The following is a 144,179-nucleotide window of genomic DNA, read 5'->3' as shown; positions in this document are numbered from 1 at the left end:
GGTATATCTGCATCTCCAGAGACACAGCTTGGCTGCAAAAAATCCTTCACAGACAAAGCTGGACAAAACAAAACATGAAAATTCACAGAACTATAAGGTCCACAGCAGGTGGACAGAAAAAACAAAGCCAGAACTTATCTTTGAAGAAATGAACAGCAGACCAGGAGAGACCAGGAATGGATGTGAATCCTCCAAAAACAATGGACAACGGGCACTGACTAAAGGATAAAGCAGGACTTAAATAGCCCAGCCCAAATTGCAGCACCCCCATAGGCAGACCCTGTAGTATAAGGCAGCACCCCCTTAGGCAGACCCTGTATTGTAAGGCAGCACCTCCTTAGGCAGACCCTGTATTATAAGACAGCACCTCCATAGGCAGACCATGTAGTATAAGGCAGCACCCCCTTAGGAAGACCCTGTATTATAAGGCAGCACCCCCATAGGCAGACCCTGTAGTATAAGGCAGCAACCCCATAGGCAGACCCTGTAGTATAAGGCAGCACCCCCCCATAGGCAGATCCGGTAGCATAAGACAGCACCACCATAGGCAGACCCTGTAGTTTAAGGCAGCACCCCCATAGGCAGACCCTGTAGTATAAGGCAGCACACCCCCCATAGGCAGACCCTGTAGTATAAGGGAGCACCCTCCCAAAGGCAGACCCTGTAGTATAAGGCAGCCCCCATAAAAAATAAATTCTCACCTCTCTTCTTCCTGGTCGCTCCGCAGCTCTGAGCGCCCGCTCATCTCCTGACAGCGGGTGCCTTTTAGTGATGTCATTGTGCCCGCTGTCAATGTCGACGTTGGTGACATCAGAAGCTGCCAAAAAGGAAACAGAGAAGCACATTGCTAAGGAGAGTAAAACTAATCCCAAACTGTTCTTCAACTATATCAATAGTAAAAGAATAAAAATGAAAATGTGGGCCCCTTAAAAAATAGTGAGGAAAGAATGGTTGTAGATGACGAGGAAAAAGCTAACATATTAAACACCTTCTTCTCCACGGTATTCAAGGTGGAAAATGAAATGCTAGGTGAAATCCCAAGAAACAATGAAAACCCTATATTAAGGGTCACCAATCTAACCCAAGAAGAGGTGTGAAACCGGCTAAATAAGATTAAAATAGATAAATTCTTGGAGTGGACTCTTTTTCTCTTTGTGCTGCTTGTGGTAGGCTTCTGATTTAAGCCCCACTTCTCTGACATCTAATATGTCACTGAGGTTTTTGTATTTTCCTGTAGTATAAGGCAGTAACCCCATAGGCAGACCCTGTAGTATAAGGCAGCACCCCCATAGGCAGACCCTGTAGTTTAAGGCAGCACCCCCATAGGCAGACCCTGTAGTAAAAGGCAGCACACACCCCATAGGCAGACCCTGTAGTATAAGGCAGCCCCCATAAAAAATAAATAAATACTCACCTCTCTTCTTCCTGGTCGCTCCGCAGCTCTGAGCGCCCGCTCATCTCCTGACAGCGGGTGCCTTTTAGTGATGTCATTGTGCCCGCTGTCAATGTCGACGTCGGTGACATCAGACGCTGAAAGAGGGATGATGGGAGAAGGAGCGTAAAGCTCCTTCTCCCATCAATGCGATCAGCTGTATCGGCTAAATGCTGGTTCAGCTGACCTTGCGATGACGAGCGGGGGCCACTGCTGGCACCGGGCCCCCCCACCTGCTCAGGGGCCCCATAGCGGCCGGGCGGCAGAGCAAGGAGATCGATTCTCCCTGCTCTGCCACACAATGTAACTGTATCGGTGCGGGGCCCTGGGCGACCGCCCCCTCTGACCCCGTGGTAGCTACGTTACTGGCTGTACTAGTTCAAAATGGTGCTTCTGCTCAATACTGAGTAAAGGGCCTGAATATTTATGACCATGTGATATTTCAGTTTTTTTTTTAATAAATTTGCAAAAATTACTACATTTCTGTTTTTTTTGGTCAAGATGGGGTTCAGAGTGTACATTAATGAGAAAAAATGCAATGAATCAAAGGGTGAAAAATTTAAAGGGGTCTGAATACTTTCCGTACCCACTGTATAATGAACCATAATTTCTTGAACTGACACGATGTTATACGTAGGAAAGTAATTGCTCCCATGACGTCTTTTCAGGAGTGTACTGCCCTCCAGCCTCCTGTATTCCTACTTTCCCATGAGGCGGTACTCTGCTAATTGACAGAGGCATCACTGCAACGCTGGCGCGAATTATGCGCTCTCTGATGCAGCTTTGCCTCTGCAGCACGATCCAGCAATCCCAGACAACTTCACTGCAGTACTTACAAGCTCAATAGAAGAAAGCTTGTAAGCACTGCACATGTCACAATGAGCTGTAATAAACAGTAAAACATATATTAGTCATTATAAGGGCAACACGGCTTCATTTTAATAAGTATATTGGGAAGTTGCTTGTTTTTCCAAGCACTGTCCAATTTTGCACATCTTTTAATTTGAGAATAACCCTTTAAAGCTTGTTTTCTGTAAACTTGATGAAAGGACCTGTATTTGTCAAATGCTCCTATTACAGAAGTTAGTCCACATTATGCATTGTTCATGCTACAATTCAGTCATTATGTTTCAGCTTATATGGTTTTATTAGTAGGTAAATGGCACAATAATAAATCTTTTATAATGATTGCAATGGACTGTTTTGTAAACATGGAAAAATTGGTTGCAAAATATATCACAAGTAGAGTTGCAAAACCTTCTCTGCTCCACATTGCCCTATTTAACCTATTTTAACCCCTTAGTGACAGAGCCAATTTGGTACTTAATGACCGAGCCAATTTTTGCAATTCTGACCACTGTCACTTTATAACTCTGGAACGCTTCAACGGATCCCGCTGATTCTGAGAATGTTTTTTCGTGACATATTGTGCTTCATGTTAGTGGTAACATTTCTTCGATATTACTTGCGATTATTTATGAAAAAAACGGAAATATGGCGAAAATTTTTAAAATTTTGCAATTTTCAAACTTTGTATTTTTATGCCCTTAAATCAGAGAGATATGTTATGAAAAAATAGTTAATAAATAACATTTCCCACATGTCTACTTTACATCAGCACAATTTTGGAAACAAAATTTTTTTTTGTTAGGGAGTTATAAGGGTTAAAAATTGATCAGCAATTGACCACATCACATTTGAAGTCATTTTGAGGGGTCTATATGATAGAAAATAACGAAGTGTGACACCATTCTAAAAACTACACCCCTCAAGGTTCTCAAAACCACATTCAAGAAGTTTATTAACCCTTTACGTGCTTCACAGGAACTGAAACAATGTGGAAGGAAAAAATGAACATTTAACTTTTTTTTGCAAACATTTTAATTCAGAATAATTTTTTTTTATTTTCACAAGTGTAAAAACAGAAATGTAACCATAAATTTTGTTATGCAATTTCTCCTGAATACACCAATACCCCATATGTGGGGGTAAACCACTGTTTGGGCGCACCGCAGAACTTGGAAGTGAAGGAGCGCCGTTTTACTTTTTCAATGTAGAATTGGCAGGAATTGAGATTAAACACCATCTCGCGTTTGGAGAGCCCCTGATGTGCCTAAACAGTGGAAACCCCCCACAAGTGACATCATTTTGGAAACTAGACCCCTTAAGGAACTTATCTAGATGTGTGGTGAGCACTTTGAACCCCCATGTGCTTCACAGAAGTTTATAACGTTGAGCCGTGAAAATAAAAAATCGCATTTTTTCTACAAAAATGATCTTTTTGCCCCCAAATTTTTATTTTCACAAGGGTAACAGGAGAAATTAGACCACAAAAGTTGTAGTGCAATTTCTCTTGAGTACGTCGATACCCAATATGTGGGGGTAAACCACTGTTTGGGCGCACCGCAGAGCTTGGAAGAGAAGGAGTGCCGTTTTACTTTTTCAATGTAGAATTGTCTGGAATTGAGATCGGATGCCATGTCGCGTGTGGAGAGCCCCTGATGTGCCTAAACAGTGGAAACCCCCCACAGTGACCCCATTTTGGAATCTAGACCCCCCATGGAACTTATCTAGATGTGTGGTGAGAACTTTGAATGCCCAAGTGCTTCACAGAAGTTTAGAATGCAGAGTCGTGAAAATAAAAAATATTTTTTTTTCCACAAAAAAGATTTTTTAGCCCCCAAGTTTTTATTTTAACAAGGGTAACAAGAGAAATCAGACCCCAAAAGTTGTTGTCCAATTTGTCCTGAGTATGCTGGTACCCCATATGTGGTGGTAAACCACTGTTTGGGTGCACGGCAGAGCTCGGAAGGAAGGAGTGCAGTTTTGGAGGGCAGATTTTGATAGAATGTTCTGCGGGCGTTATGTTGCGTTTGCAGAGCCCCTGATGTACCTAAACAGTAGAAACCCTCCACAAGTGACCCCATTTTGGAAACTAGACCCCCCAAGGAACTTATCTAGATGTGTGGTGAGAACTTTGAATCCCCAAGTGCTTCACAGAAGTTTAGAATGCAGAGTCGTGAAAATAAAAAATATTTTTTTTCCACAAAAAAGATATTGTAGCCCCCAAGTTTTTATTTTCACAAGGGTAACAGGAGAAATTGGACCGCAATATTTGTTGTCCAATTTATCCCGATTACACTGATGTGCCATATGTGGGGGTAAACCACTGTTTGAACGCACGGCAGAGCTCGGAAAATAAGGAACGCCATTTTGGAATGCAGACTTTGATAGAATGGTCTGTGGGCGTTATGTTGCGATTGCAGAGCCCCAGATGTACCTAAACAATAGTAACCGCCCACAAGTGACCCCATTTTGGAAACTAGACCCCCCAAGGAACTTATCTAGATGTGTGGTGAGAACTTTGAATGCCCAAGTGCTTTAGAGAAGTTTAGAATGTAGAGTCGTGAAAATAAAAAAATATTTTTTTTTCCTCAAAAAAGATTTTGTAGCCCCCAAGTTTTTATTTTCACAAGGGTAACAGGAGAAATTGGACCACTAAAGTTGTTGTCCAATTTATCCCGAGTACGCTAATGCCCCATATGTGGGGGTAAACCACTGTTTGGGCGCACGGCAGAGCTCGGAAGGGAAGGAGCGCCGTTTTGGAATACAGATTTAGATAGAATGGTCTGTGGGCTTTATGTTGCGTTTGCAGAGCCCCTGATGTACCTAAACAGTAGTAACCCCCCACAAGTGCCCCCATTTTGGAAACTAGACCCCCCAAGGAACTTATCTAGATGTGTGGTGAGAACTTTGAATGCCCAAGTGCTTCACAGAAGTTTAGAATGCAGAGTCGTGAAAATAAAAAAAAATTTTATTTCCACAAAAAAGATTTTGTAACCCCCAAGTTTTTATTTTCACAAGGGTAAAAGGAGAAATTGGACCCCAAAAGTTGTTGTCCAATTTATCCCGAGTACGCTGATGCCCCATATGTGGGGGTAACCCACTGTTTGGGCGCACGGCAGAGCTCAGAAGGGAGGGAGCACCATTTGACTTTTTGAGCGCAAAATTGGCTGTCGTGTTTGGAGACCCCCTGATGTACCTAAACAGTAGAAACCCCCCAATTCTAGCTCCAACCCTAACCCCAACACACCCCTAACCCTAATCCCAACCCGATCCATAATCCTAATCACTAACCCTAACGATAATCACAACCCTTACCCCAAAACAACCCTAATGTCAACCCTAACCATAACCCTAATCAAAACCCTAAATCCAACACACCCCTAATCCTAATCTCAACCCTAACCTCAAACCTAACCCTAATCCCAATACACCCCTAATCACAACCCTAACCTTAACCCTAATCCCAAACCTAACCCTAATCCCAAGCGTAACCCTAATGCCAACCCTAACCCTAATACCAACCCTAATCCAAACCCTAACCCTAATCCCAACTCTAACCCTAACTTTAGCCCCAACCCTAGCTCTAACTTTAGCCCCAACCCTAACCCTAGCCCTAAGGCTACTTTCACACTTGCGTCGTTTGGCATCCGTCGCAATCCGTCATTTTGGACAAAAAACGGATCATGCAAATGTGCCCGCAGGATGCGTTTTTTGCCCATAGACTTGTATTGCCGACAGATCGTGACGGATGGCCACACGTCGCGTCCGTCGTGCACTGGATCAGTTGTGTTTTGGCGGACAATCGGCACAAAAAACGTTCAATGTAACGTTTTTTTGTACGTCGCGTCCGCCATTTCTGACCGCGCATGCGTGGCCGTAACTCCGCCCCCTCCTCCCCAGGACATAGATTGGGCAGCGGATGCATTGAAAAACTACATCCGCTGCCCACGTTGTGCACAATTTTCACAACGTGCGTCGGTATGTCGGGCCGACACATTGCCCTAACCCTAGCCCTAACCCTAGCCCTAACCCTAGCCCTAACTCTAACCCTAGCCCTAACCCTAGCCCTAACCCTAACCCTAGCCCTAACCCTAGCCCTAGCCCTAACCCTAACCCTAACCCTAGCCCTAACCCTAACCCTAATTTTAGCCCCAACTGCTCTTCTGCCGGCCGGCAGATGGCGACAGATGGCGGGCGCACTGCGCATGCACCCGCCATTTTCTTTTGCCAAGAAGACGCCGGTGGGCAGGAGGAGCAGCAGGAGGACCCAGGGACACCGGTAAGTATAATATGGTCCCCGAATCCCCCTATTTCTCTGTCCTCTGATGTGCGATCACATCAGAGGACAGAGAATTACACTTTGCTCTTTTTTTTTTTTTTGCGGTCGCCGGTAAACAGTTAATTACCGGCGATCGCAAAACAGGGGTCGGTAAAACCGACCCCGATCATGTTCTTTGGGGTCTCGGCTACCCCCGGCAGCCGAGACCCCAAAGATTCTCCCGGGGCCGGCCGGCGGGCGCACTGCGCAAGCGCCTGCCATTTTGAAGAGGAGCACCGAGGGAGACAGGTAAGTATTGGGGGGCTACCTGGGACCCCATTTCTCTGTCCTCTGATGTGCGATCACATCGGAGGACAGAGAAGTTAAAAAGAAATCGTGTTTTGGTTTTTTTGAGATCGCAAACGGTTAATTACCGGCGATCGCAAATGCGGGGTCGGTAAAAAAAACCCCGAATCATGTTCTCTGGGGTCTTGGCTACCCCCGGCAGCCGAGACCACGGAGAAAATCCGACTCTGGGGGGCGCTATTTACTTTTTCCACAGCGCCGTTAATTAACGGCGCTGTGGTTTAAGTACCCTTAGCGGCCGCCGTTAAAAGGCGTATCGGCGGTCGTTAAGGGGTTAAGATGCTACGTTAAAAATCAAAGGGATTTTGCCATGTGAGACATTTCTAGGATATCAAGAGTATATGCGATATGACTCTGATAGTTTTACTTTCCACTTTCAGGACTCCCAACTTTTGGGAGAACGGAGATCATCTTCTCCCCCCATAGGAACTCCAGAGAAGTGTAGATTATGCATGCATGTGACTCTCTATTAAAGATTGTGGGTGCTGCCCCTAGTCTTACATTTCACAACTCCCATAAACTGCAATGTAGAGAGCTGCAAGAATAGACTGCCTCCTCTAACTCATGTACTCCTTTTCTGAATGGATTAGCAGTGGCCAAAGTACCCTATTTTCCTGATATATGATGGAACCAGAGAAGTGAGGCCGTACATGGCTGCAGGCTATAGAAGGGAGGACGACATGACAGGGTTGAGAGTGATTGAAGGAGCTGGGGTTGTGTCAGCAGGGAACACTGTAGGGGTTAAGTTACTGTAGTGAATGGCGCTGGGTTTGGATTGGTACGAAGGGGGGGCCAGAGGTGGGGTTATGGGCTAGTGGTATAAATAAGGGGAGCCATCTTAGTGGGGCAACCATTTTAGGTTCCCCTTCGCAACAGCAAGAATCTCCTTGGTCTGTGTAGGGTACTTGTTAGGATGGATGTCAAGACCATGCTGCAGTTGCTCAGGGATGCCGCGTGTTCATGGGGCACAGGATGGCTGCAAGCTTCGGTTCAGGGCTTGCTTCAAGGGGCGGTGGCAGGGCCCCCTCAGGCTCAGCAAGAAGGACGCCAGCCATGGAGAACCAGCCTCCGATGGGTCTCAGTCCAGAGGCCACACCCCGGGACCGGCGCCACATCAGGAGCCCTTCTAGGGACCCTCCGGCTCAAGGCACGAGCGGCAGGCCAGGAGCCCATAAGCCGAGAGCCGGGACGAATTCTGTCACATGGCGGGGCCTACAGCGGGGGGAGGAGTCAACCTTCTTCTCTACAACAGCGACGTCAGGGACACAGGATCCGGGCACAGTTATGGCGGTTGTCCATCCCAGAATGGGCCCCACTCGCCGTGGTCAGGGAGAAGCAGTGAGCCGACGGGGGCCTGCATAGCAGGTAGACCGGTACAAGGTAATCAGTTGTTTAAGGGGGGCACCGGGGGTTCAGGACAGTCAGGACACTTGGTGGCAATGCAAAAAGGGCTGTGTTTCTCATTCATTGAGGAATCCTGCAGATTTGGGGGAAAATGTAAATTCAAACATGAGTGTTCATCATGCGGAGGCAGTCATGGGGCTACAATATGCTTTAAGGGAAGAAAGCAAAAGGGGTCAGATGGTTAGGAAAAAAGGAGTGACACCAGTGCGGCTAACAGAGATGGATCGTTTTCTAAATAAGTACACCAAGCAACCTTGCTGAGGGAAGGTTTTAGGGATGGGTTTAAAATTCCTTTTGTAGACATTAAAGTGGGGTTATCAACTATGAATCTAAAATCAGCATTTCAGTTTCCAGAAGTGGTCACAGAAAAATTGAATAAAGAAGTTGGGTTGGGCAGGATGGCCGGGCCTTTTGATTCAGCTCCTATTGTTAATCTGAGGGTGTTACCACTGGGTGTAGTGCCAAAGAAGGAGCCTAACAAATTTAGGCTGATCCACCACCTTTCATTTCCAAAAAGTCTGTCGGTGAATGATGGGATTGACCTGCAAATTTGTTTTTGATGTACACTTCTTTTGATGCTGCCATGGATTGGGTATGCTTGTGTGGAAAAGGGGCTTGGTTGGCGAAAAAGGATATTGAGGTGGCATTTCATTTGTTACCGGTTCATCCAGTGAGCATGCATCTGTTGAGATGTTTTTGGGACGGGGGTTTTTATGTTGATCGTTGTTTATCCATCGGGTGTTCATTGTCATGTGCGTACTTTGAGACATTCAGTACGTTTTTGGAGTGGACATTTAAGGAGGTGTCCAGTTTGACTTTTTGTATTCACTATTTGGATGACTTCTTGTGCAGCGCCCCAGAGTCCTGGTTGCTGCAGTAATGTCGCTCTTCCACCGGGAGGAGTGATGTTACGTCTGATGGCACCGAAGGAGTCCACCCTGCCAGGTATCACAAGACCCACAGCACACTTCACACTCCAGGCCACCAGGGGGAGCTAAGGGTTCCATCTACTAGGCCACTCCTCACACATGGGTAAAACTGGTGGGTTGGTTAGAAAGTGAGAGAGAAACTGGGAGCAGGAGGACGAGGGAGAAGCTGAGAGAAGCTGGAAGGAGAAGGAGTGAGAGGGAAGGAGCTGCCTGGGCTCGGCCCAGGAGACACCTGTCAAGCAGACAGAGGAGAAGGAAAGGACATTGGAGGCTCAGCAAGATAGAAAGACACGGAGCTGCGCCTGCATTACATTGCGGCAATATCCCTAGAAAGGACACGAAGCGAAGTGTGTTCATAGGGAGTGAGAAACGAAATCAGGGCAAAGGAGTATAGAAAACCAGAAGGAGTTCTGTCCTGTGAGAGGCTGCCTCTTTCTGGAGCGCGGACCGGTAGCCGGAGCACCGAGGGAGTAATAGACTCTTTACTTCAGAGACTGGCAGGGCAGTCAATTCCAAGTTGGCTGTCCGACCTAAGAACCTAAGCAGGCAAGGTGGCAATGTGGAGGAGGGGCGACACTAGGGTCCCTATAAAATAGCCTCAGGCTACCACCATCATACGGGTTTGTCCTATCCATCTGGGGGACAGAGAGAAGAGAAACATCTACAAAAGTTGTGAGGACCTAACGGAGTTGCTCAGCAGGGGGGTAGTACAACGCCCGAGCGCTAGTAGGTAGGCTACTGACTTCCATCTGGACAGGGGGACTCTGGAAGTGTCATCGGACCGGCTGGATCCTGCCTACCCTGTAATCCTGTATTCTGGACTGCGGATGCAAAAGCCTTCAGTAAAGGTAAAGAGATTGCACCCTTTGTATCCTTGTTATTAACTGCGCCTCACATCATCACCATCTACACTACTGGGAAGCCCTGGGGAAACACTTCACCTGTGGGAAGGTATTTCATCTAGCTGCCATAACATCACCCCAGTGGACCCCTAAGCAGCGTCGGTCACCCTGACCGAATACCACAGGTCGCGTCACGAACACTTGACAAACTTACATCACCTTTAATTGGGCGCCCCTCATAGGGCCACGGTCCTGGTCGGGCCACCGTGACATCCTCGAGGAAGGAACTGAATGACCCGGTACCAAGTACCCCATTGCCCTTACGTTGGGGGCTGCCGCACTTGTTCATGGGTCCAGCTCAAAGTAGTGATTGCTCCTTGTTGTTGCGTACGATGGAAAGTGTTGCCATAAAATTCGGAGTCCCGCTAGCAGCTGAAAAGACTGTAGGCCCAGTCACCTCGCTGAGTTTTTTGGGCATTGAAATTGATTCAAATGCAATGGAATGCAGGTTACCCGAGGACAAACTGTAATAAAGGTACTGTCACACTAGACGATATCGCTAGCGATCCGTGACGTTGCAGCGTCCTCGCTAGCGATATCGTCCAGTGTGACAGGCAGCAGCGATCAGGCCCCTGCTGGGAGATCGCTGGTCGGGGAAGAAAGTCCAGAACTTTATTTCGTCACTGGACTCCCCGTAGACATCGCTGAATCGGCGTGTGTGACACCGATTCAGCGATGTCTTCACTGGTAACCAGGGTAAACATCGGGTAACTAAGCGCAGGGCCGCGCTTAGTAACCCGCTGTTTACCCTGGTTACCAGCGTAAAAAAACAAACAGTACATACTTACATTCAGCTGTCTGTCCCTTGCCGTCTGGTTCCTGCACTGACTGCTGGCCGTAAAGTGAAAGCAGAGCACAGCCACAGCGGTGAGTCACCGCTGTGTGACTCACCGCTGTGCTGTGCTTTCACTTTCACTTTACGGCCAGCAGTCAGTGCAGGAACCAGACGGCAAGGGACAGACAGCTGAATGTAAGTATGTACTGTTTGTTTTTTTACGCTGGTAACCAGGGTAAACAGCGGGTTACTAAGCGCGGCCCTGCGCTTAGTTACCCGATGTTTACCCTGGTTACCGGGGACCTCGGGATCGTTGGTCGCTGGAGAGCTGTCTGTGTGACAGCTCTCCAGCGACCAAACAGCGACGCTGCAGCGATCCGGATCGTTGTCGGTATCGCTGCAGCGTCGCTAAGTGTGACGGTACCTTTAGACATGAGGACAGAAGTTAATCGGGTTAGCGGATTAAAAAAGGTGAAGTTACGAGAGGTTCAGTCTTTGTTAGGCAAATTGAATTTTGCATGTTGTATTATGCCCATGGGCAGAGCATTTTGTCAGCAGTTGTCGTTGGCAACGGTAGGAATCAAATCTCTTGGGCATTTTATCAGGCTTAAGAAAGATTTGCGAGACGATTTGAAGGTATGGGCGCTTTTCTTGGATTCCTATAACGGCAGATTGATTTGGATTGCACCAGTGGTGTCGGCGGAGGATTTGGGTTTTTTACTGGGTTCTATTGGTTCACGCGGTTTCTGTCTATTTTTTGTCGGAGAGTGGCTAGTGGAATTGTGGCCTCAAATTTGGAAGGAAAGTGGCTTGGTAACTAATTGAGTTACATGGGAGTGTTTCCCATAATTGTGGCATTGTCTTTGTGGGGAGAAAAAGTGCAGAACAGGAAGATTCTTTTTTCATGTGAGTCAGTGATGGTGGTGAGGGCCATAAATTCGTTATCTTCACCTGATTATGCTGTGTTGAGAGTTTTGCAACAGTTAGTTCGGGTAGGTTTAAGTTACAACTTGTGGGTTAGGTTAGGTCTGACATGAATTACCCCATTCTCGAAGCTCTTTCTTGTTCACAGTGGGATCGCTTTCGGGATTTGGCGCCTCAAGCTGATTCAACAGGGCTGGCATGCCCAGTGGAGTTGTGGAACCTTCCTTTGGGGTGGTAAGGGAATTATTATCCAGGTTATTGTCATCGGAAACCTGGGCGCATTCCAGGAAAGCATGGAACGTTTGGGAGGAATGGAAAGCGGTGTTAGGTGAGGAGGTGGATGCTGAAAGTAAGTTGCTAATGTTGGTCGGCCATTATTGGGAATTGGGTTGGTCAGTTCCGAAATTAAATAATTTGATGGCAGGTTTAGTCTTCGGCTTCAGGTTCAGGGGATTAAGTGATTTAACGAAGTCCTTTTTGGTCCGGCAGGCTGCGAAGGGTTGGATAAAGGGTTGGAGGGTGTCGGATTGCAGGCGCCGGGTATCTTATGTGGTTTTATTGGTTTTGAATACTCAATTAAGTGATATTTGTTCTTCTCCTTGGGAATATGCTCTTTTTAAGTTAGCCTTTTCGTTGTCATTTTTGGGGGCTTTTTGCATGGGGGAATTAGTCAACTCATCCAAGTCCAAAAAAGGAGGGCTTATGAAGCAGGCCGTGAATTTCGGTGAGGACAGAGTGGTGATATTTATCAGTACTTCAAAAACGGATGTGTAGGGTAATGGTTGTAAAATACTACTATTTGAGGTGCAAGGTTCTACGATGTGTCCAGTGAAATGTATGAAGGAATTTTGGGGGGACAGTGGACTCCCCATTGCTTGTTCATGAAGATGGGTCATTTTTGTCCCATTTTCAGTTTGTGGCTGTATTTAAGAGGTGCCTAGAGAGAGAGGGCATCATAGCCGAAAAGTATACTGGCCATTCTTTTAGGATTGGGGCATCTACGGAAGCAGCGAGGAGAGGTTTAGGGTAGGATATCATAAGGAGGATTGGTCAGTGGGAGTTGGTAACGTTACGTTCATATGTTCGCCCGGTTTTAGTTTAAGTGGTTATTTAAACAATGCTTTAGAGGTTTTATTTGGTTGTTGTAATTTGTTTTTCGTTTCAGAGCGCAGATAACTGCTCGGTTGGATCATGGGACACTCCTTTGTTTTTTGGGCAGCATTGAGGGCAGCAGTTCGTCCGGACAGGGTGCAACTAGGTGTGCCATGGGGCATAGCAGTCTTGAGATGGATTGGAAAGCGAGGTATGGTATGGAAACAACTGCTTCCTGAGTTTCATAGGTTCACTAGACTGGATCAGGCTCCAGACGTGTTGGTGATTCATCTGGGAGGTAACGATTTGGGGAAACGTCCTTGCCGGGAACTGATTAATGATATAAAGTTTAACAATGTTACGGTTGTGGTCCATGTTCCCAAAGTTGATGGTGGACTGGTCTGACATTATTCCAAGAAAAGTTTTGTATGGGGCCAGATCAGTGCAAGGGGTGAACAGGGCTTGGATCAAGGTGAACATGGCAGTGTCTCGCTTTATGGCAAGGAACGGAGCGATTGTAGTACGCCACATGGACCTGGAATCATTGGAAGGGGTTTTTTGGAGGAAGGATGGAATTCATCTGAACGCGGTTGGGTTGGATATGTGGTGTTTGGCGGTGCAGGAGGGCGTTGAACAAGGTTTGAAGGAGTGGAGGGACATAAATGTCTGAGGGGGTCAGAACATTTATGGTGGTGGCATGGGGGGAGGTCCTCGAAGTTGGTGAGGCTGGCGGCTCTGAGGGTGGGATCGCAAGAGGTCCTGGACTCCCCCCGGGTGGATTCATGTGGACTGGTATTTAATTATTCCACGGAAGGGATTAAAGGGGACCCGGTTTCAATCGTAAGGGATGCTGGCCAGGCGGGTTGTTTTTGGTGTCTCCGAGCTGGTGCTTAGCGGCTGGAGGAAAGACTCGGCCCTGAGCCAAGCTGAGTTTTCTACTTATAATAATGGGTTCTGGTTTGGGGCTTCGAGGACCGCCTCTCCTGGGTTGTTATTAAATAAAATGTTTGTTATGTGTTAAATAAACGGCTGCTGTGGCCAATTTATCCAAGCATGTGTGATATGTCTTTATTTGGGTCACAGTATGGAACAAGGGTTGGGGGATCAAAAAAGAAGGGGTTATTGTTTAGATAGGGAGGAAAAGTAGAAGCTCTGAGGAATCTCGATTACCCCGTTGTCATATCTACGCAGTGCACTATTAGTACTTACCTATCCTGCTCTTCTATTCCTCTTATCTCTGATATGTGAGTAGCCACACACAGACATGTATTTCTATGTCCAAGTAGTTGGGGGTAAAAAAGCATGGCTTTAGGGGCTACAGGTAGCCCACAGGTTGTAATACCCTGATCTAGAGGAAGCATCTACATAGTATGTTATACTCAAAATCTATAGTGCAGGATTAATTTAGGCTTAGTTTCTAGTGGCATTGTCAATCTGTCTGAGCTTTAAAGGGAATCTGTCATCACTTTTGGTATTGTGAGGCAGTGAGGGGAATTATATGTGACGGACGGTATGTAACCCCCAGAATGCACATAGAAGTGTGGTTGCAGTGAAGGATAAAAGTAAGTTTGAACTTGGTCAAGCTATTTGGCCAAGGCAGATTTAATAAAACCTGGCATGGGCTTTTATTTTTGGACTGAACTACAGGGTGGCAGTGGGGCAGTTCACTCCCGCCAGCCGGGTCTTACAAGTGGCCCTTAGCCACAGATCTCATTTTAAAACCCTGCAGCAAAGGTTGCAAGTGGCTCTGCAACATGCGGCTTGTACGAAGTCAACACAGAGCCAAGGGAGCAAAACGCCTGGCACCCCGTTAGCGTGACATGACTGTGTAGTCACCCACGGTAGCCGGTCTCAGATACGGACTGTTTTGATGCCCCGACTGCGATCCGGAGGATACCATTTGCTTTTCAGTTGTGAGTTTTTGGACAATGAAAACATTTGCGTTGAACTTTACTGGGTCACTGCCTCATTACCGCATGGACCGCCCCACTACAGTATGTATTCTGAGAGCAGCATCATGTAATCACGGAGATCCTGATTCCAGTGATGAGTCACTTACTGGGCTTCTTGCTGTCGCTTTTTATAAAATCACAGTTTTATCAGTAGGAGATTCTCACTAGAGGACTAGTAAACCTGTTGCCAGTTAACCCAAACATGTCATGCTGCCATGTAGTGCCACCACTGATTGGCTGCTTTCTACCTAAGCACAGTGTGCATAGAAAGCTGCCAATCAGTGGTGTGGATGGGTCATACAGAGCTCAGCATTCAGAGAACTGGTAGATCTACAGCAGATAAAAGCGTTTTTAATCACAGCTACAGCAAGCAGACAAGTAAGTGACACATCTCTGGAATCAGATCATTTTCTCCTACATCAGGCTGCACTCAGATGGGGTAGCAAAAACCTATCTTAATATATACTTACCTTGTAATGTCTTCACATCCTGTTCTGTCCTGATGTGTCCGGATCCCAGAATTCCAAGTGGCGGAAGTTCACCAACCGCCATATTGGGTCACCCAAGTGATGGGTGTCTCATTTTGGAAACTGCTGGTGGTACCAGCCACTTGCACCGTACCACCAGTGGAACACCGTCATGAACACGCATACCCTGGGATCAGCCGAATGATTCACTGACCGCCACCATCTTTGTACAGGAGAAGTGCATGCACCGTTTTTAATGTTTTTAACCCCTTAGTGACAGAGCCAATTTGGTACTTAATGATCGGGCCAATTTTTACAATTCTGACCACTGTCACTTTATGAGGTTATAACTCTGGAACGCTTTAATGGATCCCGCTGATTCTGATCTTGTTTTTTCGTGACATATTGTACTTCATGATAGTGGTAAAATATCTTCGATATTACTTGTGATTATTTATGAAAAAAATGGAAATATGGCGGAAAATTTTTAAAATTTTGCAATTTTCAAACTTTGAGTTTTTATGCCCTTAAATCAGAGAGATATGTCACACAAAATAGTTAATAAATAACATTTTCCACATGTCTACCTTACATCAGCACAGTTTTGGAAACAATTTTTTTTTAAGGAAGTTATAAGGGTTAAAAATTGACCAGCGATTTCTGATTTTTACAACAAAATTTATAAATCCATTTTTTTAGGGACCATCTCACATTTAAAGTCCCTTTGAGGGGTGTACATGACAGAAAATACCCAAACTTGACACCATTCAAAAAACTACACCCCTCAAGGTGCTCAACACAACATTCAAGAAGTTTATTAACCCTTGACGTGCTTCACAGCAACTGAAACAATGTGGAAGGAAAAAGTGAACATTTAACTTTTTTTTGCAAACATTTTACTTTTAAGTGTAAAAAGAGAAAATGAACCACAAAATTTGTTGTGAAATTTCTCCTGAATACGCCGATACCCCATATGTGGGGGTAAACCACTGTTTGGGCGCACGGCAAGGCTTGGAAGAGAAGGAGCACCGTTAGACCTTTTCAATGCAGAATTGGCTGGAATCGAGATGGAACGCCATGTCGCGTTTGGAGACCCCTGATGTGCCTAAACAGTGGAAACCCCCCACAAGTGACACCATTTTGGAAACTAGACCCCCTGAAGAAACTTATCTAGATGAATGGTGAGCACTTTGAACCCCCAAGTGCTTCACAGAAGTTTATAACGTAAAGCCGTGAAAATAAAAAAAATCGCATTTTTTACCCAAAAATGATGTTTTCGCCAACAAATTCTTATTTTCTCAAGGGTAACAGGAGAAATTAGACCATGAAAGTTGTTTTGCAATTTCTCCTGAGTGGATTGATAACCCATATGTGAATGGGTTGATAACCCATATGTGGGGGTAAACCGCTGTTTGGGCGCATGGCAGAGCTTGGAAGAGAGGGAGCACTGTTTGACTTTTTCAATGCAGAATTGGGTGGAATTGAAATCAGACGCCATGTCGCCTTTGGAGAGCCCCTGATGTGCCTAAACAGTGGAAATCCCCCACAAGTGACCCAATTTGGGAAACTAGACCCTTTAAAGAACTTGTCTAGATGTGTGGTGAGCACTTTCAACCCCCAAGTGCTTCACAGAAATTCATAACGTAGAGCTGTGAAAATAAAAAATCCTTTTTTTTCCTCCAAAATGATTTTTTAGCTCACAATTTGTTATTTTCTCAAGGGTAACAGGAGAAATTGGACACCAAAATTTGTTGGAAGGGAAGTAGTGACGTTTTAAAATGCAGACTTTGATGGAATGGTCTGCGGGCGTCATGTTGCATTTGCAGAGCTCCTGATGTACCTAAACAGTAAAATCCCCCCACAAGTGACCCCATTTTGAAAACTAGACCCCCCAAGGAACTTATCTCGATGTGTGGTGGACACTTTGAACGCCCAAGTGCTTCACAGAACTTTATAATGCAGAGCCGTGAAAATAAAAAATCCTTTTTTTTTCCTCAAAAATGATTTTTTTAGCTCGCAATTTTTTATTTTCTCAAAGGTAACAGGAGAAATTGGACCCCAAAATTTGTTTTCCAGTTTGTCCTGAGTACATTGATACCCCACATGTGGGGGGGGGGGGGGACCACTGTTTGGGCACACATCGGGGCTCGGAAGGGAAGTAGTGACATTTTAAAAGGCAGACTTTGATGGAATGGTCTGCGGGCGTCATGTTGCATTTGCAGAGCTCCTGATGTACCTAAACAGTAGAAAGCCCCCACAAGTGACCCCATTTTGGAAACTAGACCCCCCAGAGAGCTTATCTAGATGTGTGGTGAGCACTATGAACCCCCAACTCCTTCACAGAAGTTTATAATGTAGAGCCATGAAAATAAAAAAAATCATATTTGTTCCACAAAAATGATCTTTTCACCCCCAGATTTTTACTTTCACAAGGGTAACAGGAGAAATTGGACCCCAAAATTTATTGTGCAATTTATGCTGAGTACACTGATACCCCATATGTGGGGGGGACCACTGTTTGGGCGCATGGTAGAGCTCGGAAGGGAAGGCGCGCCGTTTTGGAATGCAGACTTTGAGAGAATGGTCTGTGGGCATTAGGTTGCGTTTGCAGAGCCCCTGATGTACCTAAACAGTAAAAAAAAACACAAGTGACCCCATTTTGAAAACTAGACACCCCAAGGAACTTATCTAGATGTGTGGTGAGCACTTTGAATGCCCAAGTGCTTCACAGAAGTTTATAATGCAGAGTCGTGAAAATACATATTTTTTTCCACAAAAATTATTTTTTTAGCCCCCAATTTTTTATTTTCCCGAAAGTAACAGGAGAAATTGGACCCCAAAATTTGTTGTCCAATTTGTTCTGAGTATGCTGATACCCCATATGTGGGGGGGGGACCACTGTTTGGGCACACATCAGGGCTCTGCGGGTGTCATGTTGCATTTTCAGAGCCCCTGATGTACCTCAACAGAAGAAACCCCCCACAGATGACCCTATTTTGGAAACTAGACCCCCAAAGGAACTTATCTAGATATGTGATGAGCATTTGGAACGCCCAAGTGCTTCACAGGAGTTTGACGCAGAGCCATGAAAATAAAAAATCATTTTTTTTCCCACAAAATGATTTTTTAGCCCCCAATTTTTTTTTATTTTCGCAAGGGTAACAGGAGAAACTGGACCCCAAAAGTTGTTGTCCAATCCGTCCTGAGTATGCTGATACCCATATGTGGTGGTAAACCACTGTTTGGGTGCACGGTAGAGCTCAGAAGGGAGGGAGCACCATTTGACTTTTTGAATGCAAAATTGTCTGTCGCGTTTGGAGACCTCCTGATGTACCTAAACAGTGGAAACCCCCCAATTCTAACTCCAACCGTAACCCCAACACACCCCTAACGCTAATCCCAACCCAATCCATAACCCTAATTAAAACCCTATCCCCAAAACACCCCTAACCCTAATCCCAACCCTAACCATAACCCTAATCACAGCCCTAACGCCAAAACACCCCTAACCCTAATCCCAACCCTGACCCTAATCAAAACCCTAAGCCCAACACACCCCTAATCATAATCTCAACCCTAACCTCAAACCTAACCCCAACCCTAACCTTAACCCTAATCCCAAACTTAACCCTAATCCCAAACGTAACCCTAATGTCAACCCTAGCCCTAATACTAACCCTAACCCTAATCCAAACCCTAATCCCAACCCTAACCCTAATTTTAGACCCAACCCTAACCCTAACTTTAGCCCCAACCCTAACCCTAACTTTAGCCCCAACCCTAGGCCTAACCCTAACTTTAGCACCAACCCTAACCCTAACTTTAGCTCCAACCCTTACCCTAACTTTAGCACCAACCTTAACCCTAGCCCTAACTTTAGCCCCAACCCTAACCCTAACTTTAGCACCAACTCTAACCCTAGGCCTAACCCAAACTTTAGCCTCAACCCTAACTTTAGCCCCAACCCTATCCCTAACTTTAGCCCAACCCTAACCCTAATTTTAGCCCCAACCCTAACCCTAACTTTAGTCCCAACCCTAACCCTAACTTTAGCCCAACCCTAAACCTAGCCCTAACCCTAATCCTAACTTTAGCCCCAACCCTAACCCTAGCCCTAACCTGAACCCTAATTAGAAAATAGAAATACATACTTTTTTATTTTATCATTTTTTCCTAACTAAGGGGGTGATAAAGAGGGGGTTATTTACTATTTTTTTTATTTTGATCACTGTGATAGAATCTCACAGTGACCAAAATAAAACAAGAGGAAGAATCTTCCTCTGCCGGCCGGCACATCACGGCAGGCGCACTGCGCATGCGCCCGCCATTTTCTTCCCGGAGGAAGAAGCTGGCGGCCAGGAGGGGACGCAGGAGGTCCCAGGGACACCGGTACGTATTAAAGGGTCCCAAAATCCCCCTATTTCTCTGTCCTCTGATGTGCAATCACATCAGAGGACAGGAAATGACACGCTGCTTTATTTTTTTTTCTTTTTGCGGTCACCGGTAAATGGTTAATTACCGGCGATCACAAAACAGGGGTTGGTAAAAACCAACCCCCGATCATGTTCTTTGGGGTCTCGGCTACCCTAACCCTAACCCTAGCCCTAACCCTAGCCCTAACCCTAACCCTAATTGAAAAATAGAAATTCATAATTTTTTTTAATTTTATCATTATTTCCTAACTAAGGGGGTGATAAAGATGGGGGGGTTATTTACTATTTTTTTATATTGATCACTGTGATAGGATCTCACAGTGACCGTTCTGCGCATGCACACGCCATTTTCCTCCCGGAGGAAAAACAGGGGCTGGTAAAAACCGACCCCGATCATTTTCTCTGGGGTCTCGGCTACCCCCGGCAGCTGAGGCCACAAAGATCTGCTGGGTGCTGGCCGGCGGGCGCACTGCGCATGCGCCCGCCATTTTTTCCTGGAAAAAGATGGCGTCGCCCATCGGGAGCCATGAGAAGCATTGGGGAAGGTGGGTGAGTATCGGGGGGCTATCAGGGACCCCATTTCTCTGTCCTCTAATGTGCGATCACATCAGAGGACAGAAAAATTAAATGGGAAATCGCGTTTCTTTTTTTTTGCGGCCACCGGTAAACGGTTATTTACCGATGATCGCAACCCGAGGGTCGGTAAAAACCGACCCGAATCATGTTCTCTGGGATCTCGGCTACCCTCGGCAACCGAGACCCCAGAGAAAATATGACTCTGGGGGGTGATATACACTTTTTAATTAACAGCGCTGTGGTTAACTGACGCCGTTAAAAGGCGTATCGGCGGTCGTTAAGAGGTTAAACAACCGAACCTGATAGACTGTTGTATCAGTGAGGACAATATGCCATATTGGGCTTAATTATTTATTTTTAAAGCACTCCCAAACTTTCATTCAATACCTAGAAGTTTTATTCCCCGACATTGCTTAAACAGGGGCTCAGGGGGCTCACAGCTACGGAATTTAAGAGAAATAAGTGACCTGGTCTTTTCAGTCAGGATTACAATATTAAGATCAGAAACCAAGTTCATTCCTTCAGGAAATAATGCAAGGTGAAAAGAGTCCATGATATGAACCCAACAGAAGCAGGATAAGAAAATGACCAGTAACTGAAAGCTCTCTAATAACAGGGTAAAAAACACCGTATTTCTTGCCTTCCAAGATTCTCTGAGTGTCACATAGTAGAATATATTGGCAGCAGGGCCGGACTGGGACTAAAATTCAGCCCTGGCATTTGAAGTTACACAGGCCCACTTGTCACATGGTGACTGTATAATATCTTTGTACACTCGTAGGTTACAAGAAGTGAGGGGAGCTCTATTCCCAGGCGCCGAGTGCTAACTACAACTGTCATCATCCTTGCCTGGTCTCCCTGCAAAGCATTTCTGCTGTATTTACATGCACTGATCTCAGGCCACTAAACAAGTGTGATCGACAATATTGAAGTCGTTCGCTTGATTCCCGGCCTCTTTACACCGACTGAGAAAGAATGAAGGGAACAGAACAATCACAATTAGATCAATCTGTCCCCATACAGTATCATGTTATCAGCAGCACAACTACAGTTTACACCGGCGATGTGGTGCTGAGAACAATGATTTTTGTTCCAGCAAAAACAATCTGAATATGCAGCATTTTACTTATTTAGTAGAATTCACCCCATAGCCCTCCATATATTATAATGTGCACCACAGTCCTCCATATAGTATAATACACTCCCTATAGTCCTCCATATATTAAAATACACTGCTCAGTCCTCCATATAGCATAATACACTCCTCATAGTGCTCCATATAGTATAATGCAGTGCCATAGTCATCCATGTAGTACAATTCACTTCCTATAGTATAATGCGCCCCATAGTTCTTCATATAGTATAACGTATTCCCCATAGTCCTCAATACAGTATAATGCAGCCCACATATAGTATAATGCATCAACCACCCTACAGAATATAATGCAGCCACCCCAGAGTATAATGCAGCCAACCCAGAGTATAATGCAGCCACCCCATAGAATATAATGCAGCTCCCCTAATAGTTTAATGCAGCCCCCTCATAGAGTATGATGCTATCACCCCTCAAAGAATATTAATATAATACAGCCCCCCATAGAATATAATGTAGCCCCGAATAGAATATAATACAGCCCACCTCCCCACAGAATATAATGCAGCCCCATCAAAGAGTATGATGCAATCATCCCTCATAAAATCTAATACAGCCCCCCTTAGAATATAATACAGCCCACCTCCCCATAATATATAATGTAGCCCCCATAGAATATAATGCAGCCCCCCATAGTATATAACACAGCCTCCCCCATAGAATATACTATACCCCCACAATAGTATATAACACAGCCACATAGTATATAACACGGCCTCCCCCATAGAATATAATATACCCCCCATAGTATATAGCAAAGCCCGCATAGTATATAGCTCAACCTCACATGGCCATATTGACGGAAAAATAAAAAAGTTATGTCTCTGGGAAGGAGGAGAGCGAAAAACGAAAATGCAAAAACAAAAAAGGGCCGCGGCGTGAAGGGGTTAAAAGACTCAAGCTGAATGTTTTACAATGGCCTCACAGTACCCTGATCTGAATTTGTGGCTAGACCTCAAAATAGCAGTGCATGCAAGATGACCCGGGAATCTCACAGAACTGGAAACATTTTCAAAGGAATAATGGATGAAAATCCCTCAATCAAGAATTAAAAGACTCTTGGCTGGCTACAAAAAGTGCTTACAACCTGTGATACTTTCAAAAGGAGGTGCTACTAGGTACTAACCATGCAGAGTGACCAAACTTTTGCATAGGCCTATTTTCCTTTTTGCAATTTTTTATAATATAAAATATGAAAAAGAAAAAAAAAAAAAAAAAAAAAAATATATATATATATATATATATATTGCCTAAAATACAAAGGAAATGTGTCATCTTTAACTTTAGGCCTTTTATAGACCATTTTATGTTCAACTTGCATAACTGTTCACAATAACAGTAATTTTGTCCAGGGGTGCCCAAACTTTTTCATGTCAGTGTATAAGCAATTACCTAATCTCTGCGTTTTCTCTGGTAAAGGATGGTTGTGTGTAAAGTTCAGTGTGGTAAATGGTCAGCTTTTCATTGTACACTATGTCCCTGCACATAAGTCATGTACTCATACGTTCCCGCAGCTATAATTAGAATATAATTTGTTAAATATCAGGTGTCTATCCTGTTTCCTTTCTCTATTTTTAGTGCATGTAAAGAGACATGAAATTCAGTCCAAAATGAATGCACAACTTATTGTGCAGGGTATTAAGTGGTTTAAAGCAGATGTCATAATTATACCTGAACTTTTTCTGAAGGAGGCAAAAATGTGTGGTAGTTCCTGTTTGGTAAAACGTGGGAATATGCTGTAATTGCTGGTTATTCCACCTGTCATCTGGGCTTCATATTGATAAGTTGATATACACCTTGACCTGAAGGGACCACACAGGTTTAAGGGATCATGTTAAATAAACATCCGTATAGCGTAACAGCAATCCTGCAGTTGAGATATCATGCCAATACCAGTTTGAAGGGCTAAGGCTACTTTCACATTTACGTCTTTTGAAATCCGTTGCAATGCTTTGCCCGCAGGATGCGTTTTTTTCACATAGACTTGTATTACTGACGCATCGCACTGGATGCGTCGGTATTTGGCGGACCGTTGTATCGAAAAAACGTTCAAGGAAACGTTTTTTCGTACATCGTGTCCTGCATTTTAAACTGCGCATGCCTGGCCGTAACTCCACCCCCTCCTCCCTGAGGGTTTACTATGGACAGCGGACGCGTTGAAACTCTACATCCGCTGCCCACGTTGTGCTAAAAAACTCCAACGTCCATCAGTACGTCCCACCGACGCTTAGTGACGGCCGCATATCGACTGAAGTGTTAAAGTAGCCTTAAAGGGATAGTGAAAGCAGATACAAGTAAAGAGAGTTAAGACTGATGATGGCGATGAGTTTTAATTCCCAATACTGCACATATTTTGGGCCTTAAAAGGGTTGTTGAATTTATCTTTATTTTACCAAATGTATTGGGGGACTTGATTTGGTAGTGATAAATAAGTATTACTGGTTCTGCTCCTGCGTTTGTTACTTCAGCTTTCCTCTTAAGGTGACTTCACACATAACGATATCGTTAAGGATATCGTTGCAACGTCACGCTTTTTGTGACGTAGCAACGATCCCGCTAACGATATCTTTATGTGTGACAGCGACCAACGATCAGGCCCCTGCTGGGAGATCGTTGGTCGTGGGGAATGATTTTTGGTCGCTGATCACCCGCTGTCATTGCTAGATCGGCGTGTGTGACGCCGATCCAGCGATGTGTTCACCTGTAACCAGGGCAAACATCGGGTTACTAAGTGTAGGGCCGCGCTTAGTAACCCGATATTTACCCTGGTTACCATTGTAAAAGTAAAAAAAAAAAAAACTACATACTCACATTCCGATGTCTGTCATGTCCCCCGGCGTCAGCTTCCCTGCACTGTGTCAGCGCCGGCCGGCCGTAAAGCAGAGCACAGTGGTGACGTCACCGCTCTGCTTTACGGCCGGCGCTTACACAGTGCAGGGAAGCTGACGGCGGGGGACGTGACAGACATCCGAATGTGAGTATGTAGTGTTTTTTTTTTTTTTACTTTTACAATGGTAACCAGGGTAAATATCGGGTTACTAAGCGCGGCCCTGCACTTAGTAACCCGATGTTTACCCTGGTTTCCCGGGGACTTCGGCATCGTTGAAGACAGTTTCAACGATGCCGAAGTCGTTCCCCTGATCGTTGGTCGCTGGAGAGAGCTGTCTGTGTGACAGCTCCCCAGCGACCACACAACGACTTACCAACGATCACGGCCAGGTCGTATCGCTGGTCGTGATTATTGGTAAATCGTTTAGTGTAACGGTACCTTTAGACTGTACTACATTCCTGTTTTCAAAATGGCTGCAGATGGAGGAGCATGTGACCAGGCCTGTCCATGACCTCTTCCAAATGAAAAACACTTCACATGGGAAAATTGTTTCTCAATTAGAGGAGGCCATGGAAATGTCTCACGAGTCTGTCAGTCACCTCCAATTAAAAGTTAGATTTCCCATGAGAAATGTTTTCCATTTGAGGAGGCTGGTCAAGTGCTCCTCCATCATCAGCCATTTTGAGATCAGGAGAGCTGTGTAGTCTTTAGGAAGGCAGGAATAGAACCTACAATGTTTAGAACCTACAATGTTTATATATTAGTAAGTTCCACAAAATCATGTCCCCGACACATTCGTTAAACTAAAAAAATAGGGGACAACTCTTGAGCAATTTTCTCTTCTGGGCAAATAGGCATCACTTTTTTATTTTATTTGTGCTATATTCTTTACATTAAAGACAGCAAATACAGATCTTTTGAGCTGCTAAAAATTGGTACACAAAGACAAATGGAAATTAGAAAATGTCATAACTTTTTTTTACTTTTCTTAACCCAAAAATACTCTTTTAAGGCTTGTCATAGTCAAAATAATCTTTCTACACTCCCCCTTTTTTTTTTTACTTGCATGCATTTTTTAAATATATACATATATTTGTAGCTTTTTATCTACATTAAGTTTTATTTTAAGATAAATCGAATGCATGCCTCACAGTTTATATGCTAGAGTTATAGCAATGAAACGTACTTTCAATTTCATATCCATCTCTATTGTGGGACTAGATGAGCTCTGCAAATCACAAGCTTCCAGGAAATCAGTCCAATATTGATGAGTTTATCCTCTTGGGATTCACTAATTTTAACCTAAAGATTCAGTCCTTTCTTTTCCCCCTTTTCCTTTTTATCTACATATTCACAATTCTGGGTAACTTCACAATCATCACCGTGGCCACCCTGGATTCCCTTCTTCACACACCCATGTACTATTTTCTTCGGAACCTTTCATTTCTTGAAATGTGTTACATTACAGTGACCCTTCCCAAACTGCTCCACACCTTCGTGGCCAGGAGGAAGACAATCTCATTTTCTGCTTGCGGCACACAGATGTATTGCTTCTTCACCCTTGGGGTCACTGAGTGCTTTCTTTTAGCTGTGATGGCATATGACCGCTTTGTAGCCATCTGCAACCCCTTGAGATATTTTTCCGTAATGAGCAAATCTGCATGCTTAAAAATGGCTGCTGTGTCTTGGGTCTCTGGTAACCTGATCTCCCTTGGACAGACTGCCTCAATTTTTTCCCTTCCTTACTGTGGTCCTAATCTTATTAACCACTTCTTCTGTGACATCCCTCCAGTGCTGAAGTTGGCCTGCACTGATGTTTCTGGTAATGAGATTGCTGTTTCTGTCACTGGTTTTCTTGTCCTTCCATTACCTTTTGCTCTCGTACTTTACTCCTATGGACGCATCATTGCTGCAATTACGCGTATAAGCACCAGTAAAGGACGGAAGAAAGTCTTCTCTACTTGTGCCTCGCACTTCATCTCTGTCACTCTGTTCTTTGGAACTGGAGCTTTTACATATGTTCGGGTAAAGACTAGCAATACTCCAGATAATGACAAGCTACTGTCTCTTCTGTATAGTGTAGTAACTCCACTTCTCAATCCACTTATATACAGTTTACGGAATAAGGAAGTTAAAGGAGGACTCAAAAAACTTGTGCAGCAAAAAGTAGGAATGAAGGAAACCAGACAATCTATAAATGTAATATCTAAAAATAATGACAAATGACAATACTTCTTGCAAAATAATACCTTATTTTACATTTATTCCGACACTAAATTACCAAATAGTTTGTAAAAATTAGATACAAAATAAAGTGTGGTCCATAGACATATACAGTTGAAATCAGAAGTTTACATACACTTTATAAAAAGACACATATGCATGTTTTTCTCAATATCTGACATTAAATCAGAATAAACCTTTCCTGTTTTAGGTCAATTAGAATTACCATAATTATTAATATTTGCCAAATGCCAGAATAATGAGAGAGACAGAATGTTTTATGACATTTTGTTACTTACTGCAAAGTCAAAAGTTTACATACACTAAGATTACTATGCCTTTAAACAATTCAGGACTGCCCATATGATGATGTCATATGTTTGGAAGCTTCTGATTGATTTTGTGGCAGCATCTGAGTTAATTAGACACACCTGTGGATGTATTTTAATGCACACATGAAACACATTGCTTCTTTGTGTAGAATCATGGGAAAGTCTAAAGAAATCAGCCAAGATATCAGGAAGATAATTGTGGACTCGCACAAGTCTGGTTAATCCTTGGGTACAATTTCAAGATACCTGAAGGTGCCTAGTTCACCTGTAAAAACAATTATATGTAAGTACAAACAAGATGGGAATGTCCAGCCATAATACCGCTCAGGATGGAGACTGGTTCTGTGTCCTAGAAATTAACGTGATTTGATCTGACATGTGCATATCATCCCAAGTGTAAAAGCAAAATATCTTGTGAAAATGATGGAGGAAGCTGGTAAGATTGTGTCAATATCCACAGTGAAACAAGTACTATATCAAACAAGATAAGTAAAAATAGCGGCGCTAGTGCAGATGGAAGTGAGACGCAGCAGGTAATGTTCTGTACCACACACAGAAAAATGAATAAAATGTATAAAAAATGCGTAAAACCTGCGCTGTCTACTATATATACAAAAATCAAGCAATCACAGTGCGAAATTACCTGTCAGGTGAAGAACATTAATCGAATTGGAGTGTATGTATATACTCAAACAGGTGCAATAAGCAACTATAAAGAAAAAAAGGAAGAAGAAAAGGGAGATCAATATTAATAAATGATTCCTATTTAAAAAAGTAGTAAGGATACCACTATAATGTATGCTAATCTTATCGGAAGTTATAAAAAATATATTAAAATATATTATGATAAAATAATATGCTCCTGTGGTTTGAACGCTATTAGTGAAGCACCCATAGCTGCCTGAAGATAGAATCAGTATAGTAACAAACAGGTACTCGTATATAGACCAATACAAACGTAGCAGCTACACGTGTAGTCTCAGTACAGTACCTGTGATATAGATAGCTGCCTAAAGGACCTCCGTTATTGGTGCAGATGGATGCTGCTGAATGCTCAGCTTGTGGATCCGAGAGTGATAATCTTCCGAGCGGCTTATGCAGGTGCTGTCCCGGCCGGTGACAGACGCTTGCGCGGCCGCAGCTTGAAAGTCCTGGTATGATGCTTCGCAGGACCTGCAGTGACGTTCGGGTCACGTGTTCTTGAGTCACGTGGTGCCCCTGGAGACACTACGGATCGCAGTGGGAGCCAAAAACCAACGCGTTTCGGAATGACGCGGATTCCTTCATCAGGGTTGGCTCCCCCTGCGTTGGAATAGCTCTATATACCTGCGGTATGTCTCTCATAGGCTTAATTAAATGCAAATAGTTCCACCTCTATATCAACATAGGTTGAAAGGCCACTCTGCCAGGAAGCAGAGGAGGAAGGCAAAGCAGAGGCACTGTCAGGACAGCGTGGAGGCGGCACAGAGCGGGAGTCCCGACGGGGACCCCGCAAAGGTACAGGGACCAGGTGTAACAGATTTCATGTCATGTCATTGAGAAAAACATGCATATGTGTCTTTTTATATAGTGTATAATGAAAATGAAATGCTAGGTGAAATCCCAAGAAACAATGAAACAATGAAAACCCTATATTAAGGGTCACCAATCTAACCCAAGAAGAGGTGCGAAACCGGCTAAATAAGATTAAAATAGATAAATCTCCGGGTCCGGATGGCATACACCCACGAGTACTAAGAGAACTAAGTAATGTAATAGATAAACCATTATTTCTTATTTTTAGTGACTCTATAGCGACAGGGTCTGTTCCGCAGGACTGGCGCATAGCAAATGTGGTGCCAATATTCAAAAAGGGCTCTAAAAGTGAACCTGGAAATTATAGGCCAGTAAGTCTAACCTCTATTGTTGGTAAAATATTTGAAGGGTTTCTGAGGGATGTTATTCTGGATTATCTCAATGAGAATAACTGTTTAACTCCATATCAGCATGGGTTTATGAGAAATCGCTCCTGTCAAACCAATCTAATCAGTTTTTATGAAGAGGTAAGCTATAGACTGGACCACGGTGAGTCATTGGACGTGGTATATCTCGATTTTTCCAAAGCGTTTGATACCGTGCCGCACAAGAGGTTGGTACACAAAATGAGAATGCTTGGTCTGGGGGAAAATGTGTGTAAATGGGTTAGTAACTGGCTTAGTGATAGAAAGCAGAGGGTGGTTATAAATGGTATAGTCTCTAACTGGGTCGCTGTGACCAGTGGGGTACCGCAGGGGTCAGTATTGGGACCTGTTCTCTTCAACATATTCATTAATGATCTGGTAGAAGGTTTACACAGTAAAATATCGATATTTGCAGATGATACAAAACTATGTAAAGCAGTTAATACAAGAGAAGATAGTATTCTGCTACAGATGGATCTGGATAAGTTGGAAACTTGGGCTGAAAGGTGGCAGATGAGGTTTAACAATGATAAATGTAAGGTTATACACATGGGAAGAGGGAATCAATATCACCATTACACACTGAACGGGAAACCACTGGGTAAATCTGACAGGGAGAAGGACTTGGGGATCCTAGTTAATGATAAACTTACCTGGAGCAGCCAGTGCCAGGCAGCAGCTGCCACGGCAAACAGGATCATGGGGTGCATTAAAAGAGGTCTGGATACACATGATGAGAGCATTATACTGCCTCTGTACAAATCCCTAGTTAGACCGCACATGGAGTACTGTGTCCAGTTTTGGGCACCGGTGCTCAGGAAGGATATAATGGAACTAGAGAGAGTACAAAGGAGGGCAACAAAATTAATAAAGGGGATGGGAGAACTACAATACCCAGATAGATTAGCGAAATTAGGATTATTTAGTCTAGAAAAAAGACGACTGAGGGGCGATCTAATAACCATGTATAAGTATATAAGGGGACAATACAAATATCTCGCTGAGGATCTGTTTATACCAAGGAAGGTGACTGGCACAAGGGGGCATTCTTTGCGTCTGGAGGAGAGAAGGTTTTTCCACCAACATAGAAGAGGATTCTTTACTGTTAGGGCAGTGAGAATCTGGAATTGCTTGCCTGAGGAGGTGGTGATGGCGAACTCAGTCGAGGGGTTCAAGAGAGGCCTGGATGTCTTCCTGGAGCAGAACAATATTGTATCATACAATTATTAGGTTCTGTAGAAGGACGTAGATCTGGGTATTTATTATGATGGAATATAGGCTGAACTGGATGGACAAATGTCTTTTTTCGGCCTTACTAACTATGTTACTATGTTACTATGTAAACTTCTGGTTATCACATGAAATCTCAATGAAATAAATATAAGTCTATGGGCGTTAATTGTGGAAAAGTTCACAGGGTATGAATACTTTTTCAAGCCACTGTATATTGGCATATATGTTTCAAGATGTCTTTTCAGGTATCAAGCCTCAAACAACCTGCTAATCCATATGCTTATTTGATCTCCCCATGCCCCTATAGTTATACTATTTCATACGTGACAAGATCTTATCAGTAACATTTTATAACATAGGGTCAGAGAGGTGTTTGCCCCAGGCGTAAAATTCTGTAAATATGCAAAATCTCACCCCATCACATCCCACCTGGGCCATCTCAGAGTTGCTTATGGAGAGCAAGATGTGTTCGTCTTCAGCTACTGCTTTCTGTATAGGAAGTGATGAAAATGATAAAGCTCATCATATTGAAGAGAACTTTGTCATCTCAGTCATTTTCTTTGTAGATTGCAGCAGATGACAAACTCACCTTGCTCTGCTTAGCAGTAGCAACCAAGATGGCAGAAGATGAGCAGCTAAAGAATGAAGACAGTAATGATCAAGTGCAGGGCAAATGTTCCATACTGTCTTCATTCATTACTAAGAACTGTTTTTTTCCCCACTTTTTCTAACAGGGCTAAGGATCTGATTAGGATTTGCTGCTAGGTCTAAGGATAGGCTTAGAGTTAGACCTAGGGCTACGATGCTAGGTTAATAAAATTGTTTTATAAAAAAAATTATAGTAAAAACAAAAAGTAAAAAAATAGAGCAATGGACATTTTGATTTTTTTCGAAAAGCAGGAAAGAACTCGGAGGTAAAAGTACAAACTATTATTGCATTAGTATTTTTCTCAAATTACAATACATGTGCTTCCGGGATGAGGAATTTAATACTGGACTGGTGGTAGAGACTAAAAGAGTGCTGACAGTTCACGGGTTAGGGGGCACAAAATACTTGCCTTGCCCCGGCATCTGGCAAACAACGCTACACCAGTGTTTATGCATATTATATTTCAAGCAATCAGTGATTGGGAAATGTGTGAATCAACATATAATGTCTGTGAATGTTCTTGCTCTTTTGTGGGAATGGGGATTGTAAGCCACCAGGCACTGAAAACCTCACTTGCCCAATTCAGGAACACATCACTTTGTAAGCCTTACAGATCTGATACTGTCATGGTTTCTGATGTCTGGAAACCATGATGCACATGTAGAAGTAGCCTGGTGTCATTGAGTATCTCACAAAATGTTATTTTCAGATTATGAAAAAAAAATTGCACAATACAAGACATTTCATTATATTATTAATTTAACTTTATAGTGTGAGCACATATTTTGTGCTTTTTGCTAAATGACATTCAGATTTCGGACATTTGTAGCTCAGAATCTTACTACACACTGACAAGCTCACGCAATGTATTCTTGTGTTGTGAGTGGTGGGGTGTAGTTAGGATCTGAGATCCACCTGTGAGAAATCTAAATGTCATGTGAGCATTAATCCTCGCATGCAATATATTATTGAAAAGCTCAATTAAAGATGATTAGAATACCCAAGTCTTCTGATTAAAAATGTTGTATCACTGGCTTATAGCTTGTGTTACTGTACATCCATATTAACACATATTTAAGATTAATAATATAGACATAATACAGGCATTTTTAATACACACTGAGCAGATAATATTCTTGAAACCCTTTACCCTGGTACATCTACTTCTGTAAGAGTTGTTTTTGCTTTCTTTCTTCAGGAGTCCACTGCCCCTCAGCCTTCTGGTTTCCAAATTGCCAAGCAATGGTTCATTTCTGAAGAGTGACAGTTGACGCCATTGGCATTGATGTGCCGCTGGCCCAAACTGTGCCCTCTCCTAAGCTGCCGCAGCGACAGCTTTGTGTTTGCAGTATCGGTGAAGTTCAGGGGCACTTGATCTGTTTAGAGTCAGCAATCACGCCAGCTTCACAGAACAACTTGTACAAGGTGTAACTGGAGAAGGTGAGGCACATGCCCCGGGAGAAGATAGCAAGGGGCACCAATAGAACACTTCTGCCATTGGTGAGGTGAGGAGGCTGAGGTGTCTCCTAGGGATGGGATTCAGCAATTCATCTGTTAAACTGACAGCCGGCTCAGAGGACCAGTAGATGGCTGATCCCTCACCTACTGTATTCTCACCCATCCCTAGTAGATCGCGAGCCCTCGCGGGCAGGGTCCTCTCTCCTCCTGTACCAGTTGTGACTTGCATTGTGTAAGATTACTGTACTTGTTTTTTATTATGTATACCCCTCCTCACATGTAAAGCGCTATGGAATAAATGGTGCTATAATAATAATAAATAATAATCATAATAATTCCCTTCTTTATGCATTAATTGTGTTTGCGTCTTTCAGACGTGAATAAAATTGTAGCTTTGAGTGCAAGCAGCAATGGCAATGTGCAACAAAGTGATGATTGAAGGTAAGTGCTCTGTAGTGGAGCCGAAGATACTTGTGTGAGCAAACAGTATACACTATGTGCAGAATTATTAGGCAAGTTGTATTTTAGAGGATTATTTTTATTATTGATCAACAACTATGTTCCCAATCAACCCAAAAGACTCATAAATATCAAAGCTTAATATTTTTGGAAGTTGGAGTGTTTTTTTTTAAGATTTGGCTATCTTAGGAGGATATCTGTTTGTGCAGGTAACTATTACTATGCAGAATTATTAGGCAACTTAATAAAAAACAAATATATTCCCATATCACTTGTTTATTTTCACTAGGTAAACCAATATCACTGCAAAAAATTTAGAAATAAACATTTCTGACATGCAAAAATAAACCCCCACAAAAATAGTGACCAATATAGCCAACTTTCTTTATGATGACACTCAACAGCCTTCCATCCATAGATTATGTCAGTTGCTTGATCTGTTTATGATCAACATTGCCTGCAGCAGCCACCACAGCCTCCCAGACACTGTTCCGAGAGGTGGACTGTTTTCCCTTCCTGTAGATCTCACATTTTATGAGGGACCACAGGTTCTCTATGAGGTTCAGATCAGGTGAACATGGGGGCCATGTCATTATTTTTTCTTCGTTGAGACCTTTACTGGCCAGCCACGCTGTGGAGTAGTTGGAGGCATGTGATGGAGCATTGTCCTGCATGAAAATCATGTTTTTCTTGAACGATACCAACTTCTTCCTGTACCACTGCTTGAAGAAGTTGTCTTCCAGAAACTGGCAGTAGGTCTGGGAGTAGAGCTTCACTCCATCCTCAACCTGAAAAGGTCCCACAAGTTCATCTTTGATGATACCAGCCCATACAAGTACCCCACCTCCACCTTGCTGGCGTCTGAGTCGGAGTGGAGCCCTCTGCCCTTCACTGATTCAGCCTCTAGCCCATCAAGAGTCACTCTCATTTCATCAGTACATAAAACCTTTGAAAAGTCATTCTTAAGATATTTTTTGGCCCAGTCTTGACATTTTATCTTATGTTTCTTGTTCAAAGGTGGTCGATTTTTCAGCCTTCCTTACCTTGGCCATGTCCCTGAGTATCGCACACCTTGTGCTTTTTGTTACTCCAGTAACGTTGCAGCTCTGAAATATGGCAAAACTGGTGGCAAATGGCATCTTGGCAGCTTCACGCTCGATTTTCCTCAATTCCTGGGCAGTTGTTTGCGACTTTTTTGCCCAACACAGTTCTTGCGACCCTGTTGGCTATTTGCCATGAAACGCTTGATTGTTCGGTGATCACGCTTCTAAAGTTTGGCAATTTCAAGACTGCTGCATCCCTCTGCAAGACATCTCACAATTTTGGACTTTTCAGAGCCCGTCAAATCTCTCTTCTGACCCATTTTACCAAAGGAAAGGAAGTTGCCTAATAATTAAGCACACCGTAAATAGGGTTTTGATGTCATTAGACAACACCCCTCCTCATTACAGAGATGCACATCACCTGATTTATTTAATTGGTAGTTGGCTCTCAAGCCTGAACAGCTTGGAGTAGGACATGTGTAAAAAAGTATCATGTGATCAAAATACAACTTACCTAATAATTTTGCACACAGTGTACAGAGTGATGAGAAATTGTGATAAGAGGGTACAATATACAGACTGAGAAGTGTGGGAGGGACACAGTGTGAGGGGACAGTATGGGGGATGGTATTGAGACTGGGCAGTGTGGGGGGAAGGACAGTTTGAAAGCATAGTATATGGAAAAGTGTGGTGGGGCAATGTGAGAAAGAGGACAGTGAATAGGTGGGGACGGTATAGGGGGAATTGTGAGATCATAGTGGGAATTAGTACAACCTACAAAAGAACAGGAGTATGCCCTCATTCGATAGAAAAACATAATAATAGAGCCTAAGTCTAGAAGTGGTGATTTTCCAAAGTGGATATTTTATTAGACAATTAGCTCATAAATTAATACAAAAACGGCTAAAAAGCCCAGATGTGTAAATGCATGACAAAAAAGACAAGGGGGAAAAAACACATAAAAAACAAAATCAGTCTGCTGAGGGGTCCATCCCCATATGCGAATGCTCAGAGTGGATTATAATCAGACATCCCCCAGTCAAGAAGACAAAACGGTTACATAGGGAGCCCATATATATGTATACCCCAGCAGGTAACACTGGAGTTACTATACTCATCGAGCGTAACATGCACGGTGCTTACCCATGTGGGAGAAGAATATGGAGAGACCACGGCAGACTGAAAGGTAGGGCCCCAACGCGCGTTTCGCGAAGATGGCTTCCTCAGGGGACCATGATGTACCCACCACCCATGCCGAGTTTAAATAGCCGAACCAGACGCCGCCTCAATAATTCCGATGACGCCACGCCAGATGCGGCGCATGCGCAGTGTCGCCACCAGCGCCCGACGTCACATCCGGCCATCCGGGCCGCGGCGCGGGTCAAGGAAAAACATTTCCTGTGACGTCAAAGACCCGCGCCGGGTCCTGAGGATGCCTTCAGCGACGCGGACACTACCAGGGACCACACCGCGCAGGCGCACGGCGCGGCAGCCATGTTACTTACTGGATAAAGTGTGGGCAAGCGGTGAGTACAGGAAACTGCGGTAGTGTGACATAGAAGGACGTAAAACAATTACAAAATATTCAATGACACCAGGGAGACAAAGACCAGGAGGAGAAAAGGGGGAAACGGGAAAGGTTAAGAAAAAAAGAGAAAAAAAGAAAAGGAAGAAGGAAAATGGGAAGAGGGAACCGGAGCATATACGACTAGTGTCAGAACAACAGAAACGGAGCATATAAATCAATATAATACACATTAAGAAATAATCGTTGGTTTTGAATAGTCCATTATTGTTCTGATCCAGATTTCGTATGCTCCGTCGAATCCTCCAATAAAGGCCATATGCAGATGTATTTGCTTGTTGCGATAAAAAAATCAGGCCGCGTCCGTCCATAGTAATCAGGAAGGATTAGAACCAAAGGCACAAGATACCTAGACCCTCATGTCACTGAATAGAATAAAAACATAAAACAAAAAAAGTGATTAAAATGCAACAACCCAGCACGCAGGAGAATAATGGCGACGTTAAAAATCCCTAGACTGCCAGATGACAATTGACGCAACCAATATATATGTGTTATAAATGCCGACACTCAAAACAATTCCATAAGATTCAGGAGCCATGAAGGAGATGCAGCCAAAACTAGATAAAAAACGTACACACTTGTATCTCCAATTCCTGTTAGAGGAAGGGGGTAAAGGACAGCTGTTCATTGAGCCCGTGCGGAGACATCGTGCCCAGAGTAACGATCCATCGGCACTCCAACTGCGCCAGGATCCGTTTACGATCACCCCCTCTGATGCCACAATGCACCCGGTCTATGCCCCGCACCTTAAAGGAAGCAGGGTCACAGCCGTGGCGCAGCCTGAAGTGCCGAGGGATCGTTTTGAGTTCGGCTAGGTCTACCGCATTTTTAGCAGCAACGATGTCCCGCACGTGCTCTCTTGTCCTAACTCTAAGCTCACGAGACGTGAGTCCCACATAAATCAAATTACAGGCACAGACGGCGTAGTACACCACATGGGTGGTATTACATGTAATGTAATTGGTGATGCGATATTCTTTATCACCACTGGCCGATGTAAAGGACGTTGCTCTTATAAAATTACGGCAAGCCATGCATGAGCCACATGGGAAAAAACCCCATCTCTGTTTAGTTGGCCCAAAGGGAGTTGATGGTACCGCCACGTAATGACTTCTTGTCAAAATGTCTTTTAAGTTTCTACCCCTTCTCGCTGTTAGGAGAGGGTAGTCTGGAATTAATTTTTTTAGGGTTGGTTCTGTCTTAAGAATAGACCAATGCTTAGATAAGATGTTCCGAATGGACCCCCACTGGTCATTAAATGTTGTGATGAAACGTATGGGTTGTTCACCTTTTGACCTAGTTCTGGTGGTACAGAGAAGTTGTTCTCTGGGTACTCTCTTGGCCCGTAAATAACCCTGTTTGATATTCCTGTTGCTGTACCCCCTCTCCCGGAACCTGCTGGAGAGGTCACGAGCCTGGGCCTCAAACATTCGATCCAATGAGCAAATCCTCTTCATACGTAAAAATTGTCCTATTGGGACAGCCCGTATTGTCGAGGATATGTGTGCACTTGATGCATGTAATAACGCATTTACTGATGTTTCCTTGCGGAAAACATCAGTTTGTAGCATCCCTGAATCATCAATCAAGATCTTAACATCCAAAAAATCAATGACTTTGGAAGCAATCTTATATGTAAGTCTGATGTTATATTGATTTTGGTTGAGCTCATGGATGAAATGATGGAGCCCAGGCTCGTCACCCTGCGCCATCCCCGAAAACCTCCCTCTCCCAGAAACCGAGAAAGAGGTTTGCGTACGATGGCGCACACGCCGCGCCCATCGCAGTGCCGCGCTGTTGTAAAAAGTAACGATCCTTAAAAACAAAGAAATTATGTGTCAAAATAAACTCCAGCAGTTCCAGGACGAGGGAGCACAGCTCAGGCTTCAAATTGCTAGTTTCCAGATAAAATTTCGTGGCCCTAATACCATCTGTATGGCCAATGCTCGTGTACAGCGACTCCACATCGATTGTCGCAAGAAGCATATCTGGCTCCATCACTAAACCGTCTAATTTCCTCAGGACGTCAGTAGTGTCTCTGACATGGGAGGGCAGCGTCTCCACCAGCGGATGAAGATAGTATTCAATGAATTTACAAGCTGGGTCGCAGAGCCCTCCCATGCCAGAGACAATAAGACGCCCAGGAGGTGTGACGGGGTCCTTGTGGACTTTCGGCAATAGATATAGGGTCGGTATAACAGGAGCCTTGACACATAGCCCCTCAAATATTTTTTGGGGGATAATCCCTTGCTGGAATGCCCTATCCAAAATCTCATACAAGAGTTTGGAAAATGTCACCAATGGGTTCCTGGGTAGGGGTGTATATCCCTCCCTATCCCTCAATTGTCGGAAGGCTTCCCTTTCGTACATATCCGTCGGCCAGATCACCACGTTCCCCCCCTTATCTGCAGGCTTGATCACCACATCTTTGATGGATCTCAATTCTTTCAAAGCCTGACGTTGCGATCTACTCAAATTATCACGCCCCCTACATTGTGAGATGGCCTTAAAATCCTCCAGGACAAGTTTGTTAAAAATCTCAATCTGGGGACATAGAGAGAAGGGGGGGAACGTGGATGACCGCGGCACGACGGAAGTAGGGAAAGTACCTTGGACAGGGGTAGCACCCTCACTCTCGAGCTCTTCCAGAATGGCCAATGTTTCTCGGTCCATAGTGGTGTCTAGGCCGTCCGTGCCTGTTGGTCTCGCATGAAGCTTGCGAAGTACCACCTTCCGTAAAAAAAGCTGCAAATCCTTCATGGCTACAAAATAATCGAAACCGTTAGTAGGAACAAATGTTAAACCTAATTTCAAAACTTCCTCCTGAGATTTGGATAAAACATGCCCCGAGAGGTTAATTACCTCTAAATTGGTAGTTGTTTTAGACTTCTTTTCCAACGATTGTGGAGGAGTCAATTTCCTCTTGTTATAGGTTGAACCTTTTCTGTAGGCGTGTTTGCCCAAACCCAGGCGTGAATTCTGTTGCACAATGGAGTGGCTGCCAGTAGGCACTTCCTCATCCATTGATGAGACAGAGGAGAAGGAGTTACGATGGAATCTTGGTGTAGTGGAGGGTACAGCTTGCTTCTTCCTCCATCTATACACTCGACTGTTAGAAAAATCTAATGAATCCCGTTGGTATTTTTTACTCTTAGAGGCCACTATCTCCTTCTCCCATTTGGCAAAGTCACTTTCTAATTCTTTATTGAGCTTCATCATAGCCTCATTGCTCAGTTTGTTTGACAACTCTACCTGTATTGCGTTAATTTCTATTTCCAATTCGCTCAAAGAGACAGCATTGGATTTAATAAGTAAACCCATAAAGCCCCTTGAGCAAGCTGTAGCACAGTCCTCCCATTCCTTTTTAAAACTCTCATCATCAATAGAAAAGGACGGGAACACTTGAACTCTTAGGCCTCTTAGTATTAACCCTTTATCAATATAGCGTTCCAGGAAGGACTTGTTCCACCAGATGCGTGTCTTGCGATTATATAAATTTTTAAGTCTAGTAATCACGTCACCAGTCTCCCTTGTGCTGGGAACCGCAGGTGATTCTCCCCCAAACAATTCATCAAGCTTTGTTAACCATGCTTTCTCACGTGCTTTATGATCCATAGAGTCAGAAAGAGACGCTGTGAAAATACACAGAATAAATATGAGTTTAACAATGGCTGACATGCTGGATATACATAGAATATATATGGTCCCAAAATGCTAGACCATAAAATGAGAGCGCAGCTGCGACTCCACCAAATATATACAACCTACAAAAGAACAGGAGTATGCCCTCATTCAATAGAAAAACATAATAATAGAGCCTAAGTCTAGAAGTGGTGATTTTCCAAAGTGGATATTTTATTAGACAATTAGCTCATAAATTAATACAAAAACGGCTAAAAAGCCCAGATGTGTAAATGCATGACAAAAAAGACAAGGGGGAAAAAACACATAAAAAACAAAATCAGTCTGCCGAGGGGTCCATCCCCATATGCGAATGCTCAGAGTGGATTATAATCAGACATCCCCCAGTCAAGAAGACAAAACGGTTACATAGGGAGCCCATATATATGTATACCCCAGCAGGTAACACTGGAGCTACTATACTCATCGAGCGTAACATGCACGGTGCTTACCCATGTGGGAGAATATGGAGAGACCACGGCAGACTGAAAGGTAGGGCCCCAACACGCGTTTCGCGAAGATGGCTTCCTCAGGGGACCATGATGTACCCACCACCCATGCCCAGTTTAAATAGCCGAACCAGACGCCGCCTCAATAATTCCGATGATGCCGCGCCAGATGCGGCGCATGCGCAGTGTCGCCACCAGCGCCCGACGTCACATCCGGCCATCCGGGCCGGGTCCTGAGGATGCCTTCAGCGATGCGGACACTAGACGCGGGAATTAGGGCCTAGTATTGAAAGGAGGCAATATGGAGGGGACACTGAATATAGGAAAATGTAAAGGAAACCACAGCACTCCCAAAAATGTAATATATTGAAAATATTGTTCTTTATTCATCAAAGAATAAATAAAGAAGATTATCTTTGATCCAAGTAAAATAAGATCAGAGGCTTGGTGCCCTCCAAAGAAGTTGGGGGCACCAGGCCTCTGATCTTAAGGTACCGTCACACTAAGCGACGCTGCAGCGATACCGACAACGATCCGGATCGCTGCAGTGTCGCTGTTTGGTCGCTGGAGAGCTGTCACACAGACTGCTCTCCAGCGACCAATGATCCCGAGGTCCCCGGTAACCAGGGTAAACATCGGGTAACTAAGCGCAGGGCCGCGCTTAGTAACCCGATGTTTACCCTGGTTACCATCGTAAAAAAACAAACAGTACATACTTACATTCAGCTGTCTGTCCCTTGCCGTCTGTTTGCTGCACTGACTGCTGGCCGCAAAGTGAAAGTGAAAGCACAGCACAGCGGTGAGTCACTGCTGTGTGACTCACCGCTGTGCTGTGCTTTCACTTTCACTTTGCGGCCAGCAGTCATTGCAGGAACCAGACGGCAAGGGATAGACAGCTGAATGTAAGTATGTACTGTTTGTTTTTTTACGATGGTAACCAGGGTAAACATCGGGTTACTAAGCGCGGCCCTGCGCTTAGTTACCCGATGTTTACCCTGGTTACCAGTGAAGACATCGCTGAATCGGTGTCACACACACCGATTCAGCGATGTCTGCGGGGAGTCCAGCGACGAAATAAAGTTCTGGACTTTCTTCCCCGACCAGCGATCTCCCAGCAGGGGCCTGATCGCTGCTGCCTGTCACACTGGACGATATCGCTAGCGAGGACGCTGCAACGTCACGGATCGCTAGCGATATCGTCTAGTGTGACAGTACCTTTACTTGGATATCGGGACTATAAAAGTTTCACACCACTAATCTAATCCAATTAAGATTTCAGTCTCTGAGCTCAGTTTGTTTATTTAAAGGTTCATTTATTATACCATGCCTCTTTTTTTTTTTTGCTGTTTGTTTGTGCATATATTTGTGTTTCTACAGAAACTTTGTTATACCATGCATTAGGAAGGGACCTAAGAAGTCCCGAATGCTTGCTTTGTAACATCATTTATTTTATTTTTGTTAGCCATTAAAAGGTATCATAACTACAAGATTATCTTGTTTTTCACACTGAGAGCATTATATGATCCATGTATGGCTTACTTGGGTTGTGGGGAATGTGTGTTGAGATACGTATAGAGTTAGGTCCATTGTCACGGGGTCCTTCTCCAGTACCACACAATCAAGAGAGCTAGAGTATAGTAAACAATTCCAAGGGGGGGGCTGATATCAGATGGCAGCAACAGCCATTCCTCAATTAACAAACAACTCATCCTACAAGAGAACACCATGAAAACAAGTAAAATAGAAATATACACAAATATGATACCCACATAGCATATCACACCATCACAACCTCTCCCCACTCATAATAAGTGAGCATGCTATGAGGTCTACACAGACCTCTGGCCTGCTCACTTTAGTCCACATTGCTCAATAGTTTATAGTTCCTTGTACAGTGGCGGGGTTGCAATAATCATGAGCACTTGTCCATAAATTCCCAGGTCCTGGCTTTATGGTCATACCAGGCTTTTTGACTGGACTGGGCTGTTCGCTGATGTTCATTAGCCAAGGTAGCTAGCTGGGCGAGACAGTCCCTGAACTCTAGAACGTAGGGAATGATGGGCATTCCGGAGTCTGCGATATCTCCCTCCAATTGTTCTTTCAGAAGAGTGAGAGGCCCACGGACCTTCTGCTCCCACAAAATTACTTTGTAACTCCTGTTGTGAATTCCGCTCTTGGGCTCCCTCCGGTGGTTGTAAGTGGCATTTTTGTGAGTTCTGCTCTCGGGCTCCCTCTTGTGGTTTCTAGTGGTATGGCTGCTCCTTGGAGTTAGCTGTCATCAGCTGCCTCCACTTATCGTCTCTTCTGCTTGGCTATTTAAGTCTGGCTCTATCTTCAGCCAGTGCCACTTGTAAATGGTTCCTGGTTGGATTCACATCTCTTTGGAGTTCCCTGTTATCCTGACCAGTTCAGCTAAGCTAAGTTTTTGCTTGCCCTTTTCTGTCCATAGATTGTGGACTTATCCATTCTGTGCTTTCTATGTTTGTCCAGCTTATAAGTGTGAATTAATTCTGTCTTGCTGGAAGCTCTGGGAGGCAGATTTGTCCTCCACACCTTTAGTCAGGTGTGGAGATTTTTTGTAAACTCTGCGTGGATTTTTGTAGTGTTTTATACTGACCGCACAGTATTCCATCCTGTCCTATCTATTTAGTTAGACTGGCCTCCTGTGCTCATCCTGGTTTCATTCTGTGTATGTCTTTTCCCTTTCCACTCACAGTCATTATTTGTGGGGGGCTAATCTATCCTTTGGGGATTTTCTCTGAGGCAAGATAGCTTTCCTGCTTCTATCTTTAGGGGTAGTTAGCTCTTAGGCTGTGACGAGATGCCTAGGGAGAGTTAGGAGCATTCCACGGCTACTTCTAGTGTTGTGTTGAGCTTAGGGACTGCGGTCAGTACAGTTACCACTTCCTTCAGAGCTCGTTCCATGTTGCTCCTAGACCACCGTATCATAACAAACTCCCCAATGTCATTTCCAAGGAGGCTATCTGCAGGAAGTCCTCCCATAACTCCAATCCAAGATAGTTTTTCTCCAAAACCATAATCCAAATGCACCAACGCTTGCTGTATATATTTTCGGACACCCCCGCCAGGATAATGGGAATTCCCGGGCCCTGGTGAATTGCCTCGGATCGAACCACATGGGGGTCAGCGATAGTCAGGAATGCCCCCGTATCTCTAAATCCTGAAACTTTGTATCCATCAATTAAGACATCTTGCAGGTGGCAATGCCATTGCTCTGTATTTCTGATGGACAAAAGCCGGAGTCCGTACACTCCAGGAGAGGTATCTATGGTGCCGTGGTCGGTGGTCCACTCTGGTGGGGGTGGTGGTAGCTCTTCCTCAGGCGGATTGGAGTGCACAAGATGTACTGTACGAGGTGGGGCTGCGTGGTGCTCCCTCCGAATCCTGGAGGGACAGCCAGACTGCAAATGTCCAGGTTGCCCACACCCATAACATCTCCTTTCTGTGATACCCCAGGTCGTGTTCGGAACTGTTGGGGCCCAGGATTGTGAGGCGTGATTGTCATCGGCTTGTGACTAGGTGGAAGGGCAGATATAATTGGAGAGGGACAGGGCGCGACAGCAGGCCGTGGTTCATTGTCCAGAAGCCTCCTCCATTGCTGTCGGATAGTAAGGGCTTCATCGGCCAGGGCTGCAGCTCTATACACGGTGCACAGCGTACGCTCCTGGACCCATTCCTGTACCTCTGCGGGGCACTTGGCAAGAAAATGTTCTATAAGGAATGCCTGTATAACATCTTCCACAGTAAAGGCGTTTTCTGCTTCCAGCCATCTCCGACATGGCTGGGAAATCTTATGTGCATACATCCTAAACGATCCCCCTGTGGTGCATGGGAGGTCTCGGAACTTTGCCCTATATGAGTCTGGGGTGATAGCATGGTAATCCAGGGTAGTCTGCTTTACAATGTTATAATCCCGATTCCACTGTGAGTCAATGGTTCGTTAAGCCTCCGCCAGGCTACCGTTCAGGAGTCCCACTAAAAAACGCATCCAGCCAGAGTGGGGCACCTCCATCACAGCACTCTGCTGCTCAAAGTCCTTGAAGAACCCCTCCACATCTCCGGAAGCCTCCTCAAATGGCTTAAACTCTGTCCGGGTGATCCGTACAGGCTCCCGGATCGTTGGGTTTACATTCCACATTGCGTTACTCCCTCTTTCAAGCTCCATTGCTTCTTTTCTCGGCTGTACCTGGTGGCCAGCCTCCTCCTTGTACTCCTGAGAGATGCCTGGGCCCAGGACAGCCATCTCTTCTTGGTACCACACCACCCACTGGCTTTTTGGGGTGGGGTTCCTCATCTCCAGTGCTCGTTTTTCAGACATATGGGAGGAGTTGGCCAGGCTGGCACCCACCAGTGGGTCAATTAAGGCCTCTTTATTCTGTCCCTGGTAGTTCAGGCCCAGGTCTCTGGCTCTCTTCAGTAAACTGGATACAGTCCAATTTCTGTACTCACTCTGTGGGTGGTTCTCCATTAGGTTACACTTTGTTGATCCCATTGCTGCCACCAGTTGTCATGGGTTCCTTCTCCGATACCACACAATCAACAGAGCTAGAGTATAGTAAACAATTCCAAGACCTTTATTTAGGCAAAAATACGAAAGGTCCATATACGATCCACCACACAAAGGATAAAATAGTCCAGAACATGAATGCAGTTCAGTAACAGAATAAAAGTCCAACAATCCAGCAGACAGAGGATAGCATAGTCCATATACTCTTCTTTCTCTCTGATATGCTATGAACCCATCATCATTCCACACAGGACTGATCTTTGTCTCACCTCCCTGATATTTACAAGTCCATCTCCTCATTCACAGGTCAGGAGGGGGAAGGTCCCAGGGGCTCATTGTTTCAACAAGCTTTGTCAACATGTCATTAGCATATTAGCAAACAATACTGTGGGGGCTGATATCAGATGGCAGCAACAGCCATTCATCAATTAGCAAACAATTCATCCTACAAGAGAACACCATGAAAACAAGTAAAATAGAAATATGCACAAAAATGATACCCACATAGCATATCACACCATCACAACCATAAATATTTGTACAGTGACAAAAGTGTTGGCATTTTATTTGTTTATCAAAACATATTCAAGAAATAGTTATATAATCGATATGGACTTAAAGTGCAGGCTCTCAGCTATAATTTGATGGTATTCACATCCTAATGGGAGTAAGGTTTTAGGAATTACAGCTTTTTAATATGTAGCTGCCTCTTTTTAAAATGACCAAAAGTAATTGCAAAATCATCTCAAAAGATCTTTAATGGACTGCATGGGCCATTCACTAGTTAATCCATTGTAAATTAAGCAGGTAAAAGGTCTGGAGCTGATTTCATGTGTGGTATTTGCATTTGGAAGCTGTTCCTGTGAACCCACAACATGCGGTCAAAGGTGTGAGTCACCCACCAGGGCAAGGTACTCAGTACCGGGTTAGGTCGGCTATTAAAGGGGATGTCACGGTGTCTGCGACCTGGTCCGTGGCCCTGGGACTCACTATAAAAGTGGAACGGTCTTTAAAGGGAATTGTGAATAAGTCTGTCGTGACGCCTCCTGTGGTGTTCGGTCAATAGGGGGACCAACGCTGCTTTAAAGGGGTCCTCGGGGATGTTGTTGCAGCAATGATGGTGACGCTTCCCACAGGTGAAGCGGGGTCCCCAAGGGTCTTAGAGTGTATGGTGATGATGGCGTTTGCCAGTCAATGAGTAAAGCACCCAAGTTGTAAAGTCTTTACCTGGTTTACTGTAGTTGGCAGGCCACAGTCCAGGGTACCGGCAACAGGTACATTAGGAGTTCAGGCAGCCCGGAAACAAGTGGAGCCCCCTTGGCAAGTCAGGTAGGGAGCCTTCCACTGTGCGCTTGCTATAGTCCCTTGCTGTTTGTAATGTCCTAACAAAGTCCTGGCTCCTTCCCCTGTCCTGGGACAGGCACCTATATGGTAGGCAGCTTGAGCCGTTCCTTCTAGGGTCTCTGCACAGTGACTACAGGCTCCAGGGTGCTGCTGCACCACAAGCTTAATTTGGGCAGTACATATGTAGTTCTGTGCCCTCCGGTTCTGCTAGGTGTCCTACAATTCCACTCTAGCCTCGGGTTCCCGGTACCCGGTTTCTGCGCTTTGGGTCCTCAGAGGCCCACTTGTAGCCTCCTTGAACCATGAAATCTCTCCTCTGCTCCTTTCCTGTCGTCTCTCCAGACTGACTGATCCAGACTAAACTATCTCCTCCTCCAAACCAGGATTTTTATTCAGGGAAGCTGCCCTGAAACAGGGTTTTGAGCTCCCCCTCCTGGCCTGGATTCAGAAGGTGTTGTGTGTGAGGTTTACCTGCTAAAGAGATCGCTCTTGTTTCCAGGCATAGCACTACCTTCCCTGAGAGGAAGGCAGCACTACTGTGGTACCCGAACTCCTGGGGTGCCACAGGTGCTCTTAATGTAAGAGAAACAGACCATCATTAGGTTGACAAAAATAAGAAATCCATCAGAGAAATAGCAGAAATGTTAGGAGTAGCAAAATCAACAGTTTGGTACAGCCTGCACTGCTGAGCTTGTGAACTCAAAAAGGCCTGTATGAAAGCAGAATCCTTTCCATGGTAAAGAAAAACCTCTTCACAACATCCACCCAAATGAAGAACACTCTCCAGGATATATGTACTTCAGTATCTGTGCCTACCATAAAGAGAAGATAAGAAAAAATAGCTGCACTCTGAAACTATAAGGCCGGCGTCACAATCAGCGTATTAAAATACGGTCCGTTATTTACGGCCGTAATACGCAGAAAGTCCCCAAAATAGTGATCCGTATGTCATCCGTAGGCATGGTGTGTCAGCGTATTTTGCGCATGGCATCCTCCGTATGTAATCCGTATGGCATCCGTACTGCGAGATTTTCTCGCAGGCTTGCAATACGGACATACAATGGATCCATGGGCTCAAGTAATCGTAAAAACATATATACTGTCTATATATATATATGTCTCATATCATGTCGGGTTTCAGAAGGAGATAGGAAAAGCCGGCAATTGAATTACCGGCTTTTCTGCTATATAGCGCTGTATGATATATTAAAAAAAAAAAAAAATATATATATATATATATATTAATATATCATACAGCGCTAGATAGCAGAAAAGCCGGTAATTCAATTGCCGGCTTTTCCTATCTCCTTCTGAAACCCGACATGATATGAGACATGGTTACATACACTAAACCATCTCATATCCCTTCTTTTATTACATATTTATCTTTAGTAATGGAAGAAGTGTCTGTATATTAAATTTGGTGGCTCTAGCTATTAAAATAAAGGGTTAAATCATGGAAAAAATTGTGTGGGCTCCTGCGCAATTTTCTCCGCCAGAGTGGGAAAGCCAGTGACTGAGGGCAGATAGTAATAGCCTGGAGAGGGACCACGGTTATTGGCTCCCCCTGGCTCAAAGCATCTGCCCCCAGCCACCTGGGGAAGATGCGCCTATTCTGGCACTTAGCCTCTCTCTTCCCACTCCTGTGTAGCAGTGGGATATGGGGTAATGAAGGGTTAATGTCACCTTGCTATTGTACACACACACACATTATTACAAAGTATTTTAATGAAATAAATACCGTATATACTCGAGTATAAGCCGAGATTTTCAGCCCAAATTTTAGGGCTGAAAGTGCCCCCCTCGGCTTATACTCGAGTCACGGTAGCGGTGGGGTCGGCAGGTGAGGGGCTGAGGGCGCTGAGGTATACTTACCTAGTCCCAGCGATCCTCGCGCTGTCCCTGCCGTCCCACGGGCTTCGGCGCTGCAGCTTCTTCCTCTCTTCAGCGGTCACGTGGGACCGCTCATTACAGAAATGAATAAGCGGCTCCACCTCCCATAGGGGCGGAGCCGCTTATTCATTTCTCTAATCAGCGGTGCCGGTGACCGCTGATAGAGAAAGAAGCTGCAGCGCCGAAGACAGGAGGGGACAGCGCGAGGATCGCCAGGACTAGGTGAGTATGTTATATTCACCTGTCCTCGTTCCAGCCGCCGGGCGCCGATCCATCTTCCCGGCCGGCGCCTCCATCTTCCCGGCGTCTGCGCTCTCTGACTGATCAGGCAGAGGGCGCGATGACGCATACAGTGTGCGCGGCGCCCTCTGCCTGATCAGTCAGAGCAGAGACGCCGGGAAGATGGAGGCGCCGGAACGAGACGCTGGGAGCTGCAATCAAGGGAGGTGAGTATGTGTTTTTTTTTTTTTATTGCAGCAGTAGCAGCGGCAGCACAGATTAATGTGGAGCATCTATGGGGCACAGTGAACGGTGCAGAGCACCGTATAAGGCACATCTATGGGGCACAGTGAACGGTGCAGAGCACCGTATATGGCCCATCTATGGGGCACAATGAACGGTGCAGAGCACTGTATATGGCACATCTATGGGGTACAGTGAACGGTGCAGAGCACCGTATATGGCACAGCTAGGGGGCACAATGAACGGTGCAGAGCACCGTATATGGCACAGCTATGGGGCACAGTGAACGGTGCAGAGCACTGTATATGGCACATCTATGGGGTACAGTGAACGGTGCAGAGCACCGTATATGGCACAGCTATGGGGCACAGTGAACGGTGCAGAGCACCGTATATGGCACAGCTATGGGGCACAGTGAACGGTGCAGAGCACTGTATATGGCACAGCTAGGGGGCACAGTGAACGGTGCAGAGCACTATATGGGGCACAGCTATGGGGAAATATGAATGGTGTAGAGCACTATATAGCACAGCTATGGGGAAATAATGATCTATTTTTATTTTTGAAATTCACCGGTAAATGCTGCATTTCCACCCTAGGCTTATACTCGAGTCAATAAGTTTTCCCAGTTTTTTGTGGCAAAATTAGGGGGGTCGGCTTATACTCGGGTCGGCTTATACTCGAGTATATACGGTACACAAGTTGTTATAATATTTTATTATACTGGTAATCCACCTGAAGACCCTTGTCACCTGAAACAAATGTAAACAAAACAAACAACAATATTCCATACCTTCCGACGATCAGTCTCGTCCCACGCTGTAAATCCATCTGAAAGGGTTAACTAATTTTACAAGCAGAAGCCTGCTAATGCAGCTGCCCCTGCGGCTGCATTTCTCAGCCTGGGAAAATATTCTGAAAAGTTTGCAGGCTCGAGTTCATATGAGGACATCCAGCAGAGGGCGCATCACCGCAACTCGAGATAACTACAGGTCATTCACCTACATTCCATTCATTCGCCGGGTTTTTACAGGCAGGGGCAGCTGCATCCGTTCCAGCATGGAGAGGAGCCAGATGTCAGAGGTAACCCACTGTGACCTGGGGCTGGGACTAGAATTGTCTATTCATGTACAAGGGGCTGGGGTGCTCACTGACTGTCACCTGGTGAACTCGCCCATGACTACCACGCCATGCCATCTTGTTACATTTGGCGTAGTCAGCAGGATCGAACCAACAGCAGCCCTGAAATCCTAAGACTGTCAGAGAATCCGGGGTCTACGATCGGTGCAGGAGCAGCTGAGATATCGTTCCCGACTAGGGTTGAGCTAAACGGATCGGACAAATTCAAAAATCGCCGACTTTTGGCAAAGTCGGGTTTCATGAAACCCGACCCGATCCTAGTGTGGGATCGGCCATGAGGTCGGCGATCTTCGCGCCAAAGTCGCTTTTCGTATGACGCGTTCAGCGCCATTTTTCAGCCAATGAGGGAGGACGCAGAGTGTGGGCAGCGTGATGACATAGGTCTCGGTCCCCACCATCTTAGAGAAGGGCATGACAGTGATTGGCTTGCTTTCTGCGGCGTCACAGGGGCTATAAAGGGGCATGCACGCCGACCGCCATCTTACTTCTGCCGATCGTAGCATAGGGAGAGGTTGCCGCAGCTTCAACAGAAGAAGGGATATAGTTAGGGAGGGAAGACTAAGCCCCGAAACTGCTTGTGCTGTAGCGATTTCCACTGTCCAACACCACCATTTGTTTGGTGACAGTGAAGGCTATATTTTTGTGCATCAGCTCTGTAGCTTATTAGGCTGCCTTATAAGGCTCCCTGATAGCTGCATTGCTGTTTGCACACCGCTGTGCAAACCAACTGCTTTTTTAAAAGCAAATATCCTGTTGCTCCTTTCTGCACAGTTATCTTGTTTATTTGTCCACACTTTTGTGTGTAGCAGTCCTTTTTATTGCTGCCATACTTGTCCTGAGATCATTGTAGGGAGATTGAAATTGTACTACGGTCCTTGAATTTTTTCATATATCTTCCAGCCACTTTCTGCCACTTACATTGTGTTGTTTTATGCACAGGGCCTGAGGTTTGGTTTAGTCTCCCCCCCAAAAAAGTGAGATTCAAATTATCACAAAGTGAATATACTGCAGTCCTGTTAGTTTGTGGTATATCAGCCAGCCACTTTCTGCCACTTACATTGTGTTGTTTTAGGCACAGGGCCTGAGGTTTGGTTTAGTCTCCCCCCCAAAAAAAGTGAGATTCAAATTATCACAAAGTGGATATACTGCAGTCCTGTTAGTTTGTGGTATATCAGCCAGCCACTTTCTGCCACTTACATTGTGTTGTTTTATGCACAGGTCTTGAGGTTTGGTTTAGTCTCCCCCCCAAAAAAAGTGAGATTCAAATTATCACAAAGTGGATATACTGCAGTCCTGTTAGTTTGTGGTATATCAGCCAGCCACTTTCCGCCACTTACATTGTGTTGTTTTTTGCACAGGGCCTGATTTTTTGTTCAGTCTCCCAATAAAAAAAGGGAGATTTAAAAATCTCAACACGTTTATATACACCTTCTACCTTGTTTTATAGTACCATATTGTTACGCCCACAGGGCATGGGGAAATATAGTGGACTCACTAGACCACTGTTGGAGCAGTGGTAGCTGTATACCCGGTACACAAGAGACAGGAGAATGGCTTCAAAATGCAAAGGTATTTAATTAAATGAAGTTTTAAACAAACAGAAAGAGGTGCCTGAGAGAAGAACCCTCTGGACCACAACACTGAACCACGTAGTGGAGCACCGGGCAAGGTGTACCCCTATACAGGGATTCCCCCGTCACAACACCAGATGGCCTAAATGCCGCAGTACCTGGACCAGAGAGACGACCCGTACAGACCATATAAACAAGACGGTGGAATTCAAGCTCTATCAGTGAAGAAGATCCTGGAAGCTCTGTGTAGTTTCGGAAAGGCTGATCCAGCCGGCAGCAATATCAGGATAGTTCTGCGAGGAGCAGCTCAGTCAGCCTGGAGTGGAAACCGGGGAGTCCAGAAGGACCCAGAATAGGGAACTGCCAGCGGAGGATACTGAGGAGACAGAGGGATTAGAAAACCAAAAGTAAACTACACTTTGAGAGCAGAGCACAGCAGAGTGTGGACTGAGCAGAGGGCCATAAACAATAGAATGAACACATTGTCCAGGCACCTCCCATAATGGGAGGATGCCTTTTATGCACAGAGCATAATAGCACAGAGAGCCTTAATAGAGAACAGGTGCTCTGCTGTTATAAGTATGTGCAGGAAGCGGGGCGCGCCTCCTAAGAGCATTTCCAGGAGACCTGCCAAGAGGATGCAGGTTCTTAGCAGAGAAAGGAGCCGCTGATCAACTGGAGCCACGGACAGGGTGAGTAGTACCAGTGGAGCTGTGTGAAAGGTGCCGGTCTCCCTACACAGCAGAGACCGAACCTGCAGCTGAGGGCATGATAGTACCCTCCCCCTTACGCCCCCCCTTCCTCAAACCTGCCAGGAACTTTCTAAGAAGGACCGGGGCATTAATGTTCTCCTCAGGCTCCCAGGACCTCTCCTCAAGACCATATCCCTTCCAATCAACCAGAAAGAGCGACCTGCCCCCTCTTTTCTTCATGGCCAATATGTCCTTCACCTCATAGACATCCTCGGAACAGACAGGAGGAGGAAAATTACCTGGATCCTGGGTAAAGCGACTGAGAACAACTGGCTTCAGCAGGGAGACATGAAAGGAGTTATGGATCCGTAAGGAGGCAGGCAACTTCAAATGATAGCACACATCATTGATCCGGTGGAGCACTTCAAAGGCACCGATGAAACGAGGAGCCAGCTTATAAGAAGGGACCTTAAGACGGATGTGCCTAGAAGACAGCCATACCTTATCTCCTGGTTGAAAAGGTGGTGGATCCAGACGTCTCTTATCCGCATGCTTCTTGGTTTGAACCGATGCCTTCACCAGAGAGGTCCTGGTCTCAGTCCAAACCTTTGTGAAGTCCTTGGCCAGGGAGTCAGCTGCAGGATTGCCAGAGGCAAGAAGCAATGGAGTCGGGATCCTAGAATGCTGTCCATAAACAATGAAAAACGGGGAGTTAGAGGAAGACTCACCAACATGATTGTTGTAAGAAAACTCCGCCCACGGCAGCAGGTCAGCCCAGTTGCTGTGGTGACCATTCACGAAGTGTCGCAAATAGTGGGTGAGGACTTGATTCACTCTCTCCACTTGGCCATTAGATTGTGGGTGATAGGCTGAGGAGAAGTCCAGGGTGACCTCCAACAGCTTACAGAGGGACCGCCAAAATCGGGAGACGAATTGAACTCCTCTGTCGGAGACAATGTGCAGTGGAAGTCCGTGAAGCCGAAGGACATGCAGAATGAAGAGCTCCGCAAGTTTAGGAGCAGAAGGGAGACCAGATAGCGGAGTGAAGTGTCCCATCTTGGAGAACCTGTCCACAACAACCCAGATTACTGTACAACCAGATGATGCTGGCAGATCTGTGATGAATGTGTTGCCAGGGAGCAGACGGAATCGGTAGCGGGAGGAGGCGACCGGCTGGCAGTTTCTTGGGTGTTTTATTACGAGCACAGGAGGGACAGGCTGCAACAAAGTCCAAAACATCTTGGCGCAAGGTGGGCCACCAGTAGTGTCGAGATATTAATTGTAAAGTCTTCTTTTGACAGGCGTGTCCGGCAAGCTTAGAAGAATGACCCCAGTGTAGAACTCTCCTCTTGTCTCTTTCAGTTACAAGGGTCTTACCGGGAGGGGGCTGCGATAGCCTGACTGGAGCCACCGTGATCATCTTGGACGGTTCAATGATATGCTGAGGCTCCTCTTCAAGGTCGTCAGACAGGAAGGACCTGGAAAGCGCATCAGCTTTAATATTTTTTTCTGCTGGACGGAAATGGAGAGAGAAATTGAACCGAGCAAAAAATAAAGACCAATGAGCCTGGCGAGGGTTGAGTCTTTCAGCAGACTGAAGATAGGACAGATTTTTATGATCAGTGTAGATGATGACTGGATGAACTGCGCCTTCAAGCAGATATCGCCATTCCTCTAAGGCGAGCTTAATTGCCAGTAACTCTCTATCCCCAATCGAGTAGTTACGTTCACAGGGTGAGAATGCCTTAGAGAAGAAACTACAGGTCACCATCTTACCGGTAGGCAGTTTTTGTGTGAGGACCGCTCCGGCTCCAGATGACGAAGCGTCCACTTCAAGGAAAAACTGTTTGTTGATCATTGGTCTGTGCAGGGCCAGTGCGGTTGAGAAAGCTTGTTTGAGGGAGGTGAAAGCTGACTCAGCCTCAGGAGTCCAATCCTTAGGTTTGGCACCTTTACAGGTCAAGGCAGTGAGTGGACTTACCAAAGAGGAGAAGTGAGGGATGAATTGCCGATAATAGTTGGCGAATCCCAGGAACCGCTGAATGGCCTTGATTCCCTCAGGTCGGGGCCACTTAAGCACGGCAGAGACCTTCTCTGGATCCATCTCAAGACCTGTATCGGAAATGATGTAGCCAAGAAAGGGTAAAGACCTCTGTTCAAAAAAAAGACATTTCTCAAACTTAGCATAGAGACTATTCTCCCTCAATCGTTGAAGGACAAGACGAACATTCCTCCTGTGACTTGGTAAGTCGGGAGAAAACACCAGGATGTCGTCCAGATACACCACCACACAAACATAGAGCAGGTCACGGAATACGTCATTGACAAACTCTTGGAAGACGGCGGGTGCATTGCTTAACCCGAAGGGCATCACCAGATATTCATAGTGACCATCTCTCGTGTTGAAGGCAGTTTTCCACTCATCCCCAGATCGTATCCTGATGAGGTTGTAAGCCCCACGGAGATCCAACTTGGTGAAAATTCGGGAACCTCGAAGACGATCAAAAAGCTCTGGAATTAAGGGAAGAGGATATCTATTCTTTACAGTTATTAGGTTGAGACCACGATAGTCGATGCACGGGCGAAGAGATCCATCTTTCTTCTTGACGAAGAAGAATCCAGCTCCAGCCGGAGAGGAGGACTTCTGGATAAACCCTCGAGCCAAATTCTCCTTAATGTACTCGGTCATGCCTTGAGTCTCAGTGGGAGAAAGAGGGTAGATCCTATCTCGAGGTGGAGAAGATCCAGGAACAAGATCGATGGGACAATCGTAAGGCCTGTGAGGAGGAAGAGTCTCGGCTTCCTTCTTGTCGAACACATCTGCGAAGGACCAGTAGGCACAAGGTAACCCGGGTAAAGCTGCAGGAGGCCGCGGGATAGAACCAGGCCGAACCGGTTTGAGGCAGTGATCGAAACAGGACTGACCCCAACGAAGGATATCCCCAGACAGCCAATCCAGGACAGGTTCACGGAGACGCAGCCACGGAAGACCTAGTAGAAATGGTGGAGAAAGATTCGGTAACACATAGAAAGAAATCTTCTCCCTGTGGAGTGCTCCAATTTGAAGTTCCACCTCCTCGGTGATGCCAAGAATGGAATCCTTCAGGGGTCTTCCATCTACAGAGATAATGCACTGGGTCCGCTGTAGAGGAATGATTGGGATCCCGAACCGCCTGGCCACAGTTTCCTGAATGAAATTTCCACCAGACCCAGAGTCCAGATAGGCCGTCTCGGAGAACCGCACCTTTCCGTAGATCACCTGTATGGATATAGTTAGTGGAGGAGAGGAATCATTCTCACCTAGTGAGACCTCCCTTACCTGTCCTAGGCGGAAGAGTTCTTCCGGCCTCTCAGCTCCACTGCATTGCTCGGGAGCGAAGCATCCGCTATAACAATACGGATTTCTAGCGGGCATCTCCTCCTGCAGATTCCTCTTCACCTTTATGCAATCAAGCTCCATGGGTCCATCCCCAGAGACAAGAGCATGAGAAGGCGGAAACTGAGGTTTCGGTGAAGAAGATGCTGGATGTGTAAATTGCTTCTCGAAGATCCTCTCTCTGGAGCGCTCCTGAAGACGCAGGTCAATCCGAATGGCGAGGGATATGAGATCATCCAAAGTCTCGGGTAGGTCCCTGACTGCCAACTCATCCTTGATTCTTCCAGATAGCCCTCGCCGGAAGGCTCCGACCAGAGTCTCATTGGTCCACTGGAGCTCCGAAGCTAGGGTGCGGAAACGGATGGCATACTGACCGACCGAGAGCGAGCCCTGTTGCAGATTGAAGAGAGACTCCATGGCAGATGTAGCACGACCAGGCTCGTCAAATATCTTGCGGAACGTGTCCAAGAATACCTGCAGATCAGACACGATGGGATCATTCCGCTCCATTAGGGGGTTGAACCAAGCTAAAGCCTCTCCCTCCAGATGAGAGGCAAGGAAAGCCACCTTGGCCATGTCTGTCTGAAAATGCTGAGGCAAAAAATGAAAATGCAGCAAGCATAGGTTGAGAAATCCTCTGCACAACTTGGGGTCACCATAGTAACGAGGAGGCTTGCAGAGACGAGGACAGGGTCTCATGGTGGGCTCAACCGTCAGATGCTGTACCTTAGTTAACCGGTCATCCACAGAGGTCATGTAGTCCAACAAGCGGGTCTGCGTCTCAAGTTGGCGATTGAATTCCAGACGGAGCTCTGCTAGCTGTGTCACGTTGGTGGACTCGGCAACCTGTAGAGTAGATAAGCGGGAATCCAGAGTTTGCATGAAGGAAACTAGTTGATTCTGGCCCTGACAAAGCGTAGCCAGCTCTCTCTGAACTGAGTATCGGGTATCAGCGGAGTCCATGGCCTGGACAAACTGTTACGCCCACAGGGCATGGGGAAATATAGTGGACTCACTAGACCACTGATGAAGCAGTGGTAGCTGTATACCCGGTACACAAGAGACAGGAGAATGGCTTCAAAATGCAAAGGTATTTAATTAAATGAAGTTTTAAACAAACAGAAAGAGGTGCCTGAGAGAAGAACCCTCTGGACCACAACACTGAACCACGTAGTGGAGCACCGGGCAAGGTGTACCCCTATACAGGGCCGTATTTAGAGTTTCTGCTGCCCTAGGCACTTTTAGTGCTGCCTCTCCCATTGGTGAGTATGACACTATCTGCAGTGACTTTGGCAAGAATCGCTGATGTGAAAGTCGCCTTTTGCAGCAGATCGGGCAGTTTTTCTGCATCTGCCGCATAACGGATCACTTACGGCAACACTGCATTTGGTTTCATTCATTCCCTATGGGATTTGCGGTACTTGCTGTGATCTGGGAAATGCGGTACCATACCCCCCAACTTTTGAAGAAGGGAAAAGGTGTAAAGGTTGCGGCGCACGTAGTGCGCCGCGGCAAATTTTGGGCCACGCCTCTGACCACACACATTTCACAACTAATCACACCCATATCCAAGTCCCAACCACACCCATTCAGCACTGCTGATCACACTGTTTCATATACAATAATTAAAACCAAAAAAATATGGCCACGCAGTGCTCCATACTGTATAATGGCTACGCAGTGCTCCACATACTGTATAATGGCCCTACATGATGCTCCATACTGTATAATGACCTCACATGATGCTCAATACTGTATAATGACCACACATGATGCTCAATACTGTATAATAGCCACACATGATGCTCAATACTGTATAATGACCGCACATGATGCTCCATACTGTATAATGGCCATACATGATGCTCCATACTTTATAATGGCCCCACATGATGCTCAATACTGTATAATGACCTCACATGATGCTCAATACTGTATAATGACCCCACATGATGCTCAATACTGTATAATGACCCCACATGATGCTCAATACTGTATAATGACCACACATGATGCTCAATACTGTATAATGACCCCACATGATGCTCAATACTGTATAATGGCCGCACATGATGCTCCATACTGTATAATGACCGCACACATGATGCTCAATACTGTATAATGACCACACATGATGCTCCATACTGTATAATGGCCGCACATGATGCTCAATACTGTATAATGGCCGCACATGATGCTCCATACTGTATAATGACCCCACATGATGCTCCATACTGTATAATGGCCACACATGATGATCCATACTGTATAATGACCGCACATAATGCTCCATACTGTATAATGGCCGCACATGATGCTCCATACTGTATAATGGCCGCACATGATGCTCAATACTGTATAATGACCGCACATGATGCTCCATACTGTATAATGACCCCACATGATGCTCCATACTGTATAATGGCCACACATGATGATCCATACTGTATAATGACCGCACATGATGCTCCATACTGTATAATGACCGCACATGATGCTCGATACTGTATGATGACCGCACATGATGCTCAATACTGTATAATGACCCCACATGATGCTCAATACAGTATAATGGCCGCACATGATGCTCCATACTGTATAATGGCCGCACATGATGCTCAATACTGTATAATGACCGCACATGATGCTCCATACTGTATAATGACCCCACATGATGCTCGATACTGTATGATGACCGCACATGATGCTCCATACTGTATAATGGCCGCACATAATGCTCCATACTGTATAATGGCCACACATGATGATCCATACTGTATAATGACCCCACATGATGCTCCATACTGTATAATGACCGCACATGATGCTCAATACTGTATAATGACCACACATGATGATCCATACTGTATAATGGCCGCACATGATGCTCAATACTGTATAATGACCGCACATGATGCTCCACACTGTATAATGGCCCCACATGATGCTCAATACTGTATAATGGCCGCACATGATGCTCCATACTGTATAATGACCCCACATGATGCTCCATATCGTATAATGGCCATGGCTCATATCCCCCTCCCCTCCTCCTGTATGCATGGCTCATAATTCCCCCCCTCCCTATGCATGGCTGATGGCGCTCATAATTCCCCCCCCCCTATGCATGGCTGATGGCTCATAATTCCCCCTCCCCCCCTCCCTATGCATGGCTCATCTCTCCACCCCCTTCCCGCTCCTTCTCCCGGGCCATCTTGCATGGCGCGGGTGGCTTCCCATCCTCCCCCCGCCCCTCATACTCACCTGTCAGCTGCCTGTCTGTCCCACACGCCGCGCCGACATCCCTCCGGGCCGGCTCCGGCTGTCCCGCGGCGCCGCAGCGCCTTCGTCCTGAGTGAGCGGTCATGTGGTACCGCTAATTAAGGTCATGAATATGCGCATATTCATGACCTTAATTAGCGGTGCCACGTGACCGCTCACTCAGGACGCGCTACAGACGCTGAGACCAGGCATCGCTGGAGCAGGTGAGTATCGTCTTCAGGGAGGGTGGGTGGGACTCGGAGACTTGGAGGTGGGGGGACTCGGAGGTGGGGGCCTGGGGGGACTCGGAGGCGGGGGGGGGGGGCGGGGCCGTCGGGCGCGTTTTTGACTCGGGCCAGGACTTATAAAAAACAAAAACAAACACACCTTGCTCAGGTGCCGCCCCCAGCAATGTCGCCGCCCTAGGCACGTACCCTCGCGTGCCTAGTGGCAAATAGGCCCTGCCCCTATACAGGGACTCCCCCGTCACAACACCAGATGGCCTAAATGCCGCAGTACCCGGACCAGAGAGACGACCCGTACAGACCATATAAACAAGACGGTGGAATTCAGGCTCTATCAGAGAAGAGGATCCTGGAAGCTCTGTGTAGTTTTGGAAAGGCTGATCCAGCCGGCAGCAATATCAGGATAGTTCTGCGAGGAGCAGCTCAGTCAGCCTGGAGTGGAAACCGGGGAGTCCAGAAGGATCCAGAATAGGGAACTGCCAGCGGAGGATACTGAGGAGACAGAGGGATTAGAAAACCAAAAGTAAACTACACTTTGCAGAGCAGAGCACAGCAGAGTGTGGACTGAGCAGAGGGCCATAAACAATAGAATGAACACATTGTCCAGGCACCTCCCATAATGGGAGGATGCCTTTTATGCACAGAGCATAATAGCACAGAGAGCCTTAATAGAGAACAGGTGCTCTGCTGTTATAAGTATGTGCAGGAAGCGGGGCGCGCCTCCTAAGAGCATTTCCAGGAGACCTGCCAAGAGGATGCAGGTTCTTAGCAGAGAAAGGAGCCGCTCATCGACTGGAGCCACGGACAGGGTGAGTAGTACCAGTGGAGCTGTGTGAAAGGTGCCGGTCTCCCTTCACAGCAGAGACCGAACCTGCAGCTGAGGGCATGATATATATAATGGTTGTTATTTTGGTTAGATTTTCCCAAAAATGAGGAAGTCAGGTGGAAGAGGCCGTGGGCGGTGGTTGCGAGCTGGTACTGATGGTAGTGTTGATGGATTTTATTTCAGATCTTCCGGATTCCCAGAGTATGTCAGTTATCTGGGTGGTTTGTGACCAGTTTTCTAAGATGGTTCATTTGGTACCTTTGCCTAAATTGCCTTCCTCTTCTGATTTGGTTCCGTTGTTTTTTCAGCATGTGGTTCGTTTGCATGGCATTCCGGAGAATATTGTGTCCGATAGAGGTTCCCAGTTTGTTTCTAGGTTCTGGCGGGCCTTTTGTGCTAGGCTGGGCATTGATTTGTCTTTTTCTTCCGCATTTCATCTTCAGACAAATGGCCAGACCGAGCGAACTAATCAGACTTTGGAAACTTATTTGAGATGCTTTGTGTCTGCTGATCAGGATGATTGGGTGGCTTTCTTGCCATTGGCCGAGTTTGCCCTTAATAATTGGGCTAGTTCTGCTACCTTGGTTTCGCCTTTTTTTGTAATTTTGGTTTTCATCCTCGTTTTTCTTCAGGGCAGGTTGAGCCTTCTGATTGCCCTGGTGTGGATTCTGTGGTTGACAGGCTGCAGCAGATTTGGGCTCATGTGGTGGACAATTTGGTGTTGTCTCAGGAGGAGGCTCAGCGTTTTGCTAACCGTCGCCGGTGTGTTGGTTCCCGGCTTCGGGTTGGGGATTTGGTCTGGTTGTCTTCCCGTCATGTTCCTATGAAGGTTTCTTCCCCTAAGTTCAAGCCTCGGTTTATTGGTCCTTATAGGATTTCTGAGATTATCAATCCAGTGTCTTTTCGTTTGGCCCTTCCAGCCTCTTTTTCCATCCATAATGTTTTCCATAGATCTTTGTTGCGGAAGTATGTGGTGCCCGTTGTTCCCTCTGTTGATCCTCCGGCCCCGGTGTTGATTGATGGGGAGTTGGAGTATGTGGTTGAGAAGATTTTGGATTCTCGTTTTTTGAGGCGGAGGCTTCAGTATCTGGTCAAATGGAAGGGTTATGGCCAGGAGGATTATTCTTGGGTTGTTGCCTCCGATGTTCATGCTGACGATTTGGTTCGTGCCTTTCATTTGGCTCGTCCTGATCGGCCTTGGGGCTCTGGTGAGGGTTCGGTGACCCCTCCTCAAGGGGGGGTACTGTTGTGAATTCTGCTCTTGGGCTCCATCCGGTGGTTATGAGTGGTAGTGCTGCTGTCTGTGGATCGCAGCATTTATCAGGTGTGTTCACTTTTTGCAATTTGGACTCAGCTATTTAGTCCTGCTTGATCCTTTAGTCAGTGCCAGTTGTCCATTGTTTTTGGAGGATTCACATCTCTTACTGGTCTCTCCTGTTTGCTGTGCTTTTCTACAAAGATAAGTCCTGGCTTTGTTTTTGCTGTCCACATGCTGTGGGCCTTATAGTTCAGTGCATTTTCATGTTTTGTCTTGTTCAGCTTTGTCTGTGAAGGATTTTTTGCAGCCAAGCTGTGTCTCTGGAGATGCAGATATACCCTCCATGTCTTTAGTCAGATGTGGTGATTTGTATTTTCTGTGGTGGATATTTTCTAGTGTTTTAATACTGACCGCATAGTACTCTGTCCTATTCTTTCTTTTTAGCTAGCATGGCCTCCTATGCTAAATCCTGATTTCATGTCTGCGTATGTTATTTCCCTCTCCTCTCACAGTCAATATTTGTGGGGGGCTGTCTATCCTTTCGGGATTTTCTCTGAGGCAAGATAGTTTTCCCATTTCTGTCTTTAGGGGTAGTTAGTTCTTAGGCTGTGTCGATGGGTCTAGGGAGTGTTAGGTACCCCCCACGGCTACTTCTAGTTGCGCTGTTAAGTTCAGGGTTTGCGGTCAGTACAGGTACCACCTTCTCCAGAGTATGTCTCATGCTGCTCCTAGGCCACCAGATCATAACAGACGCCATCATAAGCATGAACATCCCACTAATGCATCTGCTGATGCAAAGTTTGATGCACATTAAGGAGCTGGCATCTGCAGTCAAGGAGGAGGGAAGCCTTGATGACAGTCAGCCATTGTCTGCTCAGGGAACTCTCCTGGATGAGGTGGCGGATGAAGAGGAGGAGGAGGAGGATGATGGGGATGAATATTTATGGGAGGAAGATGCTTCACAGGGGGAAATAGAAACTGGTGGCGTTGCAAGGTCAGGTACAGGGTTTTTGCGGGACACAGTGATGTTGATTTGCAAGAAAGTGCTCCTCTACCCAGCACAAGCAGTGAATTGACACCTGGAACATTGGCCCACATGAGTATGCCTTGCATATCCTAAAAAGGGACCCCCGCATTATCAAAATGATGACCGATGACGATTACTGGTTGGCCTGCCTCCTGGATCCACGATATAAAGGAAAATTACAAAATATCATGCCATATGAGAACCTTGAGCAAATATTGGCTACCAAACAAGCAACTCTTGTAGACCGTTTGGTTCAGGCATTCCCAGCACACAGCGGCGGTGATGGTTCTCACACGAGCCGTAGGGGGCAACATGGCAGAGGTATTAGAGGTGCACAAATCCGAAGTGGCATCGGACAGAGGGGTTTTATGACCAGGTTGTGGAGTGATTTTGCAATGACCGCTGACACGACAGGTACTGCTGCATCGATTCAAAGTGACAGGAGACAGGATTTGTCCAGTATGGTTACGAACTACTTTTCTTCCCTTATTGATGTTCTCCCTCACAGGTCATTCCCCTTTGATTACTGGGCATCTAAAATAGACACCTGGCCTGAATTGGCAGAATATGCATTACAGGAGCTCGCTTGCCCTGCTTCTAGTGTGCTATCAGAAAGAGTCTTCAGTGCTGCTGGTTCAATACTGACCGAAAAAAGGACACGTCTGGCTACCCAGAATGTTGATGATCTAACCTTCATTAAAATGAACCAATCATAGATTTCAAATTATTTTGCCCCACCTTCTCCTGCTGACACATACAGTGGGGCAAAAAAGTATTTAGTCAGTCAGCAATAGTGCAAGTTCCACCACTTAAAAAGATGAGAGGCGTCTGTAATTTACATCATAGGTAAACCTCAACTATGGGAGACAAACTGAGAAAAAAAAATCCAGAAAATCACATTGTCTGTTTTTTTAACATTTTATTTGCATATTATGGTGGAAAATAAGTATTTGGTCAGAAACAAAATTTCATCTCAATACTTTGTAATATATCCTTTGTTGGCAATGACAGAGGTCAAACGTTTTCTGAAAGTCTTCACAAGGTTGCCACACACTGTTGTTGGTATGTTGGCCCATTCCTCCATGCAGATCTCCTCTAGAGCAGTGATGTTTTTGGCTTTTCGCTTGGCATCACGGACTTTCAACTCCCTCCAAAGGTTTTCTATAGGGTTGAGATCTGGAGACTGGTTAGGCCACTCCAGGACCTTGAAATGCTTCTTACGAAGCCTCTCCTTCGTTGCCCTGGCGGTGTGCTTTGGATCATTGTCATGTTGAAAGACCCAGCCACGTTTCATCTTCAATGCCCTTGCTGATGGAAGGAGGTTTGCACTCAAAATCTCACGATACATGGCCCCATTCATTCTTTCATGTACCCGGATCAGTCGTCCTGGCCCCTTTGCAGAGAAACAGCCCCAAAGCATGATGTTTCCACCACCATGCTTTACAGTAGGTATGGTGTTTGATGGATGCAACTCAGTATTCTTTTTCCTCCAAACACGACAAGTTGTGTTTCTACCAAACAGTTCCAGTTTGGTTTCATCAGACCATAGGACATTCTCCCAAAACTCCTCTGGATCATCCAAATGCTCTCTAGCAAACTTCAGACGGGTCCGGACATGTACTGGCTTAAGCAGTGGGACACGTCTGGCACTGCAGGATCTGAGTCCATGGTGGCGTAGTGTGTTACTTATGGTAGGCCTTGTTACATTGGTCCCAGCTCTCTGCAGTTCATTCACTAGGTCCCCCCGCGTGGTTCTGGGATTTTTGCTCACCGTTCTTGTGATCATTCTGACCCCACGGGGTGGGATTTTGCGTGGAGCCCCAGATCGAGGGAGATTATCAGTGGTCTTGTATGTCTTCCATTTTCTAATTATTGCTCCCACTGTTGATTTCTTCACTCCAAGCTGGTTGGCTATTGCAGATTCAGTCTTCCCAGCCTGGTGCAGGGCTACAATTTTGTTTCTGGTGTCCTTTGACAGCTCTTTGGTCTTCACCATAGTGGAGTTTGGAGTCAGACTGTTTGAGGGTGTGCACAGGTGTCTTTTTATACTGATAACAAGTTTAAACAGGTGCCATTACTACAGGTAATGAGTGGAGGAAAGAGGAGACTCTTAAAGAAGAAGTTACAGGTCTGTGAGAGCCAGAAATCTTGATTGTTTGTTTCTGACCAAATACTTATTTTCCACCATAATATGCAAAAAAAATGATAAAAAAACAGACAATGTGATTTTCTGGATTTTTTTTTCAGTTTGTCTCCCATAGTTGAGGTCTACCTATGATGTAAATTACAGACGCCTCTCATCTTTTTAAGTGGTGGAACTTGCACTATTGCTGACTGACTAAATACTTTTTTGCCCCACTGTAGCTTGCCTGAAAAATGTCTTGCTTTTGGCCTCCTCTTACTGACTTCTCAAATTCCGCCATTTGCAGCTGCTGAATGTCCACTATAGGCCATTTTTATACCTCCCTAAATGGGCTGACTCACCCCACAGGGCCGTGGTCACCACCTGGTGCAAGCACCCGTGCGAGTGCCGTTTGCCTGGACAGGTGGGTGCGCCCACTCTTGGGCGACGGCACTGGCACAGGGTCCCTCATAGTACAATGAAGTGTCTCTGACGGTGGTGGTGCATGAGGGGTCCTGTGCCAGTACCGCCGCCCACGAGAGAGTGTTCCCCCCCAGCTCAAACACTGCTCTACCACTTGCAATACTTACCTTTCCTTGCTCCACCACTGTGTAGTCTGTGCTGTTAAATCCTTCAATGGCACTGCCAATACAAATTTGTTGAAATTATAGATGATAGTTAAAATATACAGGGGCCCTGGCCTCCATTTAGACCAGTTAATACTTTGCTCCTACAACCACTGTCTGCTACTCAGCAGAGGAGCCCACCCCAGTACCTAGCTATGCCGCCTGTTTAGTCCTGTTACCAATTTTGAACTGCATTTAGCCTACTTTATTATTTGGGCCTACTAACTGTGTCTGCGCCACTCATTACAGTTGTCCTCCACTGAACAAAGCTATGCCGCCTGTTTAGTCCTGTTACCAATTTTGAACTGCATTTAGCCTACTTTTTTATTGTGGGCCTACAAACTGTGTCTGCGCCACTCATTACAGTTGTCCTCCACTGAACAAAGCTATGCCGCCTGTTTAGTCCTGTTATCAACTTTGAACTGCATTTAGTCTACTTTTTATTTTGGGCCTACTAACTGTGTCTGCGCCACTCATTACAGTTGTCCTCCACTGAACAAAGCAATGCCGCCTGTTTAGTCCTGTTACCAATTTTGAACTGTATTTAGCCGACTTTTTTATTGTGGGCCTACAAACTGTGTTTGCGCCACTCATTACAGTTGTCCTCCACTGAACAAAGCTATGCCGCCTGTTTAGTCCTGTTACCAATTTTGAATTGCATTTAGCCTACTTTTTTATTGTGGGCCTACACACTGTGTCTGCGCCACTCATTACAGTTGTCCTCCACTGAACAAAGCTATGCCGCCTGTTTAGTCCTGTTACCAATTTTGAACTGCATTTAGCCGACTTTTTTATTGTGGGCCTACAAACTGTGTTTGCGCCACTCATTACAGTTGTCCTCCACTGAACAAAGCTATGCCGCCTGTTTAGTCCTGTTACCAATTTTGAATTGCATTTAGCCTACTTTTTTATTGTGGGCCTACACACTGTGTCTGCGCCACTCATTACAGTTGTCCTCCACTGAACAAAGCTATGCCGCCTGTTTAGTCCTGTTACCAATTTTGAACTGCATTTAGCCTACTTTTGTATTTGGGCCTACTAACTGTGTCTGCGCCATTCATTACAGTTGTCCTCCACTGAACAAAGCTAGGCCGCCTGTGTTAGGGGTCGAGTTCCCGCCTCTGCACAGGGGGAATCTTGGGCCATCTCCGCTGCGGTCTCCCATTCTTCTCCTGCCGCAGTGGAGCCTGCTCAGCGGAGACGTCGGTCCCAGCGTCTTGCTCAGTCCCACTCTGTACAAAGAGTTACTGCTGCTTTTCCTGCTTCTGCCATTGAAGTCAGTGCTGGGCAGCGGCGAGCAGACGCTTCTGGGACTAAGTCCTGCTTTTCTCGTTCTGAGCATGCCCTGAGTAAGATCTCTCAGTGGAGATCGGGGGTCACATGGTCAGACACTGCAGCTAAGTCCATTGGTCCTTTCAGGAAGGTCCTGTAGGTGCTAGGACTAAGTCCTGCTTTGTACACACTGAGCATGCCCAGGGCAAGATCTCTCAGTGGAGATTTAGGGTCACATGCTCAGGTATGGCAGTCACTCATTGGTCCTTCTAGGAAGGTCTTTTACTTGCTGCAGCTATATAAGGCTCGCATGGCCGCACTAGTATCAATTCATATATGTGCTTTGCGCCAGTGTGGTTATGCATGAGTGTGTTCAGGGATCCAGCTGAAATAAGCCCCTAGAATACCGGCACCTCCAGTGAGGAGATTGTATGAGTGTGTTCAGGGACCCGGCTGAAATAAGCCCCTAGAATACCGGCTTCTCCGGTGAGGAGATTGCATGTTGCATAACCACTGACTGGCAGTAAGCTTGTGCTCCTGTGAGGCTAACAGGGCGCAGTGCTTCCCTTTCACGGCTACTCTGTGGAGTAACAGAGCTAGTCTATACCACCAAACAGTGCTACCATTCGCTAGCAGCAGGTTCCTCCTGCACGGTGGACCCCGGGCTGCGAACGCACCATTTATAATAAACATCTCTATTTACTTGGTGCGTTCCGCTAGCCCTAACAGTATACGAGCGCCAGGGTCTGGCTAGTAAATGGCGGACGATCAGCGTTTACAGCGGTACATCCAGCAGGTAGGTTGGTGGCTCTCGAGCACACAACTTCAGCTGTGGATGTTACCGCAGTCGCTGTTCAGGCTGCAAATGTAGCTGCAGCCAGTTTGTCCTCTGCCACCCCTGCTCCGACTTTATCCCGTCTCTCGCTTCCAGACAAGTTTGCTGGTGCCAGTAAGCAATGTCGGGGATTTGTGAGTCAGTGCTCCATACATCTTGAGCTTCTGGCTGCACGTTTTCCTACGGAACGGGCGAAAGTGGGACTTATTTTATCCCTTTTGCCGGGCAGGGCGTTGGAGTGGGCACCGCCGCTATGGGAGCGCAATGATCGTGTGGTGCAGAGTGCTCCTCTCTTCTTGGACGCTCTGAAACAGGTCTTTTTGGAACCTCGTGTCACCCACGATACCGCGCTCCAATTGTTGGCAACAACCCAGGGTTCGTCCATGGTCAGCCAGTTCGCCGTCCAATTCCAGACTCTGGTCTCTGAGCTGGAGTGTCCGGATAAAATCCGGTGTTCTGGAGAGGACTGGCAGACCATGTGAAGGACGCCTTGGCCACCAGCAAGATTCCCACCACACTGGAGGAGCTTATTTCTATATCTACCCGCATCATCCTCCGTTTTAACGAGCGGAGGTTGGAGCGGGCCCAGTGTAGGCAGAGGTTTCGGCTGGCTCCCGCCTTTGCCAGACCTCTAGAATCTTCCGTTCAGGCGTCCGACTCCCATGAGGCCATGGAGGTTTCTCGAGCGGGACCTAAGTCTCGGACCGCTCGAGTACCCGTCGTTTGCAGAAATTGCCAACAAGAAGGACATTATGCCAATAAATGTCCACGGCGGTTGGGTAAACAATCGCGTCTAGTAACTATTGGAGGAGGTTCTCTAGACACAGTGGCATTTTCCTCCAAGCTGTCCTTCAAGGGGACAATCATATTAGGCTCTTAGGGTACCGTCACACAGTGGCATTTTGATCGCTACGACGGCACGATTTGTGACGTTCCAGCGATATATCCGTGACGTTCCAGCGATCTCGCTGTGTCTGACACGCTCCTGCGATCAGGGACCCCGCTGAGAATCGTACGTCGTAGCAGATCGTTTGAAACTTTCTTTCGTCGTCTAGTGTCCCGCTGTGGCGGCATGATCGCATGGTGTAGCAAAGGTGTGCACGATATTGTATACGATGTGCGCATAGTAACCAACGGCTTCTACATCGCACATACGTCATGAAATTATCGCTCCAGCGTCGTACATTGCAAAGTGTGACAGCAGTCTACGACGCTGGATCGATATTGTTACGATGCTGGAGCGTCACGGATCGTGCCGTCGTAGCGATCAAAATGCCACTGTGTGACGGTACCCTTACTCTCTAACAGTCGAGCTTTGTGTGGACTCTGGAGCAGAGGGGAATTTCATGTCCTCGGCTTCTGCTCTGCGCCATGCAATACCTCTGGTGATGCTCGCCAAACCGGTGACTGTTAGAGTAGTGAACGGGTCAACACTTCCATCTCAGATCACACATCAGACTGTCCCTTTCACGTTAGCTATGTCCCCATCCCACCAGGAGATAATTTCCCTTCTTGTACTTCACGAGTGAATGGATGAGATTCTGCTGGGAATACCCTGGCTCCGTTTCCACTCCCCACATATTGAGTGGACCTCTGGGAGGATATTGGGTTGGAGTTAATCCTGTAAGGGCAGATGTGTGAAAGAGTGCGTTCAGGTTTCCACCACTGAGATACCCGCAGATCTCTCTTCTCTTCCCAAATACTATTGGGAACAGAGAAGCACATTGCTAAGGAGAGTAAAACTAATCCCAAACTGTTCTTCAACTATATCAATAGTAAAAGAATAAAAACTGAAAATGTAGGCCCCTTAAAAAATAGTGAGGAAAGAATGGTTGTAGATGACGAGGAAAAAGCTAACATATTAAACACCTTCACCTTCTGAAATGCTAGGTGAAATCCCAAGAAACAATGAAAACCCTATATTAAGGGTCACCAATCTAACCCAAGAAGAAACCGGCTAAATAAGATTAAAATAGATAAATCTCCGGGTCCGGATGGCATACACCCACAAGTACTAAGAGAACTAAGTAATGTAATAGATAAACCATTATTTCTTATTTTTAGGGACTCTATAGCGACGGGGTCTGTTCCGCAAGACTGGCGCATAGCAAATGTGGTGCCAATATTCAAAAAGGGCTCTAAAAGTGAACCTGGAAATTATAGGCCAGTAAGTCTAACCTCTATTGTTGGTAAAATATTTGAAGGGTTTCTGAGGGATTATTCTCAATGAGAATAACTGTTTAACTCCATATCAGCATGGGTTTATGAGAAATCGCTCCTGTCAAACCAATCTAATCAGTTTTTATGAAGAGGTAAGCTATAGGCTGGACCACGGTGAGTCATTGGACGTGGTATATCTCGATTTTTCCAAAGCGTTTGATACCGTGCTGCACAAGAGGTTGGTACACAAAATGAGAATGCTTGGTCTGGGGGAAAATGTGTGTAAATGGGTTAGTAACTGGCTTAGTGATAGAAAGCAGAGGGTGGTTATAAATGGTATAGTCTCTAACTGGGTCGCTGTGACCAGTGGGGTACCGCAGGGGTCGGTATTGGGACCTGTTCTCTTCAACATATTCATTAATGATCTGGTAGAAGGTTTACACAGTAAAATATCGATATTTGCAGATGATACAAAACTATGTAAAGCAGTTAATACAAGAGAAGATAGTATTCTGCTACAGATGGATCTGGATAAGTTGGGAACTTGGGCTGAAAGGTGGCAGATGAGGTTTAACAATGATAAATGTAAGGTTATACACATGGGAAGAGGGAATCAATATCACCATTACACACTGAACGGGAAACCACTGGGTAAATCTGACAGGGAGAAGGACTTGGGGATCCTAGTTAATGATAAACTTACCTGGAGCAGCCAGTGCCAGGCAGCAGCTGCCAAGGCAAACAGGATCATGGGGTGCATTAAAAGAGGTCTGGATACACATGATGAGAGCATTATACTGCCTCTGTACAAATCCCTAGTTAGACCGCACATGGAGTACTGTGTCCAGTTTTGGGCACCGGTGCTCAGGAAGGATATAATGGAACTAGAGAGAGTACAAAGGAGGGCAACAAAATTAATAAAGGGGATGGGAGAACTACAATACCCAGATAGATTAGCGAAATTAGGATTATTTAGTCTAGAAAAAAGACGACTGAGGGGCGATCTAATAACCATGTATAAGTATATAAGGGGACAATACAAATATCTCGCTGAGGATCTGTTTATACCAAGGAAGGTGACGGGCACAAGGGGGCATTCTTTGCGTCTGGAGGAGAGAAGGTTTTTCCACCAACATAGAAGAGGATTCTTTACTATTAGGGCAGTGAGAATCTGGAATTGCTTGCCTGAGGAGGTGGTGATGGCGAACTCAGTCGAGGGGTTCAAGAGAGGCCTGGATGTCTTCCTGGAGCAGAACAATATTGTATCATACAATTATTAGGTTCTGTAGAAGGACGTAGATCTGGGGCTTTATTATGATGGAATATAGGCTGAACTGGATGGACAAATGTCTTTTTTCGGCTTTACTATCTATGTTACTATGTTACTATTGGTCCTATGCAGACGTCTTCTCCAAAAAGGCTGCGGAGACCCTTCCGCCTCACCGTCCCTATGACTGTCCTATAGATCTCTTGCCTGGAGCAGAACCTCCTCGGGGACGTATCTATCCCCTCTCTCTTCCCGAAACGGAGGCCATGTCCCAATACATCCAGGAGAATTTGGCAAGAGGGTTCATTAGGAAGTCAGTGTCACCAGCAGGGGCAGGGTTCTTCTTCGTGCAGAAGAACGGAGAATTACTTCCTTGCATAGATTACAGGGGTCTTAACGCCATCACCGTTAAAAATAAGTACCCACTGCCCCTGATTTCTGAGCTTTTTAATAGGCTGCGGGGAGCTAAGGTATTTACCAAATTAGATCTGCGGGGTGCCTATAACCTGATTCGCATCCGTGAGGGGGACGAATGGAAGACGGCGTTTAACAGCAGAGATGGGCACTACGAGTATCCGGTGATGCCCTTCGGGCTCTGTAATGCCCCAGCCGTTTTCCAAGACTTTGTCAACGACATCTTCCGGGATATGCTTTCCACCTCGGTCGTAGTCTATCTGGATGATATTCTCATCTTTTCTCCAGATATTGACTCCCACCGGAGAGATGTTGGCAGAGTCTTCGACCTCTTACGGGCAAATTCTCTCTATGCAAAGTTGGAGAAGTGTATGTTTGAGCAGGAGTCTTTACCTTTCCTGGGCTATATCATCTCCGCCCAGGGATTGGCTATGGATCCTGCCAAACTACAGGCTGTGATGGACTGGCAGGAACCCCATTCTCTTAAAGCGGTGTAGCGCTTTATGGGGTTCATTAATTATTACCGCCAGTTCATTCCCCACTTCTCAACTTTGGTAGCTCCCTTGGTAGCCCTCACCAAGAAGGGAGCAAATCCCAAATTGTGGTCTGAAGAGGTCTCCAGGGTCTTTTCTTCTATTAAGTCTCATTTTGCTAGCGCTCCCATCCTACATCATCCCGATGTTGATAAGCCGTTCATAATGGAGGTGGATGCCTCTTCCGTTGGTGCAGGAGCAGTCCTCTTCCAAAAGGTTGCTCAAGGTCGGAAGCATCCGTGCTTCTTCTTCTCCAAGACCTTCTCACCTGCGGAGAGGAATTATTCCATTGGGGACAGGTAGTTGCTAGCGATGAAGCTGGCTTTCTCGGAATGCAGACATCTCTTGGAGGGGGCTAGTTTTCCCTTTCAAGTCTTCACGGACCACAAAAATTTGTTATATCTGCAAATAGCCCAGCGGCTAAATTCTCGCCAGGCCAGATGGTCCTTGTTCTTCTCCCGGTTCCACTTCATCCTTCATTATCTTGCTGGGGAGAAGAACATTCGTGCTGACGCTCTCTCTCGCTCTGTTGTGTCATCTGAGGAGGAGGAAGGGGAGCCTCGGCTTATTGTCCCTTCAGATAGCCTGAGAACCGTAGCGCCGATTTCGCTTGAGTCTGTGCCTCCGGGCAAGACTTTTGTGCCCATTAATTTGTGACCGGAGGTTCTCTCTTGGGCTCATTCGTCCAGGGTGGGTGGACACTTTGGGACAAAGAGGACATCTGAGCTGCTGGCGAGGACGTACTGGTGGCCACATATGGTTCGGGATGTCAGAGATTATATTTAGGCATGTGTCTCCTGCGCCAAAAATAAATCTCCTCGTCAACGGCCAGCTGGGTTACTCTATCCCTTGCCGGTGGCAGACAGGCCCTGGGAGATGGTCAGGATGGACTTTGTTGTGGGTTTACCCAAGTCTCGCGGCTGTACCATCATTTGGGTCATCACCGATCATTTCTCGAAAATGGTGCATTTGGTGCCGCTACCACGGTTACCTTCTGCACGGGCCTTGGCAGCGTTGTTCATAAAACACATCTTCCGCCTACACGGTATGCCAGACAAAATTGTCAGTAACCGGGGTCCCCAGTTTGCATCTCGGTTCTGGAGAGAGCTTTGTCGTCTTCTCAGCATTGAGTTAAATCTCTCCTCCGCATATTATTATTATTATTATTATTATTTATTGTTATAGCGCCATTTGTTCCATGGCGCTTTACATGTGAGGAGGGGTATACATAATGAAAACAAGTACAATAATCTTAAACAATATCATCCCGAGATGAATGGGTTGGTAGAAAGGGCCAACCAGACCTTGGTCACATATCTGCAACATTTTATCTCAGCCATGCAGGATGACTGGGCATCCTTGCTATCATGGGCAGAGTTTGCACTGAACAACGCCGTAGCTGACTCCACTGGACAAACCCCATTCCTCTTCAACTATGGTCAGCATCCGTGGGTACCTGTGCCTATGCCCGTGTCTTCCGCCGACTTCAGGGTGGCAGACTGGGCTGTGAAGGCACGGGATATTTGGGACCGCACTCAGGATGCCATTCAGGCCTCCAAGGAGAGAATGAGGTCCTCCGCCGATGCACATCGATGCCCCGCTCCGACCTTTGCTCCTGGCGACTTGGTGTGGCTCTCCGCCCGTAACATCAGGCTGCGAGTTGAGTCCACTAAGTTTGCACCTCGCTACTTGGGTCCCTTCAATGTCCTCGAACAGGTTAATCCTGTGGTCTATCGTTTGGCCCTTCCGCCACACCTGGGTATCACCGACACCTTTCATGTGTCCCTCTTGAAACCCGTATACATGTCCCGGTTTTCCGAGTCGTCTGCTGGGACATCGGGTTCGTCTACGGACGATTACGAGGTGAATGCTATTTTGGGGTGCAAGGTGGTACGTGGCAAAAAATGTTATTTGGTGGATTGGAAGGGTTATGGTCCTGAGGACAGGTCCTGGGAGCCTGCTGAGCACATTCGGGCTCCGCAGCTTATTGCCGCCTTCGAGCGTAGTGAGGCCCAAGGAGGGGGGCCCTAGGAGGGGGTAATGTTAGGGGTCGAGTTTCCGCCTCTGCACAGGGGGAATCTCGGGCCATCTCCGCTGCAGTCTCCCATTCTTCTCCTGCCGCAGTGGAGCCTGCTCAGCGAAGACGTTGGTCCCAGCGTCTTGCTCAGTCCCACTCTGTACAAAGAGTTACTGCTGCTTTTCCTGCTTCTGCCATTGAAGTCAGTGCTGGGCAGCGGCGAGCAGATGCTTCTGGGACTAAGTCCTGCTTTTCTCGTTCTGAGCATGCCCTGAGTAAGATCTCTCAGTGGAGATCGGGGGTCACATGGTCAGACACTGCAGCCAGGGTCGGACTGGGGCACCGGGACACCGGACAATCCTCCGGTGGGCCCCGCCCCCAGCTCCTGCCTCCTTCATTTGTGCCTGCCGGGCCCTGCATCATGCTCATAGTGTAAACCCAGCCGGCACCGCATTGTATAGACGGCACCGCAGCAGCTGGCAGACTGCACAGGTGATGGGAAGTGCAGGAAGAGCTCCTTCACATCACCTGCTGCCGCTGCCATTCCTCTGCCAGGAGAGCTGTGTGTGCAGAGTGCCGACCCTCACTTCAGCCAGCAGTCAGAGGAACAGCTGACTGTGAGGCTGAGAGCAGACACCGCACAACAGCTGACCCGCAGTCACCTGTTTCCTGTGCTCCACGGCTCTGCTCCTCTTCAAAAATGCCCTGGGCAGCAGTGTAAACGCTGATTGGCTGCAATTCAGCCAATCAGCGTTAGTTTTCTTTGTGTGAGCTCACAGCACAGCTCAGGCAAGGAGCTCTGCTGTGATTGGTCAGCAGTCCTACCCAAGCAGCAGTGGAGCAGAGGGAGACTGATGGCTGCAGTCAGTGTGACTGTAAGTACATAACTATATGATGCCGGCACCCTGAGTAGATCTCCGGCCACAGAGGCAGTTAGGGGAGGGGGCCCCATGCATCCTATAGGTGACACAGGGGAGGGGGCCCACAGTGATATTCTAATTTTCTTGTGGGCCCCCTCCCCTACCTCTATTTTAGGGTATGTGCACACGTATTCTGGGTCCACTGCGGATTTTTCTGCAGCAGATTTGATAAATCCGCAGTGGAAAACCGCTGCGGATTCACCGCGGTTTTTCTGTATTTTCCACTGCGGTTTTACAACTGTGGTTTTCCGTAAGGGCAGTTGTAAAACCGCTGCAGAAAACGCAGAAAGAAGTGACATGCTGCGGAATGTAAACCGCTGCGTTTCTACGCAGTTTTTTCCACAGCATGGGCACAGCGTTTTCTGTTTCCCATAGGTTTACATGGTACTGTAAACGTATGGGAAACTGCTGCGGATCCGCAGCTGCGGAAATACTGCGGATCCGCAGCAAAATCTGCATCGTCTTACTGTGGCTTCCCTTTCACTCTCTGAGCAGGCCCACAGGAAAATAGAGGTGAAACAGTGGGGGAGGAGGATATTGGGTGACACAGTGGGGGAGGGGGCCCACAGGAAAATAGAGGTGAAACAGTGGGGGAGGAGGATATTGGGTGACACAGTGGGGGAGGGGGCCCACAGGAAAATAGAGGTGAAACAGTGGGGGAGGAGGATATTGGGTGACACAGTGGGGGAGGGGGCCCATAGGAAATTAGAGGTGAAACAGTGGGGGAGGGGGCCCACAGGATATTGGGTGACAAAGTGGTGACGGGGGTCCTCAGGAGATTAACACCTTTACGACATCAGCCTTACATGTATGGCGCATGTTAAATGCCAGTGTCAATCTCTGACTGCAGCATATAACACATGCCAACATGCGTGCGTATCATTCTCTCACCCATTGGTGCCCATGAGGTGATCGTGGGTCGCCGATGGGTTTTAATGACAGCCAGGGGTCTTCTTTCTGTGGCCGAGCTTTAAAGGAGACCATAATTTCTTCTATATGCAGGGATGCTGTGGCATCACTGTATATAATAGCACATGCGATCGGATGATCGCATCTTCATGTCCTCGAAGGCTATGTGCACACGTTGCGGATTAGGCTTAGGAATATATGGTACGTATTCAGCCTCTCCTGGTAGAAAACGCACCTGCGGATTTGTCGCATTTTTTTGTGCAATTCCGCAGCGTTTTTTGTGCGTTTTTGCTGCGGTTTTCTTGCGGATTTGCTGCGCTTTTTACCCCTGCGGTTTTCTATAATGGAATGGGTACAAAAACGCTGCAGATTCTCAAAAAAGAGGTGACATGCTACTTCTTTTAAACCGCAGCGTTTCCGCAGCGGATTTTCCACAAAGTGTGCACAGCATTTTTTTTCTCATTGATTTACATTGTACTGTAAATCAATTGCGGATCTGCAGCGTTTCTGCACTGCAAAAAATGCTGCGGATCCTCAGAGAATCCGCAACGTGTTCACATAGCCTAAGGGGGCTAACTGTACCAATGAAAGGTAAAAAGAAAATAAAAAAATTCCTAAAAGTTCAAATCACCCTTTTTATCCCATTGAAAATAAATATATTTTAAAAATAAAAAACAACAAATATTTGGTAATGCTGGGTTCAGAAAAGTCCGATCGATAAAACTATAAAAAATAATTAACTTGATCAGAAAACACCGTAAAAAGAAACAAATGCCAAATGTCCTTTTTTCTGTTCGCCACAATTCCACAAAAAAAGCTATAACAAATGATGAAAACATTACATCTATCCCAAAATCGTACTAACAAAAACAATGTCTCGCCCCCAACAAAAAACTTCCCTGTGTGTAATAAAATACGCAGCAGTCGCCGTCTTCTGCCGCTGTGTCGTTGCTTGTGTCTTCATTGCAGTGGAATATGGCCACCGGTAAGTATTTTACTACACATACTGGACCTACATTACTGTTCTCCTGTGTGGTGTAGTATATAGAGGATCCGTCAGCTCTCCTGTGTGGTGTAGTATATAGAGGATCCGTCAGCTCTCCTGTGTGGTGTAGTATATAGAGGATCCGTCAGCTCTCCTGTGTGGTGTAGTATATAGAGGATCTGTCAGTTCTCCTGTGTGGTGTAGTATATAGAGGATCCGTCAGCTCTCCCGTGTGGTGTAGTATATAGAGGATCTGTCAGCTCTCCTGTGTGGTGTAGTATATAGGGGATCTGTCAGCTCTCCTGTGTAGTGTAGTATATAGAGGATCTGTCAGCTCTCCTGTGTGGTGTAGTATATAGAGGATCTGTCAGCTCTCCTGTGTGGTGTAGTATATAGAGGATCTGTCGGCTCTCCCGTGTGGTGTAGTATATAGAGGATCTGTCAGCTCTCCTGTGTGGTGTGGTATATAGGATCTGTCAGCTCTCCTGTGTGGTGTAGTATATAGAGGATCTGACAGCTCTCCTGTGTGGTGTAGTATATAGAGGATGTCAGTTCTCCTGTGTGGTGTAGTATATAGAGGATCTGACAGCTCTCCTGTGTGGTGTAGTATATAGAGGATCCGTCAGCTCTCCTGTGTGGTGTAGTATATAGAGGTTCTGTCAGCTCTCCTGTGTGGTGTAGTATATAGAGGATCAGTCAGCTCTCCTGTGTGGTGTAGTATATAGAGGATCTGTCAGCTCTCCTGTGTGGTGTAGTATATAGAGGATCCGTCAGCTCTCCCGTGTGGTGTAGTATATAGAGGATCTGTCAGCTCTCCTGTGTGGTGTAGTATATAGAGGATCTGTCGGCTCTCCCGTGTGGTGTAGAATATAGAGGATCTGTCAGCTCTCCTGTGTGGTGTAGTATATAGAGGATCTGTCAGCTCTCGTGTGTAGTGTAGTCAGGGCCGCCATCAGGGCATGACGGCCGTGACTGGCGTATGGGGCCCGGTGAGCAGAGGGGGCCCGCATCGGGCCCCCTCTTATCTGCTCACCGGGCCCCTACCGGCAGCCGCAGGCTAACCGGGCCCTTAGCGCCGACGCTGCAGCTGTTTAAAGCTATTGACGTGCGGGCGCGGGCCCGCACGTCAATAGTTAACAGCCGCGGCGCCGCCAGCCAATCTGAGGCTGGCAGGCGCTGACGTCAGCCGCAGCGTGCGTGCATGTCGCCGGCGTCTGACATCATTGTCAGTCGCCGGCGAGTGCATGCACGCTGCAGCTGCGTGGAGACTTCGCCCGCCGCAGGAGCGCGGCAGGTAAGAAGAACTTCTTTTTTTTTTTTTTAGAGCGGTGATCCGGGGGCCCAAGGAAGAACGCTGGACAGAGATGGGGCAGAGTGCTGGGAAGAGATGGGGCAGAGTGCTGGGAAGAGATGGGGCAGAGTGCTGGGCAGAGTGCTGGACAGAGATGGGGCAGAGTGCTGGACAGAGATGGGGCAGAGTGCTAGACAGAGATGGGGTAGAGTGCAGGGAAGAGATGGGGCAGAGTGCTGGGCAGAGTGCTGGACAGAGATGGGGCAGAGTGCTGGACAGAGATGGGGCAGAGTGCTGGACAGAGATGGGGCAGAGTGCTGGACAGAGATGGGGCAGAGTGCTGGGAAGAGATGGGGCAGAGTGCTGGGAAGAGATGGGGCAGAGGGCTGGACAGAGATGGGGCAGAGTGCTGGACAGAGATGGGGCAGAGTGCTGGACAGAGATGGGGCAGAGTGCTGGACAGAGATGGGGCAGAGTGCTGGACAGAGATGGGGCAGAGTGCTGGACAGAGATGGGGCAGAGTGCTGGGAAGAGATGGGGCAGAGTGCTGGACAGAGATGGGGCAGAGTGCTGGACAGAGATGGGGCAGAGTGCTGGACAGAGATGGGGCAGAGTGCTGGACAGAGATGGGGCAGAGTGCTGGACAGAGATGGGGCAGAGTGCTGGACAGAGATGGGGCAGAGTGCTGGACAGAGATGGGGCAGAGCGCTGGACAGAGATGGGGCAGAGCGCTGGACACAGATGGGGCAGGATTGGACACAGATGGGGCAGAGTGCTGAACACAGATGGGGCAGAGTGCTGGACACAGATGGGGCAGGATTGGAAACAGATGGGGCAGAGTGCTGGACACAGATGGGGCAGAGTGCTGGACACAGATGGGGCAGGATTGGAAACAGATGGGGCAGAATGGAGACAGATGGGGCAGGATTGGAGACAGATGGGGCAGGATGGATACGATGGTGACAGATGGGGCAGGATGGGGAGATCATATGGGGCAGAATGGATACTCATGAGGGCAGGATGGGAGAACATATGGCTGGAGCCTGCAATGAGACACACGGGGGCTAGGATGGCGAATATTATCATAGGGGCTAATTAAGGGATATTATTATTGCAGTGATGTATTTATTTTATTTTTTGAGTATACTGTTTTAAATGGGGGGAGGTCCTGTTACTGTGCAGAGTGATACTATGTCACCTTCTTTATGTGGTGTAATGTAGAGGCTGTGAAAATTAAGTAATGTATTCTGCAAGTGGAACTCGAGATAACTGTGTTATTTCCTGCAGAGACGAGTCCTGGCTGGAAGAAATGATGGCGGTCTGTGCTGGATGAAAGATGAAGGACTTCACCTAGAGACGTCACTGGTGAGTCAGTGTTAACTATACACTGACACTATACACTGTATACTATATACAGAGCTCCTGTGTATAATGTCACCGGTGATCACTGTATTACCTGTACACAGACACTGCTTACTAATTACAGATCTCCTGTGTATAATGGCACTGATGGTGATAGTATTGTGGTTGTTTTTTTTTTATTACTGATCAGTATTGTAGTATTCAGTCACTATGTGGTGGTAATATGCGGTCTGGTCATGGTGTTGTATTTGTTCCTTGTATTTTATATTATTCGATCACTGTGGTGGTAATATGTCATCTGGTCATAGTGTTGTGGTATTTGTTCCTTGTATGTAGTATTATAGGTCATTTTAAAAATTGAAAAATAAATAAAAATATACCTAAATTGTATTGCATATTTTAACAAATATTTAGTAGGTTACAGTACAGTAGGGCCCGGCCAAAAGTGTCTACCGTGTTCTGGTGGCGGCTTAAAAAATCTTTTGGCCAAAACAAAAGCTGCCGGCTATATGTGTGATCTGGTGATGGAAACTGTTAATGTGTGATAGGTGAGAAGTGGAGATTTTCCAAGAGAGAGCGGTGGGACTGTGGACAGTTCGAGGGGTGGAGCCTGGAGGCGGGGCTGGGGTGGAGCCTGGGCGGAGTCTCAAGGGGGCCCCGAAAATTTTGCCAGTATGGGGCCCCAAAATTTCTAGTGGCAGCCCTGAGTGTAGTATATAGAGGATCTGTCAGCTCTCCTGTGTGGTGTAGTATATAGAGGATCTGTCAGCTCTCCGTGTGGTGTAGTATATAGAGGATCTGTCAGCTCTCCTGTGTGGTGTAGTATATAGAGGATCTGTCAGCTCTCCTGTGTGGTGTAGTATATAGAGGATCTGTCAGTTCTCCTGTGTGGTGTAGTATATAGAGGATCTGTCAGGTCTCCTGTGTGGTGTAGTATATAGAGGATCTGTCAGCTCTCCTGTGTGGTGTAGTATATAGAGGATCTGTCAGCTCTCGTGTGTGGTGTAGTATATAGAGGATCTGTCAGCTCTCCTGTGTGGTGTAGTATATAGAGGATCTGTCAGCTCTCCGTGTGGTGTAGTATATAGAGGATCTGTCAGCTCTCCTGTGTGGTGTAGTACATAGAGGATCTGTCAGATCTCCTGTGTGGTGTAGTATATAGAGTATCCGTCAGCTCTCATGTGTGGTGTAGTATATAGAGGATCCGTCAGCTCTCCTGTATGGTGTAGTATATAGAGGATCTGTTAGCTCTCCCGTGTGGTGTAGTATATAGAGGATCTGTCAGCTCTCCTGTGTGGTGTAGTATATAGAGGATCTGTCAGCTCTCCTGTGTGGTGTAGTATATAGAGGATCTGTCGGCTCTCCCGTGTGGTGTAGAATATAGAGGATCTGTCAGCTCTCCTGTGTGGTGTAGTATATAGAGTATCCGTCAGCACTCATGTGTGGTGTAGTATATAGAGGATCTGTCAGCTCTCCTGTGTGGTGTAGTATATAGAGGATCTGTCAGCTCTCATGTGTGGTGTAGTATATAGAGGATCCGTCAGCTCTCCTGTGTGGTGTAGTATATAGAGGATCTGTCAGCTCTCCTGTGTGGTGTAGTATATAGAGGATCTGTCCCCTCTCCTGTGTGGTGTGGTATATAGAGGATCTGTCAGCTCTCCTGTATGGTGTAGTATATAGAGGATCTGTCAGCTCTCCCGTGTGGTGTAGTATATAGAGGATGTGTCCCGTGTGGTGTAGTATATAGAGGATCTGTCAGCTCTCCCGTGTGGTGTAGTATATAGAGGATCTGTCAGCTCTCCCGTGTGGTGTAGTATATAGAGGATCTGTCAGCTCTCCTGTGTGGTGTAGTATATAGAGGATCTGTCAGCTCTCCTGTGTGGTGTAGTATATAGAGGATCTGTCAGCTCTCCTGTGTGGTGTAGTATATAGAGGATCTGTCATCTCTCCCGTGTGGTGTAGTATATAGAGGATCTGTCAGCTCTCCCATGTGGTGTAGTATATAGAGGATCTGTCAGCTCTCGTGTGTGGTGTAGTATATAGAGGATCTGTCAGCTCTCCTGTGTGGTGTAGTATATAGAGGATCTGTCAGCTCTCCCGTGTGGTGTAGTATATAGAGGATCTGTCAGCTCTCCCGTGTGGTGTAGTATATAGAGGATCTGTCAGCTCTCCTGTGTGGTGTAGTATATAGAGGATCTGTCAGCTCTCCCGTGTGGTGTAGTATATAGAGGATCTGTCAGCTCTCCCGTGTGGTGTAGTATATAGAGGATCTGTCAGCTCTCGTGTGTGGTGTAGTATATAGAGGATCTGTCAGCTCTCCTGTGTGGTGTAGTATATAGAGGATCTGTCAGCTTTCCTGTGTGGTGTAGTATATAGAGGATCTGTCAGCTCTCCTGTGTGGTGTAGTATATAGAGGATCTGTCAGCTCTCCTGTGTGGTGTAGTATATATAGGATCTGTCAGCTCTCCTGTGTGGTGTAGTATATAGAGGATCTGTCAGCTCTCCCGTGTGGTGTAGTATATAGAGGATCTGTCAGCTCTCCCGTGTGGTGTAGTATATAGAGGATCCGTCAGCTCTCCTGTGTGGTGTAGTATATAGAGGATCTGTCAGCTCTCCCGTGTGGTGTAGTATATAGAGGATCTGTCAGCTCTCCCGTGTGGTGTAGTATATAGAGGTTTTGTCAGCTCTCCCGTGTGGTGTAGTATATAGAGGATCCGTCACCTCTCCTGTGTGGTGTAGTATATAGAGGATCTGTCAGCTCTCCCGTGTGGTGTAGTATATAGAGGATCTGTCAGCTCTCCCGTGTGGTGTAGTATATAGAGGATCTGTCAGCTCTCGTGTGTGGTGTGGTACATAGGATCTATCCTGGGTGGTATTTTTAAACTGCGTGGTGGGCCCCAAGAATGATTTTTCTCTGGTGGGCCCAAGGTACTCCAGTCCGACGCTGACTGCAGCTAAGTCCATTGGTCCTTTCAGGAAGGTCCTGAAGGTGCTAGGACTAAGTCCTGCTTTGTACACACTGAGCATGCCCAGGGCAAGATCTCTCAGTGGAGATTTAGGGTCACATGCTCAGGTATGGCAGTCTCTCATTGGTCTTTCTAGGAAGGTCTTTTACTTGCTGCAGCTATATAAGGCTCGCATGGCCGCACTAGTATCAATTCATATACAGTGGGGCAAAAAAGTATTTAGTCAGTCAGCAATAGTGCAAGTTCCACCACTTAAAAAGATGAGAGGCGTCTGTAATTTACATCATAGGTAGACCTCAACTATGGGAGACAAACTGAGAAAAAAAATCCAGAAAATCACATTATCTGTTTTTTTAACATTTTATTTGCATATTATGGTGGAAAATAAGTATTTGGTCAGAAACAAAATTTAATCTCAATACTTTGTAATATATCCTTTGTTGGCAATGACAGAGGTCAAACGTTTTCTGTAAGTCTTCACAAGGTTGCCACACACTGTTGTTATGTTGGCCCATTCCTCCATGCAGATCTCCTCTAGAGCAGTGATGTTTTTGGCTTTTCGCTTGGCAACACGGACTTTCAACTCCCTCCAAAGGTTTTCTATAGGGTTGAGATCTGGAGACTGGCTAGGCCACTCCAGGACCTTGAAATGCTTCTTACGAAGCCACTCCTTCGTTACCCTGGTGGTGTGCTTTGGATCATTGTCATGTTGAAAGACCCAACCACGTTTCATCTTCAATGCCCTTGCTGATGGAAGGAGGTTTGCACTCAAAATCTCACGATACATGGCCCCATTCATTCTTTCATGTACCCGGATCAGTCGTCCTGGCCCCTTTGCAGAGAAAAAGCCCCAAAGCATGATGTTTCCACCACCATGCTTTACAGTAGGTATGGTGTTTGATGGATGCAACTTAGTATTCTTTTTCCTCCAAACACGACAAGTTGTGTTTCTACCAAACAGTTCCAGTTTGGTTTCATCAGACCATAGGACATTCTCCCAAAACTCCTCTGGATCATCCAAATGCTCTCTAGCAAACTTCAGACGGGCCCAGGCATGTACTGGCTTAAGCAGTGGGACACGTCTGGCACTGCAGGATCTGAGTCCATGGTGGCGTAGTGTGTTACTTATGGTAGGCCTTGTTACATTGGTCCCAGCTCTCTGCAGTTCATTCACTGGGTCCCCCCGCGTGGTTCTGGGATTTTTGCTCACCGTTCTTGTGATCATTCTGACCCCACGGGGTGGGATTTTGCGTGGAGCTCCAGATCGAGGGAGATTATCAGTGGTCTTGTATGTCTTCCATTTTCTAATTATTGCTCCCACTGTTGATTTCTTCACTCAAAGCTGGTTGGCTATTGCAGCTTCAGTCTTCCCAGCCTGGTGCAGGGCTACAATTTTGTTTCTGGTGTCCTTTGACAGCTCTTTGGTCTTCACCATAGTGGAGTTTGGAGTCAGACTGTTTGAGGGTGTGCACAGATGTCTTTTTATACTGATAACAAGTTTAAACAGGTGCCATTACTACAGGTAATGAGTGGAGGACAGAGGAGACTCTTAAAGAAGAAGTTACAGGTCTGTGAGAGCCAGAAATCTTGATTGTTTGTTTCTGACCAAATAATTATTTTCCACCATAATATGCAAAAAAAATGATAAAAAAACAGACAATGTGATTTTCTGGATTTTTTTTTCTCAGTTTGTCTCCCATAGTTGAGGTCTACCTATGATGTAAATTACAGACGCCTCTCATCTTTTTAAGTGGTGGAACTTGCACTATTGCTGACTGACTAAATACTTTTTTGCCCCACTGTATGTGCTTTGCGCCAGTGTGGTTATGCATGAGTGTGTTCAGGGACCCGGCTGAAATAAGCCCCTAGAATACCGCCACCTCCGGTGAGGGGATTGCATGTTGCATAACCACTGACTGCTATCAGCTTGGCAGTAAGCTTGTGCTCCTGTGAGGCTAACAGGGCACAGTGTTTCCCTTTGACGGCTACTCTGTGGAGTAACAGAGCTAGTCTATACCGCCAAACAGTGCCGCCATTCGCTAGCAGCAGGTTCCTCCTGCACGGTGGAGCCCGGGCTGCGAACGCACCATTTATAATAAACATCTCTATTTGCTCAGTGCGTTCTGCTAGCCCTACCAGCCTGTTTAGTCCTGTTACCAGTTTTGAACTGCATTTAGCTTGCTTTTGTATTTGGGCCTACTAACTGTGTATGCGCCACTCATTACAGTTGTCCTCCACTGAACAAGGCTAGGCCGCCTGTTTAGTCCTGTTACCAATTTTGAACGGCATTTAGCCTACTTTTTTATTGTGGGCCTACAAACTGTGTCTGCACCACTCATTACAGTTGTCCTCCACTGAACAAAGCTGTGCCGCCTGTTTAGTCCTGTTACCAATTGAATTGAACTGCATTTAGCCGACTGTATTATTTGGGCTTATAACTGTGTTTCTTCGTCATCCTGCCCATTGCCCAGCCACAGCTAGATGAGTCTGCTGGTACATTGACCCAGACCACTACATTCCCCTTGCACTCTACACAGCCAGAATCTGACCCTGCTGAAAGTCAGGTTCCCCTTCCCGCATACTATACCACCTTACACGGGGACAAAGAGGGAGGTGCAGATGAAAGTGCAGGTTCCTTCATCAGGTGGGGGGGCGCATACTCATTGGCGATGTCACTGGCACAGGGCCCCTCATAGTACACAAAAGAGTCTCTGGCAGTGGGAGGCGCCACCCGCCATCAAACACACCGCCGTACTCTGAGGGGCCCTGTGCCAGTGCCAAGTGCCAACAAGTGGGCCCCCCCTGCTTGCTCAGGATCACAGTACTTGCAAAGTTGAAATACTTACCTCTCCCTGCTCCACCGCCGTGACGTATTCTGCGTTTCCTGGTCCCACGAAAATCTTGAGCCAGCCCTACCCCCCTCCACAACTTTAGCCAAATGACCCCCTGTTTTCAATGCCTAACTATTATTATAAAGTAAATTAAGATTGACAAGCTTAAGAAATAAGAATTGATGTTTTGGCATTAAAATGGGCACTGTAGGTGTTTTCCTGTCCTCCACTCACTGCCGACTTTGATTCCCCATTGATTTGCATTGGGTTTTGTGTTTTGGTCGTCCCCCGACTTTTCGAAATAATCGGCCAATTTCACCCGACCCGACTTTTGACAAAGTCGGGTTTCATGAAACCTGACTCGATCCTAAAAAAGTAAAAGTCGCTCAACTCTATTCCCGACACCTTTCCCAATTGGAACCGGACAAGAGGCTGACAGTGACTTTGAGAAGACTCCCGAGCTTTGTGAAGTGTTGAGCGCTGTGAAGGAATTGAACATGGTGGCTGACAGTGATTGTGAATTGTTGACCGCCGTGAATGAATTAAAGATGGCAGCTGACAGTGACTTAAAGATGGCGCCAAACACTGGCAAGGAAACAGCCTTCCAGCCTGATCAGAAGAAACGGATGGAGCAGCCAGAAGCGACTCCGCCCACAAACGGTTGGAGCCCAGAATAGCAAGATGGCTTGACAGGAAGAGACGCCATTGCTGGGTGAGTTACCTGTCAGTGTGCAGCATCCGATAAGGAAAATCATCGGGAGCCAGATTGCCGTAGATGCAGAGGACCCTGAGCCAGAAGGAGCAGTTGAGAAAGTGGAAGCGGTGGAAAGAAGGACTGCCGTGGCTGTGATCCTAAGTTTGTGCAGCCGCAGTGGAGGACCATCGCTGCCGGATGCAGTCACAATGAGTGCGGCGCTTACCCTCACCCCAGTCGCCGCACCTGTTTTGCCACGACGACCAGATGCTGTGGAGGCCACAGTGCTCTTTGACATTGAGGAGAGGCAGGCGCAGGAGGTGCAGTGTGTCTGGCAATCCCTTGCAACGACCACCGCTCCTACAGAAAGCCAGAGGGCAGAGGGGCCCTTAAAGAAATTGGTGGCCACAGTTGGGTCACGGGAGCGGGAGGTTCCAAGTTTGCTGAGTCGGCCCTTGCCAGAGGAAAGAAGTCAGAGGAACAGTGGTGAGTCATCATCCAGTGGATCTTTGGGCCATACTTTTATAAGGGCCTTTTATTGTTATCTGAGGCCCTGTATTAACCCCTCTGTGACCTTGGACGTACTATCCCGTCGAGGTGCCCTGGGCCTATCTGACCCTTGACGGGATAGTACGTCCTGCCCTTTAATGCGATACCGCGACTTAAGTCGCGGTGATCGCATTAAAATTCCGACGCCATCTCACCTGGGGGGAGATGGCCTCGGCATCCAGGGCATTGTCGCCGCCCACCCGCCCTCTCGATCGCTGTGATTGGCTGTTCAATTCTGAACAGCCAATCACAGCCATTCTCATTGTTTCAGCCAATCGGAGCGGCTGAAACAATGAGGTCACAGGCTAGGATCGAGTACCGATGTACTCGATCCTAGGTCCGGTGCCTGGCAACGCCAGGCACCGGCAAGAACACCCCGGATTGGCGCGATCGCCGATCGCATCGATCGCGCCAATCGCAGGGCACCGCGCGGTATTACCGCGCTGTGCCCTGCCGGAACCTGCGTGGATCGGTGCTCTAATAGCACCGATCCTAGGATAGGACACAGTGCAGGCCCAGCAGGGCCTGCAGGAGCCGATTGGCGCGATCGATGTCATCGTCGATCGCGCCAATCACAGGGCGCAGCGGCGATCACGCTGTGACCGCTCTGTGCCCTGCAGGTGACCTGGCTGTGACCTGCCTAGGATGGCGCGAACAGATCCGATCCTAGGCAGATCACAGCCAGGTCACCAGGAAAGCTCTGATTGGTGGGATCGATGTTATGGTCGATCCCACCAATGACAGGTCACAGCAGCAGCATGACCGCTCTGTGACCTGTCTGTGTCACCTGCCTGACCTGTGTATGACCGCTCTGCAGGGTCCTCATTCTAGCTGAGGATTCCTACAGAGCGGTCATACTGCTGGATCTCCCTGCTGGATTTTGTGCCTGGATCTCCCTGCCGTGCTGGGTATTGTGGTGCCACAGCAGCCTGTAGCACCACAATCCCTGCTAAAGAAAGAAGACAACTAAACGTAAGTTTTATCCCTGATCCCTGCCCAATCCCCGTTCATCCACCCCAATCCCCGTTCATCCACCCCAATCCCCGTTCATCCACCCCAATCCCCCCTTCCCCCTCTTTTTACCCCCTCCACCCCCATTTGTGCCGCCTCCGTGCGCACATTTAGTAGCTGCCGAGCGTTGATTGGTGACGCAGTTCACCGATCAACGCTCGCGCTCGCTTTTTTTCCCTCGCCCCCGTTGCGCCAACTCCGTACACACATTCCGCAGCCGCCAAAGTTTGATAAGTGACGCAGTTCACTTATCAGAGTTTGTGCCTGCCATTTTCCTTTTTTTTTTTTTCACCCCCCTTTTGCGCCACCTGACTACAACCGTACGTTTTGATCACTGATCCCTGCCCAATCCCCACTTCCACCCCCATCTCCCTTCCCCCTCTTTTTACCCCCCTTTGCACCTCCTTCCGTGCGCCCATTTAACAGCCGCCGAACATTGATTGGTGACGCAGTTCACCGATCAACGCTCGCGCTCGCTTTTTTTCCCTCACCCCCGTTGCGCCAACTCCGTACACACATTCCGCAGCCGCCAAAGTTTGATAAGTGACGCAGTTCACTTATCAGAGTTTGTGCCTGCCGTTTTCCTTTTTTTTTTTTCACCCCCCTTTTGCGCCACCTGACTACAACCGTACGTTTTGATCACTGATCCCTGCCCAATCCCCACTTCCACCCCCATCTCCCTTCCCCCTCTTTTTACCCCCCTTTGCACCTCCTTCCGTGCGCCCATTTAACAGCCGCCGAACGTTGATTGGTGACGCAGTTCACCGATCAACGCTCGCGCTCGCTTTTTTTCCCTCACCCCCGTTGCGCCAACTCCGTACACACATTCCGCAGCCGCCAAAGTTTGATAAGTGACGCAGTTCACTTATCAGAGTTTGTGCCTGCCGTTTTCCTTTTTTTTTTTTTCACCCCCCTTTTGCGCCACCTGACTACAACCGTACGTTTTGATCACTGATCCCTGCCCAATCCCCACTTCCACCCCCATCTCCCTTCCCCCTCTTTTTACCCCCCTTTGCACCTCCTTCCGTGCGCCCATTTAACAGCCGCCGAGCGTTGATTGGTGACGCAGTTCACCGATCAACTCTCGCGCTCGCTTTTTTCCCTTCAGCCTTTTTGCGCAACCTCCGTACACACATCCCGCAGCCGCCAAACTTTGATAAGTGACGCAGTTCTCTTATCAGAGTTTGTGCCTGCCTTTTTTTTTTTTTTTTACAGGTTTTTCTTCTCCTTTTAGCATTTTCTTTTCAGATAAGTTTGCACAAATCACTATCCCCCCACACATACACATACAGTTATCAATAAAGTGCACCCAATCACCATATTCACACAAAAATGTCCCGCTCGTCCCGTTCGTCCCAACAGCGCTATTCATTGGAGGAGGCATATGCTTTCCTTGCCTCCGACACTGATAGCGAGGGAGAGGATCCCACTTTTCTTCACTTTTCTGATTCTTCATCCTCTTCCTCCTCCTCCTTCTCTTCCTCCTCATCTTCCTCCTCGGGTCCTGCGGAACCACCACGCAGACGCCCCAGGACAGAAGATGAGGCAGCCCCCACCACTCCTGAACCAGCGCTCCCCACTGCGGAACCCACATGGACCTCGCCCCCCGAAAATTACGAGCCACTGATTCCTGATTTTGTGGCAGAATCAGGAATCAAGTTTGACACCACGGGCCTCACAGAAACAGACTTTTTCAAAGTCTTTTTCTCTGAGGATTTTATTAACCTCATGGTGGAGCAAACTAATTTGTATGCTCGTCAATTTTTGGAGCAAAACCCCGGTACATCATTTTCCAACTGGTCTCCTGTAGACGCAGTTGAAATGATGCAGTTTTGGGGCCTGGTCCTCCACATGGGGATCGTGAAGAAGCCAGAAATGCGGCAATATTGGAGTGTAGATGTTTTATATAACACTCCAGTATTCCGAATGGCCATGGTTCGGAGACGTTTTGAGGCCATCCATAAATTCCTGCATTATTCCGATAATGCACAGTGTCCCGCACGAGATGACCCCAACTTTGACCGTCTGTTCAAAGTTCGGCCGGTCATCGAACACTTCAACAAAAAGTTTTCTGAAGTGTACGTGCCCAAAAGGGACATCTGCGTGGATGAGTCCTTGGTCCATTTTAAGGGGCGGCTCGGATTCCGTCAATACCTGCCCAACAAAAGGGCCAGGTACGGAATCAAACTCTACAAGCTGTGTGAGAGTGCCTCAGGGTACATCCACAGGTTTAGAGTGTATGAAGGGAAGGACAGCAGGATTGAACCCCCTGAGTGTCCTCCTGTCCTGGGAGTGAGTGGGAAGATCGTGTGGGATTTGGTGCACCCACTGCTGGATAAAGGTTATCACCTCTATACTGATAACTTTTATACCAGCATCCCACTCTACAAATCCCTCTCTGCGCGAGGTACCGCAGCCTGCGGTACTGTGCGCAAAAATCAGAGAGGCCTCCCAAAGACGCTACTTCGGCAGATGCTCAGAAAAGGTGAGAGCAAGGCCCAATGTAGCGACCACCTGCTGGTGGTCAAGTACAAGGACAAGAGGGATGTCCTTCTCTTGACCACCATACATGGTGATGGCAGAGCCCTCAGCACTGTACGGGGTACCTCTACACAGGTCTGCAAACCGGACTGTGTACTGGGCTACAACAAAAGCATGGGGGGGTTGATCTCTCTGATCAACTCCTCCAACCATACAGTGCTTTGAGAAAGGCCAAGGTGTGGTACAAAAAGTTGGCCGTCCACATCGTACAAATGGCAATGCTCAACGCTTTCCTGCTGTTACGATGTGCACGCCACACCGATACGTCGTACCTTCAGTTCCAGGAGGTAGTGGTTAAGGCCCTGATATTTGGTACTCCGGAAGGAGAGGGCCCCAGTACTTCCGGAACTGAAGGTGCTCGTATCGTACCAGGCCAGCATTTTCCGGGGGTGGTCCCGCCAACCGGCAGAAAAGGTAAGCCGCAAAAAAGGTGCCGAGTGTGTTACAAAAGGGGAATACGCAAGGACACCATTTATCAATGCGACACCTGCCCCGAAAAACCTGGCCTGTGTATGAAGGATTGCTTCAGATTGTACCACACCTCCATGCACTACTAATTTACTTTACAAGACAGCGTACATTAGTTCCAAAAAGGGGGCACATCTAGATAAGTTCCTTGGGGGGGGGGTCTAGGTTCCAAAATGATGTCACTTGTGGTTTTTTTTTACTGTTTAGGCACATCAGGGGCTCTGCAAACGGAACATGACGACCGCAGACAATTTCTGCATTCCAAAACGTCACAACTTCCCTTTCGAGCCCCAACGTGTGCCTAAACAGTTTTTTCCCACATATGGCGTACCAGCGTAATCAGGACAATTTGGACAACAACTTTTGATGTCCAATTTCTCCTGTTACCTTTGGGAAAATTAAAAATTGGGGACTAAAATATCATTTTTGTGGGAAAAAATAGGATTTTTTATTTTCACGCCTGGGCATTATAAACTTTAGTGAAGCACGTGGGGGTTCAAATTTCTCACCAAACACCTAGATAAGTTCCTTAGGGGGTACAGTTTCCAAAGTGGGGTCACTTGTGGGGGGTTTCTACTGTTTAGTCACATCAGGGGCTCTGCAAATGGAACATGATGCCAGCAGAACATTCCATCAAAGTCTGCATTCCAAAACGTCACTACTTCCCTTTCGAGCCCCAACGTGTGCCCAAACAGTAGTTCCTCCCCACATATGGGGTATCAGCGTACTCAGGACAAATTGGACAACAACTTTTGGGGTCCAATTTCTCCTGGTACCCTTGGGAAAATTAAAAATTGGGGACTAAAATATCATTTTTGTGGGAAAAAATAGGATTTTTTATTTTCACGCCTGGGCATTATAAACTTTAGTGAAGCACGTGGGGGTTCAAAATTCTCACCACACAACTAGATAAGTTCCTTAGGGGGTACAGTTTCCAAAATGGGGTCACTTGTGGGGGGTTTCTACTGTTTAGTCACATCAGGGGCTCTGCAAATGGAACATGATGCCAGCAGAACATTCCATCAAAGTCTGCATTCCAAAACGTCACTACTTCCCTTTCGAGCCCCAACGTGTGCCCAAACAGTAGTTCCTCCCCACATATGGGGTATCAGCGTACTCAGGACAAATTGGACAACAACTTTTGGGGTCCAATTTCTCCTGGTACCCTTGGGAAAATTAAAAATTGGGGACTAAAATATCATTTTTGTAGGAAAAAATAGGATTTTTTATTTTCACGCCTGGGCATTATATACTTTAGTGAAGCACGTGGGGGTTCAAAATTCTCACCACACAACTAGATAAGTTCCTTAGAGGGTCTAGTTTCCAAAATGGGGTCACTTGTGGGGGGTTTCCACTGTTTAGGCACATCATGGGCTCTCCAAACGCGACATGGCGTCTGATCTCAATTCCAGCCAAAGTTAGCTTGAAAAAGTCAAACGGCGCTCCTTTCCTTCTGAGCCCTGCCATGCGCCCAAACAGTGGTTCCCCCCAAATATGGGGTATCAGCGTACTCAGGACAAATTGGACAACAACTTTTGGGGTCCAATTTCTCCTTTTACCCTTGAGAAAATAAAAAATTGGGGACTAAACGATCATGTTTGTGGAAAAAATAGGAATTTTTTTTTTCACGCCCGGGCGTTATAAACTTTCATGAAGCACTTGGGGGATAAAAGTGCTCATGACACATCTAGATAAGTTCCTTAGGGGGTCTAGTTTCCAAAATGGGGTCATTTGTGGGGGGTTTCCACTGTTTAGGCACATCAGGGGGTCGCCAAACGCGACATGGCGTCCGATCTCAATTCCAGCCAAATTTAGCTTGAAAAAGTCAAACAGCGCTCCTTTCCTTCTTAGCCCTGCCATGCGCCCAAACAGTGGTTCCCCCCAAATATGGGGTATCAGCGTACTCAGGACAAATTGGACAACAACTTTTGGGGTCCAATTTCTCCTTTTACCCTTGAGAAAATAAAAAATTGGGGACTAAACGATCATGTTTGTGGAAAAAAATAGGAATTTTTTTTTCACGCCCGGGCGTTATAAACTTTCGTGAAGCACTTGGGGGATAAAAGTGCTCATGACACATCTAGATAAGTTCCTTAGGGGGTCTAGTTTCCAAAATGGGGTCACTTGTGGGGGGTTTCCACTGTTTAGGCACATCAGGGGGTCGCCAAACGCGACATGGCGTCCGATCTCAATGCCAGCCAAAGTTAGCTTGAAAAAGTCAAACGGCGCTCCTTTCCTTCTGAGCCCTGCCATGCGCCCAAACAGTGGTCCCCCCCCCACATATGGGGTATCAGCGTACTCAGGACAAATTGGACAACAACTTTTGGGGTCCAATTTCTCCTTTTACCCTTGAGAAAATAAAAAATTGGGGACTAAACGATCATGTTTGTGGAAAAAATAGGAATTTTTTTTTTCACGCCCGGGCGTTATAAACTTTCGTGAAGCACTTGGGGGATAAAAGTGCTCATGACACATCTAGATAAGTTCCTTAGGGGGTCTAGTTTCCAAAATGGGGTCATTTGTGGGGGGTTTCCACTGTTTAGGCACATCAGGGGGTCGCCAAACGCGACATGGCGTCCGATCTCAATTCCAGCCAAATTTAGCTTGAAAAAGTCAAACGGCGCTCCTTTCCTTCTGAGCCCTGCCATGCGCCCAAACAGTGGTCCCCCCCACATATGGGGTATCAGCGTACTCAGGACAAATTGGACAACAACTTTTGGGGTCCAATTTCTCCTTTTACCCTTGAGAAAATAAAAAATTGGGGACTAAACGATCATGTTTGTGGAAAAAATAGGATTTTTTTTTTTCACGCCCGGGCGTTATAAACTTTCCTGAAGCACTTGGGGGATAAAAGTGCTCATGACACATCTAGATAAGTTCCTTAGGGGGTCTAGTTTCCAAAATGGGGTCATTTGTGGGGGGTTTCCACTGTTTAGGCACATCAGGGGGTCGCCAAACGCGACATGGCGTCCGATCTCAATTCCAGCCTAATTTAGCTTGAAAAAGTCAAACGGCGCTCCTTTCCTTCTGAGCCCTGCCATGCGCCCAAACAGTGGTCCCCCCCACATATGGGGTATCAGCGTACTCAGGACAAATTGGACAACAACTTTTGGGGTCCAATTTCTCCTTTTACCCTTGAGAAAATAAAAAATTGGGGACTAAACGATCATGTTTGTGGAAAAAATAGGATTTTTTTTTTTCACGCCCGGGCGTTATAAACTTTCGTGAAGCACTTGGGGGATAAAAGTGCTCATGACACATCTAGATAAGTTCCTTAGGGGGTCTAGTTTCCAAAATAGGGTCACTTGTGGGGGGTTTCCACTGTTTAGGCACATCAGGGGGTCGCCAAACGCGACATGGCGTCCGATCTCAATTCCAGCCAAATTTAGCTTGAAAAAGTCAAACGGCGCTCCTTTCCTTCTGAGCCCTGCCATGCGCCCAAAAAGTGGTTCCCCCTCACATGTGGGGTATCAGCGTACTCAGGATAAATTGGACAACAATTTTTGAGGTCCATTTTCTCTTTTTACCCTTGGGAAATTAAAAAGATTATTGCTGAAAGATCATTTTTGTGACTAAAAAGTAAAATGTTAATTTTTTCCTTCCATGTTGCTTCTGCTGCTGTGAATCACCTGAAGGGTTAATAAACTTCTTGAATGTGGTTTTGAGCACCTTGAGGGGTGCAGTTTTTAGAATGGTGTCGCTTTTGGGTATTTTCTGCCATATAGACCCTTCAAAATGACTTCAAATGTGAGGTGGTCCCTAAAAAAAATGGTTTTGTAAATTTGGTTGTAAAAATGAGAAATTGCTGGTCAAATTTTAACCCTTATAACTTCCTTGAAAAAAAAAGTTTGTTTCAAAAATTGTGCTGATGTAAAGTAGACATGTGGGAAATGTTATTTATTAACTATATTGTGTCACATAACTCTCTGGTTTAACAGAATAAAAATTCAAATTTGGAAAATTGTGAAATTTTCAAAATTTTCGCCAAATTTCCGTTTTTTTCACAAATAAACGCAAGTTATATCGAAGAAATTTTAGCACTATCATGAAGTACAATATGTTACAAGAAAACAATCTCAGAATCGCTAAGATCCGTTGAAGCGTTTCGGAGTTATAACCTCATAAAGGGACAGTGGTCAGAATTGTAAAAATTGGCCTGGTCATTGACGTGCAAACCACCCTTGGGGGTAAAGGGGTTAAATGATGTGGCCCTATTTACAAGGTCCAGCTTCACCTTGTGCTGATGTCTGTATCCTCTATGCTTAAAGTTTGTGAATAAAGAAAACTCTTTTTTACGGATTCAGTGAAGCTGGACATTCTCTTCTTTTTTTGGACGTTATACGCCTGGACACAGCGGGTCCGTGCTTCTGAAGTTTGGTTTATGCATCACAGGTGAGCTGGCTTATATTTCTTCTTTCCTATTTACAAGGACAGTGTTTGAGTAGTGCCGATTGCACCTGTGAAGTAAGAGGGACTGTTCCGCGTCCCTGAGCGGGCAGTGAGCCCTGCATAGCGCCCAAGGACAGAGGTGTCAGGAGTGGTCATCGCAGCCACAAAGTAAGGACTGTATTTGTTTGTTTTTCCTCTCCTCCAAGTTCATTTGCGCATGTTTGTGCACCCCTTGCTGGATCACGGGCATCAGAACCCTATAAGGGTTGACTGACAGGTACTGTGCATGCAACTGTAGCAAAGACTGAATTCTCTGAACCCAGAACTTCAGTTTTTTTTTTTTTACCTTGGATTAGCCCCTGTTAAGCACAGCGCACACATTTTGTTGCTAAGCCCGTAGTCTGGTTAAAGGAGGGAGGGGAGAGCTTGGTCAGGAGGACCCGAGGATCGAGCTGTGTCAAGACTGTTTGATAAGTTGGTCATCGGACGAGGATCACGGTCTCCCAGGAGCAAGGGGACCAGGGTCAGGTGGACCCACTTTGAGAGAGAGACTGAGACTCTTCTATTCATATTACTTGAAGTTTGGTACAATGGTGTTTTCATATGTGTTGCTTTTAACCCTGCAGGTGCTGTCATGTAAGGGACGACCATGTTTTATGGGGAGAGGTGTAAGGAGGTGACAGGGACCCTCGGTTGCTCCCTCTCTTCTTTCCTGTATGTGGTCACCCATGTGGTGCCCCGCCTGTGAGTTAGGAATTAACATGTATTATCTTGTAATGTTTCCTGTATGTATTAATGTAGCGTATTACTGTTACTTGTGTGCTGTGTTTGTATTGTCTTAATGTTCTACCATTGTGTATTGTAATGTCTGCAGCTTAGGGACAGGGGTTAATTAAGCGGGCTCCAAAGGGACAGGAAATCCCTGTCTGCAGGGCAGACCCGGCCAGGCTTGGCCGTGGCATGTTGTGCTTCCCTGCCAGGAGCATACCATACCCCCTGGAAGGAACAGAGTTGTCAGTGGACTGTCGGGCAGCAGACACAAGGACTGTGTGTCTGCCTCACGAGTGACTTTTTGCTCCTGGAAGCTTACTGGGAGTCATTGCCTTCGCTGCTGCAGCCGTTGCTGGACATAGAGACAGCTTAAGAATTGTACCTCTTTCTCTTGATCACCTTTATTAAATAGAAGTTGCCACTGTTGGGCCCTACATCGTGTGACGTGTGGTGCATCCTTTCCAGCATGGAGAGGAGCCAGATGTCTGAGGTAGCCCACTGTTGACCTGAAGCTGGGACTAGAACTGTCTATTTATGTGCAAGGGACTGGGGTGCTCACTTACTGTCACCTAGTGAACTCGCCCACGACTACCACCCCGTGCCACCTTGTTATACTAGTGAGACAGTTTTATAGAGTGGGTTGTTACGGAGACGGCGATACCAAATATGTGTACTTTTTATTTTCTTTACATAAATGTATTTATTGAAATAATATTTGTTTCTTTTTTTTGTTCTATATTTGGGGATTTAAAAAAAATGTTTTTACACTTTTTAACCCTTTCGCCTGAAGCCTGTTTTCACTTTCCTGACAGGCCAATATTTACAATTCTGACCAGTGTCACTTTAGTAGGTCATAACTCTAGAATGCTTCAATGGATCCCACTGATTCTAAGAGTGTTTTCTTGTGACATATTGTACTTCATGACAGGGGTAACATTTATTTGATATGACTTGCGTTTATTTGTGAAAAAAGCGTAAATTTGGCAAAAATTTTGAAAATTTCACAATTTTCAAACTTTTGATTTTTATGCCCTTAAATCAGAGTTATATTGCACAAAACAGTGAATAAACATTTCCCACATGTCTACTTTACGTCAGCCCAATTTTGAAACATAGTTTTTTGGTTAGAAAGTTATAAGGGTTAAAAGTTGACTAGTGATTTCTCATTTTTACAACAAAATTGGAAAAACCATTTTTTTAGGGACCACCTCACATTTCAAGTGACTTTGAGGGGCCTATATGACAGAAAATACCCAAAAGTGACACTATTCTAAAAACTGTACCCCTCAACATATTCAAAACCACATTCAAAAAGTTTATTAACCCTTCAGGTGCTTCACAGGAATTTTTGGAATGTGGAAGGAAAAAAATAAACATTTACTTTTCCTTCACAAAAATTTTCCTTTAGACCTTATTTTATTTAATTTCGCAATGGTAACAGTACAAAATGGACCATGCAATTTGTTGTGCAATTGCTCCTGAGCATGCTGATACCCCATAGGTGGGGGAAATCTACTGGTTGGGCAAACGGCAGGGCTTGGAATGGAAAGAGTTCCATTTGACTTTATGAATGTAAAATTTGCTGGAATAATTAGGGGACGCCATGTCATGTTTGAAGAGCCCCTGATATGAGTAAACAATGGAAACCCCTAACAAGTGACACCATTTTGGAAACTAGACCCCTCTGGGAACTTATCTAGATGTGTATTGAGCACCTTGAACCCCCAGGTGCTTCACAGAATTTTATAACGTTAAGCCGTGAAAATAAAAAAAATCACATTTTTCCCAGATAAATATAATTTAGCTCAACATTTTGCATTTTCAGAAGGGTAAAAGGAGAATTTGCTCCATACAATTTGTTGAGCAATTTGACACCTCTCCATTACTTACACCAGGGATTGATAGCAGCTGACATTACGCAGCTGACACCAACCCTAAAAATCATTACACATACGAGAATTAAATGCTCTGGCGGCTGGGAAAAGCAGTAGAGTTAGCGCTATTCCCAGGCGCCGGGTGCTAACTACAACTATCACCATCCTGGCCTGGTCTCCCTGCAAAGCATTTCTGCTGTATTTAAATGCACTGATCTCAGGCAACTAAACGAGTGTGATCGACAATACTGAAGTCGTTCGCTTGTTTCCCGGCCTCTTTACACCGACAATCACAATTAGATCAATCTGTCCCCATACAATATCATGTTATCAGCAGCACAACTACAGTTTACACCGGCGATGTGCTGCTGAGAACAATGATTTTTGTTCCAGCAAAAACAATCTGAATATGCAGCATTTTACTTGTTTAGTAGAATTCACCCTATAGTCCTCCATATATTATAATGTGCACCACAGTCCTCCATATAGTATAATACACTCCTCATAGTGCTCCATATAGTATAATGCACCGCCATAGTCATCCATGTAATACAATTCACTTCCCATAGTATAATACACCCCATAGTTCTTCATATAGTATAACGTATTCCCCATAGTCTTCAATACAGTATAATGCAGCCCACATATAGTATAATGCAGCCACCACCCTATAGAATATATAATGCAGCCACCCCAGAGTATAATGCAGCCAACCAGAGTATAATGCAGCCACCCCATAGAATATAATGCAGCTCCCCTAATAGTTTAATGCAGCCCCCTCATAGAGTATGATGCAATCACCCCTCAAAGAATATAAATATAATACAGCCCCCATAGAATATAATGAAGCCCTGAATAGAATATAATACAACCCACCTCCCCACAGAATATAATGCAGCCCCATCAAAGAGTATGATGCAATCATCCCTCATAAAATCTAATACAGCCCCCCATAGAATCTAATACAGCCCACCTCCCCATAATGTATAATGTAGCCCCCATAGAATATAATGCAGTCCCCCATAGTATATAACACAGCCTCCCCCATAGAATATAATATACCCTCACAATAGTGTATAACACAGCCACATAGTATATAACACGTCCTCCCCATAGAATATAATATACCCTCCATAGTATATAGCAAAGCCCGCATAGTATATAGCACAACCCGCATAGTATATAGCAAAGCCCGCATAGTATATAGCACAAAACGCATAGTATATAGCACAACCCGCATAGTATATAGCACAACCCGCATAGCATATAGTACAACCTGCATAGCAGATAACACAGCCCACTTAGTAGTATACAGCACAGCCCACACAGTACTATACAGCACAGCCCACACAGTAGTATACAGCACAGCCCACACAGTAGTATAAAGCACAGCCCACACAGTAGTATACAGCACAGCCCACGTAGCAGTATACAGCACAGCCCACGTAGCAGTATACAGCACAGCCCACACAGTAGTATACAGCACAGCCCACACAGTAGTATACAGCACAGCCCATGTAGTAGAATACAGCACAGCCCACACAGCACAGCCCACATTGCAGTATACAGCACAGCTCACGTAGCAGTATACAGCACAGCCCACGTAGCAGTACACAGTACTGCCCACGTAGCAATATACAGCATAGCCCACATAGCAGTATACAGCACAGCCCACGTAGTAGTATACAGCACAGCCCACACTAGTATATAGCACAGCCCACATAGTAGTATATAGAACAGCCCACACAGTAGTATACAACACAGCCCTCACAGTAGTATATAGCACAGCCCACATAGTAGTATACAGCACAGCCCACATAGTAGTATATAGCCCAGCCCACATAGTAGTATATAGCACAGCCCACACAGTAGTTTATAGCACAACCTACATAGTAGTATATAGCACAGCCCACATAGTAGTATATAGCACAGCACAGCCCACATAGTAGTATATCGCACAGCCCACACAGTAGTATATAGCACAGCCCACACAGTAGTATATAGCACAGCACAGCCCACATAGTAGTATACAGCGCAGCCCACACAGTAGTATATAGCACAGCCCACATAGTATATAGCACAGCCCACATAGTATATAGCACAGCCCAGCCAACACAGTAGTATATAGCACAGCCCACATAGTAGTATATAGCACAGCCCACATAGTAGTATATAGCACAGCCCACATAGTAGTGTATAGCACAGCCCAGCCCACATAGTAGTATATAGCACAGCCCACACAGTAGTATATAGCACAGCCCACATAGTAGTATATAGCACAACCCACACAGTAGTATATAGCACAACTCTACACAGTAGTATACAACCCAGCCCACACAGTAGTATATAGCACAGCCCACATAGCACAGCCCGCATCTCTCCCCCCCTCGAGAATGGCCCCACAGTCCAGTAAAAAAAACAAAACACACTCCTCACCTCTCCTCGTGCCCGCGTTGCGCGCGCATCCACAGTGTCAGAGGCAGAGCGGGGAATGATGGGAGAGGGAGCGTCAGCAGACTCTCTCTCCATCATTGCATTCAACTATACCGGCTTCGCCAGTATAGTTGAATGCGGCGGCGGCGCTGGTGGGGGGGGTGAGTCGGCGCACAGCGGCCCACTACTGGCACCAGCCCTTCTGGCATTTGCCAGAACTGCCCGATGGCCAATCCGGCCCTGAGCAAATGTGTCCTCTGATGCAAAAGTCATTAGACTATCACAGGATTCCATTAGGCAACAACAGCGCCGCATGCCAGCTCCCATCGTGACATTACCGCCCTCCCGATGTGATAGCATTGGGCCTCCATCTCGTCTATTTATATAATTGCCTTTTAATGTTTTCATTTACTGTTCTGTCCAGATGTCACCGTATCCCAGAATTCTAAGCAGAGGAAGTTCACCAGCCGCCATAATAGGACACCCAAGTGATGAGTGTCTCAATATGGGAACTGCTGCTGGTATCAACCTATTGTGCAGTACCACCAGCGGAACACTGTTGCACCACACACACACACACATAAACACTCTATATGCCGTACGCACCGCACACGCACTCACATTCACACACTCACACTTACACTGAGACACTTACTCTCACTCACACACTCACACAGCCTCTTGCGCGGTACCACCAGTGGAACACCGTTGCGAGCACGCCACCGCTGGGATCAGCCGAATGATTCACTGACTGCCGCCATCTTTGTACAGGAGGAGCCACAAGGAATTTTTGCCCCAGGTGTAGTAAAATCTAGATTCACGTCTGGATTACCAGCTCTAAAGCAAAGAGCTTGCAATTGCGCTTTCCATGCCTGGGAAACTGGCTACCTTTGCTACACTGCAGAGGTGACTGGTAAGGCTACGATCACATTTGCGTTGTGCGATGTTGCGTCGGAGACGCAACGCACAACGCAAACAAAAACGCAACAAAACGCACGCTAAAACGCTGCGTTTTGTGACGCATGCGTCCTTTTTTGCCAAAAAATGGCCGCAAAAAAATGCAACTTGCTGCGTCCTCTGCGCCCTACGCTTGCGGCAAAAAAAACGCATGCGTCACAAAATGCAGCACAACGCATGTCCATGCGCCCCCCATGTTAAATATAGGGGCGCATGACGCATGCGTCGCCGCAGCGGCGCCCGACGCTGCGTCGCACACCGCTAATGTGAACGTAGCCTAACTTAGGTAATGAGCAGTAAACCATAGAATTGAAAATTCCTTCATTCTTAAGAACGGAGGGGATTTTTTAAATAAGAGATAAATTGCAAAGTTGATTTTTTTTTTTTACAAGCACTTTGCAATTTTACTTATTTCTCAGGTTGGGACAGCCCATTTAATTTATGTCCAACATGTGCTCATAATGTTTTTATTACATTTTCTTGTTAAAAAAATCCAGTTTATTGTCATCCATTGCCTGACTGCTTCACTGAAATGTAAGTTGTGTCTTGTGACTGTCACATGGCACCCAGAATGAGGCAACATAGGGCTTAAAAATATATAATCGTGTCCTGTCTACAGAACAATGTGACTTTTAAACAAACAGTGGAGAAGTAGCATGCCAGCAAGATTATAGACATTAGTACATTAAAGGTCTTTATTGCAATTCCAGCTATATACACAGCACAGTTATTTAATCTCAGGATCTGTAGAACTATGTTTTCAAAGCTGGCTTATGGTAATGTCATTGACCCTATGCTCGGAGCTTGGGGTTTTCACCTTTTTAACCATTAAAGTTCTACCTATGGACAGTAAAGTTGTAAACTGCTACAAAAAACAGTGTATTTCCATTGCCATAACTTTAACCTCATGAGTTAGATCACACGATCTCTGTGTCAGTAAGAACAAAAGACAGCCCAATTATCAGATACATTTAATATTGTAAGAAAATAATAAAGCAATAACCTCTAAGGGAATAAAAAAAAATACTGTTTTAAGAGGAATAGTTTATTAAACCTATTTCTTCTTTTTTATATATAGTTACATTCATAGCATCAAGTTAAAAGGACTTATTGTAATATCTTTTCCATGGTTTCAGAGATACACAAATGGAGAGTCACAGATTGCCAACATTTTCGGTAACCAACGCTCCACTTTCAGCCAGCAGTAGGACACAACTACTTATAAATGTGCCTGTTATCTGATCAAAATATTATTGGGTTCCTCCATCACACAACATTGTTATATCCTGACTGAACTATTGAACACCTTATTCTGTGGCTTTACCCTCCCCAAGTTGATCCTCAATTCTCCAGTTTTAGATAGTTACCTCCGCTCTTGCTTTTCCATGGTCCACTTGTCACAATCTTCACCTTTAATGGCACTTCATCAATTTTTGACACAGTTTTTTCTAGCACCATTACTATGTTTCTATCTCAAGTTTCTGGCACCCGGGGTAAGAATTAATTTTGGTGCCCTCCTCCCCACAGGACATATGCGATTTGCACACTTAGTCATGTACTAACGAGCTCCTCTCCCTAATGCTCTCAATGTTCAGTGAAAAACAGAGAAGTAGAAGAGAAGCTCGTTGTCACAGGACCACAAGTATGAAAATCACATATGAGTGAAGTGTCCACGTGACGACTACTGGAACCTGCAGAGCTGAATCCTGACATCGCAGGCTTCTGAATTCTCACAACGCATGTGGAGCGCCCCCGTAGGGCAGGGGGGTACTCGGTACCGGGTCCTTCGGTTCTCAAGGGGGATGTCACGGTGGCTGACCCAGTCCGTGGCCCTAGGAACGTCAGTATTAAAAGGGGGAAAAGTCTCTAAAGGGAAAATGTTCGTGACGCCACCTGTGGTATTGGTTCAGGGTGACCGACGCTGCTTTAAGGGGTCCGCTGGGGTGATGCTATGGCAGCTGGATGGTATACCTTCCCACAGGTGAAGTATGACCCCAGGGCTTCCCAGTATGTAGATGGTGGGTGGTGAATGGTGTAAGGCGCAGTGAAGAACGAGGACACAAGGTGCAGTCTCTTTACCATTACTGAAGGCTTCAGCATCCACAGTCCAGAGCACCAGACCACAGGGCAGGCAGAGTCCAGCCGGTTTGGAGGCAAATCAAGAGTCCCCTTATCCAGGTGGAAATCAGTAGCCTTCCTCTAGCGCCTGGCTGTTGTAGTACCTTACTGCTGAACCTCTCATAAGGTCCTCACAACTGTTGTAGATGTTCAAGATGTTATGTCTCTTTCTCTCTGTCCCCCAGATTTAAAGGGAAGGTATCGCGTTTGTAGGTCATTAATAAATCACTGTATTGTAGCATAACATGCTGCTATAAGCAAGTTTGAAATGCATGTGAAACAGATTTCATGTGTTATATGAGTTTAAGGAATGCACTGGGGGCTGGCATTTTGGTTTTGCAGCAGTAGCAGGGCCCTATCAGTGTCAGATTACGGCACCCCATGGACATAGGAGATAATAGACCAGCACGGACCCTATCTGTAACATTGCAGCAGCATTAGCAGTGAGCTGGGCACGCCTCTGTGGGCTGCACAACTCACTGCTGTAGGTGTGACTAGCTGCCATTTTATTATAGCCCTGTGCTCTCTATGGCAGGACAGAAGAAGCCCTCACTGCTCCTCTGTACTCCAGGCAGGCACATCCTCTGCTCCTCACATGCTGCCCTGTGTGCTTCTCCTGCTGTGTCTCCCCCTCACACACAGTCCCTGTGATCTCTGGTAAGCTGCACTCACAGCCTGCAGAGAGGGAGGTGACACCTGGAGAGAGAGAGCAGGGAAGCTGACAGGACAGGGATTAAGGTGGGGGAAGGGGGATGGCAAGAATGTTATTCACAAAAAATGCTGCTGAGCCCACTGTGTTCTGCTCCTCTGTAAACAAGCTGTGCCTCTGATGCAGTAACTGCTGGTGATAGCAGGTCACAGGGCAGTCACACACAAAATGGTGCTGCCCTGTGATGCTTCTCTTTATTCTTACTGTTAGCAGCAAAATTGGGGCAGTAACTGCTGACATCACCATTTCCCTCCCCTTTTGGGTGGTCTAATATCCCTGGGGCAGAGCTGCTAAACCTTACTATAGCTGCTTGAGGGCTAAAACGGAAAATGCTCCCCCTAGTGGTAAATATGTATATTTGTAGAAAAATATATAATATTTTTCATATGGAAATGTTTGCAAACAGTGCAAACATTGCATTAATACATTTTAATTACTATTTTAAGCTTAATTTCACAAAAAAACAAAATACAAGAAAACTGGTGGCACCTTCCCTTTAAGGACAAACCCGTATGACTGGTGGCCTGAGGCTTTTCACAGGGACTCTAGCATGCCCCGGCCCCCACAAGTTGCCACCGTGCCTCCTGGGTATAGGGCGGATTAGTAAATTGGAATTAGCTATCCTGCCGGTCTCTGGAGCAAGGCATAGAGACTGTTGCTCCCTCGGTGTTCCGGCTACCGGGATCCTGCGCCTCAGAAGGAGGCAGCCTGTATAGGGCAGAACTCCTTCTGGTTTCCTCTCCTTTTGCTATGACTTCGTTTCTCACCCGCTACAATACAATGCGCTGTTCGTGTCCTTTCTTAGGATGCTGCCGCAAGTGGGGCAGGCGCAGCTCCGTGTCCTTCCATCTAGGCCTCTGACAGGATCCCACCCCTGTCAGGGACCACCCTGTCGGCAACTCCTGGATGTTCCTCCTTCCTCTCTGTCTGCCTGACAGGAACTGACTGAGTCAAGCTCAGCCACCATCTGCCTAACTTCCTATCCGGACCACCAGTTTTACCTAATTGTGAAGAGTGCCCTAATAAATAGGAGCATAGCTCCCCCTGGTGGGCTGGAGTGTGAAGTGTGTTGCATGTTTTGTGATACCTGTTAAAGTGATCTCCTTTACTGCCTTCAGACGTAACATCACTCCCCCCTAGAGGAGAATGATATTACTGCAACGACCAGGACCCTGGGGCGCTGCACTTGCACTGCACATTTTTAGGATTCTCCCTTGCCGGTGAACAGTCAAGTCAGCACAAGCATGTGATTTGTATACTTCCGACCACATTCTGACTAGACGTGACCGGCCTCGCTCAGTTCATTTTCATTGACGGAAGCCACATATGTCTAGTCAGCACGTGATCGCATAAAGGTAAATCACCAGCACGACAGAATCCTGACAGCGTGCAGTGCGCACTGTGAGAGATCAGAAGTCTGCAGTCACAAAGAATAACTGCAGATTAATCACAAACCTGGACATCCCCTTTAATGCTCCTAATATAAATAAAAACATGAGAGTTAGTAAGTATCACAAATAACATTTACATCCAGGTACCTTATAGATGACGTCGCCTCTGGAGCCGTTCTCCTTCTTTTCTTCATCTTGTCCAGATGCCATGATGAGTTTTCTCATCCACAGCCATCTCTGCAGACTTACATCTTCTCAGCTTTTGCAGAAAACCTCCACATGATGCCCTTAAAAATGCAAGTGTCATTATAATGCTCCTGAATAAAAAATTGCCCCTCACTATATTGTCTGCACAAAACATGACCCCCACATTGTCCCTCTTATGGTATACGCGCTTCACACTGACCTCTCCTTTCCATACCAGCCCCCTCTTCACACTGTCCTCTCACACTGTGTCCCCCTATAGGGCTCAGTATTTATACTGTACTCTCTCATCACACTCCCCCTCCTTGGTATACTGTCCCCTCCTGGCTGTGCCCTTACATTGTCCCTCCATGCTATGCCCCCACTACTCAGTTTCTATTCTGTGCCCACTCGCTTTTCTGCCCCCATACTGTCTCCTCACACTATTCCCCTCCCTCCTCATACTGTCTCCTCTCACATCCCCCCTGTTCACCATCCTGTCTCCTCATATATTTACCCCCTCACATTCTATACTGCCTGCTCACCTGACTCCCGATACTTTGTCTGCACACATCCCATCACCCTCACTCCCCGTACTCTGTCCACATCCATTTTTCACATCACTACTCATACTGTGTCCACACGCATTCCCTCGTTCGCTCCCCATACTGGCTGCACCCATCCCCCCATATTATTTCCTCATATATGCCCCCCATTCCCCCATACTGTTTCCTCATACATGTCCCCCATTCCTCAGTACTGTTTCCTCATACATGTCCCCAATCCTCCCATCCTGTATGCATGGCTCGGCTCCCCATCTTGTATGCATGGCGCTTGACCCCGGACTTTATAAAAAAACAACCCTTGCTCAAGTGCGCCCTGTTGTGAATTCTGTTGTCAAGCTCCCTCCTGTGGTCGTGAATGGTACTTCGGCGAGTTCCGTCTATGGGCTCCCTCTGGTGGCTATGAGTGAAGCTGCGGCTTCTGAGGTTCCTTACACAGGTAACGTGGTTTATCCTTTGGTTGGCTGTTCTATTTAACTCCTCTCAGATCGTTACTCTAGGCCAGCTGTCAATGTTTTTGCATTCGTTCAGTTCGCTCCTGGATCTCTCTGGTGACCTGCCTTCTCCTGCAGAAGCTAAGTTCCTTATAGTCTTATTTTGTTCTCTGTTTTCTTGTCCAGCTGGTTTTCATGATTTTGTCTTGCTGGCTGGAAGCTCTGGGATGCAGGGTGGCCGCTCCGCACCGTGAGTCGGTGCGGAGGTCTTTTTTGCACACTGCGTGGTCTTTGTAGGTTTTTGTGCTGATCGCAAAGTTACCTTTCCTATCCTCTGTCTATTTAGTTAGTCTGGCCTCCCTTTGCTGAAAACCTGTTTTCATTTCTGCGTTTGTGACTTTCCCCTTTGGGGAATTTCTCTGAGGCAAGGTAGGCTTTATTTTCCTTCTCTAGGGCTAGATAGCCCTTAGGCTGTGACGAGGTGCCTAGGTCTGGTCAGGAGCGCTCCACGGCTATTTCTAGTGTGTGTGATAGGATTAGGGCTTGCGGTCAGCAGAGTTCCCACATCCCAGAGTTCGTCCTGTATGTGGTTTAACTATCTGGTCATTCCGGGTGCTCCTAACCACCAGGTCATAACAGTACAGCTGGCCCGTAAGTATTAATGCATCTCAATAGAGGGATAAGAGAACTTCTGAGACCATTTTTTTTTCTTTGCACTGTGTTTTGTCTTTCTTATCCCCTAGACCTTTGGGTGGTTCAGGACACAGGTGTAGTTATGGACATTCAAGGTTTGTCCTCTTGTGTGGATCATCTCACTGCAAGAGTACAAAACATTCAAGATTTTGTGGTTCAGAATCCTATGTTAGAGCCTAGAATTCCTATTCCTGACTTATTTTCTGGGGATAGATCTAGGTTCTTGAATTTCAAAAATAATTGTAAACTGTTTCTAGCTTTGAAACCCCGCTCCTCTGGTGACCCCGCTCAACAAGTAAAAATCATTATTTCTTTGTTACGTGGTGACCCTCAAGACTGGGCATTTTCCCTTGCGCCAGGAGGTCCGGCATTGCGTGATGTTGATGCATTTTTTCTGGCGCTTGGATTGCTTTATGATGAACCAAATTCAGTGGATCAGGCAGAGAAAATCTTGCTGGCTTTGTGTCAGGGTCAGGATGAAGCGGAGGTGTACTGTCAGAGGTTTAGAAAGTGGTCAGTGCTTACTCATTGGAATGAATGTGCCCTGGCGGCAATTTTCAGAAAGGGTCTTTCTGAAGCCCTTAAGGATGTCATGGTGGGATTTCCCACACCTGCTGGTCTGAATGAGTCTATGTCTTTGGCCATTCAGATCGATCGGCGCATGCGTGAGCGCAAAGCTGTGCACCATCTGGCGGTGTTCTCTGAGCATAGGCCAGAGCCTATGCAGTGTGATAGGACTTTGACCAGAGCTGAACGGCAGGAACACAGATGTCGGAATGGGCTGTGTTTTTACTGTGGTGAATCCACTCATGCTATCTCCGATTGTCCTAAGCGCACTAAGCGGTCCGCTGGGTCTGCCACCATTGGTACGGTACAGTCTAAATTTCTTTTGTCCGTTACTCTGATTTGCTCTCTGTCGTCCTTTTCTGTAATGGCATTTGTGGATTCAGGCGCTGCCCTGAATTTGATGGACTTGGAGTTTGCCAGGCGCTGTGGTTTTTTCTTGGAGCCCTTGCAGTATCCTATTCCATTGAGAGGAATTGATGCTACGCCTTTGGCCAAGAATAAGCCTCAGTACTGGACTCAATTGACCATGTGCATGGCTCCTGCACATCAGGAGGATATTCGTTTTTTGGTCTTGCATAATCTGCATGATGTGGTCGTTTTGGGGTTGCCATGGCTACAGGTCCATAATCCAGTGTTGGATTGGAAATCTATGTCGGTGTCCAGCTGGGGTTGTCAGGGGGTACATGGTGATGTTCCATTGCTGTCAATTTCGCCTTCCACTCCTTCTGAAGTCCCTGAGTTTTTATCAGATTACCGGGATGTATTTGAAGAGCCCAAATCCGGTGCCCTACCTCCTCATAGGGATTGCGACTGTGCTATTAATTTGATTCCTGGTAGTAAGTTTCCTAAGGGCCGTCTGTTTAATTTATCTGTGCCAGAGCACGCCGCTATGCAGAGTTATGTAAAGGAATCCTTGGAGAAGGGTCATATTCGTCCGTCGTCATCACCGTTGGGAGCAGGGTTCTTTTTTGTGGCCAAGAAGGATGGTTCTTTGAGACCTTGTATTGATTACCGCCTTCTTAATAAGATCACAGTAAAAATTTCAGTATCCTTTGCCGCTGCTGTCTGATTTATTTGCTCGCATTAAGGGGGCTAGTTGGTTCACCAAGATAGATCTTCGTGGTGCGTATAATCTTGTGCGAATTAAACAGGGTGATGAATGGAAAACAGCATTTAATACGCCCGAGGGCCATTTTGAGTACCTGGTTATGCCATTCGGGCTTTCTAATGCTCCATCTGTGTTTCAGTTCTTTATGCATGACATCTTCCGAGAGTACCTGGATAGATTCATGATTGTATATTTGGATGACATTTTGGTCTTTTCGGATGATTGGGAGTCTCATGTGAAGCAGGTCAGAATGGTGTTCCAGGTCCTTCGTGCGAATTCCTTGTTTGTGAAGGGGTCAAAGTGTCTCTTTGGAGTTCAGAAGGTTTCATTTTTGGGTTTCATTTTTTCCCCTTCTACTATCGAGATGGACCCTGTTAAAGTTCAGGCCATTTACGATTGGACTCAGCCGACATCTGTGAAGAGCTTGCAGAAGTTTCTGGGCTTTGCTAATTTTTATCGTCGCTTCATCGCTAATTTTTCCAGTATTGCTAAACCATTGACTGATTTGACCAAGAAAGGTGCTGATGTGGTCAATTGGTCCTCTGCGGCTGTAGAGGCTTTTCAGGAGTTGAAGCGACGTTTTGCTTCTGCCCCTGTGTTGTGACAGCCAGATGTTTCGCTCCCTTTCCAGGTTGAGGTTGATGCTTCTGAAATTGGAGCAGGGGCTGTGTTGTCGCAAAGAAGTTCTGATGGCTCGGTGATGAAACCCTGTGCCTTCTTTTCTAGAAAATTCTTGCCTGCTGTGTGCAATTATGATGTGGGCAATCGGGAGTTGTTGGCCATGAATTGGGCATTCGAGGAGTGGCGACATTGGCTTGAAGGAGCTAAACATCGTGTGGTGGTCATGACTGATCACAAGAATTTAACTTATCTTGAGTCTGCCAAACGGTTGAATCCTAGACAGGCTCGATGGTCGCTCTTTTTCTCCCGTTTTGATTTTGTGGTTTCATACCTTCCGGGATCTAAGAATGTGAAGGCTGATGCCCTGTCAAGGAGTTTTGTGCCTGACTCTCGGGAATTCCGGAGCCGACGGGTATTCTTAAAGAAGGGGTAATTTTGTCTGCCATTTCCCCTGATTTGCGGCGTATGCTGCAAAAGTTTCAGGCTGATAGACCGGACCGTTGTCCTACGGAGAAACTGTTTGTCCCTGATAGATGGACTAGTAGAGTTATCTCTCAGATTCATTGTTCAGTGTTGGCTGGTCATCCTGGAATCTTTGGTACCAGAGATTTGATGGCTAGATCCTTTTGGTGGCCTTCTTTGTCACGGGATGTGCGTTCTTTTGTGCAATCCTGTGGGACTTGTGCTCGGGCTAAGCCCTGCTGTTCTCGTGCCAGTGGGTTGTTGCCCTTGCCGATCCCGAAGAGGCCCTGGACGCATATTTCCATGGATTTTATTTCTGATCTCCCTGTTTCTCAAAGGATGTCGGTCATTTGGGTGGTTTGTGATCGCTTCTCTAAGATGGTCCATTTGGTACCCTTGCCTAAATTGCCTTCCTCCTCTGATTTGGTGCCATTGTTTTTCCAGCATGTGGTTCGTTTGCATGGCATTCCAGAGAACATCGTCTCGGACAGGGGTTCCCAGTTTGTTTTGAGGTTTTGGCGGTCCTTTTGCGCTAAGATGGGCATTGATTTGTCTTTTTCTTCGGCTTTCCATCCTCAGACTAATGGCCAAACCGAACGAACTAATCAGACTTTGGAGACATATCTGAGATGCTTTGTCTCTGCTGATCAGGATGATTGGGTGTCCTTCTTGCCTTTGGCTGAGTTCGCCCTTAAAGGGACACTGTCACCTGGATTTGGAGGGAACAATCTTCAGCCATGGAGGCGGGGTTTGGGGGTTTTTGATTCACCCTTTCCTTACCCGCTGGCTGCATGCTTGCTGCAATATTGGATTGAAGTTCATTCTCTGTCCTCCGTAGTATATGCCTGCACAAGGCAATCTTGCACAGCGCAGGCGTGTACTATGGAGGACAGAGAATGAACTTCAATCCAATATTGCAGCCAGCATGCAGCCAGCGGGTAAGGAAAGGGTGAATCAAAAACACAAAAACCCCGCCTCCATGGCTGAAGATTGTTCCCTCCAAATTCAGGTGACAGTGTCCCTTTAATAATCGGGCCAGCTCGGCTACTTTAGTTTCTCCGTTTTTCTGTAATTCTGGTTTCCATCCTCGTTTCTCTTCAGGGCAGGTTGAGCCTTCGGACTGTCCTGGTGTGGATGCGGTGGTGGACAGGTTGCAGCAGATTTGGACTCATGTGGTGGACAATTTGACATTGTCCCAGGAGAAGGCTCAACGTTTCGCTAACCGCCGGCGTTGTGTTTGTCCCCGACTTTGTGTTGGGGATTTGGTTTGGTTGTCATCTCGTCACGTTCCTATGAAGGTTTCCTCTCCTAAGTTTAAGCCTCGGTTCATTGGGCCATATAAGATTTCTGAAGTTCTTAATCCTGTGTCATTTCGTTTGGACCTTCCAACTTCTTTTGCGATCCATAATGTGTTCCATAGGTCGTTGTTGCGGAGATACGTGGCGCCTATGGTTCCCTCCGTTGATCCTCCTGCCCCGGTGTTGGTCGAGGGGGAGTTGGAGTATGTGGTGGAGAAGATTTTGGATTCTCGTGTTTCGAGACGGAAACTCCAGTACCTGGTCAAGTGGAAGGGTTATGGTCAGGAAGATAATTCCTGGGTTTTTGCCTCTGATATTCATGCTGCCGATCTTGTTCGTGCCTTTCCTTTGGTTCATCCTGGTCGGCCTGGGGGCTCTGGTGAGGGTTCGGTGACCCCTCCTCAAAGGGGGGGTACTGTTGTGAATTCTGTTGTCAAGCTCCCTCCTGTGGTCGTGAATGGTACTTCGGCGAGTTCCGTCTATGGGCTCCCTCTGGTGGCTATGAGTGAAGCTGCGGCTTCTGAGGTTCCTTACACAGGTGACGTGGTTTATCCTTTGGTTGGCTGTTCTATTTAACTCTTCTCAGATCGTTACTCTAGGCCAGCTGTCAATGTTTTTGCATTCGTTCAGTTCGCTCCTGGATCTCTCTGGTGACCTGCCTTCTCCTGCAGAAGCTAAGTTCCTTATAGTCTTATTTTGTTCTCTGTTTTCTTGTCCAGCTGGTTTTCATGATTTTGTCTTGCTGGCTGGAAGCTCTGGGATGCAGGGTGGCCCCTCCGCACCGTGAGTCGGTGCGGAGGTCTTTTTTGCACACTCTGCGTGGTCTTTGTAGGTTTTTGTGCTGATCGCAAAGTTACCTTTCCTATCCTCTGTCTATTTAGTTAGTCTGGCCTCCCTTTGCTGAAAACCTGTTTTCATTTCTGCGTTTGTGACTTTCATCTTTACTCACAGTCAATATACAGTATGTGGGGGGCTTCCTTTACCTTTGGGGAATTTCTCTGAGGCAAGGTAGGCTTTATTTTCCTTCTCTAGGGCTAGATAGCCCTTAGGCTGTGACGAGGTGCCTAGGTCTGGTAAGGAGTGCTCCACGGCTATTTCTAGTGTGCGTGATAGGATTAGGGCTTGCGGTCAGCAGAGTTCCCACATCCCAGAGTTCGTCCTGTATGTGGTTTAACTATCTGGTCATTCCGGTTGCTCCTAACCACCAGGTCATAACAGCGCCCCACGCATCCTGCCGCCCTAGGCACGTGCCCTCAAGTGCCTAGTGGCAGATACGGCACTGATTAGGAGATTAGATTGTGTTAAGATAAGAAATAGTTAAACCAATAGGATGTTAGCTTATGGGAGGAGCTAGAGAAAGGGTGAAGAGAATGTGTTCCGGAAGTAGTTAGAGTTGAATAGAAAGAGGAACAGTGAAGTGTTTGACCAAAGCTGTATTATGACAGAGGCTCATGAATTCAGGCCCTACGAGTAGACAGACACAAGAGCACGAGCAGATTTGGGCAGCATGAGAGAAACAGTGGCTAGGCTTATGGGACGTCAAAGACCTACGGTCTTGGCAAGGATTGGCAGTGTCATCCTTTACTTTTGCCCAGGATGGGGAAAATGGACAGGGAGTGCCAGGAACAACCTAGACCGGCTGCTTAGGGAGCTGCGGTACCGTAGGATGTGGTACGGAACAAATGGTGACAGGAAGAACCAGGGATAGTTCAGGGAAAAACCTGTCCATCCTGTTGGAAGATTGCTGTGCGGTGTCTGTATCCAAGCTGGATGAGCTAAGTAAACTTGTTATGTTTGAATTAAACTTGGACGCTGATAGTTATTGTGTGTTGCTGCAGAAGACCAGGACCCTGCAAACTGAGGAGATGTGCCGGAACAGCAGCCCCTCGCCATGACTATCACCTCGGCCCCCGTTACAGAAGCATCCGGAGACCACAACAAATTTATCCAAGTCTGGTGACCCTGGATCCTATTTAGAGATTCACCAAACTTCCAATCATTATTTACCTGATCAAGACTATTAGTAGGTGGTATCAGCTGCACAAGCTCTCCTCCTCCCCCTCTTTTTATTTTTTTCTCTCTCTCCTCCCGCTCTCTATCTCTCTTTTCCCCTCTTCCCTTCCTCCTTTCCCTTCCATTAGTATCAATATCATTTTATCTTTTAGTAAAATCATTCAGGATATACAGTTATTGGGTCAATCTTGCACTCTGGCCCGGTGACCCTAACGGAACTTGTTAAGTTAATACCCGGTGTAACAGGCCAGATTAACACCCCCGCACAGAATAAACCCGGGCTTAAAGTGGCCTAGGCCAGATTATACCCTGGGTATATACTGGCCTACGCCAAACTATACCCCGGGGTATAAATTGGCCTAGGCCAGTTTATACCCCTCTGGGCCAGAATATACCCCGGGTATACTATGGCCTAGGCCAAACTATACCCCAGGGTATAGTTTGGCCTAGGCTAGATTATACCCCTCCCAGTCAGAATATACCCCAGCTGCTGTAGATCAGATTTTTCACGCTTTTGAGAACCATTGAGTGATATACTTAATAATGGGGCACCAGTCATTGCACAGAGGCCCCAGACATCGCACAGGATTGAGTGATATACTCAAGAACGGGGCTCCAGAAATCACACAGGGGGTCTCATACAGCGCACAGGGGTCCCAGAAAACGCACAGGGGGCAGAGACAGTACACAGGGGGCAGAGACAGCACACAGGGGCCCCTGTGTGCTGCCTAGGACCCTGTGTGCTGCCTGGGGTCCTGTGCACTGCCTGGGACCCCCGTGTGCTGCCTGGGGCCCCTGTGCGCTGCCTGGGACCCCGTATGCTGCCTGGGGTCCTGTGCGCTGCCTGGGACCCCGTGTGCTGCCTGGGGTCCTGTGCGATGCCTGGGGTCCCCGTGTGCTGCCTGGGGCCTAGTGTGCTGCCTGGGACCCCGTTTGCTGTCTCTGCCCCTGTGTGCTGCCTGGGGCCCCGTGTGCTGCCTGGGACCCGGTGTGCTGCCTGGGTCCCCCATGTGCTGCCTGGAGCCCGTGTGCTGCCTGGGGCCCTGTGCTCCCTGGGCCCCATTCACTCTCTCTGCCCCCATGTGCTGCCTGGGGCCCATGCACTGCCTGGGGCTCCATGTGCTGCCTAGGGCCATGTGCGCTGCCCGGGGCCCCCATGTGCTGCCTGGGGCCCATGTGCTGCTTGGGGCCCCATGTGCTCCCTGGGAACCCGTTCACTGTCTCTGCCCCCGTTTGCTGCCTGGGGCCCCCGTGTTCTGCCTGGGAACCCGTTCACTGTCTCTGCCCCCCCCCCCCTCCCTCATGTGCTGTCTGGGGTCCCGTGTGCTGCCTGGGGCCCCGATATTGAGTATATCACTCAATGGTTCTCAAAAGCCTGAAAAATCTGATCTACAGCAGCCTGGGTATATTCTGACCCATAGGGGTATAAACTGGTCTAGGACACTTTAACCCCAGGTATATTCTGTGTGTGTGTGTGGGGGGGTGCTTCCTATGGAGGGGGTGCTGCCTTATATATAGGATCTGCCTTTGGGGGGTGCTGCCTTATATACAGGATCTGCCTATGGGGGGCTGCCTTATATTCAGGATCTGTCTATGGGGGGTGCTGCCTTATATATAGGACCTGCCTTTGGGGGGTGCTGCCTTACATACAGGATCTGCCTATGGGGGGCTGCCTTATTTACAGGATCTGCCTATGGGGGGTGCTGCCTTATATATAGGATCTGCCTTTGGGGGTGTGCTGCCTTATATGCAGGATCTGCCTATGGGGGGTGCTGCCTTATATATAGGATCTGCCTTTGGGTGGCGCTGCCTTATATACAGGATCTGCCTATGGGGGGTGCTGCCTTATACTACAGGATCTGCCTATCCTATGGGGGGGGTGCTGTCTTATACTACAGGGTCTGCCTATGGGGGAGCTGCCTTGTATTATATTGAGGACTATCTGGCACATTATACTATATGGAGGTTATTTATGGGGGCCATCATACAGTGTGGAGATTACAGTGAAGGGGCCATTATACATTGTTGGAGCCATCAAACAGTTTGGAGGCTACTAAGGGGTCAATATACTGTGTGGGTGGTACTATACAGTGAGGGGGCATTATACTGTGTATAAGAGAGCATCATACTGTGTATAGGGGATCTGTACAGGGGGGAGACTAGGGTCATTATTAAATGTAAAGTGGGCACTTATTGCTATAGGGGAACTCAGGTTACTGTGACTATCAAAGGGGCACACAGGACAATATTACTTTCTAGGGGGCAAAATGTGGGCACTGTTTTCTAGGGCACTTGCACCCGGCATTACTATATTATAGAGGGTTGCTTTAGAATTTAGAGGGTACAGAGAACCACACAGCAGGTGCAGTAATAGGGACACATATGGCAGCAGTGGCTCAGTATTGGGTTATCAGGTGCAGTAATGGGGACACATACGGCAGCAGAGGCTCAGTATCGGGGGCAGTAATAGAGACACACAGCAGCAGCAGCTCAGTATTAGGGTATCAGGGGCAGTAATAGGGACACATACGGCAGCAGCGGCTCAGTATTGGGGTATCAGGTGGAGTAATAGGGTCACATACGGCAGCAGCGGCTCAGTTTCGGGGTATCAGGTGCAGTAATAGGGACACATATGGCAGCAGCAGCTCAGTATTGGGGTATCAGGTGCAGTAATAGGGACACATACGGCAGCATCGACTCAGTATTGGGTATCAGGGGTAGTAATAGGGTCACATACGGCAGCAGTGGCTCAGTTTTGGGGTATCAGGTGCAGTAATAGGGACACATACTGCAGCAGCGGCTCAGTATTGGGGTATCATGTGCATTAATAGGGACATACGGCAGCATCGACTCAGTATTGGGTATCAGGGGTAGTAATAGGGTCACATACGGCAGCAGTGGCTCAGTTTTGGGGTATCAGGTGCAGTAATAGGGACACATACTGCAGCAGCGGCTCAGTATTGGGGTATCAGGTGCAGTAATAGGGACATACGGCAGCAGCGGCTCAGTATTGGGGTATCAGGTGCAGTAATAGGGTCACATACGGCAGCAGCGCTCAGTATTGGGGTATCAGGTGCAGTAATAGGGTCACATACGGCAGCAGAGGCTCAGTATCGGGGTATCAGGTGCAGTAATAGTGGCACATATGGCAGCAGCGTCTCAGTATCGGGGTATCAGGTGCAGTAATAGGGACACATACGGCAGCAGAGGCTCAGTATTGGGATATCAGGTGCAGTAATAGGGACACATACGGCAGCAGCGACTCAGTATTGGGGTATCAGGTGCAGTAATAGGGACACATACAGCAGCAGCGGCTCAGTATTGGGGTATCAGGTGCAGTAATAGGGACACATACAGCAGCAGCGGCTCAGTATTGGGGTATCAGCTGCAGTAATAGGGACACATACAGCAGCAGCGGCTCAGGATTGGGGTATCAGGTGCAGTAATAGGGACACATACGGCAGCAGAGGCTCAGTATTGGGGTATCAGGTGCAGTAATAGGGACACATACGGCAGCAGCGGCACAGTATTGGGGTATCAGGGGCAGTAATAGGGACACATACGGCAGCAGCGGCTCAGTATTGGGGTATCAGGTGCAGTAATAGGGACACATACGGCAGCAGCGGCTCAATATCGGGGTATCAGTTGCAGTAATAGGGTCGCATACGGGAGCAGCAGCTCAGTATTGGGGTATCAGGGGCAGTAATAGGGACACATACGACAGCAGTGGCTCAGTATTGGGGTATAAGGGGCAGTAATAGGGATACATACGGCAGCAGCGGCTCAGTATTGGGGTATCATGTGCAGTCATGGGGGCACATACGGCAGCAGCGGCTCAGTATTGGGGTATCAGGTGCAGTAATAGGGACACATATGGCAGCAGCTGCTCAATATCGGGGTATCAGTTGCAGTAATAGGGTCGCATACGGGAGCAGCAGCTCAGTATTGGGGTATCAGGGACAGTAATAGGGACACATACGACAGCAGTGGCTCAGTATTGGGGTATAAGGGGCAGTAATAGGGACACATACAGCGGCAGTGGCTCAGTATTGGGGTATAATGGGCAGTAATAGGGACACATACGGCAGCAGTGGCTCAGTATTGGGGCATTGGGGCATCAGGGACAGTAATAGGGTCACATAGGGCAGCAGCGGCTCAGTATTGGGGTATCAGGGGCAGTAATAGGGTCACATAGGGCAGCAGCGGCTCAGTATTGGGGTATCAGGGGCAGTATTAGGGTCATATAGGGCAGCAGCTGCTCAGTATTTGGGGTATCAGCAGGATGAGGAGTTTGTGCAGGTTGGGAATAGATGGTGATGGCTGGAATATGAGAAGTGAAACGTGTCTTTGTTGTATTCTTTGCAGCCGAGTCCTGGCTGGAAGAAGTTGTCATGTCGGTCTGGGCCAGATGGAAAAGACATGAAAAGTGAACTATTCCATCAGAGAGAACGTCAGCGGTAAGACATTATCTGTAACTGTGCAGTGATCTCTTATATGTTCTGTAGGACTTGTATAAAGCACTGAACATATGGCGGTAATATCAGTGTTGGTCTTTATATAGAGATTATTTTCAGTAACAGCGCGCTAATATCAGGGTATAATATAAGGTAGTACACGTCTTAATTATGTAGCAGGCGTTGGGGTAGCCCCATCATAAAATATAAAGTAGCCCCCCTCATAGAATATAATGTAGCCTCCCTCATGGAATATAATGCAGCCCCCCTCATAGGGTATAATACAGCACCCCACAAAATATAATGCAACCCCCTCATAAGCTATAATGCAGCCCCCCCATAGAATATAATGTAGCACTCTCATATGGCATAATGCAGCCCCCTCATATAGTATAATGCAACCCTCTCATAAGGCAGCCCCCCATAGAATATACTGTAGCCCCCCATAGGGCATAATGCAGCTCCCCTCATATAGTATGTTGTAGCCCTCAGAGAGAATAATGCAGCCCCCCCCCCACAGAATTATAATGTAGCCCCCTCATAGGGTATAATGCAGCCCCCTGAAAGGGTATAATGCAGCCCCCTCCACCACCATCATTGTTTTCCCCCTCCACCCCCATCATTGTACTCATCACCACCTCCATCATTGCCTTTTCACACACCACCTCCATCATTGCTTCCTCCCCCACCGCCATTGTCCTTTCCACCGCTACCATCTTTGTACTTTACACCACAACCATCATTGGTTTCTCCCCCACCGCCCCAATAGTTGCCCATTCCAACACCTCCATCAGGGCCTCCTCCCACCACCATAATTGTCCTTTCCTCCACCACCATCATTGCCTTCTCCCTCACCACTCCATCATTGCCCATTCTACCACCTCCATCATTGTCTCCCCACCATCATCATCACTGCCTCTCCCAACCATCATTGCCTCCCCACCACCATCATCATTTCCTCCACCATCATCATTGCTTCCCCCACACCATCATCACTGCCTCCCCCCACCACCACCATCGCCTCCCCCCACCACCATCATTGCCTTCTCCCCCACCACCCCCATCACCCACATCATTGCCAATCTCCAATATCTCCAATACACACAAACACCACTATCTCACATATAGCACCACACACAGACAGCACCACTCTCTCACACGCACATACACACAAAACACTGCACCACCTTCACACACAGCCACACACACGCAGGCAGGCAGGGAAATACACACACACACAGCACCCTCTCACCTCTCCGCACATTCACAGCAGCCGCAGCACATCCCGGCAGCTTCCTCTCTGAAACAGCCGCTCTAAATGATGACGTCATCCAGCCGCGCTGAGTCAGACTGGAAGTGCCGGGCAGGAGGGCAGAAAGGAGGACAGCATGGGATCCCTGCAGCTCCGCTCCGGTGCCAAGCTGCAGGGATCGCAATTAGGGTTCACCGCCCTTTAGGGGCCCACCTCCGAGGCCCCGATTCAGCAGCAGTGTTAGCCTGAGCCTGCGGCTAACGCTGCCCGCTATTAAAGTGAAATGGTATTCACTCCTCTCCATGCCCATGGGGGCATGGGGAAGCGTGAATATTCATTTCTCTTTAGCAGCGGGGACAGGCTCCTGTCTCCAGCTGTTGCTCTCTGGCACCAGAAGGGCCCCCCTTGACTCAGGGGCCCCATAGCAGCTGGGTGTGCCGCTATTAGCAATACACCACTGGCTAGGGGCCCCTGGAGCAGTGGGGACCCTAGGCAGCGGCTTGCCAATATGCCAGCAGGTGTCAGTGCCTGGGCCCACCGGAGAATCCTCCGGTGGGCCAGTACGATCCTGTAAATAAAATATGTATTCACTCCCTTTCATATTATTTAATTTCATGGCACAATATGAAAACAGCAGTAATAATAATACACTGCTTAAAAAAATAAAGGGAACACTAAAATCCCACATCCTAGATATCACTGAATGAAATATTCTTTATTCATGACATTGTGGAATGAGTTAAGAACAATAAAACCTAAAAATTATCAACGTAAATCACAATTAATATCCCACGGAGGTCTGAAGTTGGAATGATGCTCAAAATCAAAGTGGAAAATGAAGTTACAGGCAAATCCAACTTCAGAGAAAATGCCTCAAGACAAGGAAATCATGCTCAGTAGTGTGTGTGGCCTCCACTTGCCTGTATGACCTCCCTACAACACCTGGGCATGCTCCCGATGAAGCGGTGTATGGTCTCCTGAGGGATCTCCTCCCAGACCTGGACTAAAGCATCTGCCAACTCCTGGACAGTCTGTGGTGCAACGTGACATTTGTGGATGGTGCGACACATGATGTCCCAGATGTGTTTGATCGGATTCAGGTCTGGGGTACAGGCAGTACAGTCCATAGCTTCAATGCCTTTATTTTGCAGGAACTGCTGACACACTCCAGCCACAAGAGGTCTGGCATTGTCCTGCATTAGGAGGAAACCAGGGCCAACCACACCAGCATATGGTCTCACAAGGGGTCTGAGGATCTCATCTCGGTACCTATTGGCAGTCAAGCTACCTCTGGTGAGCACATGGAGGGCTGTGGAGCCCTCCAAAGAAATGCTACCCCACACCATTACTGACCCACTGCCAAACTGGTCATGCTGAAGGATGTTGCAGGCAGAAGATCACTCTCCACGGCGTCTCCAGACTCTGTCACGTCTGTCACATGTGCTCAGTGTGAACCTGCTTTCATCTGTGACGAGTACAGGGCGCCAGTGGCGAATTTGCCAATCCTGGTGTTCTGTGGCAAATGACAAGTGTCCTGCACGGTGTTGGGCTGTGAGCACAACAACCATCTGTGGACATCGGGCACTCAGACCATCATCATGGAGTCGGTTTCTAACCATTTGAGCAGAGACATGCACATTTGTGGCCTGCTGGAGGTCATTTTGCAGGGCTCTGGCAGTGCTCCTCCTGTTCCTTTTTGCACAAAGGCTGAGGTAGCGGTCCTGCTGCTGGGTTTTTGCCCTCCTATGGCCCCCTCCACGTCTCCTGGTGTACTGGCCTGTCTCCTGGTAGTGCCTCCAGCCTCTGAACACTACACTGACAGACACAACAAATCATCTTGCCATTGATGTGCCATCCTGGATGAGCTGCACTACCTGAGCCACTTGTGTAGATTGGCATTGTCCTGCATTAGGAGGAACCCAGGGCCAACCACACCAGCATATGGTCTCACAAGGGGTCTGAGGATCTCATCTCGGTACCTATTGGCAGTCAAGCTACCTCTGGTGAGCACATGGAGGGCTGTGGAGCCCTCCAAAGAAATGCTACCCCACACCATTACTGACCCACTGCCAAACTGGTCATGCTGAAGGATGTTGCAGGCAGAAGATCACTCTCCACGGCGTCTCCAGACTCTGTCACGTCTGTCACATGTGCTCAGTGTGAACCTGCTTTCATCTGTGACGAGTACAGGGCGCCAGTGGTGAATTTGCCAATCCTGGTGTTCTGTGGCAAATGACAAGTGTCCTGCACGGTGTTGGGCTGTGAGCACAACAACCATCTGTGGACATCGGGCACTCAGACCATCATCATGGAGTCGGTTTCTAACCATTTGAGCAGAGACATGCACATTTGTGGCCTGCTGGAGGTCATTTTGCAGGGCTCTGGCAGTGCTCCTCCTGTTCCTTTTTGCACAAAGGCTGAGGTAGCGGTCCTGCTGCTGGGTTTTTGCCCTCCTATGGCCCCCTCCACGTCTCCTGGTGTACTGGCCTGTCTCCTGGTAGTGCCTCCAGCCTCTGGCCACTACACTGACAGACACAGCAAATCATCTTGCCATTGATGTGCCATCCTGGATGAGCTGCACTACCTGAGCCACTTGTGTAGATTGTAGAGTCCGTCGCATGCTACCACGAGTGTGAAAGCACAACCAACATTCAAAAGAGAAAGAGAAAGTATTGGTACTGAGCTGTGGTCTGTGATCCTCACCTGCAGAACCACTCCTTTATTCAGTGTGTCTTGATAATTGCCAATCATTTCCATCTGTTGTCTATTACATTTGCACAACAGCATTAGAAATTGATTGTCAGTGTTGATTCCTAAGTGGACAGTTTGATTTCACAGAAGTTTGATTTACTTGGAGTTATATTCTGTTGTTTAAGTGTTCCTTTTATTTTTTTGAGCAGTGTATATGGAGTAAAGTACATTAAGGTGTTAGGGTATACATTAAGTTAAAGCAAGATGATAGCATTATTTATTGATTAGCACAACTATTTGTGGTGTGAACTTTGAGAAACATTTCTCCACACTGGTTAACATTTTCAGACAAGTGCAAAAACAGGTTTTAGAGCCAGTTAAACCGGGCAGAATCCCCATTGCTGTAAAGAGTACAAGAGACCACCCCCTGTTCCCTCCACCCTACTCAGAGTTTTGGCATTTTATACAATGGACCAGTTGATGAGATGTTCCAGCTTCTCAATCCCTCAGGATGAGGTTAGCCATGGGGAAGACACATCAATAATGCTGTATTGTTCTCTTGCAAACTGTTGACTATGCAGAGAGAATATCAGTAGCACAATAGGTTATGTACTGAAGAGCTTGCAGTCAATATTTGATACTTCTTCAGATTGTGTTTTAGAATTTTTTTATTGTAGCATCTATAATGTAGTAAATAGTAAAAAAAAAATAAGTCCAAATATAAAATATGGTAAGTCAAAGATCAAACATGGTTACAATGGATACAGCTTTATTATTCTACTTCTTAGAATTGAACATATATTTGGACCTCGAGTTCACAGAGTAACAATTCTAGTTCTGTATGCACTGGGATTTGTATTTCTGTCCAGGCTGGGAGATACTGTATAAAGGTAACGTCTGTTAGAAATCCTCCTGTTCATTGCCAGTGATAATCTGACTGGCTTTTTGATGCTCTTGTACCTTGCTATATTCCCAGTGGACATTTCTGATTTTGACCTTGGCTCTTTAATGTGAAGCGATGGCTGGGGGACCACCACGGTGCAGGAAGACTACTATACACAAGATGAGGTGCAAGCAACAAAGGGTAGGTTTATTGGAAGGCAAAGAATGAAGGGAATGAGGAAGATGCAAACAGGGGTAGACAATTTACAAGAGTAATAAACTTAATCTTTTCCGTAAAATAGCACGGTGCTCCAGCTATAACCGACTCAAAATATGTCTAACAAGCAAATGTAAACAATAAACGAGTGATGATGCTACTCTACGTATAACCTCTCTGGCCTTTACTAAGCAGGCCACATGGCTCCCGTGTACTGACTATTGAAGCCTACACTAGGCCCTAACAGGTGCACCAAACAGGAACAAACTCACGGTGATGTTGGAGAATCAGGTCCAGTCCCAGGGGGGCCCCAGCAGTCCAATACGGTGGTGCGCACGGCTTTCTGTCAGCTCTGTAAAATGTGGTCTTCTCCTTGTTTCTGGATCCTAGGGATGCTCCTGGAAACTGTAAATCCCTTTCTCTGTATCTTCGTGGCTCTCTTGCCGCTATATCAGGACACAGTTCTTCTCTCTTTCAGCTATCAGCTCACACACGCTGCTCCAGCTCCACACCTACACTCTGCAGAGTAGTTTATTACAAATGATTATTGCAGGGGAGAAGCAGAACATTCCATCACACCAGACAAGGGTGTGCAGCCTAAGGGGGTGCAGCCTCTTAAAGTGACAGCGTGTTCCTTACTGTCCATAACAGCAGCATCCTCTTACATGCCTCCCTTCTTAATGATGGTTGTCCTCGGCCATCACAGCATCAGGGTTAAAGTGTAAAGTGTAATGGCGGAACGTGCAATGCGGAAACAGCACCTATAGAGGAGGCAACAAAGGTGTAAAAACAGACAGAGCACACTGTTCTACATATCGGACTGGTGGAACCCCTGCATTAGACCTCTGGGATCTACGAAGCTCTTGGCTGTCAGGTAAGGCTTGACTATCTTCGAGAGGAACACTTGTTGCAGGAGACATTGTGAGCTCTTGTCTGGTCTCGTCCTCGCATGGTGGTACTGGTACATCCATGGGATTACCGTCTCTGTGCGGCTGAGGACCCCCAAGTCAGGGGGACGGTCTACCACTCATCGATTTCACCATCAGACATGACAGATTCAGGAAGTGGAGTAGCGCCTTCAGGCGACGATGGCGTAGAACAGACCTCAGACCGGCAAGGCCGCAGCATATTTCTGTGAAGTACTCTAGGGGCGGATGCCCCAGTCTCAATCTGTACCTTGTAGACAGGGCCATTAGCATCGAGCATACTCGCTCGATAACTTTATATGGCTGTACTTCCCATCTCTCACTTAGTTTTCCCTTGGGGTGTTTCTCTCTGACTAATACTCGGTCTCCAGGTTGGAGCGGTAACTCTTGAGTCGGTTTGCGGCCCGTATGTTCTTTTCCTTGCAGTTGCTGACCCGCCAACGGCCGTATCGTTTGCAATCGTTGCCAATGCTCTTTCACCCATGAGGTGACAGTTCGCTCCATCAGCTCCTCTGGCTGTTCCAAATTCAGCTCAATGATCTCTCGTCCAGCTCTTCCAAACAACAGTAGATAGGGGGTATAACCCGTGGTGGAGTGGATCCGATTGTTGTAGGTCCAGACCAGTTCCGGCAGATAGTCTAGCCAAAATGCCTTCTTATCCTCGTCCAATGTTCTCAGCATTTGAAGTAAGGTTCGGTTGAAGCGTTCACAAGCTCCGTTGCCTTGAGGGTGGTAAGGGGTGGTCCGGGACCGCTCGATGCCATACATATGATACAATTCTTCCATCACTTTGCCTTGGAAACATGCGCCTTAGTCGGAATGGATGCGCTTTGGGCACCCATACACCCGGAGGAAGTCTTGACAGATGGCTCGCGCCGCCAATTCCGCAGTCTGATCTCTAGTCGGAGTGACTACTGCGATCTTAGAGAAATGATCGGTCATCACCAAACAGTATTGCAGCCCCCGGGCCGAGTGTCCCACGAGGAGGTAGTCGATCATCATGACTTCTAGCGGCTCCTTAGTTTGTATGGTCTGGATGGGTGCCTTCTGTTCGGTACTCTTAATGAGGTCACATACTCGACATTGCCGGCAAACCTCTTCCACCACAAACTCCAACCGGGGGCAATACACATACCGTTGTAACCATTGGTAGGTCTTCGTGGGGCCGAAGTGCGCTCCAAATTCATGGGCTTCTTTAGCTACTACGTGAGCCATTCTTCCTGGGATGACAACTTGCCAACCATATCTTTTGGCTGCTGCCTCTTACGATATAGCACTGACTCTCGCACCTCCAGTCTATCCCACTGATGTAACACACTCCTCATTTCAGAGTCCAGATCATCTCTCTCTTGTTTGCCAGGCTTCCGCTTTTGAGTTATCCACCATTTTATCTGTCTCAGCCCTTCATCTTCACCCTGAACTCCCATTCCTCATTGGTTCTCCCCAGGGACCGGGGTAATGAGCAGGCCTCCCTTCTTGACTGGGCTGCAACCATTGGGGGCTTAAACTTGCGAAAGTCTGGGGTTTCCTCCTCTTCGAGTTGCTCATCAAGATCCCCCACTGGAGTCTCCACAGTCACTCTTGACAGCCCATCAGCATTTGCGTTTTCGGTAGAGCGATAACGGATGGTAAAGTTGAACTTGGCTAGGCGAGCCACCCACCGTTGTTCTAAGGCTGGTTTCACATTTGCGTTTTTTGCCGCTGCGTTTTAGGGCAAAAAAAAGCATGCGTTTTTTTCCTATACTTAACATTAAAAACGCATGCATTTTTTGCATGCATTTTGCCGCCGCATGCGTCGTTTCTATGCATGCGTTGTGTTGCAGAAATGCAACATGTAGTAATTTCTAGCGGCGTTTTTTTGCCGCAAAAAAACGCATGCGTTTTTTGCCACAAAAAAAGTATTGCTGTCTATGTTAACGCTTGCGTTTTTAAGCACATGCGTTTTAATAGAAAAACACAAGAATACACTGATAAGCCAACCCCCAACCCTAACCCTAAGGGATCCTAACCCTAAGGGATCCTAACCCTAAGGGTTAGGATCCCTTAGGGTTAGGGTTAGGATCCCTTAGGGTTAGGGTTTGGGTTAGGATCCCTTAGGGTTAGGGTTAGGATCCATTAGGGTTAGGGTTAGGATCCCTTAGGTTTAGGGTTAGGGTTAGGATCCCTTAGGGTTAGGGTTAGGATCCCTTAGGGTTAGGGTTTGGGTTAGGATCCCTTAGGGTTAGGGTTAGGATCCGTTAGGGTTAGGGTTAGGATCCCTTAGGTTTAGGGTTAGGGTTAGGATCCGTTAGGGTTAGGGTTTGGGTTAGGGTTTGGGTTAGGGTTAGGATCCCTTAGGGTTAGGATCCCTTAGGGTTAGGGTTTGGGTTAGGGTTAGGATCCCTAGGGTTACTAGGGATCCTAACCCTAGCTATTTCTGTTTATAGTAGGTTTTCTTGTTGATTTTGATGATTGGCAGCTGTCACACATTTCTCATCATGCGTTTCAAAAACGCAAACGCAGGAAGAAACGCATGTAAACGCGTCAAAACGCTGCGTTTGTATTAAAACATGCAAAAACGCATGCGTCTAAAAAACGCAGCGTTTAAATGCGTTTAAATGCGTTTTTCACCAAATGCTTTTGCGTTTAAAACGCTGCGTTTTTAAACGCAAATGTGAAACCAGCCTAAGGCTCCCAATTTAGCATTCTCAAGGTGGGCCAGGGGATTGTCTGTTCGAACTTGAATCTTGGTACCTGTCAGGAAGCCTGCAAACTTTTCTGTCATGGCCCACACCAGGGCCAGGAGCTCTAACCGGAAGGAGCTGTAATTGTGAGGGTTTATTTAACTGTCTCGCAGGGACCTGTTGACATACCCGATGACTCTCTCATGTCCATCCTGTATCTGAGAAAGTACTGCACCGAGTCCATGAAGGCTACCATCTGTGTACAAAAGGAGCGGTTGATCGAAGTCTGCGTAGGCCAAAATCGGGGCCGAAGTAAGGGCACTCTTTATAGCCTGGAAGGCCTCGTCTTGTCCCTGTGCCCAGGGGATGGGATGGGTCTTCGGCACTCCAGCGGTCCCCCTCAGCAACTCATTGAGAGGACCCGCCACCTTTGCGAAGTCTTTAACAAACCGGCGGTTGTATCCAGCGAGTCCCAGGAAGGCCTGGAGTTCTCTCACTGTTCGAGGGACTGGCCACTTCTGGATAGCAGCCACTTTTTCTGGCGAGGGTAGAACTCCATCTTGTGACACTATGTGGCCCAGGTACTCGATCTCTCTCTTGAAGAGGTGGCACTTCTTTGGCTTCACCTTCAGGTTATGAGCCCGCAGTCTTCCGAGTACCTGTCCAAGCTGGGCAAGGTGTTCTTCGAATGAGGCCGAAAACACAATGATATCATCCAGATAGATCAGGGTAGCCTCAAAATTTAAGTCTCCCAAATACTTTTCCATCAGCCATTGAAACGTGCCTGGAGCATTGGAGAGCCCGAAGGGCATCCGGTTAAACTCGAACAGCCCCATAGGGAGGATGAAGGCGGTTTTCTCTTTGTCTTTCTCTGCCACGGCTACTTGCCAGTATCCACTTGCTAGGTCCAGGGTGGAGAAGTACTTGGCTTTCCCCAACGCTGTCAAGGATTCCTCGATGCGGGGCAACGGATACAAGTCTCGAACAGTGCAGGCATTGAGTTTCCTGTAATCTACACAGAACCGGATGGTCCCATCCTTTTTCTTGACGAGCACCACTGGGGCTGCCCAAGGGCTCTGACTACTCCGCACCACTCCTGAATCCAGCATCTGCCTCAGTAATGTTTTCACCTCCGCAGTCGGTATCTCGTGTGTGATGGCTTCAGTACAACCGAAACCTTCGGCGTGACGGGCGAATGCGGCCTGATTTTCCCACAGCATAGTTTCTATTGCTTGCACACGCTCAGGGCCCAGAGCCTTCACATCCACTTCCATTTGATCAAGGATGACCCGTCCACTCCACTCCGAGGATGGCGTCTCTTCGTCCCCCGCAGCAACTGCTAGGGTCCACCCTACGCCTTCTTCCGGTGATAAAAACATCTCCTTCTGACTCACCACTTCACTCTTATGTAGGTAGACCAGGGCCAGATCTGTCCCTCGTGGCAAGGTGACCTCCCCGGGGCCCACATTCAAAGCTCTTATGGGGACATGTCCACAGCTATCGTACGAGCTATCATTACTTCTTGGTCCTCTCCTCCGCCTACCACAGGCTGAACAACCATTTCCAACCCGTCAAGGTTGTGGTGAGTCCCCACTGGAAGGTATACTATAGTTTCTCGCTCGGGAGGTCGGATTACAGGTTCTTTACCAGGAGCCCTGATGACCCCTACGTCTGATAAGATGGCACACTCTTCTGCGTCCCACAGACGTGGATCAGTCGTTGAAGGGCTTCTTGAGTAGGCTTATGTGTAGTAGCCTGCTTCCAATAGCCAGGTCCCCGTTTGGTAAACATAATCTGATCGAGTTCACGTAGGATGTTCATTCCCAGTACTACAGGCACATCTTCCTTGATAGGCTCAGGGACTAGCAGTATCCCTTTTCTCCCAACTTCTTGCCCACAGATTTGAATATTCATCCACACGACCCCTGTGACCGGGATCGGTTATTGGTTGGCAGCAAACAACCGGATCAATGTATCTTTTTCTGGCTTGGCCAGGTCCTGGAAATGCTGCTTGAAATACGCTTCTGGCATCGTTGTCACTTGTGACCTGGTATCTATCAGGCAATCCACTAGAACTCCTTCGAATTCAGCACGTAGGATGGGACTCTCAGCAATCAAGCGTTCGTTATGATATGGAGCGGCCTCTCTCCTCGCCTCCCCTGCAGAGTGCCGCACTACTGCGGGGGTTGGTTGTTTAACGGTGGCTTCCGCTGGCCTTGAGTATAGTTCCGACAGTCTCTGGCAAGGTGCCCCCGTCCTCCACATTCCCAGCATTGGATACCTCCTCCTCGCTGGGGGGTACCTCGAGCCTGTCCTTGTGCCTCCGATGCCTGACGGGAGGGGGCTTGCTCCCACTGATCCCTTATCGGTCGGGCTGAAGTATGGTTGCATGAGTACGGTGGGTCAGACTGTTGTAGTTTCCCCACTCTTCGCTCCATCTGGGTCAGTTTCTCTTGCACGTTGACAAGGGATCGCTGCAAGTCTTGCACCACCTGGACTGTTGTGAATTCCGCTCTTGGGCTCCCTCCGGTGGTTGTAAGTGGCACTTTTGTGAGTTCTGCTCTTGGGCTCCCTCCGGTAGTTTTAAGTGGAATGGCTGCTCCTTGGATTTAGCAGTCTGCAGCTGCTTCCACTGATTGTCTTTCTGCTCGGCTATTTATGCCTGGCTCCTCCTTCAGCCAGTGCCACTTGGCAATGGTTCCTGGTTGGATTCACATCTCTCTTGGATTTCCCTGATATCCTGACCAGTTAAGCAAAGATAAGTTCTTTTCTTTGCTCTTTTCTGTCCACATGTTGTGGACTTATTCGTTCTGTGCATTCTATGTTTTGTCCAGCTTGTCAGTATGGATTAATTCAGTTAAGCTGGAAGCTCTGGGAAGCAGATTTACCCTCCACACCTTGTGTGGAGATTTTTGTAAACTCTGTGTCGATTTTTGTAGTTTTTAATACTGACCGCACAGTATTCCGTCCTGTCCTATCTATCTAGCTAGAGTGGCCTCCTGTGCTACATCCTGGTTTCATTCTACGTATGTCTTTTCCCTCTCCACTCACAGTCATTACTTGTGGGGGGCTATCTATCCTTTGGGGATTTTCTCTGAGGCAAGATAGTTTTCCTGTTTCTATCTTTAGGGGTAGTTAGTTCTCAGGCTGTGACGAGGTGCCTAGGGAGTGACAGGAGCATCCCACGGCTACTTCTAGTGTTGTGTTGAGCTTAGGGACTGCGGTCAGTACAGGTACCACCTCCTTCAGAGCTCGTCCCATGTTGCTCCTAAACCACCAGTTCATAACACTGGACCATAACCTCCTGATGGTTTGGGTCCCCTCTGGCTCTGGTATTGGCGCCCTGGACATGCATCACCCCAGATGCATAGCTCTCTTCTTTACTTCGGGCCACTGTTTCCACCAGGATTTGACGAAATGTAAGAGCCGGATCTGCCCGGACCCATTCTGACAGTGCTTGCCTCAAGGATGTGCTGTGCAGTCCCAGAATGAATTGCTCCCGGAGTATTCGGTCTTTAGAGCCCATGCTGCCAAATCCATCCGCCTTTCTCTGCTCCTCTGCTAACACTTCTTGCAGTGCTGTTGCATATTGAGAAATTCCTTCTTCTTCCCGCTGCAGCCTAGAGAAAAATTTGGCACAAAGGTGTCCGTCGCTAGCAGTCTCGCCGTAGATCTCTTCCAGGAACTTCACTAGCTCCTTCAGGGTACTGCGGGTGAGTTCTGGTTGTAGGCAGACGTTTCTATGGGCTTCTCCCTCTAGGGCAGTTAAAGCAATGTCCACTTCAAGGTCTGGGCTGATGTTATAAATCTTCAGGGTGCTTTGCAGCCGGGACACCCAGTCGGACAGTGGCATATTCTTGCCGTCAAACTTTGGTAGCACACTAAATATGGAGCCCATAGGGAGTGTCCTTACAGGGGTTCCACCAATGCCCACAGCATCTCCATTAACATTAGCATTCCCGCCATTGCTGTCTGCTGCCTCCATCTTGGTGACAGTACCCTGCTTACAGTGCCACTTGAAGCGATGCAGGTGCAGGAAGACTACTGTACACAATAATAATAATCTTTATTTTTATATAGCGCTAACATATTCCGCAGCGCTTTACATTTTTGCACACATTATCATCACTGTCCCCGATGGGGCTCACAATCTAAATTCTCTATCAGTATGTCTTTGGAATGTGGGAGGAAACCGGAGTGCCCGGAGGAAACCCACGCAAACACGGAGAGAACATACAAACTCTTTGCAGATGTTGTCCTTGGTGGGGTTTGAACCCAGGACTCCAGCGCTGCAAGGCTGCAGTGCTAACCACTGCGCCACCGTGCTGCCCTACACAAGATGAGGTGCAAGCAACAAAGGGTAGATTTATTGGATGGCAAGGAATGAAGGGAATGAGGAAGATGCAAACAGGGGTATACAATGGCAAAAGACAATTTACAAGAGTAATAAACTTTATCTTTTCCGTAAAATAGCATGGTGCTCCAGCTATAACGGACTCAAAATATGTCTAACAAGCAAATGTAAACAATAAACGAGTGGTGATGCTACTCTACGTATAACCTCCCTGGCCTTTACTAAGCAGGCCACACGGCTCCCGTGTACTGACTACTGAAGCCTAACAGGTGCACCAAACAGGAACAAACTCACGGTGATGTTGGAGAATCAGGTCCAGTCCCAGGGGGGCCCCCCAGCATTCCAATATGGTGGTGCGCACGGCTTTCTGTCAGCTCTGTGAAACATGGTCTTCTCCTTGCTTCTGGATCCTAGGGATGCTCCTGTAAACTGTAAATCCCTTTCTCTGCATCTTTGTGGCTCTTTTGCAGCTATATCAGGACACAGTTCTTCTCTCTTTCAGCTATCAGCACAACAAGTCCTCTCTCCGGTAGCCTCAGCTCACACACGCTGCTCCAGCTCCACACCTGCACTCTGCAAAGTAGTTCATTACAATGATTATTGCAGGGGAGAAGCAGAACATTCCATCACGATAGACAAGGGGGTGCAGCCTCTTAAAGTGACAGCCTGTTCCTTACTGTCCATAACAGCACCATCCTCTTACAAATGGACTATTCTTTTGATTTACAATTTTGTGCCTATACCGACCTCCCGGTTCTGACCTGGTTACCAGACCATTCTCTTACCCTGATTCATTCCTCTGGACAGCAGCCCTTCTGTGGAAGCAACCCAGTGGACCCTGTTATAAGGCTGGTTTCACGCTAGCATTCGGCAGGGAGGCGGATGGCAGCCTTCTTCCTCCGTTAAGCCCCACCCACTGCCGCACCTCTTCCTTCAGCTCTGCCTACGTCTGCATGCGTCCTGCATACCCTGTCTTTAACATTGGGTATGCAAGCCATGCGGATGTATGCGGATGCCTCCGAATGCGTCGTTTTGACTCTGCGTTTAACTGCGTAGAGCGCAGCATGTTGCATTTTGTTGTGGTCGGCGCAGAGTCAAAACGACGCATGCGGAGGCACCGCATACATCCGCATGGCCTGCGTACCCAATCTTAAAGATAGGGTATGCAGGATGCATGCAGACGTAGACGGAGCTGAAGGAAGAGGTGCAACAGTGGGCGGAGCTTAACAGAGGAAGAAGGCTGCCATCCACAGCGCTGCCGAACGCTAGTGTGAAACTAGCCTAAGACGAGATCCCTGCAGATGAGTTAAAACAGTGAAGTGTTATCTGCTAGATGGAGTAACTCGCACCAAGTATGTCTGAAGTAGCCTTTTTCAACCCACAGTCTCTGATAGATGTGACAACAGCCTAGTGGAGAAGGTGAGCAAATAATCCATCTTTTTTACTATATTCTCCATTCACTTGTAGATTGTAAGCCAGGGCTGCGGCCAGGAATTTCAGGGCCCCATACTGGCAACATTTTTGGGCCTCCTTGAGACTCTGCCCAAGCTCCACCCTAGTTCCCCCTCCACCCCAACTCCATCTCCACCCCTCGAACATTCTACAGTCCCACAGCCCACTCTTGGAAAAACTCCACTTCTGCACCACATTCTCACCAATCACACATTCACAGTTTCCATCGAACACCATATCACACACACAGCCATCAGCTTTTGTTTTGGTCAAAAGATTTTTTTAAACCTGTCATCATGACAAAGTAGACATTTCTTAAAATATCCAATAATCTTTTTAGATATAATTTTATTTATTTTTCTTTAACCTCTTCAAGACGCGGCCCTTTTTCGTTTTTGCGTTTTCGTCTTTCGCTCCCCTCCTTCCCAGAGCCATAACTTTTTTATTTTTCCGTCAATATGGCCGTGTGAGGGCTTGTTTTTTGTGGGACAAGTTGTAGTTTTGAACAACACCAATGGTTTCACCATGTCTTGTACTAGAAAACGGGAAAAAAATTCCAAGTGTGGTGAAATTGCAAAAAAAGTGGAATCCCACACTTGTTTTTTGTTTGGCTTTTTTGGTAGGTTCACTAAATGCTAAAACTGACCTGCCTGCCTATGATTCTCCAGGTCATTATGAGTTCATAGACACCAAACCTGCCTAGGTTATTTTTTACCTAAGTGGTGAAAAAAATTCAAAACTTTGCTAAAAAAAAAAGAAAAAGCGCCATTTTCCGATACCCGTAGCGTCCCCATTTTTTGGGATCTCGGGTCAGTTGAGGGCTTATTTTTTTGCGTGCCAAGCTGACGTTTTTAATGATGCCACCTTTGTGCAGATACGTTCTTTTGATCGCCCATTATTGCATTTTAATGCAATGTCAAGGAGACCAAAAAAACGTAATTCTGGCCTTTCAAAAATTTTTCTTGCTACGCTGTTTAGCGATCAGGTTAATGCTGTTTTTTTTTGATAGATCGGGCGATTCTGAATGCGGCGATACCAAATATGTGTATGTTTGTTTTTTTATTGTTTTATTTTGGATGTGGCAAAAGGGGGGTGAGTTAAACGTTTATATTTTTTTTATTTTTTTCATATTTTTTAACACATTTTTTAAACTTTTGCCATGCTTCAATAGCCTTCATGGGAGGCTAGAAGCTGGCATAGCCTGATCGGCTCTGCTACGTAGCAGCGATCATCAGATCGCTCCTATGTAGCTGAATTGCAGGCTTGCTATGAGCGCCAACCACAGGGTGGTGCTCACAGCAAGTCGGCATCAGTAACCATAGAGGTCTCAAGGACGCATCGCTGACCCCCGATCATGTGACGGGGGTCGGCGATGCGTGCATTTCTGGCAGCGTGGCCGGAAGCAGTAGTTAAATGCCGCTGAAAGCATTTGACAGCGGCATTTAACTGGTTAATAGCGGCAGGTGGATCATGATTCTACCTGCCGTTATTGCGCGCACATGTCAGCTGTACAAAACAGCTGACATGTCGCGACTTTGATGTGGGCTCAGCGCTGTACTAGTACGGGGCATGTCGTGAAGGGGTTAAGGAAATGTGTCACATACATTTTTTAAAATGACCAATAGTACTACATACAAGAAACAAGCACCATCACAACATGACCAGACCACATATTACCACCACGTAGTGACCGAATGATACCACATACAAGGGACAAATACTGCCACACCATGATTAGACGACATATTACCACCACATAGAGACCGAATAATATCACATAAAAGAAACAAATACTGCCACACCATGACCAGACCACATATTACCACGACACAGTGACTGAACAATACCACATGCCAGGAACAAATACCACCACACAATTAACAGACCACATATTACCACCCCATAGTAACCAAATACCTCAATACTGATCATGATCATAAATAAAACACACAATACTAATATTACCATAAGTGCCATTATACACAGGAGCTATGTATATAGTGTATATTGTACTGGTAATACAGTGATCCCCAATTATCTAATACACAGGAGCTCTGTATATAGTGTAAGTATACAGGTAATACGGGGACCACCAGTGCTACTATACACAGGAGCTTTGTATATAGTGTACAGGTAATACATGGATCACCAGTACCATTATACACAGGAGCTCTGTACATAGTATGCAGTGTATAGTGTCAGTGTACAGGTTACACACTGACTCACCAGTGATGTCCATCATCTTTGCTTTTTTCTTCATCCAGTGCAGAATGCCATCACTTCTTCTTGCCAGGACTCATCTCTGCAGAAAATAACACACAGCTATCTAGAGCACAGCTTCCAGATCTCATTCCCCACTTTTTCCTCAAAATTCTACACTACACAGTTAAATACAGTCGTGCACCCACAATAACTATATATAAATAATTATGCAACCCACCATTCCAAATATAAATTTAACCCCACCACTATGCCCCTACTAGCTATAAATAGCCACTTTCCCCATCCAATAAATATATAAATTAATTAGCACATGTACTCTTTTCCCCAATTCAATACCATTCACAGCATTCTCAAAGCACTCCACTATGTACCTTCCGCTCTCCCAATTCATTATATTTACATGCTTCCCTTTGCCTCAATTTATTAATGTCACGTTCTCTCTCTCCCAACCCTAACCCTTGATTCATTATCAATTGCTCTCCACCACCCTCAATACAGCATCATTTGCTCTCCTCTACTCTCAATTTATCATTATTAGCTGTCCTCCACCCCAAATTCATCACTTGTTGTGCCCCACCCTTCACCCTCAATTCATCATCATTTGCTGTCTCCCATCTCCCAGTCTCAATACATCATCATTTACTTTGTAGAACCACCAATTCATCATTATTTCTGCTCCCCCAGTCTCAATACATCATCATTTACTCCGTAGAACCCCCAGTTCATCATTATTTCTGCTCCCCCACCTCAACACAGCAGTGTTCACTGTCCCTCACCCTCAATACAGCATGATTCACTGCTGTCCCCTGTTTCTCCCCCTAAATACAGCATCATTCACTGTCTCCCATCCCTCAATTCATCATCATTTGCTCTCCCCACACCCATTTATTTTATTTTCTTAAAAAAAAAAAAAAAAGGTTTTCATACTTACCCCTCATACGATCTACTGCAGGTGCAGTTCCACTTCTGCTATCCTGGCGAGTGACACACTTACATGCCGTCGTAGACACTGGATCGCATAGACGCCATCATCATCACATCAGAGAAGAGGCAGAGTAAGCTCCTCTGGAGTTGCGCTGCTGTGGAGCTCCAGGAAAGCTACCTGCGTTGAAATGTGTGTCACTGATTGTGGCGCGACAGTGTGCAGTACTTTATTATACCCTGGGACTCGCTGAGCAGAAGCAAAAAGGAGGGGCTCTTTGCTTCTGCTCACCGGGCCCCATACACTAGTAAGAGCAATAATGGCCCTATTATAAACACTCACAAATAGGGTCATTGTATACTAGCTTGTCATTCAATTAGTCATGTACGAGTTGTACTTTTGTCCTTAAAATACGCGACTTGTATATGGTTATTTCATATATTTACTGCTTTGTTGTTTGTACAGTCCTCTTGAATTAAGGGTTATAAAGGGTATAAAAAATAAATAAAATTAATTAGTGCATATCCTCCAGAATGGCTTGTACATAATGCTTCCTTGCCTTTCTGTTGAGAAGCAAGCAACAACTGAATGTACAATCTGTAAGTATGTTGAGTTTTAAAATGCCTATTGTGCACTCGTATGCTTGTATATTTATATAGGCACTGATAAGACAAGTACCAGGGCAGGACTACTGCAGGCAGTGCTCTAAAAATAAAAGGCTGTTATATGATGCCCTAATGTTGGCTTCCTGCCATATCTGAAAATTCACTGGTTTTCAACACATCAACTGGTTCTTCACTATATAACCTGTTGTCATGTGAAGATTTGGTGAGTGTAGCTCCAGAGATGATGGTTACATTGAATGAAACTGCGTGAATTTTATTTGACACATTATCAGGAAAAAGCAGTCACGCTCCTATCACACGTTAGATACCTGGCCAGTTGCCCCATATTGGCAGTAAGATTGCATTGTGTTTGGCTAGTGTTCCAGAGAAAGGCAAATATAACTTTACATGTGCATACAATAGAAATGATTTCAGGGAGGGAAAGGCACAGTAAACTTTGCCTCTTGTATGTATTCATTTCATTATGGGAAAGCCTCTGCTATTTTGCTATTAACTAATAAGTATACTTTAGTAACAGGATCAATTTCACAAATGTGCAAAGGCTTTGCAAGGGAGTTGTCAGTTTCCTTATCCATGTCAACAAGGACAGTGTGTCTCTGAAAATTCATATAAAATACATTTCACTAATAAACTCCAGTTTGCACATGTCAACAACAGCACTGTAGAGCTATTTTTGCTGCTGAGAGATCAGTTTAGTGAAACTGCAAATGCTGCTCCATTGAGGCATAAAACAGAAGATAAATCTTTTGCATATGCATCAATAGAGAGGCATTTACAGTTCACATCATTTTGATTTCTCAGCAGCAAGTAACAGACACAACTCAACTAATTACATGACCTGTATACAGACCCTCATTCTGCAGTATACTGTATATCTACAGAAGCCTGACAAACAAGATGGAAGAACTAGAAGCAGAAATATCTACAGGTAACTTTGACATAGTGGGAATAACCGAGACATGGTTAGATGAAAGCTATGACTGGGCAGTTAACTTACAGGGTTACAGTCTGTTTAGAAAGGATTGTAAAAACCGGAGAGGAGGAGGGGTTTGTCTCTATGTAAAGTCTTGTCTAAAGTCCACTTTAAGGGAGGATATTAGCGAAGGAAATGAGGATGTCGAGTCCATATGGGTCGAAATTCATGGAGGGAAAAATGGTAACAAAATTCTCATTGGGGTCTGTTACAAACCCCCAAATATAACAGAAACCATGGAAAGTCTACTTCTAAAGCAGATAGATGAAGCTGCAACCCATAATGAGGTCCTGGTTATGGGGGACTTTAACTACCCGGATATTAACTGGGAAACAGAAACCTGTGAAACCCATAAAGGCAACAGGTTTCTGCTAATAACCAAGAAAAATTATCTTTCACAATTGGTGCAGAATCCAATCAGAGGAGCAGCACTTTTAGACCTCATACTATCTAATAGACCTGACAGAATAACAAATCTGCAGGTGGTTGGGCATCTAGGAAATAGCGACCACAATATTGTGCAGTTTCAACTGTCTTTCACTAGGGGGACTTGTCAGGGAGTCACAAAAACACTGAACTTTAGGAAGGCAAAGTTTGACCAGCTTAGAGATGCCCTTAATCTGGTAGACTGGGACAATATCCTCAGAAATAAGAATACAGATAATAAATGGGAAATGTTTAAGAACATCCTAAATAGGCAGTGTAAGCGGTTTATACCTTGTGGGAATAAAAGGACTAGAAATAGGAAAAACCCAATGTGGCTAAACAAAGAAGTAAGACAGGCAATTAACAGTAAAAAGAAAGCAGGATGGCACCATTGAAGCTCTAAAAAACTATAGGGAGAAAAATACTTTATCTAAAAAACAAATTAAAGCTGCCAAAAAGGAAACAGAGAAGCACATTGCTAAGGAGAGTAAAACTAATCCCAAACTGTTCTTCAACTATATCAATAGTAAAAGAATAAAAACTGAAAATGTAGGCCCCTTAAAAAATAGTGAGGAAAGAATGGTTGTAGATGACGAGGAAAAAGCTAACATATTAGACACCTTCTTCTCCACGGTATTCACGGTGGCAAATGAAATGCTAGGTGAAATCCCAAGAAACAATGAAAACCCTATATTAAGGGTCACCAATCTAACCCAAGAAGAGGTGCGAAACCGGCTAAATAAGATTAAAATAGATAAATCTCCGGGTCCGGATGGCATACACCCACGAGTGCTAAGAGAACTAAGTAATGTAATAGATAAACCATTATTTCTTATTTTTAGGGACTCTATAGCGACAGGGTCTGTTCCGCAGGACTGGCGCATAGCAAATGTGGTGCCAATATTCAAAAAGGGCTCTAAAAGTGAACCTGGAAATTATAGGCCAGCAAGTCTAACCTCTATTGTTGGTAAAAATATTTGAAGGGTTTCTGAGGGATGTTATTCTGGATTATCTCAATGAGAATAACTGTTTAACTCCATATCAGCATGGGTTTATGAGAAATCGCTCCTGTCAAACCAATCTAATCAGTTTTTATGAAGAGGTAAGCTATAGGCTGGACCACGGTGAGTCATTGGACGTGGTATATCTCGATTTTTCCAAAGCGTTTGATACCGTGCCGCACAAGAGGTTGGTACACAAAATGAGAATGCTTGGTCTGGGGGAAAATGTGTGTAAATGGGTTAGTAACTGGGTTAGTGATAGAAAGCAGAGGGTGGTTATAAATGGTATAGTCTCTAACTGGGTCGCTTTGACCAGTGGGGTACCGCAGGGGTCGGTATTGGGACCTGTTCTCTTCAACATATTCATTAATGATCTGGTAGAAGGTTTACACAGTAAAATATCGATATTTGCAGATGATACAAAACTATGTAAAGCAGTTAATACAAGAGAAGATAGTATTCTGCTACAGATGGATCTGGATAAGTTGGAAACTTGGGCTGAAAGGTGGCAGATGAGGTTTAACAATGATAAATGTAAGGTTATACACATGGGAAGAAGGAATCAATATCACCATTACACACTGAATGGGAAACCACTGGGTAAATCTGACAGGGAGAAGCAACAAAATTAATAAAGGGGATGGGAGAACTACAATACCCAGATAGATTAGCGAAATTAGGATTATTTAGTCTAGAAAAAAGACGACTGAGGGGCGATCTAATAACCATGTATAAGTATATAAGGGGACAATACAAATATCTCGCTGAGGATCTGTTTATACCAAGGAAGGTGACGGGCACAAGGGGGCATTCTTTGCGTCTGGAGGAGAGAAGGTTTTTCCACCAACATAGAAGACGATTCTTTACTGTTAGGGCAGTGAGAATCTGGAATTGCTTGCCTGAGGAGGTGGTGATGGCGAACTCAGTTGAGGGGTTCAAGAGCAGTTGAGGGATGACTTCCTGGAGCAGAACAATATTGTATCATACAATTATTAGGTTCTGTAGAAGGACGTAGATCTGGGGATTTATTATGATGGAATATAGGCTGAACTGGATGGACAAATGTCTTTTTTCGGCCTTACTAACTATGTTACTATGTTACTATGTTACTCTCAGCCCCCAGTATATAATCCATCGTGAAATATATATCTTCTCTCAGGCCCATTTATATAGAGCCCCATCCCGCAAAATATCTCTCCCTTCAGCCCCTCCTGGAATTTATCTCTCCTCTCAGACCCTGCACACAGAGCCCCTTCAGCCTGTATCCCTCCTCACAGTTCCTGTACATAGAGCCCCCTCCGACAGTACATCTGTCATGACTGTCAGCAGCAGCTCTTACCTCTGAGCTAGTCAGCTCGCAGGACAGTTCCATGCTAACCCTGATACTAGTACCTGTGTTGTTCCTGAACAACCTACGTAAACCTGGCATTGCACTTCCTTACTTGCAAGACTATTGAGCTCCCAACCTTTAAGGTACCGTCACACTGAACGATATCGCTAGCGATCCGTGACGTTGCAGCGTCCTGGCTAGCGATATCGTTGAGTTTGACAGGCAGCAGCGATCTGGATCCTGCTGTGCCATTGTTGGTCGGAGCAGAAAGTCCAGAACTTTATTTCGTCGCTGGACTCCCGCAGACATCGCTGAATCGGCGTGTGTGATGCCGATTCAGCGATGTCTTCACTGGTAACCAGGGTAAACATCGCGCTTAGTAACCCGATGTTTACCCTGGTTACCAGCGTAAACGTAAAAAAACCAAACACTACATACTTACATTCCGGTGTCTGTCGCGTCCCCCGGCGTTCTGCTTCCCTGCACTGTCAGCACCGCCCAGCCGTAAAGCAGATTACAGCGGTGACATCACCGCTGTGCTTTACGGCCAGCCGGTGCTCACAGTCAGTGCAGGAAAGCAGAACGCCGGGGGACAGACACCGGAATGTAAGTATGTAGTGTTTGGTTTTTTTTACGTTTACGCTGGTAACCAGGGTAAACATCGGGTTACTAAGCGCGGCCCTGCGCTTAGTAACCCGATGTTTACCCTGGTTACCAGGGGACTTCGCATAGTTGGTCGCTGGAGATCTGTCTGTGTGACAGCTCTCCAGCGACCACACAGCGACGCTGCAGCGATCGGGATCGTTGTCTAGATCGCTGCAGCGTCGCTAAATGTGACGGTACCTTTAGTCTAGCTTCTTTCCACCTGCTGCTTATCCTCAAGATTATACTGCTGCTACCTTGTACCAACATCTGGCTATTTCCTGACTACGCAATCTACTTATTCTCCCAACTATACTGCTGCTCCTGTGTACCGACTTCTGGCTATTCCTGAGGAAGCTACTTGCTGGTGCTGCCCGTAGTGGTTGCAATATCACTACTCCAACTTAGGTCAGTCCATAACATCTCTCCTCTAATCCTCCTATTTACAGCACAACATGCAGTGCAACACTTCTCTTAGGCTACTTTCACACTAGCTTCGGCTCGTCACAGTGCGTCGGGCCGACGTACCGACGCATCCTGTGACAATGCAGCACAACGGGGGCAGCGGATGCATTATTACAACGCATCCGCTGCCCCATTGTGAGTTGCGGGGAGAAGGGAGCGGAGTTCCGGCCGCGCATGCGCGGTCGGAAATGGCGTACATGACGCACAAAAAACGTTACATGTAATGTTTTTTTGTTCCGACGGTCCGCCACAACACGACGCAACCGTCGCACGACGGTTGCGACGTGTGGCAATGCGTCGCTAATGTTAGTCTATGGGGAAAAAATGCATCCTGCAGCCAACTTTGCAGGATGCGTTTTTTCACCAAAACGACGCATTGCGACGTGCGTCGTACGACGCTAGTGTGAAAATAACCTTAGTTACCGGCACACTGCCTGTTTTTTTTTTGTATGAGCTCCTGCAGTGTTAGGCTTGGTTCCCATTGCGTTAATGGGAAAGCACTAACGGACAGCGTTGCATGGCGAAATTAACGCCGTGCAACGCGTCCGTTAGCGCGCCCATTCTCGGCAATGGGAACGCGCAGCACTAGCACGTGACATGTTCGGCACGCGCTAGCGACGCGCCGGTGTTTCCTGGCGCGCCGCGGACGCTGCTTGCAGCGTCCGAGGCCCGCCCGCGGTCCGTTCCCCGCTCTCGCAGATCGGGGATCTGCGAGAGCGGGGACGTTACCACGACCCCGGGACGCGGCCCCATTAAAAACATTGCGTTAGCGCAACCCTCTATGCACTAACGCAATATGAACCTAGCCTTATGAAGGAGGCTCAGCCCCTTACCTTAAGAACATTGCTCATAGGAGAAGCTTTATTCTAGACACATACCAAAGCAGTCTTATGCTGGCAAAAAGCAATGATCGACCATCAGCTGAAGCTACTAAAATGAAGTGACAATGATAACTCAGGGATAAAAAGAGCCTGGAGGGTCATCTCTAGGGAGATTTTAAAATGGATTATGATATATTGGCACAATTAAATAGATATATGTGCATATTATTATAAGACCACATTGTGATTTTGGAAATACCTTTTAGGAAATCATGTTTTAATTTGTACTTGCAACATGCATATCCTGTACACTGACTTTTTTTCTTACCGGAGTATCACACAGTTGCAAAATGGGATGAAGTCTACATAATTACACAGGATTATATGTCTTGGCTCCTGCAACACAATGTGGAAATTGCAACCTAAATATACCACATGGCAATACTTACCGTAATTAAATGTACAGTATAAATATGAGGACATTTTTACATTTTAAGATGCTTAACATAAAATGTGAATGTACTGTATGAAATTCTTTTACTGACATATTTTTCACACATCTATTATTCATTTGAGGTGTAGAATCAGGCAAACTTGTAATAGCTGTGAGTCCACATAGATAAATCAGCAAATATATGCCATCCTTTGAAATATCAAAAGTATGCCATACCAGAAGATTTTATTATGATTGAATAAAGGACAAACCTATTTTAGAAGATCGGTGAGTGCTGCTTACCTTCTTTTCTTCGCTTTATGGATTGCATCTCAATGTTTTTTCGGTAAAGCACCCAAGATCTAGAGGCAATCTTCAGCCGCAATCTGGTGTGCCCGGTTCCCTAACCCAGACAATTGGTGGTGCTGTCATCTGTTTTTCTTCTGATAGATGTTTGATTAAGGCTAGGTTCATATTGCGTTAGTGCAACCCGTTTAGTGCTAGCGCTAGCGGGTTGCGCTAACGCAATGTTTTTAATGGGCCGCGTCCCGGGGTCGCGGTAACGTCCCCGCTCTCGCAGATCCCCGATCTGCGAGAGCGGGGAACGGACCGCGGGCACGCCTCGGACGCTGCAAGCAGCGTCCGCGGCGCGCCAGGAAACACCTGTGCGTCGCATAGCGCGTGCCATGTTCGGCACATGCTGCGCGTTCCCATTGCTGTGAATGGGCGCGCTAACGGACGCGTTGCACGGCGTTAATTTCGCCGTGCAACACTGTCCGTTAGCGCTTTCCCATTAACGCAATGTGAACCCAGCCTTATTTATTTATTATGCTTTTGCTTATATTACGCCAACATATTCCGCAGCATTACAGACATCGTCATCACTGTCCTCGATGGGGCTCACAATCTAATATCCCTAACAGTTTGTCTTTGGAGTGTGTGAGGAAACCGGAGTGCCCGGAGGAAAAAAACAAACACGGGGAGATCATACAAACTCCTTGCAGATGTTGTCCTGGGTGGGATTAATGCATTGTTGTGATTAGCTCGTAATATAAAAGCAGAGTGAATTACGGATTAAAGGCATTTTGGAATGGATTTATAGTGACATTTCTTTTATTTATATATTTGTTCCTGTTCCTGGAGAATCTTTTTAGCTTCAAGGATGAAAGAGGCAGCCGGGCAACCTTAGAGGTTTTGTCATCATCTTCCTCTCAAATGGAAGACTCTTTTCTGTCCTGGCGCTTTTCAGGTGCAGGACATCTTGGTTTTTGCAGCCCACAAAATCTGTACTGCAGCCCAGATAGAAGGATATACAAATGTACAGTTACCTAGAGAAGCAGAAGTGCGGGGGCCATGTGTTTAAACATAGCAGTGACGTCCAAATATTGGAAAAGTATGGTAGTATTCTCTACAGCATTACCGATTTACTGTACAACTGTTTACATGTTGTTTCATAAAGACATTTTTGAAAATTAAAACCCAAAAAATAAAAATCTGATACTTTGCATTTCCTCTATTCATCTTAATAAAGGTAATAGAAATTAGGTCTTGTAATGTCAATGTTACAGGAAAGATTAAAGCGGTTGTCTCAAGTTTGTTTTTCAGAAGCGCACAACTCGTCTGGTCTCCCGCTTTCCTGGGTTTGGTATGCTCCTGAAGATTCGGGTTGGTGGCATGGCTATGTCAATAGTCCACAGTCCAGGCTCCCCAATGTTCTCCAAGGCAGCTTTGCATATGCAGCATCAGAGGAGTGCAGGAGCTCTGACGTGACCAGCCAGCTTCAGAGCAGGGCATACAAGCTTCATATCAAACAGCTTGCAATGACGTCCTATTTGCCTAGGAAACTTGCCACTGCTGAGGTGGACATAAGTTAGGCAGTGAACTGTAAACTTTTAATTTAAAAATCCCTTTATACTTGAGAATGGAGAAGTGGTAATTTTCAAAAAGTCTTGTTTTTACAAGTATTTTGCAATTTTACCCATTTGCTAAACTGAGACAAGGGGGTTGTACAGGAATAAGATATTAATTGCACTCTACATCATTACTGGTCAGTTGTACTCCAGTTCCACGACCGCCAAAAGTACACAGTGTACGTCGTCAGAACATCACAGCTCCATACATGGTGTAGTGGTCAATCTTTGGGTACTGCAGTTCTGTATCTAGTGAATATCCACTACAAAGTGTATATTATTATTATTTATTATTATAGCGCCATTTATTCTATGGCGCTTTACATGAGGGGTATTCATAATAAAAACAGGTACAATAATCTTGAACAATACAAGTCACAACTCGTACAGGAGGAGAGAGGACCCTGCCCGCGAGGGCTCACAATCTATAAGGGATGGATGAGGATAGAGTAGGTGAGGATAGAGCTGGCCGTGCAGTGGTTTGGTCGATCAGTGGTTAGTGCATAGAGCTGTAGTGTTCTAGTTCCTTATATCTGTACTTTTGGTGGCTGCGGGAATTGTTAACAATTAATCGGTCGTGATGCCAGACCCCACCGATCTGATCTTGATGAACTATCCTTGGGATAGGTCAACATCTTAACCCCAGGATACACATTGCATATGAATCAATCGGCTCATCATCTGACCAGCAGCCATCTTGGAAGACTGTTCAATACACAGGAGAGCTCGCATGGCCAAGCACTCCTGTTTTCTCTATGACAGACATGTCAGGCTTATATCTCCAGGTCTATGAGACAATATAATTGGCTATGCCGGACCAATATTTACCCCAAAAATAAATTGCCTTGTCCACCCATGCACTTTAGATTGTCAAAACCATCGATATTGTCAGGCTTTGCCAACATTAGTCTAACGTGTAAAGGGGCTTTAGCTCTGGACAATGCCTTTACATTTTTTAGAATACAGTAAGAGGATATGCTAAAAATTTAATTATTCTGAATACTGTAGAATTAGTTTAGGATTATAAATGATTATTGTGTTTTATTTTTTGATTTTTATTGTTCTTATGCAAATTTCTGTGCAAATTCATTTGGACCTTTTTATTTCACAGATCATGACTTTGCATTCCCTGTGCCGTGCACTCTTGTTTATTATGGAGATCTCGCAGGAACAATTTGTACTGACCTGAGATACCTTAGTAAGGACAGACTTTCCAGCATAAACAAAATACATTTTTACATAGTCACTCAAACTAAAAAAAACTTCAAAAGATATACCCACAAAAAGACTTTAAAGGGAACCTGTCACCCTCAAATCGAAGGTGAGCTAAGCCCACCAGCATCAGGGGCTTATCTACAGCATTCTGGAATGCTGTAGATAAGCCCCCGATGTATCCTGAAAGATGAGAAAAAGAGGTTAGATTATACTCACCCAGGGGCGGTTCTGGTCCGGTTCTGGTCCGATGGGCGGTCCGGTCCGGGGCCTCCTATCTTCTTACGATGACGTCCTCTTCTTGTATTCACGCTGCGGCTCCGGCGCAGGCATACTTTGTGTGCCCTGTTGAGGGCAGAGCAAAGTACTGCAGTGCGCAGGTGCTGGGCCTCTCTGACCTTTCCCGGCGCCTGCGCACTGCAGTACTTTGCTCTGCCCTCAACAGGGCAAAGTATGCCTGCGCCGGAGCCGCAGCATGAATACAAGAAGAGGACGTCATCGTAAGAAGATATGAGGCCCCGGACCGCGACGCCCATCGGACCAGAACCAGAGCGGGACTGCCCCTGGGGGAGTATAATATATCCTCTTTTTTTCATCTTTCAGGATACATCGGGGGCTTATCTACAGCATTACAGAATGCTGTAGATAAGCCCCTGATGCTGGTGGGCCTATCTCACCTTCGATTTTGGGGGTGACAGGTTCCCTTTAAGATACCCTAATAGAAGTGCAAAGTAATTTCTAATTGAATAAGATCAGAAACATAAAACGGCAGACTGCGCAAGATTGGCCAGTTAGGACATTCCTCTATTTAAATCAAAAACAAAGTATTTTCTACTAAGATTTTGGGTCTTTCCTCATTAAGGTTCCCCACTCTTACAAGCTAATTGTTACTGGATAACTGGAATATCTGATAATCCAGCAACAATTTGA

At 46.5% G+C, this 144,179-nt stretch overlaps 2 protein-coding genes across 4 annotated transcripts; one reads left to right on the top strand and one right to left on the bottom strand.

Moving 5' to 3' along the window:
• Positions 1–25,286: 25,286 nt before the first annotated feature.
• LOC138657774 (olfactory receptor 10A7-like) lies at positions 25,287–27,988 on the top strand. Its single transcript, XM_069745436.1, has one exon. It carries the CDS (start codon positions 25,561–25,563, stop codon positions 26,563–26,565), a length of 1,005 nt encoding a protein of 334 aa, XP_069601537.1. The 5' UTR covers positions 25,287–25,560; the 3' UTR covers positions 26,566–27,988.
• Positions 27,989–34,517: 6,529 nt separating this feature from the next.
• Positions 34,518–121,382, bottom strand: LOC138672445 (uncharacterized). 3 transcript variants are annotated; one of them, XM_069760419.1, is made up of 2 exons: positions 121,143–121,382; positions 34,518–38,896 (listed from the first exon to the last, which is right to left on the bottom strand). In XM_069760419.1, exon 2 carries the CDS (start codon positions 38,877–38,879, stop codon positions 36,963–36,965), a length of 1,917 nt encoding a protein of 638 aa, XP_069616520.1. In that variant the 5' UTR covers positions 38,880–38,896; positions 121,143–121,382; the 3' UTR covers positions 34,518–36,962. The 3 variants fall into 3 exon arrangements, with proteins under 3 accessions (XP_069616520.1, XP_069616539.1, XP_069616530.1); XM_069760438.1 differs by having other exon boundaries at positions 34,518–38,026; XM_069760429.1 differs by lacking the exon at positions 121,143–121,382 and having other exon boundaries at positions 34,518–35,626; positions 37,874–39,816.
• Positions 121,383–144,179: the final 22,797 nt, after the last annotated feature.

The sequence above is a fragment of the Ranitomeya imitator genome, chromosome 1 (assembly GCF_032444005.1).
Source record: "Ranitomeya imitator isolate aRanImi1 chromosome 1, aRanImi1.pri, whole genome shotgun sequence".
Taxonomy (NCBI): Eukaryota; Metazoa; Chordata; class Amphibia; order Anura; family Dendrobatidae; genus Ranitomeya; species Ranitomeya imitator.
This window is presented reverse-complemented; position numbering and strand designations above follow the sequence as displayed.

Coding starts and splice junctions, on each gene's coding strand:
- LOC138657774 (XM_069745436.1), top strand. CDS start 25,561: ATGAGCTCTGCAAATCACAAGCTTCCAGGAAATCAGTCCAATATTGAT.
- LOC138672445 (XM_069760419.1), bottom strand. CDS start 38,879: ATGGATCATAAAGCACGTGAGAAAGCATGGTTAACAAAGCTTGATGAA.